The sequence below is a fragment of the Motacilla alba genome, chromosome Z, assembly GCF_015832195.1.
Source record: "Motacilla alba alba isolate MOTALB_02 chromosome Z, Motacilla_alba_V1.0_pri, whole genome shotgun sequence".
In the NCBI taxonomy this organism is placed as follows: Eukaryota; Metazoa; Chordata; class Aves; order Passeriformes; family Motacillidae; genus Motacilla; species Motacilla alba.
Window position 1 is genome coordinate 11,461,748 of NC_052046.1, and position 144,179 is coordinate 11,605,926.

General features: G+C 39.0%; 4 protein-coding genes across 10 annotated transcripts; 1 reads left to right on the forward strand and 3 right to left on the reverse strand.

The window, feature by feature from the left end:
- Positions 1 to 1,396: 1,396 nt before the first annotated feature.
- Positions 1,397 to 28,438, reverse strand: LMBRD2 (LMBR1 domain containing 2). Of its 4 annotated transcripts, XM_038123528.1 has the most exons (19): positions 28,272 to 28,438; positions 27,126 to 27,182; positions 21,626 to 21,852; positions 21,108 to 21,187; positions 18,865 to 18,960; positions 17,804 to 17,971; positions 16,751 to 16,961; positions 15,203 to 15,277; positions 14,862 to 14,975; positions 14,108 to 14,291; positions 13,599 to 13,780; positions 12,694 to 12,827; positions 12,380 to 12,485; positions 11,561 to 11,658; positions 9,642 to 9,745; positions 7,404 to 7,450; positions 5,531 to 5,633; positions 4,225 to 4,354; positions 1,397 to 1,970 (listed from the first exon to the last, which is right to left on the reverse strand). In XM_038123528.1, exons 3-19 carry the CDS (start codon positions 21,797 to 21,799, stop codon positions 1,910 to 1,912), a joined length of 2,067 nt encoding a protein of 688 aa, XP_037979456.1. In that variant the 5' UTR covers positions 21,800 to 21,852; positions 27,126 to 27,182; positions 28,272 to 28,438; the 3' UTR covers positions 1,397 to 1,909. The 4 variants fall into 4 exon arrangements, with proteins under 4 accessions (XP_037979456.1, XP_037979455.1, XP_037979457.1 ...); XM_038123527.1 differs by lacking the exon at positions 27,126 to 27,182; XM_038123529.1 differs by lacking the exon at positions 27,126 to 27,182 and having other exon boundaries at positions 28,176 to 28,438.
- A 29-nt stretch (positions 28,439 to 28,467) lies between these two features.
- SKP2 (S-phase kinase associated protein 2) lies at positions 28,468 to 41,203 on the forward strand. 2 transcript variants are annotated; one of them, XM_038123532.1, is made up of 10 exons: positions 28,468 to 28,592; positions 29,397 to 29,653; positions 31,103 to 31,214; positions 31,499 to 31,642; positions 32,117 to 32,251; positions 33,447 to 33,545; positions 35,007 to 35,134; positions 36,696 to 36,747; positions 37,396 to 37,503; positions 38,466 to 41,203. In XM_038123532.1, the coding sequence occupies exons 1-10, from the start codon at positions 28,585 to 28,587 to the stop codon at positions 38,677 to 38,679; spliced, it is 1,257 nt and encodes a 418-aa protein (XP_037979460.1). In that variant the 5' UTR covers positions 28,468 to 28,584; the 3' UTR covers positions 38,680 to 41,203. The 2 variants fall into 2 exon arrangements, with proteins under 2 accessions (XP_037979460.1, XP_037979459.1); XM_038123531.1 differs by lacking the exon at positions 28,468 to 28,592 and having other exon boundaries at positions 28,599 to 29,653.
- NADK2 (NAD kinase 2, mitochondrial) lies at positions 40,733 to 73,574 on the reverse strand. 2 transcript variants are annotated; one of them, XM_038123534.1, is made up of 12 exons: positions 73,082 to 73,574; positions 58,055 to 58,143; positions 57,618 to 57,706; positions 56,013 to 56,094; positions 54,585 to 54,668; positions 51,350 to 51,486; positions 50,491 to 50,569; positions 48,152 to 48,247; positions 46,000 to 46,055; positions 45,864 to 45,917; positions 45,289 to 45,412; positions 40,733 to 43,487 (listed from the first exon to the last, which is right to left on the reverse strand). In XM_038123534.1, exons 1-12 carry the CDS (start codon positions 73,436 to 73,438, stop codon positions 43,349 to 43,351), a joined length of 1,386 nt encoding a protein of 461 aa, XP_037979462.1. In that variant the 5' UTR covers positions 73,439 to 73,574; the 3' UTR covers positions 40,733 to 43,348. The 2 variants fall into 2 exon arrangements, with proteins under 2 accessions (XP_037979462.1, XP_037979461.1); XM_038123533.1 differs by having other exon boundaries at positions 48,152 to 48,295.
- Positions 73,575 to 78,161: 4,587 nt separating this feature from the next.
- Positions 78,162 to 110,454, reverse strand: RANBP3L (RAN binding protein 3 like). Of its 2 annotated transcripts, none has more exons than XM_038125320.1 (15): positions 103,141 to 103,805; positions 100,864 to 100,922; positions 100,517 to 100,602; positions 99,899 to 99,976; positions 98,795 to 98,869; positions 96,913 to 96,987; positions 96,142 to 96,266; positions 95,528 to 95,631; positions 91,317 to 91,437; positions 89,830 to 89,929; positions 88,592 to 88,722; positions 87,452 to 87,572; positions 86,774 to 86,916; positions 85,188 to 85,380; positions 78,162 to 80,832 (listed from the first exon to the last, which is right to left on the reverse strand). In XM_038125320.1, exons 3-15 carry the CDS (start codon positions 100,566 to 100,568, stop codon positions 80,789 to 80,791), a joined length of 1,362 nt encoding a protein of 453 aa, XP_037981248.1. In that variant the 5' UTR covers positions 100,569 to 100,602; positions 100,864 to 100,922; positions 103,141 to 103,805; the 3' UTR covers positions 78,162 to 80,788. The 2 variants fall into 2 exon arrangements, with proteins under 2 accessions (XP_037981248.1, XP_037981247.1); XM_038125319.1 differs by lacking the exon at positions 103,141 to 103,805 and adding an exon at positions 109,975 to 110,454 and having other exon boundaries at positions 78,163 to 80,832; positions 100,566 to 100,602.
- Between the last annotated feature and the right edge of the window lie 33,725 nt (positions 110,455 to 144,179).

Sequence of the window (144,179 nt, forward strand, 5' to 3'; positions counted from 1 at the left end):
TACCTTATGATTATATTTGAAAATTCATACAACTAACTGGTTTAAAAATATGCCTACACTAATGAAATTAATGTGAAGCTTTTTTACACTGTTAATAATTGGCATTTTTGAATGGCAAATTATTATTCTTTTTGCAACAACCTACTGCAAAATACAGGCACCTTAAAAACTGATACATAATGCAACCAGGGTATTTAGGATATTAGAAGTGTTTACCATTACCTAGTCATGCTATGTATTCCCTTCTTTTAAAGAAATAGTCTACAGTTTGAAGCCGTGCCTGAGGTGCGTGCAAATTATCATGTTTCAGTATTTAACTCCATCTTCATAGTATATTTCTTTTACAGTTACAAAAACACTAGAGTGCCATGGTTTTGAATCATTACATCTGTAAAGATCTTAAGCAGACATTGTATCTTCAATAATGTATTCTTGCTATTGCACATATGCTCATATGACAGTGACACTCAGGTCCATATTCAATTTAAACTATTTACACATGCTAAAATCATGTATCTCCATATAATGTTGGAAAAGAAAAAATACAGCCTTTTTTGACCAACACACATCGCTCCAAAATTTATACCAAAAAATTTCATGGAATCACAGCATACCAGGATGGAAGGAACCTCAAGGGCTATCTGTTGACACCAAGCTGTGTGGTGCAGTTGATACTGGAGGGAAGGGAAGCCATCCAGAAGGACCTGGACAGGCCTGAGAGGTGGGTCTGAGCAAAGCAAGGGCAAGGTCCTGCACCTGGGTCATTGCAATCCCAGGCACAGCTTACAGGTTGGGCAGAGAACAAACTGAGAGCAGCCCTGCCCAGAAGGGCTTGGGGGTGCTGTGGGTGAGAGGCTGCACATGGCCTGGCCATGGCACTCACAGCCCAGAGAGCCAAACGTGTCCTGGGCTGCATCCAGAGCCCCGTGGGCAGCAGGGAAGGGAGGGGATTCTGCCCCTCTGCTCTGCTCTGCTGAGACCCACCTGGAGCACTGCACCCAGCCCTGGGCTCCCAGCATGGGAGGGACAGGGACCTGCTGGAATGAGCCCAGAGGAGGCCACCAGGTTGGTGAGAGGACTAGAGCACCTCCCTCAAGGAAGACCAGCTGTTCAGCCTGGTGAAGAGAAGGCTGTATGGAGACCTCACAGGAAAAACCTTCCAGTGTCTGAAGGTGCCTAAAGGGAAGCTGGAGAGAGACTCTGTATCAGGAGGTAAAGTGATAGGACAAGGGGAAATAGGTGAAAATTGGAAGAGGACAGATTTAGATTAGATATGTTAAGAAATTCTTTACTGTATGAGTGGTGAGGCACTGGCACAGGTTGCCACACAGAACTTGCAGATGCCCCATCCCTTGGTGTGCTCAAGGCCAGGCTGGATGGAGGGCTGAGCAAGGTGTCCCTACCCAAGGCAGAGGGGCTTGAAATTAGACAATCTTTATGGTTCCTTCCAACCCAAACTATTCTGTGACTATGATTTTACAGTCCAGCCTTTCTCAGCAAAAGCATAGTTGATATAACTGCACTTTGGATGCATCAATATGCTCTCACATTGGTTAAAATACAAAATAAAAAATTCCAGAAAATCTCTTTCCCAAACTTAGACTGTTACAGTTCAAGTTGAGCCCTAGGTTTATTTATGAGTTTACCATCTATTAACTTTAAATAGTTTTCTCCTTTTGGTCATGACACAAAAGCCCACACTGATGCACAAATGTATCTACAACAGCAGAAGCATATTCCTATCACAAGTGGTGAAGTTATCATACACGTGCATTTCCAAAAGAGTTGTTCCTTCACGTTTTTTTTTAAAAGAGTCTTTGATGGTTCAGTGATATATTGCAAATACGGTACTTTCCAAGCAATGAGTAGGAGTCAGATTTCCACTGAATTTTCTTTAGCTTTGATGAGCTTAGACATCATCAAATATTTTGCTTCGAGACATTGACAAGTATCTTCCACCAGGCTGGTACCTGCAGAATCAATTTTGGAAGTGAAAAAGTGTCATAGGAAATAGAAAAATAAAGACCCATTAAATCATCTAACTCTCATTGCAGGCTTACTCCTTAACTCCGGTGAATGATGAATTTGATGTTCTACTGAATTAGTTTTCAGGAGAATTTGACAGACAGTCATTAAATTAAACCTGATGTGACCAAAAGAAACAGTTATATGAATACTGGGAGTCTTAAAGAACTATGTTTCCTAAAACAAAGGAAAGAAGTCGGATTTTGGTTGAACAGGACCTTTTTTAAAAATCCCAACCACACCAACAACTAAACAAATGAACAAAAACCCGAAACACAATAAACCCAAACAAACAATGGCACCCATAAAGTAACTCCAGGTGTTTAACCCCTTCTCATGGGGTATTCTTAGAAGAAATACAGTATCAAAGATAATGCCTGCATCAAACAAATGCCTGCATGTTTATTGGTAAAAGAGAAACTTCACAAATTGTTGATCACATGTATTTAAGAAACACTTTAAAAGCACAAATAAAGTCCAACACAGGCACATTGAAGCTCCTCACTAGTATTTAGTAAAATCTGAATGAACACAAAGCCAGAACCTGGTATCCTAACTGCCCTTATGGTCCAGAAGTGTTCTATTTACTGCAGGAGCTCTAGTTCTGAAAACCAGTGTAACATAAGCTACTTCTAATTTAACTGAAATTTCATATGCAATTACTCAGCTTATTATGTCCATGAAATGAAATGAAGGTTACTAGGCGAAGCTCAACTAAGCTTTGAAGCTCCTCATTTTCTTTTTAAAGAAGAAGTTTAGAATGTACCACTTTGCAAAGCATGTATAGATTCCTGGAGACTTCTGACACTGTGCTTGAAAAATATTTGCTCCAGAATAATTACATACGCATACCCCTGTTTTTAGCAGACCATCCCTTTGATACTGCATGGAAGCCAACTGCTGACAGAAATTCTAGGGTAGCTCCTCTTTAAACTCTTGTGTTTAAAAACCTGCAAGTGTTCAAACGTGGTGACACAAAAAAAATAAAAGCACTCATACAATGCATTGCTTGTTCATTAAATATAAGCAGAGCTTAGCAGTTACATAAGGTACTCTGTGACTGAGGAAATTTGGTGTTGCAGTCACAACCACAGAATCACAAAATTCTCTACTACAGACAGAGCCACACAGTGCAGTCTGGTACTCTCTGTTCAGGAAGTTCAGATTTTAATTTACTTTAGTAGTTCCAAGATCTGATACCCAGCTGTATTCCTGCAGCAGATCCTGTAACATTCAGTTTTATTTCCTGCAGCCTTTTCATAATGGATTTTATCCTGGGAAATTCAAGTGAGCTTTCTCCAGCTGAGCTTTGTAGGAAATCAGGGAAAACCTTGCACTGTACCTCTGTCTGTTGAGGAATACACCTAGAGCTGGTAGCTTGGTGTGCAGCTGCAGGTTGTGCCCTGGATGTCAGGAAATGGGAGGCCCAGGCAAGGTGCCATGAAAAACTAACAAAGGGCACAGGGACCTTTGGCCCAGCCAGTGGACTGGACACTTGGAGACCGTGCAGGAGCCAAGGGCTCAACTGGAAGAGCCTGGATTACAGCGCACATGGGCTGTGAGGGTGTAAAAGCTCCGGGATGCTTTTGTTTGGAGTTCCTCCCTAGAGGCACCAATTCAAGCTCTTGTGCTGTCACTGCACCATGATTAAAGGAAGCAGGTATCTGGGACTCTGCTATGGGAAACCTGAGGTCGAGATGGAAGGGAAAATTTTCTGACTGTGAGAGAGAGTGAGTAGGGAGGGAAAGGGGGACTTGGTCTGCCTGGTCCTTGGGTGACTGGAGCTGCCTGTGGTGAAAGGGCTTCAGTCCCAGCAGTGAAAGTCTGGGGTGGCACAAGTGTGACCCCCAGATTGCACCATGAATGGTCACACATGGTCAAGCCATGAATGTTTCCTTAACATGCACATCACTTGCTAGTTTTATATGCAGTGGTTTTCAAATTATTCCATATATAATGTTATATTCAGCTCAAATCTTACTCTGACATTCCTAAAAAACCTGGAACACCTTCAGGTTTTAAGAGGCTTTAAAATTATTTCCTTATTATAGGGGAAAAGGAAGAAAGGAAAAAAAAAAGATGAAATTATAAACTTCATTACAAAACTCTTATTATGAAACATTTGTTATAGCTGTCATAGGTCAGAAAACAGAAGAAAGTAGAAACTTTTAACTGGAAATTACAGAGAATATTCCTCACCTTCCTGAGTCCGATTCAAGGGGGTCATCATTAACAGAGTCTGCATTAAAATCCAAAGGTTCTGCATCCTGGAGGAGTTCTATTCTATCTCTTTCAGTCCTACCATTTGAACGGGTATACTTTGACAGTGCTGAATAAATAAAAGGAGTGAAAGACACTTATTTGCTTTGTGAACAGCCTGGAGGCTATGGAGACATTAAATTAAAAAAACTATTAAGAATAACAAAGCAATCTCATCCAAAGCAAAAGTGCAATGATTTGGAGTAGATGTAATATTAAACCAAACTTGCAGTATTTTGATTTTGTATCTCCACAGAAATGCAACTGCAACTTTCGCCCCTCCAATAGGTTGACATCTACCTTGCAAAGAATCATGGAAAATAAGCAACTACTGGCAAGCATTATTTTTAAATCATCCATTCATCCTCCCAGCTTCATGCTTTAACTAAGCTGTTCAGACCAGTTTTTTGTTTGCTTTTGTTTATTTTTTAAAAAAATCAATCTCATGAGTTGTTTTGCAGTTCACTCTGTGACCTTCACTAGGTCAGTACCTATGTCTTGTTTTAGAGCTGGAATGCTACATAATCACATGATGAATATTAGAATGCAATTTCAGTTAGTCTACCACTAAAAATCTGGGTTTGCAACTTTGTACAGAGAAGCAGGAAATCTACCAGTGTTTTCTTAAAAGCATATTCAAAGCTTCCCTCCTCCTCCCCTTTTTCCTCCTTTTTCTTCAGTTTCATTTGACTTCTTGTTAGCTTACTAGAGCACAAAAAATACAGAAAAAAACATTCACATTCTGACAAACTTTTTGGAAGTCTAAAGCATCCACAAAAAAAGTATTTTGCTAATACACATTATTAAATGAAGGTATATACACGTATGTGATGTTACATTTATTGATCATCTGATTGCTTCATTATTCTAGTCTGAGATAGCTCACTTGCAAGCAGAAGAGGTGAATTTTAAGATTTACAACACCCATCTTCAAGATGTATCATGAAGTTTCTTTGTTGACAACTGCTACTCTAATGGCAATCATTATATATCCCATAAGACTAAGGAATTGGTCTGAAGAATAGTAAGAATCTCCAATCCCAACTAGCTGGAGATGGAAAGAAATACAGTACTCTTTTGAGTGCCTTGAATGGCAAGGCAACACTGAGCCACATTAGTGAACATTATCAGCACAGCATCTAAGACAAAAAGAAGAATATTTGAAACTACTTTCACAGCCAGTGTTGTGAAGAAAATGTACTGAAACAAAACAAAATGAACTTCCCCTCCAACCCACAAAGCTTACGTCTACTGGTGTTGGTCTCTGAGAAGCTGGATTCTTTCTGGTCTGTGTGGACAGCTCTGCTTCTAGTGGAATCATCTCTATTTCCATACCGCTCCTTCCATTCCTAGAAAAAAAGACCACCAAGAAAAATATAAGTTGGGAGGAAAAAGCAACACAGTAACTAACAGTTCAGTATCTAAATAGAGGAAGAATTTTTGTTTTATTTTAAACTCAAAATGTGTTTCTTCACTAAACCAGTTATCATAATTGTTCTTAAGAAGAAGACTTTAGTAAAAGAAACTGCATCTCAAATCTGCTCTCAAAGTTCAGCCAGGTGCTCTAAGTTACGGTGGGAATTGCTGCTTTTATTGATCACTACTTCCATCTAGTGGCAAAATGGAAAAATAACGAGATGAACATAGCACAGAAAAATTCGTAGCTTAGTGTCAGGTCATTTCACTGTATATTAAATGTACCACACATTTGCTATTTTGCTTCCCAACAAGTTCAAGTTTTAAAACTACAAGATGGACAGAAAAGATCTGTCCTATGGTGACGTTATAATGCTTGTATCTCCAGTCATCTGTTCTGTTTGTGCTGTACAATATATTCTGCGCCTTCAAGGCTGGTTCTGAGAGTGAAGGTGGGAAGTGAAGAAGAAGCAGGGAGTTTGTTATCAGGGACTGCACTCACTCCTCCACATTGGATGGAGCAGAACAGAACCCTCTTTTGCTTTTTAGTTAGTTTAGCTAGCTGAGGCAGAGAAGTTTTCCCTGGACTGGTTTTCTTCCTTTTTCTTGGAACTGTTCGAACCTGCTTTGGACTGGGGCCTGGGGAGCACCAAGAGCTCGCACTTTGTGGCCCACTGGGCCTACTCTGGGCAGCACCTTTCCCAGTGCCAGAGGGATTGGTAACAGAGCAACCACCCACAGGAGAGATTTTCTGAATTTGTTGTCTCTTCAGAGCAGCGAATGAGTTTTGTCTTCTGGTTTTGTTCGTTTTGTGTGCTGGGGAGTGCTTTGCCTGTTAAATAAACAGGTTTTTTCCACTTTGATCCGAGGAAATTTTTCCTGATCTGGTTGGGGGAAGGGGCCACGTGGGTTTGCTAGCAGAGGGGGCTCCTTTTGGAGGTTTTCTCCCAAATTTGCCCTAAATCAGAACAGGATCAAAAGAAAGGTCTATGCAGGTCTACTGGCTGTCATTGAGGATTAAACTATACCTGATGTGGGAAAACCAAGAGGTTTTACTCCCAGTACTGTCTTGCATGCATCCTTTCTTTCATCTACCTTTTATTGTGACTTTCTATACTAGATTTCATTACAAACTAGTGAAAAACTAAAGCTTCACAAATCTTTCAGTACAATATGCGCAGAAAACATGTCTTGAATCAAACATTCTGTTTGTTATTCAGTGGAAACTATTAATTCTGTCTTAAATGTAATTCCCTTCTCTGGCAAAAAATAAAATAGAACCTGTGCCTATGACTTTCCAATGATCAAACAAAACAATAAATCTGGGAGGAGTCCACATTTCAGTATGACAACTCTGCAACTGCAGTTACTTCTAGAAGAGTAGTATCAGTATAAGAGACTGGTGATATGCCATTTTAGATTATTCTGTATCCTAGTAATCAGGATACTTTTTAATGCTTGTTGTACGTATTGGCATATACCACAGCACACTGAATAACAATAGTGTCCAAGTAGTGTCATTAAAACTGTCCTCTAACCTTCTAGAAATAACCCCCAGTCAAGACTATTCAGCAAGATTAAACTGATTCCATGAATTATTTGGGACTTTTTTTGTGAAATACATAATTCTGAATTAAATATCCATGATAAATCTTATCAGATATTGCCGCATATTGTTATAGTTAGCCAAACAAATCTCATACCCTCCTTCTGTTTTCACCTTCTTCCTGCCTCTGTCGTTTTCTTTTCTCTAAAAATAAAAAAAAAAACTTTGTCTGAGCTCCATCTATGGAAAATCATAAGCATTTTTTCAAAATAAACAATGAAAATCTGAAGTTAACTAATAAAGATTCTTATTGAAATACATGACTTTTACAATTAAACAAAAATAAAAAAAAAGCTGCTTGTCTATCATGGAATTTCCCATCAAAGTTGTTTTGTCATGATGGTATCTTGGAACACAGCATAACATGTGGATACCAGCTAGCAAAGGAAAAAAAACCAAACAAACCAAACAAGACAAAGAAACAAACAAACAAACAACCCAAAAAAACCCCCTTAGAAATAACTGGGAAAGTATGATATTAAGAAAAAGAAATGAAGAAAAAACTTCAGTATTATTGAATCAAGATCTTAATGAAGTTCTGTGAGGCCCAACCTATGACCCAACTACTTTGTGTCCTATCTGTTATAACAGCTGTCCTAGCTGTTATACTATTATTACAGTATCAATGTCATCATTACCTTTTATTTAAGGGAATGAAACTTTGGTCTTCTATCAATTAAAAACCATACTACTACTCTAAGTAAACCCAGGTTTTGTTTTTCATCAACTGTGGGAATAAAGGTATTCCATATTATAAGAATGTATGCAGAAATTTTAATTTCTAAACATTTACTCAAAAATGACATTGGCTTTTTGCAACTTTTAAGAAATACTTTCAGTAAAAATTAATGTAAAATAAAAAGCTTTCCATAGCAGCAGATAATTCCAGTTCTACACAAAAATATGCTTTCTCTAATTAAACACAGCTAGTTGACATAGCAAAAAGACTGAAAAAATGACTGAATTTGTGCAGCTCAATTAACACACAAAAAAAAAGTTTTGTTTGTTGATGATAAAGACAATGTAAATGTTAACCATCCTTTATGACAGATTACACAAGCACCTCCTAAGGTATTATTTGTTCAGTAACACACTGTAAAGTATTTAGAAATATCTAAAATTCAGATAGTGGATGAGTAAAACTGGCACCTCATTTAAGATGTCAGTGAAGTTCATCAGTGAACTTTACATAGTGACCACAGTACTCTAAAAGTTTATTGCAGTTTGTGCTGTGGCCTTCCTCAGTACAGCTTTCAAAATACTGACAGACAGTATGCTTTTTTTTCTGCAACATTTCAGACAAATGTAAACCAAAAACATACTATATGATGAGGAAAAGACTGAGGTACTTAATGCATTCTTTGCCTCAGTCTTTAAGACTGAGACCAGTTGTTGTCTGAGTACCAGGCTCTCTGAGCTGGAAGGCAGGGATGGGGAACAGAATAAAATCCCCAGAATCCAAGGGGATATGATCAGTGACCTGCTACACTGCACGGACATACAAAGATCTGTGGGGCCAGATGGGATCAACCCAAAAGGACAGAGAGAGCTGGTCAAAAAGCTTACCAAAACACCTTCCTTTAAATTTTCAATTGGGTCACAACAACCCCACACAGTCCTAAAGACCTGGGGCAGAGCAGTTGGAAAGCAGCCTGTTGAAAAAAGACTTGGGAGTGCTGGCTGACAGTGGCTGAATATGAGCCAGGATGTGCCCAGGTGGCCAAGAAAGCCAATGGCACCTGGCCTGGATTAGCAAGAGTGTGGCCAGCAGGGCCAGGGCAGTGATTGTACCTCTGTGGTGCTGAGTACTGGAGAGACCACATTTCAAATCCTGTGTCCAGTTCTGAGCCTCTCAGTTCAGGAAAGATATTGAGGTGCTGGAGTGAGTCCAGAGAAAGGCAACGGAGCTGGGGAAGGGTCTGGAGGGTCTGATGAGGAACAGCTGAAGGAGGTGGAGGGGTTTAGCCTGGAAAAGAGCAGGCTCAGGGGAGACCTTATCACTTAACAATTAATAAGAGGTGTAGTGAGGTAGGAGTTGGTCACCCAAGTAACAAACAACAAGACAAGAGGGAATGGTCTAAAGTTGTGCTACAGAAGTTTGGATATTAGCAAAAAATTCTTCACTGAAAGGGTTGTCAGACATTGGAATAGGCTGCTCAGGGAAGTCTGGAGTCACCATCCCTGGAGATATTTAAAAGATGTGCAGGTGCGGCATTTGTGGACATGGTTCAGTGGCGAACTTGTGAGTGCTGGTTTGACCCTATCTTAGAGGTCTTTTCCAGCCTTGATGGTAGTATGATTTTACAGGGAGACTATGACAGAAGACCTAGTTTACCTCTTCTGATTAGCTCTTTTCCTTCATCAATCAAATCAGAGGTCATTTCACTATCACCCATGAACTGCTGGAATCCCAAAAGATTCAAACAACGAGTTCCTAAACTGGTAAAAGAAAAAGCAATTTCCTTTGTTAATTTACAATTGGTAGTTTAGATACATTACAGAACAAAATGTAAAACAAACTATTCAGAACTGTATGAACAATCCAAATAAAAAGGAAAAAACAAAGAAGAAAGATGGACTATTATACCAGCTAAGAAAACAGAAAATTCCGAACTCAGAACAGTAACTGGTGACCCAGAACAGCAGGGTGACCTAGGTAATTCAGAAGAGTAACACATTCCTAAATACAATTGGAAGTGATAAAATAACCCTATTCAAACAGAAATTAAAGTACATATAGTCTGAGAGTAGCGCAAATGACACTTACTTTAAATGAGTCTAACATTAGACGTTTGCTTTAAATGTTCTCAGATATAACAGAATTCCTGCCTATAATACATCATCAACTCTTCTTTGCCAGAAGACAATTACTATAAAAATTCTCCTTATTCGAATTTCTCTGTTTTTGAAACAGTAACAACATAGGAAATCCACTTTTACCTCAAGGTTTCACTCAGGAGAATGTGTACTGCGTAATTTTAAGCTGCAGGGATGCTGGCTGCCCTTTTGGACAGCCATTGGCAGCAGTCAGATAGCAAGCTTGCTTCACCTTTTTTAAGCCAGTTCTGGAGCTACATAGCATGAAACCACTTTCATCTTTTCACATCACTTTCATCTGGTGTTCACACCAGAAAACACAACTGCTGTTTTTGTACTGTTTTCCTTTCTCCAAACTGGAGTATTCATAAATTTTTTCCTTATATTACCTCAACTTTAAGACTGCTGGATTAAGCATAGGAAAAACAGCTTTCCTCAACAGATTTTAATTCAACCTTAGTTTTTGTATGCATCTTTATTAGCAGAGGTGATTAAAGCAATGCTCTCTTCTTTAATTTCTATTCTTCATTTTCCACTTTGGCATTCAAGGCCCAGGATGATCATCATGGACAAGAGGTCAAATTTCTCTTTTCTTGTCATTTGCTTTCCTGTTTGTTGTTTGTTTGTTTTGTTTGTTTTTTTAGCTCCACCACTTCTGCCACTTAACTTTAAGGTAAGCATGGAAAATTCACAACTTACTATCTATAGATAGTATAGATAGTATGTTACTTACTATCTACAGATACACATACAATATTAATGGATATCCAAGGCATTTCACTCCATTGTACTTGACTAAAACCACAGAGATTGCTTCTGACTAAATGGTAATCCAAAATTGAAGATATTAACATAAATCTGTATTTCAGCAAGATCAGACTAAAAGTATCTCATCCCTTACAGTGTTCAAATGCAGACATTTTGAAATTCTAATGCAAGAATGTAGCAATGTTTTCTGCAATTATCCTTCCAGCCTCCAACAAACTATGGCTTAAGGAAACAAGATCAAATTACTTAAACCAGTATGTATTACCAGAAGTCTGGTAACACATCAGAAACTTGATATGAGTCTGTTATTGCTGCTAGTGGTCCTTAATTTATTAGAAAACTTTGCTGAAAACAGCTGTCTCACAATAATTTTAATCTCAAAAGCACAAGCTAAATGTCCCCAGGCTCCAAAGTTGGAACAGATCACTGCTTAAAATCTAGCAATGAAGTTTAAAATAACTCAGTTATGAGTTAATACAATCTGTATTTTTAAAATGTACACATTTCACCTATATAAATAGCAATCTATGGATTTAGGTTTTGCATTTTTATTAGAATGACACAACTCAACTGCTGGAAAAAAAGAGTACTGAATCTCTTCCTGACTTAGATGAAACTAGTTTTATTAATGTAAAGAGGCAGGGAGGATATATGTTGCAAATCGATTACCTGAAGTACGTAGCAATACAGAGAATGACAACAAGCATTGGGTAGTATATATAGAATCCATCTGCAATGAAGGACAGCACTCTCATGGATCCCATTATCTAGGAACAAAAAATTCCCAAGAACAAGCTCTAATTAGCTATATTTATATTCTACACAAACCCATGAAGATCGTGCCTTCTCACATAAATACACAATCCTTTACAGTAACTGAAACAAAGGCAATATTATCACAGGTCTGCTTGGGAATAAGCAGATGTAAAGGTCACCTCCAGTACTCTGAGGTTTCTAAAATGCTAGCTTTTGTAGTCCCACCCACACTAGAACAAGGGCAAATCTGGTGGATTTTTTCATCTGCTGTGAAAACAGTCTCCAGACAACACAAAGAATCTAGTTACTAACAACAAAGACATGAGATATAATTTGCCACAGAAACCAGGTCTTCAATAAAACCAAACTCGCTAGTTTTCAGTAGAAAGTTAGGCCTGCTCCCGATCTATAGGGATGCTCTACATGCTAAAGCCACTGAAAGCTAACAGGAATTGATATTAGGAAATGAAGAACACTCTGAACTCTAAAGTACAATACTTTACTTTCTTAAGATAAAGAGGAAAAAAAAAAAAAAAAAAGAAAAAAAGCTATTTATGACTTCTAGAAATCATTACCAAACTCCTTGCCTACAACCAAGACCAAGTATTTTTTTATCCTGTTGGAAATAATGAAAAGATTTCAATATCTGAATCTTACTACAAGATATTTTAAAAATACTCTGTCTATTCTCCAAACCATATTGAAAGCTCAAACCCCTACTTTCTTACTTACAGATGTATAAGCAGTTGGCTGAGTATTTTTGTGAGAGATTGTTGCATCCATATGGGTCAAGCCCAGAAAGTTTAAGCACAATGGTGGAGTAAGACGGCAAAATAACCTGCACAAATGCAAGAGGCAGCAACATTTAAAAGAGTTTCTTACATAACCTACGAAGTCATAACTGGATCTATCACAGAACAACAATGCAGAGCTCAATAGGAATTATACCCATAAATTACAAATTAAAGAATGTAAATGGAAGTTTCATGGACATTTTCAATTCAGTATTTGATAGAACACCTGTAAAACATATACCAAATACTCACATGCCACTGAAAAGGAGACTGTATGCATCTGTCTGATGATGCGAAGCTAAGTAATAATAGTTAAATACACGGATCCTGAAGACAGTAGAGTAAACACAGATACTTAAGAAGAAGATGGTAAGAAAACAGGCCATCTAAGGGAAAAAAAAAGTGTTGTTAAGTTGCTAAAATGTAGAATTCTATTAAAGGTTTTAAAGTGTTTAGCAGATATCCTGTCACATACAGAGACCATCTCCAACCTTTATTTTTCATTTTGAGATGTGAGAACACCACCAGCTCTGAGAAGAGTTTTGGGAGTTTTTCAGAGCAATTTAAACTGGAAATTATAATTACAACATTCTACCCATAAACTAACACAGCTGACCCTAGAAACACTCTACTACTTTTGTAAATAAAACTGCTGTAATTGCCTCAATAATTACCACGACTGATCTGCATTCATTCGCACAAAAAAAGGCATAAACCCAAGTGTTTTCAAATCAGCCTTTGCTAAGTATACTGGAATTTTTCAGCTCAGTATTTTACTGATAAATTTGTGCACACATATGCTAGCCACACCTTTGACTGGACTCCTGGTCATTTGCAAATTCCTGTTTAGGAAACTGAGGTCACACGCATGGCTGTATAGACAGAAAGTCTAATTCATGCCTATGTTCCAACCTACTGTTTCAGAAATTACTCTACACATGATATTCAGGCCATGCCCTCACCTGGTATTTGAGAGTTTTAACAAGTGGCAAAAGGCAGACTTCCTCCACACAAACAAAGTTTAGTACCATATATTTAGAGCCTTCTGAAAGTTGACAGATTATTTAGAGATTTATTTTAAAATCTATTCTATCTACTGCTGTTATCATGACCATTGATCTGAAAATACTTTTTTCCAAGTGATTATCTCCACTTACCTCTATGTATATATAATTATATGTCTTTTCTGCCAGCTGTATGAAAACCGCAAATAGCGACAGAACTGGTTTTGTGCTGAAGAATGTGCACTCTGACCACACAACAATTACAGAGAATGTGGCCAGCACAACTGCAAGCACTCTGTAAAACCATGGTCGGAGAAGGCACTCCCAGTACCACTCTGGAAAAAACAAACACACAGACATATCTGAAGCAGGTTAATGAAAATTACACAACGAGAAACAGAACTCCCTCACAAAAGGCTTCAAAGTTTGCTGTTGCTTTATTGCAACACATAACTGCTAGCAAATTTGTAAATAAAATTGAGGCTTATGGCCAAGAGCATAAATTAGTATCTGATAGCTCTTCCATTACATAAATACATTAATATTCTGGACTTGCTTCCCTCTGCTGCAGCTGAACTTTTTACATAAAACAATTGGTTCTTGCTACAGAATGTTTATCAGTTATGCTTTAACATACCTAAAACCTGCATTACAGCACTTACCAACTGTTGGCGTGTAAAAATACTGAATAATTTTATTTTCTGGTTCCTGGGAATGAAAGGTATGAACAAACTGTCGAGTTGCACTGGTTTCATTTTTTGCCACATCTTCCAGGTAAAATGCTTGCTCTAAAAGAATTTGCCACTGGACCTGTGTACGACGATGTCTCTGCACTGAATAGATTACCTACAATAAATTGCAAGAAATTAGGGTTTAAAGGTACTTGTTTCAAAAAATGGCGTAAAATCCTTGCAAAATCCCTTGAAAATGTGTGCAGTGCAGAACTGCAAAGACTGTATCTTCAAAAAAGCAGGTAGGTAATTCTCTAAAATACGTAAATCATGGAAGTACTACATACACGATTACTGAGTTTTGCAGCTCTTTCACCACAAACAATCTGTAGCAGTTAAATCCTACCTTTCCCAACCTACCACTTTATTTTTGCATCTCAGTAAATATCAAGCTTTCACTATAATTTGTTTTTCAGAATGCACTGTCAGTCAACCATTACAAGGCTTATTCACAGACAGCTGTAACGCTACCAAGATACAACACAAGAAGAACACTTTTTACACATCCAGAACTTTGATCACTTGCCATATTAAATGTCTGTGCTTTCTCTCACCAAGAAAAGTTTCTGTTAAGTAGAAACCCACTGTACTCAACAGTCCAGATGAAGTGCATTCAAAACCTTTGACTAGCATTTACTCTCACTACAGTAGCACAAGTGAGGCATTCTCCCATCTATTAATATACCTGCTTGTGAAGTTTGGCCAAACTTTTTTCACTGGGATAACTGTTCTGTCTTTCATCAAAATCTTCATAATCATCCATGTTCCTACCCATTCTTTCCTGGTACTCAGTAGGGCACTGGAAGGAAAAGGGAATATTAACAAGAGACAAAAGAGTAGCAATTCCATATGTCATAAGAAAATATTTCACAAAGAATTTCAACTCAGTCTCAACAGAAACTCAGAAGATGTCAACTAGACATTTTATATTAAGAGCAAAAGAAAGTAATGTACAAGTATTCTGTATGTGCAGGAAGCACCTCCTCCCAACTGAGTAATTATGATTGAAGATGAGCAATTGGTTACCTTTTTCAGTATTGTATCAACACATTTCCTCAAGGGGTGGTTATATTTTATACTCTCACTTACTTTACGGACTTCCTGTTGCGAGAAAAAATAACAGAGTAGTTTAACTATGCTATATTAAAAATGACAATTAAAAAAATTTTTCATTAACTATTACTTTTTACTCATCAATTAGAGCAGCAGCCCTCCCAACAGACAGCCATCGAAGCTTAAGAAAATACAGCTTCCTAAAAGCCATAGTTTTGCTAAATATCTCGTAAAAGGTAAGTGAAGTATTTGTAAAGAACACTTATGTATTTTTTTTTAAAAGAACAGCAGTGTACAAATATGCAACTAAATAAATGTGTGGAGGATTGGTTTCTATGCATGAAGGCTGAAATGGAAAAGACTTTCTTGTTTGAATTACAGATAAAAAGGGCATAAAGAGTAAGTCCCACTGACTGAGTCAGGGCACTGACCACCACTTTAGGAAGCCAGTTCCAGTGTAAGACTAACCATCACCCTTATGGTAAGGAACTGCTTCCTAATGTCCAGGCCAGACCTCTCCTGACACAGCTCTGAACCACCCCCATGCATCCTGTCACTGGTTACCAGGGAAAAGAGATCAGCATCTCCCTCTCCAGGCATCTGAACAATGCTCTTAGTAATTTGCTTCAACTTTTGGTCACCTCTGAAGTGGTCAGATAGCTGCATCAAATGACTGTTGTTGGTCCCCACCAGTGGAAATATTCTATCTGTTTTAAGTGCTATCCTGCTAAAAAAGGGTTGTCATTGCTCATTTTCTAGTAAGTTTTGTAGTTATGTCCCACTTAGATGTTTTTAACTGTTTTAGCAGTTTCTTCAAAATGCTGTTATGGATGAATGAAGATTCTATTACTGTTATGTGATTAAGAGTCTATTTGTGTTATGTGTCAGTACAAATAACACATAACACAAATCTCCACCCCATCCTACAACAGTTCACAAATATTATTCCAAGTCATGGTATCCCAGGAACAGCTATTCAAAGGGCTAGATTTCCATTCTGTTCTTGAACTACATTAGAGCCTATTGCTCACTGATATTTAACCATAGTCTCAAAACAAACTCTGAAAGAAACACTTATCTATATGTTCTCTTCTCATGCATGTAATTGTGGCCCGACAATTTGGAAACTCTTCTCAAGATTCCAGAAATACACTGTGAGCACAGCATAGAAGTAGTACACAATTTTAACACCAGTGAAACATCTATACACTGCCTGTTCAAGCTCACTCTGGAATTTTATTTGTTAGTGACCAGTACTACTCCAAAAGTGTCAATAGAAGAATAAACTCATCAAATAATGGTTATCAAGTTGCTATGACTTTTGAGCTGGTCACAGCAAGGACTATTTCTGTTTTGACTTTTGCATAGCATTGAGTGTTATCAAGTGGCACACACTATGATAATTTTCTTCGTTTACAGAAATTTCACAGTAAGCTCACGCTACAGGAGTCCAACACCAATGAATTCAGACACAACTAGCATCAGCCTTCACTTTTTGCACAGGGAAAGCTAGTTACTTACCTCCATAATATCCTCTAAATTCTCCTCTGCATCTGCTTTTTCAGTCATCAGTTTGGCAGCTTTGAAGTAAGTCTTCATGAGTAGATATCCTCTCTTGGCCCCATTCCAGTGAGAACGAGGGATTTCCACCAAACCATAACCCAAAAGCAACACAAGAAGGAACAGACCCCATGTGTTTGCAGCAGCTATTCCAATAGTCTGAAGCTGGTTCCTAAGGAAACAAAACAGTATAAAAAACCCAAACAAACAACATCCTCCTATCTTGGCTGCAAGAAACCAGCCTTGAGGTATCAATATGTACCAAGTTTACAGGAACAGACTCTGGTATCACCTAGATTTTTGCCTGGAGCCAGTCTGTTGCTTGGCCATGTTTAAAGGTGCCACAATTTTCCTGTATCTCCTGTTCTGCCCACTATGGAGGGCAGATAAGAATTGGTTTGTTTGTCCTCAAAGAAACTGTTCTCCTAAAGGATTATGTTCCCTTAGGAAACAACATGAACTTATCAAACCTACTGACAATGAGATCAAAATAGCATAATGGCAGTCACTGTAAGAAACAAACTCAGAACCCAGGATTTGAATTCACAATATTGTGTTCAGAAATTTGTATTCAGATTTCTATTCTACCTGGTATGGAAGCCTATAAGCAATTTATAGATGTCAATTATTTTAACTTTCCTTGTCACCTTTAAAGTCTACAGTATTTAGATGCACTACACAAGAAATACTGATTTTTTGAAATATGTTGTTCTGAAAACACTGGAAGTTTCTGCACTAACTTTGCAAATGTGTTTGTATGGAGAAAAAAGCACCATTGTAAATACAAGAGGATTCCTCTGCTGTACATACCAAAATCAGAAAAACAAACCCCAAATTTTTATAAATATTCAAGAAAGCCCCTTTCATATAAAAAGTTAACATAATTTTCTAACTAACTAGCAAAATTTTATAATTAAAACTAGCTTTTTCAGAAAGACCCATTTCATCCACCAAAGGAATTATCCATGACGATTCTATAAGAACTCATGGAAGTGTTTACAACATTATTCTTACCATTGTAAATTGAAGTTTGGGTTTACAGCCACATATATTAGAAATGCTCCAAAAATCAGCAAGTAAGTGCCGTAATAGATGGCATTCTCAATCAAAGCAGTTTTAATCTTTCCAGTGATGGAGAACCCTCCTGATCTAGCATATGACTGCATGAAAGGTAGCAGAATCCTAGGAGAAAAGGAAACAAAACAAAACCGAATCAGCCAAACAAAGACAAAAACAAACAAAAAGAAAAAAAAAAAAAAAAAAAAAAAAAAAAAAAAAACCAAAAAACCCCCCAAAAAAACAAAAAACCCACCAACCCCAGCTAAAAATATCTCCCAAACACCCAAACCACCAACCTCCCCAAAAAAGAACTTTAGCAGTGTCAGGTTACTGAGGCAGGGGTGTTAAAGTTTAAGACTCCCAAACTTCTAAGAAATTAGCTACTTAGATGTTTTTATTCTAGATGTACCTGTCTGATGGCAAACCTTACACAAGCTGCAGATAAAAACAATACAGTTAGCTTTGCTATGAAAAATCTGTGATAAATAAGAATGAACTACCAACCCTGATATCCTTGAAACTACAGAAATAATTATTTGATAACAGGTTGATCAGAAACTGCACAAAGCACAGACAACCCAAAACCCCATAGACAAATCTTTTTTTTCTGTAGCTATATCTAAAGCTTTATACAATATATCTGATAAAACCAACTAATTTACAATATTACTTAAAAATCACCCAAATTATTAATGGAATTATTTTGGTATCTGGTTGCCTAAAACCCATTTTTTTCAGTCAATCTATCCATAAACACCTACATGTGTAAATTGCATAGTTTCAACCACAAAAGTGAACCAAGGATAAATGGCTGCCACGTGACAGTTGCTTCCACAAAAGCAAGAAAAAAAGAGAATATGACTAAATTAGTATAGTAATTATTACCAAAATTTTACTACTAGCAAATAATACACAATTAAAAGCTCTTTGCCATACTGATTTACATTTTTAAAGAATGCTATGACTGTTAAGATGGTCCATTTAAAAACTGTATCATACTCTTTTGCATTACTTACCAGGTTAAAAACTGAGATGTCCAATATACAACACGCCAGAAAATTGGCATAATTCCATCAGGAATATAACTCCAGGGTTTGAAACATTTTTGCTTGCTGTTACAATGTAAAGAAGACTATTGTTAGTTGTAGAGCCCTGAGTATAAAAGGCAACTTCTATAAATTCCTATCTAGAAAGTTCTTTAAAAATAACATAGAAGTAGTACAATACTATTCAAGTACATAGTCAACAATCAACCATCTCCCAAATAAATAAAGTGAATAATCACTAGAAATATTTATATTTTTCCTAACCACAAATAATGTATTTGGACAGGGCATCTTTATTAGAGAAAAAAACCCAGAAGCTCCAAGACTGAAGAGGACTATTCAATAAAGCATTTTAAGGTTACAGGTCTTGGTTTTCAGCAGTAATTATTTCATGCACAGAAAGAACACTTGTTTAAACAGAGAAGCATTAAATTTTAGTTAGTGCACGTTCTTTAGGCACATCATCATCTAGAGCACTCAGTCATACAAAGAACATATTAGTTTTTTCTTCTGCCAACCAGCTGGACTAAGTCAGTCTTACATAAATTTTGATTCAATAAGCCAATACTCTTCTGACAGGTAGTGTTCACTACAGATGACAGAAAAGTCCTATGAACCCTTTTCAGAAAAAAAAAAAAAAAAGAGAAAAATAAGAACAAAGGAAAAGGTGTCCATCTAAACTAAAGCAGTTTGGTTTTTCTCCACACACCTGTCTGGGTAATGAAGCAAGGGTGAGTCAAGGGGCAATAAAGTCAAGTTAGATGAGATTACCTAATGAGAAATAATTGGTATTTTCCAGGGTCAAACTAGTTAAGCCTGAGTCGTAAGTTTTTATGTGCACGGCCTAAATATTTTCAAAACTATCACCTTAAGATAGAATGACAGGTAGTATGACCAAAAGTTTCAGCACCTCTCCTATGAGAGCTGCTGAAACCTCTACAACAGGCTGAGAGAGCAGGGGTTGTTCAGCCTGGAGAAGAGAAGGTGCCAGGAGACCTTACAGCATCTTCCAGTACCTAAAGGGTGTTTATAAAAAGGCAGGAAATTGACTTTTTATATGAGCAAAGTGACAGGACAAGGGGCAATGGTTTTCAACTGACAGAGGGCAAGTTTAAATTAAAGACTTGGAAGAAATTCTTTACTGTGATGGTGGTGCGGCACTGGCACAGGTTGCCCAGAGAAGCTGTGGATGCCCCATCCCTGACAGTGATCTAGGACAGGTTGGATGGAGCAACCCGGCCTAGTGGAAGATGTCTCTGCTCCTGGAAAAGGCTTGGAACTGGATAATATTTAAGGTCCCTTCCAACCCAAACCATTCTGTGATTCTAAGAAAAAAAAGACTGTCTGAAGCTATAGAGAAATTGAAAAGTTACTGAATAGTATTCAGATTGTGCATATAATTACACAGATTTAATTAACATCAACTGTGTGGTCTTAAGTCTAGGGTGCAATATTGTGTGACTGTCATTTCACCATTCTTCCAGGCCCCTCTTTGGGGCAGCAAGACTGGCAAGACTTTGCACAGACATATCAGCTGATATCTCAGAGGCTCAGATCATCTTACAGATAACTACACTGCCCACATCAGTAACACAGGGAAACAGCCAATGTAGGCTAACGGATAAGCAGCCACGGAAAGAGCTCACGTTAGTCTACTTCTCCATGGTTAGGGATTACTTTCTTCCTGCCAGGACACACCTAGCAGGCTAGCATTACTTTGGTGGAATACAGCACATTTCAGATAACTGCAAGTATCATACATATGTAATTATAATAAGCAATTAGATATGCCCCTGACATATAAGACAAGCAGCTGATTTCATTCATATGGCATAAATTAAAGGTATAAAATTAGATTTTCAGATTCAAAGTCTTTAAGATTGTAAAGGATAGGCACTCATCAAAGCCTCTCCTCATAACCAGGATTGCTCAAAAAGCTTAGTCCTATTGCTTTAACAAAAAAAAAAAGGGGGAAATCTAGTGACATTCAAAAAGAATAGTTGAACTACTACAGAATTACTATGTAGTTACTCCCAGCAGATAAAGATCAACCTTTCATCACCTCTTCCCTTACTGTCCTGAGTATTTACAAACTTCGAAATTTTCATCACAGAGATAATACGTATTCATCAGTGTTAAAAACACAATATGCTATCAATTAAAAAAGGAAAATCATAAAATACAGTCTAAAGAAAAAAACATGTAGTTCATACCTCGGAGCAAGAGTAATGTAAGAGCCATTGCTTTCTGCAGGACTGGAGTTAACCGCAAGTTTGCATCGATTATAAATAGTCTAAAAGACAATTCAATTTGTATAAGTGACCAAAGAGGTAAAATACTTATTTCAAAGTAGTAAATCCTATTTTAAAGACATTTCCTGTACTCCAGGATTACATTTGGAATTAATTATACCAATAAACATTCAAATCAACATGCAATCAGCAGTCAAGTAAGTAAAATGCTGAAAGTGTCCTTATGCTGCCTAAACAGATAAAAAAATTGTTACAAATAAATGATGAAATTTTAAAATGTTTGAAATAGATTTGTTATCTCATGAGACCAAGAAAAAGTAAAATTAATTATGAACACAAGGCATTGTCACGTTTAATTTATTAAGATACTACATGGAAGATTTCTTTGGTATTTCTAAGAGATAGTCTCCTGCAATCACTAGTTTAGAGAAATACCATAAACATTTAATGCAATTAAGCAAGAAGTTCTGCTTTCTTACCGTGCTGACATCCAGAGGCAGTATGAATACAATCAGGAAGCAGAGATACCAAGCCAATAATGTTGCTATGATCACCAGCCTATGCTGTTTCTTGAAGTCTCCATACCGATGAAGTAGGAATAAGGCCAGGAAAAAGACAAACACAATCTCGAGGCCCAGTGCTGCACCACTCATTGTTAAATGTTAGCCCCAACCACACCACACACGCTTGGGAAAGCAGATCAGAACTGCAAGACAAAAAGACATTTAATTACATTAAAATCTCTGGACAGAAGAGTTGTTCAATGGACACTTTAAAACATATTAACAAACTTTTCATACTTCACGTGACCAGGATTCTTATCAGACAAAACCAAAGATTTTCAGCAAGGTGCCCTGAAGTTCTCTGAAGAAATCAAAACATGTCATTCCAATGCTGTCGTTTCCAGCAACACATTAGGACTGAACTCCTGTTCATCATCTTGATATACAATAGATTCAGGAGGCAAATCTCTGTCCTTTAGATCCAGGACAAATTTCAAGATGAAAATCTATTCTGCTCTTTTTTTCTCCTTTTAGAAGCAATCAACTAATTTTTACAAAGGGTTAAAATGTTTAAATCAAATGTTTCTGGATAGCTAATGAACAACATTTTAATGGAGTGTACCTCAAACACATATTTAAAATCTATACATAAGAGTTAATAGAGCATAAAAACACAGCAAAGCATGTGTTAGTCTACTTGTAATGCACCTCTTTAAGGTTTGAAATTTCAAGAATTCCAATTCACCTTCCTACTCCTGCGGTGCTATTCAGAGAAACAAGGGTCTCAATTCATTTGGTTTAGTTTGCCATGATGTATTTTTGCTTTGCTTGTCCTTCTGTGTTTAATTACTCTGTTAAAGTCAGGACTACTGTAAGAAAGTTCATACAGCCTCATACAGACAAGCTATGACGCAAAGGGACAGTGAGCTGCACAAATCCACTACAGAAAATTTCACTGACTTGCTACATTTTTATTTAAATTGCTTCAGACCTTTTTAATAAGGTCTAATTTTATCAAAGGCATTTTATGCATTATTAAAAAAAAAAGAAAAAAAAAAAGTTTATTACTGTGGCCAGTCTGACTTGCCTCTCCATCAACATTAACATTTAGCTGATTTGATTTAAGTGAAATAGTTTTTGCTATGGCTTTGCTGTTAAGACTTCCAGTATTTTCACTTTCCTGGAGATTTAAAAGAAACGCTATTTCTGAAATTCCCCTCTACTTGCTTTTAAATCTGTTTAGAATTTGGTAAAGTGAACCATTTATTTTACTAATTTCTAGGTAAACTGCTTAAGCAAATTTATTAAGCTTCAGGGCACTATGCAGGGAAAACTCTCTTATTTACACTAAAAAACATCTAAAGTTTCTGATGCCATTACTACCTTGAGGACACAAAGGAACAATTATTCTGTGACTCTTTTTTCTCCCCAGCAAATTACCTTCCTGTTTCTAGTCAAAGATTCACACACTTTTTCTTTTCTGCCTTTCATCAAACATGTTTATCAAACTATCAACACTTCCATTAGGACAAATCACCCCCTTACTATCTGTCTGTACTCTAGCTAAATAATTTGTACATTAAAAACTCAGGATATTTCACCTATTTCTCAATCACTTATTCAAAGCAAGTCCTTGACTGTTCTACTGTACCATTAGTGTTTCCTCAGAAAAGCCTTTTCAATTTACAGTATAGCAGCCAATTCCACAGAAGCAAAAATAACAAAACATTTACGAATCAGTTTCATTAAGGCATGCAGCTTTTTGTGCCCATTACAGCCACACCTTTTGCTACGTAAACAAAGAAATTATACGGTGTACACTTCATTAGTCACAAAGTTTTATTACAGTCACACCTAAAAAGCTTCTACCAAAACAGAAGGTAAAAAGTTTTTGTGCAAGATGCTGCACTGAGCTACTATCATGAGGGCACTTCCAGAAGTATTATAAAAATGTACTGAATATGCTAAAATAAAGAGGAAATTGATTCCTACTGCAACTTAACTCACTTTCAAAGACAGAAGTGACTTTGCAGTTATCAGTAAACTACATCATTATGTTCTTCTCTGGTTCCTATTTTAATCTCAAAACACAAAAAGAAAGGCCTGTTTTTTCAAAAGACTGAGACTATGTTATAACAGAGTTGTTTTGAATTAATGTATATACACTTTCAAAATAACAGTTAGATATAAACCCTTTAAAACCAGCTCTCCACATAGAAAGATTAAATGGAAGAAAATTCACAAAGTGAGAAATGCAATGCTTGAGAGGAGCTCTTCTGGTGAACTAAATCCAACCCAACAGTGCAGATACATCTAGGACCTGTGCTACTAGAATCAGGCCTTAAAATACATTACTGCAGGCTATAAAGCCATGCCTTTCTGTGGAAAGCAGCATTTGCCACTGAACCTGGGTGTAAGCTCAAATAAAGGTAATCTTCTTACCTATCATCCTGTTTCATCACTTTATTTAGACAGCCATCTCACTACTGGCATACAGCTACCTAGTATCAGCTGACTGAAATTCCAGAATCGCTAAAAAAATGTTGTCGTGAAATAAGCACTTCAGGAGAGTTCTCTTGTACTGTACAACCTTCAATGGCTCAGAAGATGCTCCTATTAAAGCAATGACAAAGTAACAAGAGCCCTTACCGTGAATGGAGAAGTATTTATCAGCATACTCAGTTTCTGAACAACCAGGCAACTACAGATTAATACAAATAAGATTAAAAGCTGAAACACTGGCACGAGAAGTGCAACTTAACCAATATAACATAAGGACATGCTCTTGTGTTAGCTTAGGATTTTCCTGCTTCTTTTCAGACACAGACAAAATCAGCTAAGTTTTTAATTTTACCCAGCTACTAACACTGCATGCATCATAAAGGGCTCAGTTCAGACTTAATTCCCTTTATATGAGAGACTCCCTACTATCAACAGTATTAAATTACCCTGCCAACCTAAGAGTAACTGCACTCACAACATCTACATTACAAATGAACTAACTACTCTGCCTGGTACAGAAATCTTAAGTTACTAAATGAAACAGCAGAGAATGAAAAACACCATACTTTCTTAGAGCTTTAATACAGCACCAAATTTAAAAAAGACACCCCAGTACTATATTCTTAAAGAAGGGCTAGAAAGAGTACAGCATATCTATGAAGGATTCTGCCAGTCTCCCAGCAAGTGCCTGAGGAGGCCTGAACAGACGTTAAGCACTGCCTAACTAGAAAGTATAAATAGGAATAGGATGTTTCCTTCATAAATTCAGCTTTCTTAAGGCCTCCAAATTCTTTCCCTCCAAGAAACACAACACTACTTGTCTATCCTGTATTTCTGTGATTGATTGCTCCTGCTTAACACCGGAACAACACTCTGCTCAGCTGTACTCATTCCCCCCTTGCAAGTTTCCAAATCTTTAAGGTATTTTGATTTACACTACTACTTTCAGAAAGACCTGAAATCGCTTATAGTTTTGTGCCTCCTATTTCATTAGGGAAACTCTGAAAACCATTAAAAGTATTTGACAAGGGAATGGCCTCCTTAGCCACAACAGTGGTTCTTCACGGCTTTCTTTCCCAAGAAAAAACATCCTAAGGAACAATCAAAGTCCTACTAAGCAATACCTAAGATTATAAATTGATCCTCTTGTATACAGTAGGTCTATCAATCATTACTTAAATAGATTAGATTACTTCAACTATTTGTCCTTGACAAACTGATGCTTTTACTCACCTATTATATTCTATGCACTGACAAATAGCTTTAGCACCAGAAATTTTTTTCATGAATTCAAGAAGAGAAGGAATCTGCCAATCTGTAGCTCTGCCTGTCCTTCAAACATTACTAATACAGACAGCGACTATGCTTCTGGTTTTCCTGTCTGGTACCTCAGACATTTCTAGAATAAAGACTAAAGACTTTTTTTTAATTGGTCTTCAAGCATTCTCAGGTAGAGATCAAACAAATTTGAAAAAGCTGCTTTTCTAGACATTTTGGATATTAGCTGAAACACCTGAAAAACCAAAGAGCCTTACTTTGTTTTTTTAAAGATCACAACTACATCTGTCTGAAGAAAACCTGTCACCAAAAAAGCTGCCAAACTATAAAAGGGATTATCAGAGACAGTCAGCAACACAACTGAGAGCCTTAACATACCAAAAAAAAAATATCTGGGCAACAGCATCTGCCACCTCAAGCTGAATTCCCAGCTGACCTGCAAGTACAAAAGCTGCCATCTCCAGCAATGTATCAATGGCCAGCTCAATGATGACCTTCTGCCTTTCTGTCAGAGACTTCTTATTATATATTCTTATTATCAGCACACTTCATTTGGTAAAAAAAACAAACCTCAGTTTGGTTTCTGAAGCCTGCCCTGCTCAGCAGAATTATGTTGCTAAGAATCACACAGAAAGACTTTGCTCTACAGACATATAGTAGTAGACTACAGCCTTTAGTAGTGACAGAACTGCCCCACACCAAGAATCCTTGATACTTCCGTCTTAAAACAACAAAATGGGCTAACTTACATTTCAGAACTCATAAACAGAGAAGAACAAGAGCCAAAGAAAGAACACATGTAGTCCCTTCAGCTATTTTAGTATTCAAGTCTAAATGGTGTGTAGGGGGATTTCTTTTAGGTTGGTTTCAGGTTTAGGGGAGGGGTGGCATCGTGGGTTTTGTTTGGTGTTTTTCTTCGGCTGGTTTGGGTTTTTCTGTTTACTTTATTACTACACATTGGCCCTTACAGCTTGGGGAAAATAGTAAATATTTATAAACAGACAACAAAGAGCTGCTTTATCTCTGTACACTGAGAAAGCTATCTAAAGAAAGAAAATAGCCACAAACTGCCCAAGAAAACCAACCAGAGAAATTATCTGATTGCATTATTTGAGAGAAACAACCTCTGAGATTAGTGAAGAAAGAAGAACAAAGCCATGCAAATTGCTAAGACACACTAGTCAATCTACGTACTGACTGATACATGATTAGTACCAGTCAGTTCAACTATTTTGTAATGAAGAAAAATTTTAAATTGACTAAGCATTTAATTAATATAGATCAATTTATAACTAATAGCTAATAGTTCAATGTTTAGGGAAACAAGTTTTCTATCTTCTAATTGAAAAAAATAAATAAAATGCTGTGCTGATGCCACCCTAAATAGCAGTACTCACTGATTTTGCAGGAGAACTAGGTTCCACAGTAGGACTAAATGCAAGACAAATGCATGACCAAGGAACAAAAAGATTTTTGCGTTCAAATGCAAGCAGGAACCATCAGTACAAAACCACAGCAAGCTCATTTGCTTTACATGGTGCTACCTTGTCCTCTACTAAAGGATTACAGAATCTTTAAGGTTGCAAAAAATCTCCAAGATCATCAAGTCCAATTTTTAATATATCAAGTACCACTGGAGGTTTCAAACAGTTTAGAGAATTATGCTGAAAATAACACATAGAAGAAAACAACTCACATATCAGAGGAACTGAAATAGAACCAAATACAAGCACTGTACAGTTGCATGCAGAATCTAAAAAAAGAACAGAAATCACTATCTGGGCTACCAGACTAATGCACTCACACAAAGCAGGTGTCAGTAAGGCGGTCACATGACTACTCCCCCAACACTGCAGTCAGGCAAACAGACTATTTGTGATTTCCAGACTGTAAAAAACACCGAGATTTTCCACAAAACCATGTTTTGATTTCCTATACATTAATAAAGAAGAGTGACATGATTCACAAAAAAAAAAGGGGTTGCAGAAAAGGTGAAATAAAGTCAGCTTTTTTTTTTTAACCAAAACTCCACCTCTTTTTCATCTGATTATCCGCTTAAATAATCTTTGAACAACTGTTCCGTGACTTAAGTTAAAATCGGAAACGTTTAAAAGATACTTTAAAAAAGAATTATATGGATGTTAATTTGAGTCACATCATTCTCTGTATGCGACTGAAAGCTGTGCACTCTTTGCTACGAGCTCCATTACCACCCTCAATTTTACAGGCACGTCTCTCCATCGTCATGCAGTAAACAAAGGACAGCATTTGCAAGCAAGTGGCTGACTAAGAGCGGGGCTGTAGGTGTGCTCAGACCTAGTTCTCCATCCCCACCAATTTCAAAACAAGCAGGTTGGTGGGGTGGGAAATGCAGGAAGAGTTGCATTGCTGAAAGTCCCAGGGGCTGTGGAGCACGGTGTGAAAGACGGCGAGGCTTGAACAAGCACGGCGAGGGTCAGGACCAGTCACACACGGGCAGTTTCAGGTGTTCCCAGAGAAAACCTTCCACGGTGGAATGTGCCAGCGCTCCCCGGCGCCAGGCCTGCGCGGCACAGCACGGAGCTCCAGGGACACGGAGCCAGCGCCGCCCCGCGCTACGTGCTCGGGCCCCCTGACGGGAGGGCAATGCTCGGGATAAGAGCCTGGCAACGAACGCGCCACCGCCCTCGCCCAGCACTGCCCTGCGACCATCCTTCCCTCCGCGTCCTTGTCACAGGGGACGCGCCCGGGAGCTGCCGCTTCCCACCTGGCTCCCGTCTCCGCTCAACAGAACGGCCCGGCCGTGACTCGGCACTGCGGCCCCGCTCCGCCCGGCCCCGCGTCCCACCCGCCGCCGTCTCACCACGGCCGAGCCGCCGCTCAGCGTCGCATCCCCCGCGGGGCTCCGCCGCCCGCCATCCCGGCCGGCACTGGGCTCAGAGCGTGGCGCAAGGAGCGGCAGCCGCTCCCGGCTTCTTCCGCGTCGGAGCCGCCGCCATTCGCCGCCCGCCGCCGCCGGCCCGGCACGGCCCCGCCTCCGGGCGGGCGCAGGACTGCGAACTACAGCTCCCGGCAGCCTCTGCGTTCCCCCCCGCTGCGGCTTCCGGCCGGTGCCGGGATGGCGCGGTGCTGAAAGGCGCGGGGCGCGCGGCGGCGCGCGTGGGCCTCCCAGCGCCATGTACAGGTACGGGAGCGCCGGGACGCGCCGGGACACGGGAACACCGGGACGCGGGGATGCGCCGGGACGCGCCGGGACACGGGCGTACGAGTACCGCTGCTGGGCTGCGCGGGAGCCGCGTGGCGCCGGGGCTGCGCGGGAGCCCTCGCGGATCCCCTCGGGCGGCCCGGCTGCACGGCGGCGGCTGAGGGGCTGCGCAGGGGAGCCCCGGGAGCGGGTGTGGGACCCGGGGGAGGGGGATGGAGCTCCTGGGCGTGGGAGCGGTGCCGGGATCAGACGTGTGTGTGCGGCCCTAGGGTGGTCCCGGGGGAGCGGGGGGTTCTGCCTTGGGGCTGGGGGGTGCGGCGTGCGCGGGATCCCCGGGCCGCCTCTGTCCCGGCCGCAGCGGGCGGCAGCCGCGGGGAGAGCTTCCCCCGCCTGCCCGGGCATCCCGTCCCGCTGCCCGCGCTGCCGCCCCGCCGTGCGAGGGTTCTGCCCGGTGCTGTCGCGGCTGTGTCCGGCTTTGGTGGTGTTGGGAGGCTGCCGCATCCCGCCGCCTCCATTGGCTCCGCTCCCCGGTCCCTCGCCCGCCCCATCCGGGAGCGGGGCGCGCTCAATCCCTGGCGGGCTCTTCCCCGAAGCCTGCCAGACCGAGCGCAGGCCTGCGCTGTGGCCGCTGCTTGTGCTTCCAGCGCCCGCAGATCCCACACATAGTCGCCCTGCGTGTGGATGTGGAGTACGAGTGACTGAAATGCTTCTGGGATCCTCATCCTGTGTTTGGTGTCAGTCTGGCAGTACCCTCAGAGCCTCTGGGTTTTGCTGTGTCTGCAGAAAGCACCTTCAGGAGATCCCATCCTCTAGCACTAATGTTTCTACCAGCTTGGAATGGGACCCCGGGAAGACCTCGGAGCTTCTCTCGGGTATGGGCGTGTCGGCCCTTAAGAAAGACAAGCTGGGCAATGAAAACACACCACAGGACCTGCTGGTGTCATCGCCCTGTCTTCCTCCAAAAAGGCAGAAGGTGAAGGACAACGAAAAGGACTTTGTTATCGTGCGCCGGCCATGGCTGCTCCGAGAGGCAGAGTCAGGTACTGTCCAGGTTCTGCTTGTCCTTTGGTAGAGATGGAGAGTGGGCATCACAAGGTTGCCCTGCTTTATTATTTAATTCTTTTGCTCTTACCCAGCAGAATGTCACTTTTATATCTAGTGGCTTTCAGGCTTGGGGTGATAAATCTTCTTTTATGTGTGCCTTTAAGCAGAGGTGGTGTGTCTGGCTCCAGAATTGTGGCCTGTGAAAAGCATGGTTCTCTGCTGCCTAACCCCATGAGCACCTGTGTGTGTGTGTGCTAGGGGGTTGTGCTGCATATTCCTGTGCCTGTGCTCTTGTGTGTGGGACACAGGTGGCACTGCAGGGCTGTTTTGTGAATCAGTGTTTTAAGGTCGCTCAAAGAATCAGCAGTAAAAGTAGGTTTAATATAAAAGCAAAAGTGTGACAAAGTTCGTTGGCCACATTCACTTTAGTTACCACATGTTTAAAGCACACAGAGAAAAAACAATCTAAAATCAATCAGTCTAAAACCAAAGTCAATCCAAAAATTACCTGTTTGCAGGCAGGAGGAGAAGGAGTAAAGAGTGCAGGCTGAGGTGTGCAAGCAGTGTCCCAGCTCCTGACGGAAACAAGCAACATGAGGGACTGTGCCAGAGAGCTACAGGAAAGCACATCAAAGGCTGGAAGCTTGTAGGGAAAGGAAAAGAGCAGGGCTCTTGGGCTCTTGAAAGGGGTGTTCTAGAATACTGGGTTCCTTTCCCTGGTGTCAAAATACGGTTTTAGTCTGGATGAGTATGGGAGGCAAAATAAATAAGCAGCGTTCTCCAGACACTATGCTGTCATACAGGTGGAAATGCCTTCAGACATTCCTGTTTTTATATAAGATGCACTGCTGGGTCAAAGGCAGCTGTTACTGAGCTCCACCATCCAGAAGTCTCCCATGTGAATCATGACACCTTCTGGAGCCCTGAGGGAAGCTGTGATTTGTACCATATTGTTTCACACAATTCTCGGAGTGGTGATAGCATGTATGTTTTAGGAAGCAGTTTGTAGTACCTGATTTTTTCTGTGTATCACACAGAAGCATAGCTTACCTTGGGCTCTCTTTTGGGACTCTTGCACGTGTAGGAAGAGTGGGCGTTTCGGCAGAGGAGAAAAAAACCCCAGAGAGTCATATAAGCATTAGATTACAAAGGCAGTAACCAAGATGCTCTTGTTCACCAAGTGAGTATGTGAGTAGTGTCCATGGCTTTACTGTGTACACAAAGTGAATGTTACAGGCACATTTGCATTTATCAGTCGTGCCTAGGCAAAGATGGTAAAAATGTCATCCTACAGTGCTGAGTTGCAAGGGAGATGAATAGTGGGGCTGATGTATAGCCTACAGAGAAACCGTGGAGGTTTTAACAACCAGATCAAACAAGGCATCTAACCAGCAGGCAATAATGAACTAGCTTTAATTAGAATGTTCTTTGCTCTTTCCCTAAAGGTATTTCTTTGGATGCACTTCCAGATGAATTGCTTCTGGCAATCTTTGCCTATTTGCCCCTAAAGGATTTACTGAAAGTTTCTATGATTTGCAAGAGATGGCATCGACTTTCGTAAGTATTATTTCTCTTCATTTAATACTAAGGAAAATCTTTGTTTCCATAGACCATAAAATGGTCTGGTTCTCACCTTATTTATACGTGTATAATTCAATTTAGACCATATGTGGATATGTATAACCAAAACATGCCTCACGTGTTTTTTACATTATTGTAGTCTATTAAATAGCTTTCCCTTCTCTGCCTATTTTTGACACCAAAAACTTTCTGCGGTTGTACTCACAGCTTTGACCTGTTACCCATTTGAACTCACTAACAAGTAAAATTCTGTGCCCCAGATTTGATGAATCTCTCTGGCAGACTCTTGATCTGACTGGTGGGAATCTGCTGCCAGGAGTGCTTGGACAGTTGTTGCCTGCAGGCGTTACTGTGTTCCGCTGCCCGAGATCTTGCATTGGGGATCCATTGTTTAAAACAAGCAAGTAAGGCTTTCTCTGCATCTTCTGGATCCTGAAACTGTCCCAAATAGTCCGTCTGTGTGTTTTTGGTTTTAAGGTAATAGCAGCCAGCAGCAGTGCTGTGTCTGGAGTGTGAAAAGCTCATCAGTGGTTAGGCATGTGCTGAAACAGGAGGATCTGCATTCACCTGTCAGTTATTTAAACCAAATTGATGTGATTTTTTTTTTTCTTTTAATATCAAGCACCATAACGCCCTTGCAGTTTGTATCTTGTAGAGGCCTGAGTTATCATCATTTCCAGCATTTTTTACATGGTACACTCAAAAAATCATTTAACTCCAGCAATGTAGACTTCCAGGTGTTATGAGGAATCAGTAGAAATATTTTCTGCAAGTTGTGCATGCTTTTAATGTATGGGGTATATTTGTGATGTGGGGAATCTATGGAGCAGGTTTTAATGCAATTTTAGTAACCTTTCTCCTTCTTTTTTTTTTGTTAGTCTTCTTAAAATTCAGCACCTGGATTTGTCAAACTGCACAGTGTCTGCTGCAGATCTCCACAGTATTATTTGTCTGTGTGAAAAGCTGCAGAACCTCAGCTTGGAAGGTCTAGTGCTTTCTGACAACATCATCAAGTGAGTGATGTGTTTGGGAATATTCAGTAAAACCTTCTGTTTGGTGCCATCATTTTGTGCAGGCTAATGAAAAAATGCAGTGGAAAGTTGTTCATTGTGGGTGTATTTTGAAATGGCCTGTTTAAGGTGGCCATTTAGTTTGTTTTTTTCCCTCCCAATTCCCTAGAGTAGCAGGAGGTTAGATAAGCTGCTTACCTCTCTGTGGTTTATGTATCCATATTCCCACAGCCAATATTTTTTCATTTTTTTGCTCTCAAGAGAACTTTGTGTTTGGTGTGCAGATTCTTTTCTATTCTAAGGGCTCTCAGTAGCTCTCCCACCAGGTACCCTTTGTGCTTCTGCATTGTTGCTCACTTTTTTATTGAATTTACGTAGTCCTGAAAGATTACAGATTCTGTCAAGCAGATGAAGTGTTTTTTGGTTCAGCTGCAAAGACGCTAAATGGGTGTGTAGTCAACCTCCTGTTCCGTCACACCAGGGGATTGTGGAGGTGCCATGGACCATAGGTCAGATGGCGAAGACCCTGGCTTTCTGATGCCTTCCTCACTCCAAAGAGGGGGACCAGAATACAAATAAACCATTATAGTTTGGCTTTTTATTCTGTCAGTAGTAACAGTTAAAACTATTAGAAAACTGGGTACTAATCAGACAGTTATGATGGAATTCTAATGCCTTCTGAACAAATGTGCATACTGAGTGTTCCAGGTTTTGCTAACTGCATATATGTTCTAGTCTTGCAAACAGATACATTCAGGGGATGCTATTTGGACATGGATTTTGTCCTGGGATAACCCCCATCTTGCCAGAGGGGTGACATCAGAAATGGAGTGGTTGCTTTGTCTTTTGTAGAGCTGTAGTCACCTCTGATAAGCTGTGATGTATGTTTATTGGCATAGAACAAGAGAAGGTGAAAAGAAACCATTTCCTTGTAAACTTAGTTGTTTGTAAATATGCAGATTTGTCAGTAGTGTCAAGTACATAGACAAGTATCCCTTTTAACGTTGTGCCTTGATGCAGCAAGTACAGAGTTTAGACCCTTAGTGACTCAGGTTAGTCAGCTGATTAAAGATGCAGTACTTCCTGTTTAATGAACTGTCCAGGAAATTGGGTCTTAAAAATAGTCACATCCTAGCAAAGCAAGCAATGTTCCAACATTTACATTCTATCAGATTTTTCTTTTTTCTTCTCTCTACAGGAGCATTGCTAGAAATCCCAATTTGGTACGACTGAATCTCTGTGGGTGCTCAGGGTTTTCTGCAGAAGCCTTGGAGCTGATGTTGAGCAGCTGTTCTATGTAAGACAAAACCAGGTTTTGCTATTCCTGAAACAAATTATTTATTTCTTCCTTGGGCATCCCAGTTATTCTTGTTTTGGTTTTTTTTAATGTTTCTGTTTTTGGTGCTAAATGCCTAACAGTTGATAGTCAGGTAATTTCTTTCCATCAAGCTATTTTCTTCTTTAATAACAAAGATGTACTTTAGTAGTTTTTCATGGGTTTTCTGAATCATCTTCTTGGGTAGTTAAACCCCATTTATGTTCCTTTGATACCATGTAAATACGATTTTCTTTATGAAAATAGTATGTGATTCTGACAAAGATGAAAGTGTGTGTTTTGGAACTGCAAAGTGGAGTTCCAGAGCTCCCTTTGCAATCAGAGTACAGCACGAGTAGCAGAGAAAACTGTGCCTTTCCATGGTAGAACAATCCTTCAGTAACCTTCTAGTTTATGAAGGGCTGTGTTCAGATTGACAGCTCCAGTGATTAAACCATCTGTTGGCAGAATGTCACTGAAGTAGGCCCCAGTGAATTTGGGATTTATATCCCAGTCTTTCTGCTGACTTCCTGTGGCCTGCAGGACAACGTACATAATCATTCCTTCTGCAAAAGCATGTTCTTTAATCAAATTGCGAGTTAGTGGGCAGCCAGAGCTCTAATCTTTCTGTTGCTTGGTCTGATTACTCAGGTCATGAGCTCTTTAGGGGATGGCAGTCTGTGCAGTGCACAGTGAATACCAGATGGCAAATCTGATCCTAGGAATGCTAGTGGCAATTTAACTGTTTTTTCATTTTATGTAGAGAATGCCAGCTAAATGCTCTAGTTGTGCATTCACTGTGTCTTTGTCCCTTGGTTACAGCTACAACACCTGCACACAGAACAATACTTTGTCCCAGCCCCATGGTGACAGGCTATAGGTAATCAAGCACATAAAGAGAGTTGAGCTCACAGCATGACCAGTGTTTATGAAAAACTATGAATTATTTTATGCTAATTAGGATTAATCGGTCATCTGACCAATGCTAATAATGGATGGTAGTTTTTCCTCTCAATGTGACCATCTGTTCATTTGTAACAGATTCAGGTCACAAACCCGATGAAAAGACAGTGTCTCCTTGTGGCAGTTCTGGAGAGAGCCTTTACTTCCTAAGCCATTACTGAATCGTTCCAGTTGAAAGTGGCTTTGGGAAGTCACTTTAACCCCTTTCCCAGACCCGGGTCTAAAATTAGCACTGTCCATGTGGATAAGGATGTCCTCTGGTTGGATCTTGAAAACCTCCAGAGACAGATTTGGCTGGGTAACCTGCTCTGTTTATTAGTGCTTAATTAGTGTCATACTAGAGTTTCTAGGCATGAATACAGTAAGCTGGCAGTTGGCATGTTACAAGTATTTGCTTTAAAAGTATCAATTGTAATGGAAAATACCAGAAGTTGAGCTGCATTTTCAGCCATTTTTGTTAACAACTCTGTCTGTGTGTAGGCTGGAGGAGCTGAACTTGTCCTGGTGTGAATTCACAGCCACTCATGTCAAAGCAGCAGTCAATCACATTACTTCAAAGATCACCCAGTTAAATTTAAGTGGCTACAGAGAGAATCTACAAATAGCAGGTAAACAGTGGGACAAACCTTTATCCCACTATGGGATGAAACAGTAGGCTTTACATTTTCTTCTGCTTGGCATTCATTCTTTGTATAGAAGAGTCATGTACTAACAGTAACTTTTGTGCTCTGAATAGTTTGAACTTCTTGCTGAGACTCTTACTCATAGTTTTAGCTCAGGCATGAAGGGTGAGATGAGTTTTGTTCTGAATTTAGGTGCTTCAGCTGAAAGCTTCCTCACTTTATTTGTGAAGTAAGTCCTGGAAGCAGGACTTGGTGCTATGAATTAGCTCCAGGAACAGTATCTGGAAGGCTTCCTTAAGGCTTCTGCTGTTGTGTCTGCTGAAAATGTCTTCTAAAAGAGAACAGTCATAGTACGTGGTTGAGTTTCAGACTGACATCCAGATACGAGTTAATTTGGAGGGCAATCTTAACAATCAACATTTAACCACTTACTTGCTACTAGTTCTAGGAAGAAAAGTTTTATTAAGTTGGAGGGTTACAGAAAATGCAGGTAAGTCAAGATTTGGGGGAGGCTTCATCAAAATGAACAAGAGCATAGCTAAAGGGTGAAAGTCCTTTTGTGGTAAAGAGAATTTAATTTTTGCAGTGAGTGAATATGACAGTACGGCATTGGATGACATGCACGAGGTGACCTCTCATTTCTGTTTAAATATCACACGGACCCCTTCATGCATTCCCTTTGTGAGGAAATAGGCAAATCTTATCTCAGTCTCATACTCGTAAACAAATATGCTACATAATCTTCTCCACATCAGGAATTTGAACCTTGGGCCGTCTAACTGAACCATTAGAGACCATGTGCTGATCTCTTCTGTTTGTCAGATACTTTCTCTGAGTGACTTTACTCTGTTTCAGTGCAATTTATCAGGCATAAGACTTGAATAGTACATGAATCATCATAATTAAGGTATTGTTTTGTTTAGTTTCTGCACATGAATTCTGAAATACCAAAATTCTATTGCATATTGTTGAGCACCTTGCAATGGCTTTTAGGCAACATCTGAACTACAGCTGATTCCATGCTACTTGCAGACAATAAAAGAAAGTCAAAAATTTACAGTTTAAATCAGAAAAAACATATAACCTTTTGTCATAAGAACTTTTTGTAGGTAAAAATGGAGATGCCTGAAGGATTTGGTGCTCTGAAGGGACGTTTGATGTGTGGAAATTTTCATTACTTTTCTACTACATGTTAGTATTTCAGGCAGCTCACCATTACTATGTCTCCAGTAGATTTCACAAAATATTGTTTGAATTATTGTCTTCCTAAGTTGATGGTTGATGCAACTGACTTCTAGGGATAATTTGCTGAACTAAATATATCTGTTTTGATGAGGGTTAAAAGAAGTCCATGTAAGGTATCTTCATGGGCAAGACTGTATGTCCTAACTCTTAAGCATGTATCTTTTAGTTTAAAAATTGTGCTTCAGTTGTGGGGTTCCAGTAGAAAACATATAAATGAACATGTGTGGACATCAGCAGGCTGTGTAAAGCACATCCATCTGGTTACTGAAAGAGAGACTGACTCTGTGTGACTTCTTCTCAGATGTGAAAACGCTGGTGGAGAGATGTCCTTTGCTTGTCCATTTAGATCTCAGGTAAGAAGACTTGTGCAGGCAATCCTTAAATCCTTGTGGTTCAGGGGATTGGCACTGAGGCAAGGTTGTGTAGGTACCACTGCACATCCAGAAAATACTATTCAAGCTAAACCTACAAAAGATTTGCTATCTGGCATGACCTAATCTGGAGCAGGTCAGTAATTGAAGATGTCTTGTTACCCCAGTATAAATGTCAGGTACCTACAGGATTTGTTAACTAACAGGAGATGGTAATTGATAGGTAGAATGGAAGGAAGTATTTAGATGCCTACAGTTCACTAGCCTAGCATCCTTGAGAGGGTTTAAATCATGTCTAATACTAATTTGTTACTTGGCCATGTACCTATAAAAAAGGTATATTTTGGTTTTGACTAGTTGGTTACAGTATTTTGAAATCTCTGGAGAATTTGCCTATTCATGGCATTAGTTCTGCTGCAGAGTATCTGTGTGAATAGAAGCTTCTGCTTCACTTGACCCTTTGCATGCACAGCACATACACGAGAGATGGGTTGCTTCCATAGTCAGCACAAACATACTTTGGTGGTAGAAAAAGTAGATATTCAATGAATTCCTCTGCCTGAATTTTCAAAATAGCAAATTTATTGCTGCTGTATACTTAATACTTTATTTAATGTGTTCTCTGTACAGTGACAGCATGATGTTAAAGCCTGAGTGCTTCCAGTATTTTAAACAACTTGTGTTCCTACAACACCTGTGCCTTAGCCGATGTTACCAGATATCACCTGCTGCCTTAGTGTAAGTAACTTCTAATTAGCTTTGGTTTGCTGTTCATGCAGAGAGTGAATTAATTTAAATTTGCTTTATATTAGGTTTAGAATTGCAAATACTGTTTCAAAAAACTTAATGGTATGAGGAATTGGGAATAAAACTAAGATAAAATAACCCACCTGTTAAGAACCTGTTCCGTTTGACAATCCAGACTGGAATGAAGCTGAGATAATCTTTCAGTGGTGTCAGTCTGTACTCATGGAACTGGCTGCTCCATGCATGCCTCGTGTTTCTGTTAGTGGCATTACATCAGTGGTACTCATTGCTGGCATGGGAGGTTGCAGTCCTGCCAGTGACCAGTATTGATGTCAGTAGCAGACTTCTGAGTGTGGAGGAAGGTTTGGAATAGCTGGCAGAGTTGACAGTACTGGCTGGAGTAAGTAAGCTGTGTATATTTGCTTTTGTGTTCACCTTTATCAGTTATTGATTGGGATTCAAATATGGCTTAGAGTGACTTCTGCCTTCTATTAGTATAGAAGCTTTCAATCCCAATACTTTCAGGAAATATACACAAAGGAAATCACAACAAGGAAAAAGGTTTGAGAGGAAGAGGGCTATTGAAAATGAGGATCTGAAGAACCTTTGCTGGGGCAGCATATGCTTGTATCCCCTGAGCCACATCCTGGAATTTCATCTGTGCAATTTACTTCACTTGTTCTAGATTTTTAAGTCCAAGGATATGAAAGGGGAAGAATCAGTTTGCTTTCAGTCTGTGAGAGAGATTAGCAAAAAAGTGATTTATTCAGGCGGTTTGCTGAAGTATCAGTGCTGAGTACTAGTTTTCTAAGCACTAATTAAATATGTGCTTAAGTAGTTTACCCTCTTCTAAAAAATTAGTAAAAATGGAGTTATGTAGCTTGGGTACAAGCTGAAAAACCCCAAAAAATGTTTTCAGTTTCATGGTTAATTTTCTGTCTCTCTCTTTCTAGAGAGCTTGGTGAAATTCGAACACTGAAGACTCTTCAGGTATTTGGAATAGTGACTGATAGCTCCCTGCAGCTCCTCGAGGAAGCATTACCTGACATGAAGATCAATGGTTCACACTTTACCAGCATTGCAAGGCCAACTGTTGGCAACAAAAAGAGCCATGAGATTTGGGGCATCAAATGCAGATTGACACTGAGAAATCCTAGTTTCTTTTGATCATGTACAATGCACTTGATGCCATGGACACACTGTGCGTTGAAGCTCCTTAGGAAAAAAAGTACTGGAGCACCTTTTATCATAGTACTGTTACTGTCTAACTCGATTTTACACCCTAATGTTGTTTCATAATATTTTATATCAGTTTTTTGTACTTAAAGCCTTTAAAAATTTGATGATCTGTGAGCAATTACAGAATATTTCTTTCAGTCTTTCTTTTTTACAGGGGATCTTTGAAAAAAATATGAAACAAATCACCATTAAGTGATTTGATAAGTACAAATCAGTTACTTACATTCATAAGTAACGTCAGCCTCTAGCAACTGTCTGCAGCTTCTGGAACAGCTTGCAGAGGTGCCAGATATCTTTGTAAGGTTTATTAAGGAGTTTGCGGAATTCAAAATGAATACTTGTGTATTAAATCTATTCAACTACGCAGCTGAAGAAGAGGTACCGCAGGATGAATGAATCAAGCTTGGAAACAGTAAATTGGGGATATTTACACAGAAGCAGCTAAGAGCTTAATACCTTACAAGTTAAGCAGCATAAAGGAGCTATAGTGAAATTTTTATTTAGGCAGCCACAAAGGAAACTTTTGTCTTTAGTAGCCTTCATTTTTAGCCAAATACAGTCTGAGAAGCCTGTTCAGAATTAGCATCTGTAAAAATGGTTATCCATTATGTCATGTTGTGATCCTGGGTTTTCTGATTATGTATTACAGAAACTTAATGTAGCTTCTGTGAGCCTGATCATGGATAAAACTTTCTCTAAGATCTTTCAAGTGCAACTGATATAGTGGTAGAAGTTTTGCAGGAGGAGGGCTCAAGGAGTTCTAGATATGACCAAAAACCAGAACCTGGGACTACTGTGTAAGAATGCTAAAAGGGAGAGATGCTTTGGTGCTATCAAGAGACATAAATTTCTTTTTTTATATTAGTTTGTTTGTAGTAGCACTTTGCTTCTTGTATTTGTATCACTAACCACTATTGTCTAGTGTTGATTTTTATTTTAAAGTCATAGGAGAAGCTGATTAACTGTCCAAAAAGAAAAAAAAAAACAACCAAATAAAGGATAGGGACAGGTAATGATTTTAAATGAACCTTTCATTTGCATCTGTTATCAGGGTCCTTCCTCATGCATAAGCCTAGAATGTTCCAGCAGGTGTTTTAGCTGATAATTCCTAGGGCAAAACTTGGACCCTCTGTAGGACATAAACATGCTGCTGTTTTTCCCATGAATGCAGTAAGAAAGCAGCTGAATTTATTCATGGATGTTTTTAAAAGAGTAGCCAACATGTTACTCTAGGCCTTTGCATAGATACAGCTTTTCCCATTGCAGTCTTTAGAAAAAGCATTCAGGAATGAATACCTGGTAGTGCAGAACAGATTACTCACTATGGAAAGATTGTATGATATTAGAATTTGATATTTAACTTGACTTTCTAGAATATAGTAAATAAAGCATTATCTTTTTAACCTAAGTTGGTTTGGGTTTTATTAAATTTAACAGTGTAAATAACAGGTATTAATAATGGGCTTGTATCCCTTATGAAGGAGTAAATGCGCAACAGACCTTGTGGAAGTTGGGATGAGTGATAGGAACTTGGAGGATACAGAATATTCTACTGCCACATTGCTGCCTTAGAATTATACCTTAAATTACTTCAAGAAGAAAAATTAAATCTTTGCAGCACAGCATTACTGTAAATTACTGTAAAGTAGTAGGCCTTTAACTAGAAGGAAAAATTTTACATGCCAGGTTCAGTGTTGGAAGGGGATCAGCATCACTGTTGCCTATCTATTTAATAGTTATGATGACATCTTTAGTAGACATGAAAGCCCTTTGGATAAGGTGCTCACTGACCCTTTCCTAAGGGAAATAATAAGTAGCGCTAAGCACTCCATAACAAAACCTGCTACATTGATTAGTCTCTGTACTACACATAAATGCATGAAGGCTCACAAACTATTAAAACAACCTGAAACAGTAAGTGAAAAGAAACTGAGCACATTAAACCCTTTTGAATGTTGAAATCAGGCACAGGATAGCTTAATTTATCAATTAACCTTTTAATTTTTATTACATAATGTATAAACACCACTTGGAAAAAAAAAAGCAAAGAATAACAGGTCTAGTTTAGCAGAACACAGTGTAAACTAGCATTAAATGAAAATACCATGGACTTGACTCAGCAGGTAGAAGGGGTGCAAAAATCACTGCCAGTCCACACAGATTAAATCACTAAGTCCTGTCCTGGAATAGTGTCTACCAAGTAAGTTGTCTTTACTGCAATCCTTCGTCATAAAAGATCCTTAAAACGGGTCCTACAGTTGTTTAATAAAAAAAAGGTAGCTGCGTACTATTAATAATAGATTTCTGAATCATCCTACTAAATTTTAAGCATTCACCATTAATGCTTCAACAGAACTGCAATTAAATACAGACAAAACCAGTAGAGGCCACTCAAGAGTAGTTCAGGCTTCCATTTTGCTAAGTTAGGAATTTGACTGAAAATTTACTAAGTCCTAATCTAGATCATACTTTGGGGCTGTAGGACCTGAAAACATTACCTTTTAGTCTTGATATTCATAATAAGGAATGACAGGCTTGTTTAGGAGGTATGCTCACTGATCTGACTAACCAGTCTCCATTAAAACTTTACAGCACACATGTCTAAATAAGCATTGTTGGGATTTCTGCCATAGATTTGCTGTGTACATGTTCAATACCTGAATCTAATCTAAGAGTAGTAAGAGTCCTGGGAAGGAATAAATTAGTGTTAATGGCAGTGGTGGGCTTGAGGATTTTTTGAATCCTAACAGCATACTGACTACTGTACATGACAGAGGCACATAATAAACAATCCCTAAGTGGTTACAGATGGATTGAGGATAACTAGAACATCCTAGTCTGTGTGCACACAACTTTTAGAAAGATGAGTCTTTTGTGTCTTTACCTTTAGATAAGCTTTGCACATTATTTTAGACAGTCAGAGCTTTATTCTGATAGTTCCTGAACTTACCAACTTTTGAAAGCTTATTTGGCTACTTTGCTTTTCCCCTCTAGGTCTACAATCACAGCAACCAGACCGTGTAAATAACTCTGCAGCACACTTAGAAGATGAAATGTACACAGTGATAGCTTATTCACACATCTCCATCAATTTCACATTTTCCTAGAACTGAATGGTCTGGTCAAATCAATATCCTCTAAATTATGTTTTAAGTTCTAGTCACTCTAAGTCCAGAAGGAAAAAACCCTTTGTCTGTTTCCTTCACTAATAAAGAGCAGTTTACATTTTGCAAGTGGCAATAAATACACCGATTTGCCACATTGGAGAACATTTCAATTAGACCTCAGAACATCTGTTACAGAAGTCTCTTCATTCAAAAGTCGTTTTAAGAAAACTCACTCTTGGAAACCAATCTGTAGTAGACAAAACATACTATTTTCAAGTCATGTAGCAGAAGAGTTCCTCCTGTAGGAATATTTGTTTTCCCAAATTCTGCCTCACCTATGCAATTATAAGCACAGATTTCAAAAGGCAGTCACAGTTCACAGTTTCTCTAAAAGACTTAAAAGGTCACTTGCTCTTTCTTAATCAGAGCTTTTTTTTCCTATTATCAACTTGATTACCTAACATGAGCAGAGGCATGTGAAATTAATTTCTTGTCATTTACATATCACTAGAATCCAGCATAGGATTGGAAATGCAAATGTTCTGGAGAAGGTAAAAACATGCTGGGAAAACTGGAAGACTTAGGTATTAGCTTGTGATCCAACGCCTAATACCCAGCATATCTCATTCTTCTTTAAATACAAGAAATTCAAAACTTAAAATTCCAAACATTCAACTTAATAAGGCCAAATATAAGTCTTATGATAGCCACTTACATACACTAGTGTTCTGATAATCTGCTTGCCAGTTAATCCATTCAGTGAAGGAATATATCCTATTACAACATGATTTCTATAATTTGTATATTCTTCATGAAGGGCTCAAGAAAACCTTTGAGTTTCAAGTCCCTATCTAGCCAAACAGAAAAACTAAAAGCTACCTCATTCAAGATGTACTAAACCAGACTTATACTCTTGATGTAAGTCTACAAAGTAGAAAAAATACTGGAAGAAGAAAAAAAAAATTGCCACAAGTTGTATGAAACTACAAAGTTGTACAATTTTTGAAAAGCATACAAAAGATTTGTATTTTCATTTCTTTTACATCAACATCATGGTTTACCAAAATCCTTGCATCAAATTGCTAGCTTGACAGTCAACTTTTCTATAAAATTGTATGTATGAAGTATTTAGTTTTATCAGTCCCAGACTGTTACTAAAAAACTGTACATCTGAATATTTAATGCTACTGACTTAATACTTGAACCCATTTACCTGTGTTTACAAAACGTTCATGTTTGCCCTACAAGTTAAAATGTCAATTTTCACTGAAGTTAAGAGGTAACGCTTCAGACAGTTACACTAGATGCAAAAAAAGCTTAAATATCAGGCTAATGATTCCCCAACCCAAAGGAATGAAAAGCATTTCAAGCTTCCTCCAAATGCTCTTGCATCCGAAAAGGCCAACTTCCAATATAATGCAGCATTGTGATATCCCCATGGTTTCCCTCTATGGATCCATAAATGTTTCAGCAAAAGACATCAGGGTCCTTCATTCTTCCAGCAGAACAGTGCACAGTGAATCCTCTGTGTCAATCAATATCGAAGCTATTGCTCCATCATTGAACTCAAAAGATGTTCCTCCATCTACAACCATACAAGCATCCCAACAACGGGAACGGACACAGACTCTGCAAAAACCCAACAAGTAAGTTATCACAAAACAGCTAAAAAATTTAAGTTTTTCACACAAGCACTTAACAATAAAACTGGCTCTGGAATATTCTTTTTCTTGGGTCAGTAAATGCTTAACCTCCACTTAGCATGGTACTAAGCACTAGAACCTCCCAAGTTATCAGTGCTTTGTATGGACTTGGAAAGAGTCCAGAGAGGACTGAAGGACTTGGTCAATGCTCCCAGAGTCTGAGCACAGCCTATAATATAAAACACTTGGTGTTGAAGCTTAGCTGTAATTTTCAAAGAAAGCTACTGATGATCCCATTCACTTAAACTTCACAGAAAACTTCACAATTAATTTAAGATTCTAATATGTATTTTCAAGTAGCAATGTTATGTGAAATATGTATTTTCAAGTAGCAATGCTTGAGGTTCAAATAATTTGGACATTAATGTAATCTTTTGTTACATTAATCATTCAGAGAGAAGAAAAGTAATTACAAGCACAAAGCTGAAGGTCAGGATGCCTGCCAGGCAACTTCAAGAACTGCAGCATATTATTGTCATGATATTATTATTAGAGTCTGACATATTTAAGTTAATAAGTTTAAAATTAATCTTACAAATTTAAGGCATCTCTTTTAGAGCTGGACAAGACAGAATAAAGAATTTGGCTCAGAGCTCCTTTAGACATTTGTTTTGATATAAAAAGTTGAGTTGACAGCTAATTACAATTGAAATACTGTATTGCTTTCAGTAGTTTATATGTTATTGTTTGTATGTTCAATTATTTTGATCATATAACTAATGGCTGTATGTGTTTATATTTAATTGTGGCAAGCTCCACATATCATAAAATCATTTAGATTAGGAAAGACAAGTAAGATCACTGACCTCTAACATTAAACAAGCACTACCAAGCCAACCACTATGTCCCTAAGTGCCATACCTACATGCCTTTTTGATACCTTTGGGGATGATAATTCCACCACTTCCACAAGCAGCCTGTTCCACTGCTTTAAAACTCTTTCCATGATGATAATATTCATAATATTCAATCTAAACTTCCACTGGCACAAGTGTCCTAATTTAAAATGATTAATTTGCAAAAAAATCAGTTTGGAAATGCATTTAGTCCCACCCTCTGCTCAAAGCAGGCCTTAATTTAAAGATGGGTTAGGTTGCTTAATGCCTTGCCCAGGCAAGTTTTGAGTATCTCCAGGAACAGTGGTAAGACAATCTATCTCTATAGATAACCTGGTCAACTGCCTGACTATTCTCACTGAGAATTTATTTTTTCTTTAATCAGAATCTTACATCCTACAAAATCATGGCTGTTGCATTATACTCTGCTCTGAAAAGAGTTTAACTCAAGCCTCCTCTGTAACCATCCTTCGGTAGCTGAAGACAGCAACTGGATTCCCCCTTAGTCTTGTCTCCTCCAGGCTAAAGGAAAGCACTGTTTGAGTCTTTCTTTTATAAACCAGTTGTTCTGGCCCCATTATCCTCCCAGTGTCCCTTTCCTGAATTCACTTCAGTCTGTCACTGTCTGTGTCTCATACTGAGGGAAATGGCACATATCCAAAACTGGGCACAGTGAGATTCTTTTATTCTGTAAGATTGTGCAGGGATCAAACATTAAAAAGCCATAACACAACTAGGAAACATTTTATTCCTGCTGTTACAAGAACAATACTCAAGTCATTCAAAGCACAAACTGGATGTTGAAACACTTCAAGGGAAAGTCCTGGATTGCTCAGACTTTGACAGATACACTGAACAAAGTAACTCTTTGCTATTGCAGCCAACACTTACTTTGAAGAGAAGCCACGCTGTCGACTACTTGAGAAAACTCTGTTTACAATAGGCTCTCGAACACTGAAAAACATCTTTGGTTCCTCTGGACTGTAGAGCAGAGACTCATTGTAATCATTTGTTACTGTAAGAAGAGGAGTCAGCCATTAGTTTTTCCAGAGAAAACTATTTACTTTCAGAAACACACATTCCTCAGGGAAGAGTGGCTTCTCTATCAAGAGGGAACATCAGGTCTTGACAGATGTTTACTAGTCTTTACATGCAAAAAAAATTACTTTTAGGGAAAATTCCTTTCAGTTCTACTACATGATGAACACTCAATAGTTCTCTTGTGGTGATTAAATATTAACTGTTTAGGAGAACTGAAATTCTCCTGAAGAGGGTAATTTAGACAGAAGTCTAAATAAGTGCTTGCATTTCAAGTAAGACATTGTTTGCCAACTGTGCCTAATTAATGTCTGTAAGAAAGACTACTACTGCAAGAGTGTTAAAACACTGAAAGGTGAGTAGAACAGAATACAAACAAAATGAACTGGCCAAAGATACTTTAAAAAAATCTTGCCTTTTCCACTAACCTTTCTGTACCAGTTCCGTGTTCAATGGCATATTCAAACTTCCATGCTTTTTCGCTGTTGAGCCGAGAGAAAGAGCCCCAGTTAGATAGATGTATCCATATAGAACTTGGCTAGTAAGGCCACATTGCTCACTCACCGATCTTAAGGATCTCTTCAATAGCTTGATGTGCAACCTTGTTAATATTATAGGACCTAGACAGAGAAGAAGTCTTGTTTGCTAAGCTGTACAACTTAGGAAAAAATCAAGCAAAACCAAAAAAACCTTTCACACATGAAAAACTAAATTCAATATTTGGGGACGAAGAGGAATGCTATTGAGTGTGAGCTGATAACAGTTAATTAAAAAAAAAAAGTCTTAACTCAACTCTTGCTTTGGCATCCACCTGGGGCCTTGTAAACCTTAAAAATCCATTAAGTGAAGAAGTCTTCAGGAAACAAGAGCATGGGATGTAGTCGCTTTGTCAATAATCCCCCTGCCTTAAAACCCCAATAACTGCTGCATTAAGTCTGCATTAAAAAACTGAAGGTCTAGAGATTGTGTTCTTACCCTGTCTATCCAACCCTTGATAATTGATTTATTCTTTTAGTTCTCATTTATGAGCCCAACACTTCTTTACAAATATTTTACCTCTTTATTTATACCCTAAGGTGTGGTCTTGAATCTCACAAGAACTGGTGCATATAGAAAATAAACAGTCAGATCAGACACTTCTGCATTCAACACATTTGGATGAACAAGTCAACACAGCCTCAGTCTGAACTAAGGAAAACTCCTAAAAAAGTCTCCCTCCTTTGCTCAGACTCAAAAGGGAGTAGGTGCTAACCACAGCGACTGTGCAGCAGTACTGTGAAGATCTCACATGCCCAGGTCTCAACACAGCTTAAAATCCTCAGTCCAGCACTTCTGTCACAGCAGTAAAACACCTCAGACTGCAATACAGATCCACTACACCCCTATCTGACCCCACAGCTGCTGAGGGTGTGCCCAAGGCTCTCTCTCTTACACTTACTGCCTACCTGCAGGCCTGAGCAGATGCTATCAAGATGTCCTTTTACACAAGTTTTGGCAGGTACAGAAAACACCTGGAGATTTAAATGTCTCTCAGTCCCAGGAAGTCTGAAATTCCAGGAAAGCCCCTAGAAAACAGGCTAAGGGGGGTCACTCCACTGAGGTTTGGCCTCACTTTAGAGAAGTCCAGCAACACATACAGATTACAGCAGTGGAGAGGGGCAATCCTGGAGCTTGGTGCCTGGTTCTGGGTTTGCTCAGCACAGAGTGTATAAGCGAAAGAAATGCGTAAGAACAGCATTGAATTAAGACTGTACTTTCCCAAGGTACTGAACACTAGGAAAGTTTCCCTAGCAGTCTGCCAATTTCATCCTTGGCAGACTCCAGAACTAAGCTATGCTGCCTGAATACGAAATTCTGAATTACAATGGAGTGTAAAACCTAGTAACCATGGTTACGGCATGAATACTTATTTTTGAATTTCATTAAAAGCTTCTGTTTTAGTTCATCTTAGCCCAGCCCACAAATCCAGTGCCTATTGTACAACTCTAAATTATGAGCACAAACACATCTCTCACATCTCAAAACTAAATTGATTAGACTTACATGCAGTACTGCAGCACATTAAAACTGAAGTTTAAATATTTTATCCCCCTGATTAAGCTAGCATAGTTCAGTGTAGATATGGCCATCTTTTTTTAAGGGGAGTATTTTGGCAAAGAGATTGTCCCCTGTCAATTAAATTGTCTCCTGTCAATTAAATATGAAAGAAACAAGGGGCTTGAAAGGAGAATGAACAGTAGATGTGTCAGAGAACATTTAACACTGCATTTACTACATGTTTTCCCATTCTTCTTTGAGTTTAGATTTTTATAAGTTTACTGGTCTTTATCATCTAAGCATTTTAATTGTAGACAACAAGAGTAGTGCATAGATCACCTCAGTATGTTCTCTGCAAGTCGCAGCAGAATCTCTTTCCCTCACCACTCCCAACACTCATCTTCACATGTGGCATGCCACATTTTTCACTGAAATGACACCTAAGGCAAACTTCTGTCTCAGTGCCACAGCTCCTCACCCTTTCAAGGCTTCCCTCCATACCCACAAGTAATGAGTGCCCTGCTCATCTCATATATGAACAGCTCTAAGGCATACTGACAGTGACAATATTAGACTGACTTACCCACAGCCCAACAGAGTCTCAGTAAGGAGAAAATGCATAGGTTCATCTAGCTTATCTGAAATGGTATTTTCTGTCAAAGCAACAACATGTACTCACCATGCTTTTGATCCTGTTCCAGTACACACATTAAGCCCTGAACTCTTCTGTTTCTCCCAAGGACCATCATCAACTGATATTTCATAATAGGAGGCCCTATGAAGCGAGAATTTAAAACTGGGTTTGCAGGACTTAAAGTTCTCCCTGAATAAGACAGAACACACAGCCTTATCAGGCACATCACAATTTAGAGGGGCTACTTTCAAATCTGGATCACAATTTCACAGGCTTTGTACAGTGTTTCCCGTTTGATAGCAACTTCTGATTCACTATTATATTGCAGGTTTTATTATAGACTAAAATGATTTCCAGCATGACATGAACTTTTAGGCACTTTTTCTGCAGTCACTTCTCATGTTAATTTATGCACAAAACCACCTCTGTGGTTCATCTGCAGGGCTTGCTGGACTTACAAATAAAACTGTAAATAATTACCTTCCCTGCATACCTGTTGAACAGAACCTGTGTTTATGCTATGATTGGGTCTCATCAAATTATGTCAAGGAACACTAAATATTTCAACACCAGTAAGTAATAGCATGATTGAACCTGAATTCTTGATCACTTCAGTAACTGAAAATCCAGTGATTTTTCATTAATAGCTTTACACAAACAGCAGGCTTACATTTCTGTCCAGGGCAAATAATTCCTAAGGCTCAAAAGTACTAGGTCTTGATGTACAATCATCTTCTGCATGTTACTGTTCATCTGTCAGGGGATTCCTAGTGTTAGGCCTACAGACCAAAGTTTCTCTCTAAAAGCTTCAGAATATCCAAGAGTGGATTTATAAACTCATCTTGTTGATATTCATTGGGCTTAATTCAAACTGTGATACAGGCTTCAGATTAATAGATATCCTCTCAGAAATACCACATTTGCTGTTTTATGCATGACTGAGTTTCACCTTTTTTAGTAAACAGAACTTACTGAGCTATTATTTCAGACTAGAAACACAGCTCTTGGCTGTTTGGTGCCAAACAGTTTATACTCTCAGTAACTAAGGGCATGTTTTGTAATCACTCTTGAAAAGATAGCAAGATTAGAGAACTGAAAGTAAATTAAGAACACAGGTGCACTGCTTGATTCAGTTTAATGTAATTTTTGCAAGCTGGGTATGACAGGTTTTCTAGACTTTTTTTCTTCAATTTACTTGTTTTCATCACTGACATGCAGAATAAGACCTGACAAGAAGCTTCTGAAGTTATTTTTCTAAATAAATAGCAGACCTGTGTATTTGAAAATAACAGAAAATTTGTCTTTATGACATTTAAGTCTTCAAGTGTAAGGTCCCAGTAACATACTTATTTCTAGAGGTTTGTTTCTAGAGGTCTTGTGTTCCTCAGTGGTTCTCAAATACACAGGAAACAAGAGAACAACATACTTGTGACACTCATAGCACTGGAAAACAGCTTTGTGTTCCTCTACCACTGCACATTAAAGAAACTTCTTAGAATCTTGATAAAATTATATTTGATTTAGTAGACAGCAAGATTTGTATCTCTTTGAGTTTAATTCTTTCTGCCAGTCTGAGGCTGAGGTCTAGACAGAAAATAAAGCACTCACAGAACTTTTATACTATTTGCACCAGCAATCAGTGTCCCAGGTACTGTACAAACACAAGCTGTTAAACTCCAAAGTGGCTTTTCTGTTGGTTTTGTTTGTTTTTTGTTGTTTTTTAAGATAATAAAGTGAAAACAGATATAAAATACAAGTAAAAGTCTGATCAAATCCTAGCTAAGGATCATGTCTTTTACCACAGAACCAGTCATACCCCCCATGCCCTTCTTACTGTTTGGCTGCCAAAAATGCATTGATCTTCAGGGCAGAAAGGACAGTCAAATGTATCCTGGATAAGGCAGTACCATCATTTGATACAAACACAGTTCTTAAACAAAGGAAATAACTATATTCCATCAATAACAAGGTTTCTGCCAAAAGCAGGCTGATACCTTTGCATCTAATCACAGAAAGGCAGAAAAGGGAGTAATGATAAAAGCTATTTGTGCTTGGTCATGCTAAAAGGTTATGAAAAGATATTTAAGAAGATATGCAGGAGACAAGGCAGTTCAAGGACTGATATTTAAGCCATCATAAAAGAGAAAGAAAAGAGCCAGGAAAAATGAAAGAATAACCAGAGAGGAGGCAGAAAACCAAAAGTCAACATTACTGCACTTACATCTTTGAAAAGACACTTTATAATCAGTAAAATCAGTATTAAATATTTATACAATAGAAGTGAAATTTGACAGTAAAATCTCATCACTGATTGTCCATTGCAATGTCATAAAAAGAAATTAAGTCAATTGTGCCTTGCTGTAACAACAAACAATTATACATACCTGGATGAAAGAGATTCCCCAATGAAGACTTCATTAAGTGCTCTCACTGGTAAAAGATGTGGGCCAGAAATATCAGATCCTGCAGATACCAAATATAAGAGCTTTGAATCATGGATTTAAAACACAAGTTTTCAAAACCATTCACAATTCACTGGAAGACAGATTCTGCTGTCTGGGTTTGTTTTCTAGACCTAATGCTGCATTTTCTTCAAAGAGTCATTTTTTCACTGATTTACTCTGTGGCCACTGTCTTTTACTGGAGACAACAAATATTTAAACCAAGGTCAGCAATGATGTTTAAGTTCACACACTTTTCCCTAAAAAGTCACAGGCAACTAGGCAGAATGAAGTCTTCTGTCAATCACACTTCCAGCCAAGTTAAATTCACTGGCAGCAACTTAACAGACATTTCTGATGAAGTTCAGAGAATTAGACTTCATACCACAAGGTAATTAAAAGGGATTAACAAATTTTTCATGTTGACAAAGACTTCTTAGTGAGAAAATACAATACTGGACACAGGTTAGGCACAGAACCATGCAACTTTCAACACTCCGTAAAGAGAAGAGCTGAAGGTTTTTAAGAATTATCTACAAACAGACTCTCACATCTAATATCTTATTTGCTGGTCCAAGACCAGCTTTTACAACTCTCAATTAACCTAACTTAAAAGTTAGCATGTGTACACAAACACACACACATGCTCAAGTAGTTACAGTAACTCTAAGAGACAGCATTTTAAAAAAGATCAGGTATTTTGACAGCAGGTATTTCAAATACTAAAACTTTTACAAATCCTTATCTTCTATTCCAAGTTATCATAGCAAAGTGATTATATTCTTGTCAGATTTTAACCTACTTTGATCCTGGAATCTTTCATTTATGTGAGCCCTGCTGTGTTGCTCTTGGCTCAGCTGCTGTTCATGTAAATCCACTGGGGTTGTGTTTATCCCAGTTCCTTCAAGATACAGTCGGATTCTCTGCCGCCACTGCCACCTAAGAGAGGAGTAAGGAGTTAGTATGAAACATTCATTACAAAATTAGATAGGATCTGAGAGTCTCCACTCTCAAAGCAGAACATCTTAAGAGAAGGAGCTAAATATATTCAAAGTCACATTTCAAGTTTTATAGCTTCTACTATAACTTCTAAATTTAGAAAGTTAATAATACATAATTGTAAATTCTTTAAATTTATCAATTTGCTACCTAATATTTTTTGCATGTGTAAAATAAGAGGACACTGGCCAAAAGCAAGCTACAAAAATTGTATGTAACAAACTCTCCTCTGGAGGTATGTGATTCTAATATGTGAATGAATGACTGATACAATGCTTTTAAGAATATAGAGTTCTAAAGAATTTACACAGAAATACATGCTGTATTTTTGACATCTTTTGTTTGTATTTTACATGTCCAGAAAAGCAGCTCTGTGCATCCCTTCATACATAAAGCCACAACTACCTTCTCATTTTAACAATCTCTCATGACCTAGGCATTTAGGGTGCTTAAGAGGAACTCATTTGAAGCAAGAGAAGGATATAAAAGCCATGTTACAACATTCTGATTTTTTATTCCTCCCTAGAGATATAAATTCCTTTTCCTCTTACAACCTAAGAGTTCATAAAATAAAATGGCAATAGTTTTGACTAAGAAAGCAAATCACAAGAGAGTGTTATGAGCATATCTTTTCCCTGATCATACTGTCAATATCCAGGTGACATTAACCAGTTTTTCCTAAAATTACAAGAGACTTATGCTTTATGTTACTACATTGCTAGTTTTTCCTCTAGTCATCTTTATAGAGCCTCATTTACACATCCTATCTGCCCTTAAATTCCAAGTATGATTTTAGCTAGTCACGCAGAAAGCATGAAGTGAGTATCACTATACTAGCCTCCTTACAATGGTCCTAGTGAGAACATGTCACATCCCCCACAAAATTAGAAAATGGGACTGTATCCCTATTAATACCCCTTTTCTGAGAACCTGCTACAGCACTGACCACCAAAACATGAGTAGTCTGATATAGTTTGTCCTTTACAAATCAATAATGTTGGTTGTCTCATGGATAACAAGGTCCATGTTAACACAGATTGTTGCACTGACTGATAACATCATGGATAAGGGGAAAAAGCCTATTGCCCTTTTCCAGTTTCTGGCAACTCACCATCCACTACAGCTCCAAGACACCAGAAGCCCTTCCAGACAAGGATTCAGTAACCCACCTATTCCAAAGTTTGCTTAGGGCCAAACAGATCTAAGAACTCTCAAATGAAACACCTGCTCACATCCTTGCTTAAAAATAAACTATTTTATTATCTCCTATTTATTAATTTATTATCTCTTCTTATTTCAGAAAAATAATTAAAGAAATCCTTTCTGTTTTGCTCTGGTGAGGTTTCAGCTTCATAATGAGCAGTAACAGGAATGTCAGCAACAAAAATATAGCTTTGTTTCAAAAAAAACATCAAAATTGCCAAATGTCAAGAGAGGTTATCTGAATAAGCACTACGAGTTTTACTTAAGCAAATCAGAATGATGGAGACTAAAAAGCTTCTGTTTCCTAAATCTTAAAATATTTGAGTAGAAAGTACCTGTTCCTTTAGCAATGCATATTAAAATTCCTTCAGTTATTTATCCTGGCAATTGTATTCATTTAATTTCAGAACTATTTTATGGCACAAATACAGTTACACTTCAAGTTACAAATTTAATATGCTGGAAGTATAAACAAAAATCAATTGTTATATACTTTCAAATGAGTGACTGATTTCTGTTTGATAGTCTGTAATCACAAAAATATTCTGTAAAGTTATTGTACTACAGAACAGTGTTTCTTACGTAGTTATTAAAAACTTCTCTAGTCTGTACTTTAAAATTCAGCTTGTTTCTTTTTAAATCAAGTGAGATTATTCTATTTTAAGAATATCTAGTACTGGAAACACCAAGCTATATTCAGCATGAAGAAATGCTTGCCTTACACTAACATGTCAGCAAAAATTAAGCCACTTTATCTCAATCACCCAGATGCAACACACTGACCATTTCCTAACTGTATGTGTTTCATTAGCTTATTCTTATGGCCATCACTGTACTACATGTTTTTGAGTCCTTGTCCTAGAGTGACTTTATGATGCTTGCATCCCCAATGGTCAGTTCAGTTTATGCTGGACATTAAGTTCTGCACCTCTAAGATAGGTTCCAAGAGCGAAGGGGGGAGAAAGAAGCACAGAGTTTGTTACCAGACACTGCACTCACTCTCCTGCATTCCTGCTCACAGACTGCATTGTCTGCAGCACAGACAGACAGCGGGACAGAGCTTTCCTTCGCTTTTAGTCAGTTTTTTGGTAGCTGAGGAAGAGAAGTTCCCCGGACTGTGGCTCTTCTTTTTCTTGGAACTGATCAGCCCTGCTCCAGACTGAACACCCAGAAGAGCCCTGGGAGCTCATGCCTGTGGCCCACTGGGGCTGGGATGCTGCATTCCAGTGCCAGAGGGATGGATAAGAGACTGAGAGAGCCAAGCTACAGCCCACGACATGGACTCTCTCTGAATTTGCAATCTCTTCAGAACAACGAGAGGTTCCATTGTTTAATGCTATTGATTTTTTCATGTTTGTGAGTACCTGGCCTGTTAAATAAACAGTTTTTTCCCACTTTTCTTAAAAGAGATTTTTCTTTCCAAACCGGCTGGGGGAAGAGCAGCTTGAGTTTGCTTTCTAGAGTGCTTTCACTTCAAAAGTTTCCTCCAAAGTTTGCTCTAAACCAGGACAGTCCTAAAATACATAAACCAATACACCCCTTACAAGAATGCAGTTCCTCATTTCTGAATTTGCTGAGTCAGAAGTAAAAATCAATTATTGCAGGTTATTCCAGAACACTTTTTTCTGCAACTGGCAGTCAGTTTTATCATTTGTATTCCAGTCTCACTCTTGACCAAAACCTCATTTTTCAACATTATAAACATCTACACAGAATTCACAATTTGAGCCATTAAACTTTTACTAAGCTTCAGCTGCTTTTTTTAGGAATTGCACATGATTAGGTGTTTCCCAATCCCTCTATGTTTTTGAAAACCAAAGATCAGTGAATCCTACCTGAACTCACCACGATAAAGCTTCTGTAGTGCTTCAGGAAATGAGTGTGTGTATCTCACAGGCAAGCACAGGTGACCTTCTGATCTGGTAGCAAAAAATGACAATGAAAATGATAGTATTACTGTTCATATTAGGTACCTTTGGAAAACAAAACAAATTTCCCTATGTGCTACATATAGCAAAGCTACACTCAGACCTTCAGGAATCTCTACCGCTCCTGCACAGTACCACATCAGCAACAATACACTGCTCTCAGCTCCTGAGTCTGTGTGTATGAAACAGGCTATTTCTCCCACATTTCCCCTAAAAACTGTCTGTTCAGCTAATAATCCTGCAGCAGTATGTAAGCACTAATATAGTTCCTGTCACCATCCTAGGAAGGCAATTTAAGTCTAATAAACCTGACAGGTGAGGGGAAAAAAACTTTCTCCACTTACACAAAAGTCAGCAACATGAACAGCTAAGCAACATGCCTAAACTAAAATCAAAAAGAATCTCATGTCAAAACTAGAAGACTAAACACTGCTCCCTTCCACAAGTGATATGTGACAATTTGAAGGCACTTGTTATTTGAACCCTACCAGTCAGGCTTGATAATGCAGAATAGCTACTCAGAGCATTTAAAAGTTTTGGAAGAGAAGGTATTAAAGGAATTAAACATTTTAACCACCACTTTATGTACTAGGAATAAATTAACTGTCAATATCAAAAAAAGCAGAAATATCACAAGCAGAGATCTAAATCTGGACTTCTCAGCAGGCAGAGCCTTGGTGAATTCTGAGTTTCACTTGCCATCCATCTGAAGGTTATACTAACCAAGCAATACTAACACACTGCACCTACTGAGCTGTAAGATTGATGTGGGCAGGTGGGTGCAGCTTGCGCAGAGTTTATAATAGGACAGCTAAGTGCCAACAATTGGTTCAGGAGTTTTCTGAGGTATCTTAAAGATATCTTTAAAGATATCTTTACTTTAAGAAACAACAGCAGACTTCTTCATCTGAGGCTTTACTGGATCCACCTTCTTCACAAAAAAAATTTAAAGTTTTGTGTGTTCAGGCACCATACTTAGTTGCTTTTACCAAGTCCTTCTTCCTAAGTTCTGTACTGCCATCTCTAGCCTCAAACTTCTGGTTAGTAATACAAGTTAACTAGCTGCAAGTGCTGTTACACCAGTGTGTGAGAACATCTGTGGCACTGTAACACAGGCATGCCTGTCCAATACTACTTAATGTCCTCTCAGATGAGACAGGATAACTCCCTGTGCAAACTTCTCTAAAACAACAAGGGATTCCCTTGGTATCTACAACCCACAAAAACAGACATTTATCCTGCCAAATGCTACAGGTATGCCTCATGTACCACGAAAACAGATGCACAGTGTGTCTAATATTAAATGAAGCATTGCTTTCCCAAATAGGTTTTTACCTTTCAGGATCAGTATTTATTCCGATGACTGGTTTAAATTTATCAAAGACCTTACTGGCTGCCAACAACATTGTACCATCACCTACAAAGAAAACAGATCAAAAGTTAGTTTCACTTCACATTCTAGTACCCCAAAAAGAATGTACTCCAGCATTAGCATTATGTGCATTTATATCAACAACAAATCAGGCAAGCTGGACAAAAATACAATGGGACAAAACTACTGACACCTTATCAAATAAGAGTAGTGACAACTGAATTTAAGATAACAAACATGACTGGAAAAAGTACAACTTATCTGACATGCCCAGGCAATTGAATGTGGCAGAAGCAAGCTTTAAAAGAGATTTATAGGAATTTCTGTACATTTATCAGCAGGTAAGAGAAATTTTTTAGCAAAAGTAAACTTAGAAAGTATTGCTAAACAAAGCCACAGGAGACAGGAAACAAAACCAAATGTTACTGTGAGACACATAAAAACAATGACTTTAGCTTCACCCCAGTTGTCCTCCTAAAAGGCAATTTAAAGGTCTTATTTGGCCCCAGATAGGCACACTTGGAAAAGATGTCTTGGGTGAGTAGAAATCTTGGAATTAGAAATCTTTAAATGTACTGGTTTCTCCAGATATTGGTATTTTTTCCTATCTGTTAAACAGAAAGAAAACTATAACCTCATTCAGTCCTTGCAAGAAGATATAAGCTCTAAACAGCATGAAGACATAAAGCTCTGAAAACCTCAGATGATGTATTATTTCCCAGCTGCTTGCCTCAACCATGAAAAATTTTGCTCAACTGGCACTTTGGGGAAGTTCTTTGAAATCCACAGGAATGTGATAGGATGCTCCAGGAATAAACCTTTCTACTCATTCCTCATGGTGATCAGTACCTAAGGGCAAACTGGACTTGTGGGAAGAGAGAAAGCTGTGGTCAAGCCTATTTGCCACAGATGTGGCAAACACAGAGTGAACACTATGTCAGAGCCCAGCAACACAATGCTGTATTTGCAGCATATCCCAAAAAATAACACTGAATGAACTGCTGCAATCCAATATTAAAGATAAACAATCAGGTTAATTGCTCTGTTGGCTCATCTGGAAAACACTGATCAGTGGCACAAGATGCTCAGAAGCTGCAGACTTTTTACCTGTACCATCCAACTTGATACGCCAGTCACTGGATTAAGTGTGAAAGCAAGAAAGACAGTTTGAGCAAGGGGACCATGAGGTAGTATGTTAGTCTACACCTCACATCCCAAAAAAACAACAAGTAGGTTTTAGGGCTACATAAAATTACATGACATCAAGAATTTTATCCTCTTGAGTTGAAAACTATAGTAAATTCCACAGTGTATATTGTTTCACACATGAAAAACTTTTCAAGTGGCCATGCACTGGGGTTCACTTCCATGGGCTACAATTTTACATACCAGAGGGAGACAAGATGGTCATAACCACTGCTTTTTGTCAGATTTTCTGACAATTAGACTAGCAATTTGTTTTCAGAATGTGCATTATTTCCAGTTGCTTCAAACACTGCCAAGTATTTTTCAGAAACATATCTATGAAAACATACTGAAACAAATACTTCCCTTCCATAAAGTCATACCTCCTGCTGATATAACAGCATCAGCCCACCGAACTGTCTCTTCATTATACTCTCGACGCTTAACAAGACGAACTTCTATCCTTTCGTTCCTGTAAAGTTCAGAAAATGTCTGAATTCCATTATGTATTGTTCCGTGTCACAGCCTTCCGAAAAGTTGTCATGCAGCCAAGGAGTAATTGCAGTCACATTTGAATTAAAAACACTTGACACACAAATCCTGTACCACCTTCTTGATTATTTTCATGACGATAATAGAACATGCTAGTCAACTGAACTGAGCCAGTTCACATGACGGTTCTTTCAGGAATGACTGCTCATCTGCACTCCTCTCAGTAATCCCATTTTATTAGCATTTGTAACACGAGGCCTCCTTTTGTTTCACATGATCCACAGATATCTGCACTGTGTCTGAAATCCTCACATTCATACATTCTTACCGTAAGCTGTCCACAACATGCTCCACGTTTTTTGTATGAATGCGATGCCGTTCCAGCAGACCAGCATAGTTAGATCCCTTCAAGGCAAGCTGTAAGACACAAATGGTATTTGTAGAAGTTAAGTACAGTAAGTGCTCTTGAGCAACGCAAATAGAAGCCATAAAAAAGCATGTTATTTTCTCTCAGCAGAGATATGTTCTTATAAGCCTTCCATTAATTACATTTCTATAAACACAGCAGTCAGGTTATATTGACTAGTTCATTAAGTTCATCAAGTGAATCAAATGGCCACAGCAGTCAAGAATCACAGACTACACAAATATGCAAACAAACATACTACATTGACTTCTATGCAACTTCAGACACTTTGCTCCTCCTGAATCTGCCAACTGATTAAAAGACTACATGAATCCATATAGTTACACTAACTATACTTCTGCCATGTGCTGAAACACCCAGTTAGCTCAAAATTGTGCTGCAGAGAAGACAGACAACAAAAAAAGCACCAAGAATGACAATTAAGGAAACAGAGCCTGAAACACCTCCAGCATTACCCTTCAAATTGTATTTGAGCTAAAATGGAAGACTGCCAAGTGCTGACAAAGGTGACATTTTCTCTGCATCAAAAAAAGCTTAAGGACAATCTACCTAATACCTTTGATACTGTTCCTGGATTTTACACCATGTTTGTCAAAAAAGCTGATAACAATAACAAGAAAAATGTGTAGGTGCATTCTAGTCTCATCCTTCCTGGAAACTGAAGAATTTGAATACTTAATTAATCTCAACACACTCTCCAGACCACGGAAACATTTTGCAGTTTATATAGTCAAAAGCAAGCAGGTGAGATTACTGACTTGCTGCAGATTAGTTTTGCAACAAGTTTTTGTGCGAGTAATTCAGTCACCATATATTCCTTATCTTATTTAGCAGGGAGGGCCTCATCTGGGGCTGATACTGCCAAATATGTGTGTGCACGGAGATAAAGAAAGTGAAAGAAAGAGGGTGCAAAGGACATTAAGCAAAAGGAGTCTAGAAATACATTCATAGTGAAATGATCCTGCTTTGAGCAGCAGGCTCCTGATGCTCCTTCTAGCCTGAATTAATCTACAATTATACTGTCACTGCTTCCTTTTCCCTGAACAGCTAAAACAAATTTATCAGCAGAGAAACAGAACTTCTCCTAGAGTTTGTCCAGAGGAATTAATCTGTGCCAGAAGCTCTAAACAGCTACTTCCACCAATTTATTCAAGTGCCTTTATTCAAAGTTTTATACCATTCCAAGAGAACTGGTGCCAGACAGCCTTGTCTAATCCCATTTTCATACACTTCTCAACTCCAGAGTGAAGTGGAAAGGACTGTCAGGAAATGACAGTTGAAGTCAACCACAATCCAATACCCAGGAAATGAAATCTTTATTCATCTGACACCCATTCATGTCAAGAAATCCAACCATGAGCTAAGCATGTAAGATAGACTCAGCACCAAAGTAGCTACAGACAAGGACGTAATTGGCTGCTCTGAAACTGCATTGCTGCTCCACTCAGTGTATTTTCAATTGGCAATTAACTTGCAGATCAAAATCTTCAGGTGGTCTTAGAGCTGGGATCAGGAAACCACTTCCAACACAGACTCACAGGCTGCCTGGATGTATCAACAGCACTAAAGGAAGACAGTGGGAGCAGATGCCTGCCAGCTATGCATGATCACACACAGACACGGGTACGTGGATGATCAGAAAACATCCAGATAAATATTGAGGGTTTTTTCAAAGCTTGTTCGCACTGATTTACAGGGATACAGGGTGTCATGTCCCATTAACTACCTCACACATTTACATCCTTTGTTTCTACTCCTGAGCAACAATGCCTGTGCACCCCGGACACCTCTTGGTCTTGCAGAGTCCACTGTGTTGCACTGGGAACTTGAAAGATGCCCCTGTGGGCTCTGGGGAGTGAAAGATTACACAGGGCTATGCTAGTTACAGAACAGCCCATTGCCAGGTCTGCTGTCAGCCTCCCATCATCCACTTGGAGGGGAAAGGAAAAGGTAGAAAGGAAAAAGGAGGTATTTGCCTCCCATAGACATCTGCTGCTGAGCAGCATAGGTCTAATTCGCTAGAAGAATTTTCAATGGCGTGTTCAAAGCACAAATTGATCTTGCCTTACCACAAGAACAAGAAATCTACAATCAAACAACTTCCAAAAAACACCATTACTAAAATCAGGGTTCCTCTATAAGTATCTGCCGCGAATGAAACAAGCACCTCTCAAGCAGACTGCTGCAACAGCACACTTTTTTCAGGCTGTTGTTAGTTCCACACAAAATAGAAACCACAAAATCCATCTGGCCATTTTATGTACCTCATTTATTTGGCTAATTTGTCAGCATGCTATCTTTCAACTTGATGGAAGAGAGCTTTTATCTCTGAATAATAACAATGTAATATTCTCTGTGTGATCATTTGCAGGTTTTTAAGCCATCAACATCAACAATGGTAAGCCAACAGCTGGCATTTCCCTGGCATCACCAGGAAGGAGAGGCATAGGTAGCGCCACTGCTATGGAACAGTCTGTTCTGTAACTTACATCTGCCATAGCTGAGTTAAATTATTTCACCAACAGCTTCAGAAAACAGAAGAGGTTGCTCAGCAAATAAACTCTCAGTATTCTGACAACTGGATGAACCATTTCAGCAACACTGTAGAACAGGCATTGAATGTGTAGATCTCCTCTTTGAATTTAGCTCTAGAACAAGTAAGCACACATTATTAACCAAGAAAAATGAAACGTTACGGCCTTTAGTTTAAATGGCTGTGCTACATTTATGGAGTTATTAAATTGTCCTAATTTGCAAAAGGCTCCAGAGATTACAACAGTCTGTTCATCTCCAGCCTCGCCTCATCTCTCTATGTTCAGTGATAACTTGCAAGTTCATTCATCTAAGAACTCACAAAGGGGAAGCCAAATTGAGCCTGACCACAGTCAAGTATATCCAACAGGAATGCTAATCAGCAGCTGCTCTCACTCAACTACTTCAAAGAACCAGAGAAGTGCCAACAGTCCTTGTGGTCAGAAGCACAGAATCACAGAGTGGCTGAGCTAGAATGGACCTCTGGTCCATTCTCAAGCAGGGCCCATCTGTCCAGATCCAGATGGCTTTAGAAGATCTTCACAGATGGAGCCTCTACCACATCTCTGGGCAAACTGTGCCAGTGTCCAGTCACCCTCACAGTAAAAAGGGTGTTCAGACCATGTTCAGACAGACGTACCTGTATTTCACTGCCTCTGCTCCTGCCTCATATCCAGCACCTGAGTGCCACACTAAAACTATGACAAACGCTGCTGCTGGAAAGAGGTTTGCACTTAGGGCAAAGTGTAAGACCAAACTGAGACAAGCACCTGCTTTTTACTTCCAAAGACCTGAAGACAAAGATCAGGCAGTCCAGTTGCTGCATGCATGATCACTTCCCCAAAGAGCGTTGAAGACACTTTGGATGTACAGATGGCACAAGGATAGCCTGGCTCCCGAGCCAAATCATCAGACAGGCCCCCAAACCTATGCCAGGCTTGGCTTTTGTCAACTGATGCCTCAAAAAGGCACAGGAGTATTAGATTCTGCATGAAGACAACTTTCAAGCTCTTGTTCCTTTGAAGGAACCTCCAATTTACAATTAGGCCTGTTAATCTGACCTTAATACTACACAAAATAAAATGCAAGAATATATATACAAGAGCTATTCTAGCAAAAAGTGCATTAGCACATGAAAATAATGACAAGTTGGACAAAAATACATTCAGGCACAACTTCAGTAGTAGTCTTAAACCTCACAACAAAAATGCAATGCAAAGTAGGTTTCCAGAAGAGCTTGTAGTGGAAAACATACTGAGGGGAATAGAACATTTCCTATGAATGGAGCTATTTTTCCTTAGACTGAAGGAGAAAAGGTCTAAATCAAATATCTAAGAATAGCTCTTGAATATCCTGGCCTGATCCTTCTACAAGGAAAGGATGTTTTTTCACAAAGTTCCTCTAACAGTCTCTTATTCAAGGGACTTTGGCTTGACTGCCTTCCTTCTGTAGACTAAGCCTGCACCCCTGGCAAGTCCCAAGTCCCAAAAACTTGGTTTAAACTGTGGGTCTGCTGTCCTTTAGTAATTGCCCCGCAGGAACAATGCTGCACAAGGCTTCATGGCTTCTAGACACAAATACAGAAGCCAACACAAAGCCAAGTAACATCAGAATACCCACTGTTGTCTAAAAATGTGGATTATGACTTCGATTTAGAAAATGGGAAAAGTCACAGCTGAGTCCTAATGGCATTGCTCATTAAGCATTAGGATAAAAGAGTATGTTCTCTCAATACAGTAACATGGATATTGTCTGGAGTGAATTTGTCAACTGAGCACCTTCTGCATCTCATCCTAGCAGAATCACAGAGTGATGTGGGCTGGAAGGGATGTTAAAGATCATCAAGCTCCAGCCATCCTGTTCTAGACAGGGACACCTTTCACTAGACCAGGCTCCTTAGAGCTCCATCCATTCTGAACTTGGACACTGATGGATGGTGCATTCACAAGTTCTCTGGGCAACCTGTGCTTGAGCCTCACCACCTTCACAGTAAAAAACTTCTTCCTAAGAGCTAAGCTGTATCTTTCCTCTTTCAGCTTAAAGCCATTCCCTTCCTGTTATCAATGTACTCACTGACAAAAGGTCCCTCCTCTTCAGCTTTCCTGTGGAGTCCCTTCAGGTAGTAGGAGGTGCTATAAGCTCTCTCAGAGCCTTCTATTCTCAAGTCTGAACAGCTCAAACTGTCTCATCCTCACAGGAGAGGTGCTCCAGCCCCGTGATCATCTTTGTGGTCCTCCTCTGGACTTGTCCAGTAAGATTAAATTAACTTTTCCAATGTACTTTGGCCTTATATGTATGCATATATATATTCTCATTACTAGGCTTATGCTTAATTTACAGCACTAACCTTCATGCAGTCTTAAACTGCACCAGGGTGGAGTTAATACCAATCACTTGTTTTACAACTGTTGGTCATTGAGGAGTTAAAACTAGTCTGACTAGAAAAAAGAAAAAAAAGGAAAAAAAAACCCTAAAAACAAAAAGCATAGATCTAGAAACAATTACTCTCTCAAATTTCCACAATGAACTTGCCTACACATGCACCCCAGCTGAAAAACAAGAACAGATCACTGCTTTACAATCTACCTAATTTCTACAGAAAGAACCACCAAACAATACAAACTGATTTAGAGATCAACAGCTGAATTGCAAAAAATTGAATTTTAAACTCAAGACAAAAATACCAACGAGCACTAGCATAACAATCTGTTTCCAAGCAGAGTATGGCACTTTAAGTCCTGTATTTTCAAAAAATTGTTTCTTGAGTTTTAACCATGTGTCCCAAGTACAGACAAAGTTAGTGTTCAGTTTTGCTCTGCTTAAAGGAAACAAGATTTTGACAGACAAAGAAAAAATCTTTTTCTCAATACATTAAGGTTAGAACTAGAACAGCTTTGAATATAGGACATGTTTCAAGCCATACACTCCTCTTAGCATTCCTGACTAAACTTGACTTTCATTCAAAACTTCCTTAATTATCAAAGACTGTCAATCTACAGGCAAGTAATTATCCTATGTTCTAGTGTTAACTAGTTAAGACAAAGCTTGATCTGTAATGCTAAAAACAAATACAGTTTTCCTCACAGGTCAAGCACACACTAAACTTCTGGATTTCTTAGGAGCTCTAATGAAATATTTAGCTTCTCTATTTCAAAATGTAAAAATAATCCACATACAAGTACATGGGATTAAAGCGTGGTTCAGCTTCTGAATCTTAGATAATAAAATGCTAACAATGAAACAGATAAACAAACTGAGCAGCTAGCCTTAGCAGAACTTGCCCAACAGTAATCTGTACCTTGGAGACACATTTCAAGTGTCCCACAGAAAAGGGTCTCCTAGGGCAGGCACAGCAAGCTTGAACTACAACACTGGATGGTTAGTGTTTTTACCAGCCATCAGCTAGAACTGAGAGGGCAGCTGAATTTGGTGGTTGTACACAATAGATACCCAGGTTTGGACATGACACTAACTTACACAGTAAGCACAGGACAGCACACCTACTCTTGATTTATAGCAGAAAACAAGTACCATTTGCAAGCTTCAACTGCTGTATTCACACCCGTGACAGCACGTTTGCTGACAACACCAAGACGTGGTGCAGTTGATACGCTGGAGGGTGGAGGTGTCATCCATGGGACCCTGACAGGCTTGAGGGCTGGGTCTCTATAAACCTCATAAAATTCAACAAGGCCAAATGCAAGGGGCTGCACTCGGGTTGGGGCAATACCAATACTGGCTGCAGGATGAAGGGATTGAGACCCACCATGGAGAACGACTAGAAAGTGTTGGTGAATGAACAGCTGGACATGGCTCAGCAAAGTGAGTTCACAGGCCAGAAAGACACCCAGGCTGCATCCAGAGCCCTGTGGGCAGCAGGGGTGGGAGGGGATTCTAACCCTCTGCTCTGCTGAGACCCACCTTGAGCACTGCATCCAGAGCTGGGCTCCCAGCACAGGAAGGGCATGGACCTGTTGGAGTGAGTACAGAGGAGAGACACGAGAGGGCTAGAGAACCTCTCCTGCAAAGACAGTCTGAGAAAGATCTTTAATATTCCTCCTTTCACAGAAGCTGCCTGACTTCTTAAAGGGGAAAATGTGGTCTAATTGCTCTTGCACTAGAAACAGTAAATGCATTATCACACCTCATATGGTTTGGCTATGGATACAGACTCAAGACAGTAAGGCAACCATATTTAGAAAAAAAAAAAAAAAAAACCTAGTCAAATTTAAATATTTATTGAAAAATTCCAGACCTATTGAATAACAGCATTTGGTAAGTCACTGACTTAATGTGCCACGTTGACCCTAACTGGCTGGATGCCAGGTGCCCACCAAAGCTGCTCTTATCACACCCCTTCACAATGAGATCGGAAAGAGAAAATATAAGGAAAGGCTTACAAGTTGAGATAATGACAGGAAGAGATTATTCACCAGTTACCACCACAGACTAAACAGACTCAGCTTTTGGAAATTAACTGAATTTATTATGAATCAAAATCAGGGCAGGATAATGAGAAGTAAAACAAATCTTACAAACACCTTCCCTCCATCTGTCCCAGCTCTCCCTCCTCCCCCCTCAGAAGAAGAGGGACATGAGCATGGGGGATACAGTCAGATCATCTCAAGTTGTTTTGGACACTGGTCAACTAGAGGAGCTTTTTCCCCTGCTCCAGACAGGGGGCTGGAGATATCCATAGGAGATAAATTTTCAAAAACTTCTCCAGCATAATTTTTTTCCACAGGATACACTTCTCCACAAACTGCTTCAGTATGGGTCATCCACAGGGTACAGTCCCTCAGGAACAGGCTGCTCCACTGTGGGCCCCTTGTGGGGTCATAGGTCCTGCCAGGGAACCTGCTCCAGTGTGGGCTGCTCTCTCCACAGGCCGCAGCTCCTGCCAGGAGCCTGCTCCAGCACGGGCTTCCCATGGGGTCACAGCCTCCTTCAGGCACATCCACCTGCTCTGGTGTGGGCTCCTCCAGGGGCTGCAGGTGGATCTCTGCTCCCCCCTGGACCTCCCTGTGCTGCAGGGGCACAGCTGCCTCACCATGGGCTGCACCTCAGGCTGCAGGGGAATCTCTGCTCTGGCTCCTGGAGCAGCTCCTGCCCCTCCTCCTTCACTGACCCTGTGTCTGCAGAGCTGCTCCTCTCACACATTCGCACTCCTCTCCTCTCTGAGACCAATTACTCCTCTCCTGTCTGAGAGCAAAAAATCTGAGAGCACAGTAATTTTTCCCCTCTTAATATGTTACCGAGATGACACTACCACCTCTAAATGGCCTGGCCTGTGCCAGTGCATGTCCATCTTGCATCAGCTGTCAGACATGGAGGAAGCTTCTGGCAGCTTCTTACAGGAGCCACAGCTGTAGTCCTCCCCACTACCAAAACCTGGCCACACAAACCCAATACACTCAACCTTTTGTCATCAACAGGGCCAGTTTCAGTAGAATTATGCTGGCAGTACAGTTTGCAAATACAGTGTACAGTAATACAGTGGATTAACCCATTTTAGGACAGCCAGCTCCTTCAAGAGCCTGCAGTCTAGCTCATTCAGACCTGCACAAGTGCTCTGAAGCCCTCCTTAAAGTGAACTTTACAACCAGTCTCAGTAAACAGCTGCAGGTTCTGAGTGAACTTCAAATGCACTCTCTTCTGATAATTTATTAGCTAAAAAATCCAATCCATAAAGGCATTGTTTACAGGAATGCTTTAATAATGGGTATTTATTTTAACTAAAGCATCAGAGAAACCCATCAGGCTCCTGAAACAAACTCCTACTGTGGATCAGAAGTACCAAGGCTCAGGTTTAAGTCTCCCATAAGGCCTTGAACATGAATCAAGTTTTCCAATGCAAACTACTGTTGAGCTGCAAGTCATAGCATTAAATCCAATTCCTTCTCCCTTCCCAGTCTGGATTATTACAGAGTATACAGGCTCTAGCCACTTGCTTTTAAAAAAATGTGCCAAGGTAATCAATGCAGTAAGTCAGCACTTACCATGCAAGAAAGGCCAGAAAGCTGGAGTTACCTGACTAGGACTACTGACTGATTTACTAACTTGCTGTCAATTGCTCAGCATTTTTCCCAATATTGTTCCTGGCTACTTGCTATGTTTCTACCAGTTTGCTGCATCACCACTAATACTGCAGAAGTCCAGAGGACTACTTCAGCTAAGGATATTTTTTTCCTTATATTTTCCTCACTTCATTACATCATCACAGCAAGCCTTCAAATGCTGCTGTACACTAATGTACCTTCTGTAGAATAATGACTACGAAGTATAGATATTGTAGCATTTTATACACCATTATTTCTGTAATAGCTGACTTAACTGCAACATTATGTTCCTAAAGTTTTACAGAAATGCTGCTTTAGGGCAAGAGTTTGATGCATACATGAAAAAAAGTTAAAATTCCATGAACTGTTTTCTAATTGTTCATCCACCACATTAAAGCATTATTGTCATTTTGACCACATCTGCAGAATGCACATAGTGGTTTGCAATTCAAAGGCTAAGGCAGAGCAAATTGTTAACTATAAACAGTGGTAACTGCTTTCTTCACTAAAAGACTTCTAGAAAACTTAGGCAATCCAGGCAATTCAATCATTCTCATTAATTCAGCACAACACCATGATGCTGTAAATCACAACTAATTAAGTACTTAAAACCAGCATTAAAGTCACTTCCTTTAAAGTAGCCTTCTTCAGCTGCATAAGGCATAGTATGATTGGCGATACAGTCCCAGAAGTTTAATTTAGGTGAATTACACTGAATGCCCTACTTTTATATCTGCTGTATGTGACTGAGTATACTTGAATGGTATACTGGAAAAACAATTCTTATGGAAAAAAATAATTACTACATCACATTTAATTGTTTCCATCATTTTCCAGTCCCCTCTTAGAACAACAACATAGGAGGAACAATTTAACGAAGCAGATGCCAGTAGAGTGACTTAACACTGATGCAAATATATCAAATTTCAAAGGTAAAGATAAACAAATGAACACCATGTTTGTGTAACCTGAAAATCATTTAGACCCATCTCAGTTTCCAGTGGATTAGTTCAAAAATTCTATTTCTGAAAAAAAAAAGTGTCTTTAGCTTTATATAATACTAGTGGAATATAACCTGTGTTTTGAATTCTGTATGCTTCAATTCACTAAACAGAGTTAGTATTTCTCCCTCTTTTCAGGACAAGGTAGAGAATTAGTAGAGTCCTAACAGCTTTAAAACACTTTATGTGCTCTGTAAAAGAACATCCACTGAAAAAATTCACATTACAAGGTAAGAAGAGATGGGAAGTCTGAATTCAACAGAATGATGAAAAACTTCACAGTTTTACCTCATTCATTAAGGAAGTTCCTATTTAAAAATACTACCTTCAAATACACCCTGTACATCTGGATCCACAAGAGGACACAGGGTTAACTTCCCTCATACTTACTGATTTTCAGAAAAGCAACCTTTTTTTTAGTTGTCTGCTAAATTACCAGATTTTGTTTTAAAATTAGAATTCAGTTGAACTTTGAAGTTTGCATATTGCTTGTTCATTCTGCTGCCTTCTTTGCATTTGCAAAAATCTCAGTATTCCGAAAATACTTGAGCAGTACTTTCTAAATAAGTGTTTGAGAGGATCATAGGCATCAGTACTGAAGTCTTCTAAACCAGAAATCTAAGAACAAAATACCTGGATATTTTCCAAAACCATATCTTCAGGTATGAGAGTTACAAGCCTGTAACACTAGTACCCAGGAAAAGTAATTCAGAAGTGATACTGAAAGGGCATCTTCCACTACTTAATATAAAAAATAGCAAAGAATTTTTCTGTAATTAAAACCAAAACTCCATCACCTATCAAGTTAAAGGTAAAACAGTACATTTCCCAACAGAAGGAATTTTCTAAGAGGCATGAAAACTTCACTGCACAGGCTAGCAACAACTGGTGCTGCACACATCTAAATTAGGAGCAGGAGGGTGCGAGGACAGCGTTCTGCTATACACACCCCCCACACCCCATCCACAGCTCTGCAGGGTTGTTTTGGCACACAGCAGAGGAGCCCCAGCTGAAGCTCACCTACCTGCTGGGCAACACTCCTTCCTTCCTTCCTGGCCAGCCCTGCTCAGGATGTTGCTGCTGCCCTGTGCATCACCTGTGCAAGTTCACATTGGCCTCATTCAGGGGAGGCAATATCCTGACAACAGGTTACCTCTTCCCCACTCAGACACCCGTTTTCTATAAAGCTGTACGAACTTCACATCACTGAGATTACCTCCCCCAGCAATTAATTGCAGTGTCCAAAAGAGCCAAAACTTGTCCCAAACCTCCAACTTGCTCTCCCTCCCTACTCCAAATAAAGATACATAAACCAGCACAACAGAGTATCAACTCTAGTCCACAGTGAACAACTTCCTTCCAATTAAGACAAAGACAAACATTACTCTTCATATGACAAGACATTTTCATAGATAATTAGAATTGTGTATGAAATGTATTTGGACAGGTAAATTGCTCATCTTCCCTAAATATCTTACAGCTGTGAGGAATCAGCAACTTACCACACATTTGCACAATCAAAGAAAACAAAAACTAGACTTCAGAAAACAAGCTCTTTCTACTATTGGGGCATTATATTCTCTTAGTTTACGTAAGGACAACAGCAGTGGCTCCTCTGCATGGATTTACTGAGAGTGAAATAAACAGAACATGAAACAGTCTTCAGTATTAGTTGACTGGATCATCCATTTTTGTAACTAGCCATATTGAGATGCTAATCCCAGTAAGCTAGGTCACAAGAAATGCAAATTGCTGTCACTTCTGGTAAGCAAACTGTTTGGAGGGACTTGGAAGAAAGATTAGTATAACTTAGAGTTGGTAACTGCAAGTTTTAGAAATCCAACAGCCCTTAAATTTCATAAAGCAAAGACAGTGTTTAGTAGATCTGTAAAAGCAGCCCTTGCTCTCCATCTTTCCACCATTAGTTTTGCTCTTCCACTATCTGGACTGCTTCTTTACCTCTCCTATCTCTGCACAGAGACAGAATATTTGAGTTCTGGAATTGTGACCCTACAGCTTTGACTTTGCAATATTTCATAGTGTTTGTATAATACAATTCACTTAGTGTCCAAAAGTAAGGCCACAGAAGGGTTTAAGCTACAGGTACCCAGGGCCTTTATGGCTTATTAGAAATGTCAGCCAGTCACCTACTTTACTGGTATTCTGCTTCTTGAAGGATACTGTGATTTACACTGTGTATATCATAGATAAAGACATATGCTATGATCTGTGTAATATTTTAGTACATATTGGTGTATGCCAATGATTTATGTTCAGCCTCCTTAAACATGGAACAAATCTCATCTCATTAGAATGTGCGCCCAAAGGCACCACCATTTCTGCATTTAAGTTACTTACTGCATATTCAGCCTCAATACATAAACACACGGATTGAAATAACTACATTCAGGACTACTCGCCTGTCTTGGTGATCAGGCAGAACTGATTAAGACCCTAATTTTCATTAATTGTGCTATACTGATATCTGAATTTTCCAAGTACAGACATCAGCTATCTTCTAGAAACTTGAAAACATCTCTTCTACTCACAATAGGCAGGCAACAAACCCAGGTATGGCTGCTCAAATCTAAACCTCCAACATTGCCTTGAAACAGAATTTCTGTATTTAGATATTCTGTATTTAGCTTTCAGATAGCCAGTGTCTGAAAATCTGAAGGTCCATGACAGAGGATGACAGCACCGCGCTCTTCCTTTGGTGCTGGCTCCCTTACACCACCCAAGCCTGAGCCCCTACAATGCAACTCCCACCACCAACACGTCTGGGTCACCCAGCAGCTGTGAGCATCAAAGGAGCCAGACCTCTCCTACGCTCTTTTGCTTTCACTCCCAGCCTGAGGCTTTCACATGGGCTCAACTCCCACCCTGCCTTGTGTGTGGCCCTTCAACACAACTGAGCTGCAAACCCAAAGACAGTGTGCCTGGGCTCATTTCTGAGATCAGCTGCCTTGGAGCAGCTTCTGAAGTCTCCCCAGGAGAAACAGAGATGCAGGGAACATGGACTGCAGCTAACACCAGGGAGCAAAATGCATCGTGTTCCCAAGCTGCCCACAATGGCACTGTGGGGGAAGGACACTACACAGCAATCACTCTGCCACAAAGTGATCTCCCCAACAGTGAGGATAAGATTCTTCTGAACCTTCACATAATATATTCAGTGAAGCTGCCATTACTCAGTCTGAGGACAAAAGATCTGAGACCACAGTCACAGCAGAATGCAAATACTGACATTTTTACAGATTAGCTAAAAAATTTAAGAAATGGGCAGCAAGGGTAGTTCTTGTGCTCTCTTATTTTCTGTTTCAAAAACAAAATTCTGCAAGACCTTTTCAATGTGTTCTTGCACAAATCTCTGCATTCCCGCCCATACAGCAAGAGCTTAACTCAATATTGCTACACACACAGTTAGGCAAGTTGGGCTTTGTCTACCTGGCGACACCAAGTTTTATTGCTGCAATTCCTCACAAGGCAGTAATTTAAGGGGAAAGGTAGATATTAAAAAAGCACCAGTCCTAGAAAAGAAATTCTAGAACTGTCACAAATACCAAGAATTATTGTGTACCTGTAAGTTTCTCCAAAAGGACAAACTCCAAGGCGCTTCTGCAACTATTACAATCACCCACTGAGTTCACAGTTATTTCTTTAAAAATGCATATTGAGAGCGATACAGGTTACCAAGCATGAAAAATATGCATTCTCACAAAAAAAGAAAGTGCAGCTACCACTACATTCAGCCATGAGCACCTTAAGGGGTGTGCACTGTTGCTGAGTCAGTGTCCCAGTCCTGCCTGTACAGAAGCAGTTAGGGAAAAGTAACCAAACAAACCCAGTCTGATTTTCCTGGGCTTAACTGCACATGGAGGACAACCTCTATACTCAACAACAAGAAATAATTTCTCACAAAAAGCTAAATGAAAAGAAAAAGTCCTACAGTTGAGCTGTGAGAGACCTTTTTCCCCCTAACCACTGTACGTAAGGGAGTATGGGGACACCTCAGCAACAAGAAGCTACATGAGAATCAACACAGACTGACATTCAACTTGCTGAACTGCAACAACACATCTATACAAAACATGTAAGAAATGTCTGCAGAGGAACTGCATAGGAGGTATAAGACCAACTGAAGCACACAGACATTGCTGTAGACACTGAACATTTTATCCTAATTCTTCACAAAGCAAGACTATGCAGCCATTTGTCCTTGCTACTAAGTTAAGCACATGTACAGTTTAGTCTAAACGTCGCAAAGTAACAGATCTAAAATATTTCCAGTTGTAAGAGACCAAAGACTTGACAGACACAAATAAATCTGTAGACAAATTAATGTAATGGACTTATCCAAAATAAAGGCATAAAATATGAGCTCATGACATGGACTTTACAGACTGATGGCAGCCAAAGTAACTCCTGCAGGTACCATCTTTCAGCCCATCGGTGGCAGGTGAACACTGAAGACAGCCACCGGGGTAAAGGGAGAACTGGGTGAAGTCACTGAGCATGATAGAGATGTAGACAACAAGACACTGGCTGCACATTTCAACTCTCAGAGACACTTGCTTTCCTTGGTATACCTTCAGTAATGGACTTTTACATTAAAGGTTTCTCAGAGACTAAAGAAAAAGGCTTCTCTTAAAACTGTCACAAGAAGGGCGGATCTGAGAGAGAACTGGCTGTCTGAATGGAGGAAAATACCTAAGGATGGAGTGAGGATGTGAGGCAAAAAAACGGAGGAAATGAGAATCACTCCACGCTAAGACATAGAGGGGATTTTTTTGCAACATTGTGCTTTCTTCAGGACGCACTTCTCTAGTCTTTATACTACATACAGTAAGAAAAAGACTACAGTTTGTTGAGGGCCACTGGAATCCCTCCGAGGGTAAAACCCAAACACGCTTACTGCACAAGTTGCTCGGCAGCCTGCAAGCGATGAATGTCCAGCGGCGCCACTCGTGCCCCTCTCCAGGCCGTGCCGCCCGGCGGCTCCATCGGGATCGGGGGCCCGGGGAGGGAAGCGGCGGGAGGGCAGAGCCCCCGGCAGCAGGGGCAGAGCGCGGGGACAGAGACCGCGACCCCGCTCACCTCCACGGCCGCCGGCTCCGCCCCACCAAGGCCCGGGGAAGCACCAGGGACACTCGGACACAGCGGCCCGGCGGCGCCGCCGGAGCCGAGTGTTACCCCGGGAACCTCTCCGAAGCCGAGCATGACGCCGATCATCCCTAGCCGGAGCCGGGTATCACCTGAGTACCCCCCCCACCCGTGCTGCAGCCCCGCGGCAACGCCCTCGGTGTCCGGGACCGCCGGCCCCTCCCGCCGCTCACCAGCTGCTTCAGGTCCTCCTCAGAGAGCCCGGCGTAGCGGTACCGCTGCTGCTCGAACTCGTACCGCGTCGTCTTCACCACCACCGCCACCCGCGACGGCCGGAACCCGCCCCCCGCCGCCCCGGACCCGCATGGCGCGGCCCCCGCCACCCCCCGCCCGGCCGCCGCCGCCGTCGCCGCCGCGGAGGGGCTCAGCCCGCCGAGCGCGAGTAGGCGCCGGTGGGCGCCGCCGAGCAGCGGCAGCCACGGCGGGGCGGAGGAAGCCGCCGTCCGCTGGCAGAGCAGCGCGGAGCGGCGAGCTGCCGCCCGGCCGGCGAGGCGGAGGCGGCCGCAGGGGAAGCCCCAAGAAGACAACATCTCCCGGGCTCTGCGCCGCTCCCCGGGGCGGGCGCGGCGCTGCCGGCGGCGGCTGCGGCCGCTCTGCGGCGGCGCCCGGCACACATGGCCCGGCCGCGCCCGCCGCCCCGCCCTCCCCGCGCGCAGCCGCCGGCCCCACCAATAACGAGCTGCGCCTCCGGGTACCCGCCCCCCTGGGGCGGGGCCTGGGAGCTATCCCCAGCGCGTGCGCCCACCGCGGCCAACCGGGGCACAGCGCGCGGTGCGCGCGTGCCCCACCCCGTGTCCCGGGGAGCGCCGCAGGCGCATGCGCAGAACAGAGCCCGCCCCTCCCCCGCTTCCCGCCCTCTCCTGCTTGGCCCCGCCCCGACTCCTGGTGGCGCGCGGGACGGGGCGCGAGGCACGTAGGCGTCTTGCGGCGGATGTCCTCGCGGCCGGTCCCCCGGGCGCCGTGAGGGGTGCGGGACCGACCCCCGCCGAGAGGGGACAGTGACCAGTGACAGTGGCCCTGGGGATCCCCCGGTGCTTCCTGTGCCCCAGAGTGTTCCCAGTACTCGCCCCCCCCAGTGCTCCGCTGTGTCCCAGGGACAGGGACTGCCACCAGTGCCCCACTAGTAATCTGAGTGTCCCGGGAGGCAGCGGTAATATTAAAGAGATAGAGAGGGAGAGATTACTTCGTCTTAGATCGCGTGTGTGTAAATTTCATTTGTTGCTGCTCCTGTCCTCGGTCTTTGTATTAGCTTTACAGCACCGCTGAAAGGCAAATACGAACTGATAATAGTGCATTAGCGAAACTTCAGGTAGTTTGGGGGAATACACGGGAATTCTGAGACCAAGCAGTGTTCTGAGACTAAACAGTGTTCCTAAACTGTGTCTCCCACACCCCGCGGGACAGCGAGCGTGCTCTCATCACTTGTGACACGGACGCCCCGTTGGAGCACGGGGATGCGAGGCCGGCACCATGCAGGCTGTGGAAGGAAGTCAGGTGGGATTGCCTCCCTGGGGGCTGGCCTGCTTCCCTGGGAACTGGCGGGGGAGGGGAAAAAACTTTCGGAAAATAATTCAGAAAGGTGGGAAAACACAGTACGCGCTGTGTTTTAGAAGGACTAAATACTGCATCTCGTGCGGAATGCTGGTGAGATACATGGAGCTTAAAAGCTCTTTTTGTTATCCATGCCTGTATAAGGAAAGGCAGAAAGGACCGGGCCGCAGCGTTGCGAGACAGCGTCTGGCAAGCCCAGGTTAAAAAAAAAAAAAAATTATCGATCCTGAGTTACTTTTTAATATTGTAAGCAAGTTGTCCAGAAATTCTGTGGAGGTTTGCATGATTATCAATAACTGCATGCGCAGGCTTCGAGTGCCACAGACGTTCCTTCTGCACTGAAGGCTTCACTTAGACACGCATTTCTCATTAACTCACCTTGTTCCTCATCTTCCCTGGGGGAAGGGATTGAAGCAGCAACTCCTGCCTGTCAACTCAGCATTCCTCTACAGTGCCTTGCCAGGAGTCTTAGGAAATAAGCATAGCTGCAGCCATTCTGCTCTTCCCACAGGCTCTCTCCAGTCTTTGCTGGTGGATAGGAGGATTTTTTGTCTATTGATTAACTTAGCCTTGAAGGAAAATATCACAAAACAGATTACCAGGAAACCAATTAAACATAACTAATTCCCTTGCTAACCAGAAAATGCTTCATTCTGTATAACCATTAACTTAAAGGTTGTACAAAGCAGTAGGTAATACAACATCCTGGAGATCTAAAAGATATAAGAGATTTCGAAAATTTATGACTCTGTTTTGAATGGTATCTATTTCATAACTTAATTGACCATTTAGCTGCTCCTCTAAGATTTTGTGCTTTGTGTATTGTCTATTTATATTGAATTGTTTTGATTTTTGAAAATCAAATCAGCTTCAGCCATTAGGTTTGAATATGGAACATTATTTTATTCTGAAGTCATGCAATTACCATGTTATGGTCTTTTGAATTGATTCTCCCAGCAAGCTTATAAGCATAAAATATGAAATATGTATTTAAAAATGTAAATTTAAATCAGTAGATGAATAAAGTTCTGGAAACAATGCTGAAGCATGGAGCTATGAAGTGATTAATCCATAGTTCCCAGAAGGAAGTCTCTTGACAGGCTAGCTCTTTGTCAGAGTACAAAGATTGTCTGATACCCCATTGTCTTTGAGAAAAAGGATTTAAACTTTCTATAACATATGAAATACAGTTTGTTGAATATTACTTACAGTTTGAATCTTACTTTATGATGGACCTAGTTACAAAATGTTCATTAGACACTAACCCCTCCCTTACTACAATTCTTCATTGGAACATACACTTGATACACAGCAAGAAGACACACATATCTGTCAAATGACCCTTTACCTATTTTGATATAGATTCAGTTTGAGACATGTGACATGTCTTCATGCCCCATTTTCAATAACTTAAAACAATATACCCAGTAGATTAAGGGACAGATTAATTCATGCAAAATTAAACAAATAAATATAGGCATTTAAACCTGGTATCCCTGTAGGACACAAACATGGATTAGGAGTGAATTTTCACTGTAATAACTTTTTGAACCCCTTGCTGACCAAAACCAGCTTTGGTTTGGGCATAGAGTACTTAAAAATTCTTCATGGAAACAGATGCCTCAATACTGCCTGAAGTTAGAAAAATGCTTCAGAGAAATGCCCGTTTTAGACACCAAGGAGTTATAACACATGTTGTAAATTTCAAGACACAAATCCATAGAAAACCAGGCATTCTTAGCTCTATATAATTCAAGTTACATTGTGAACTTTAAAAAATACCTATGTAATACACAAAATATTCTGTGTAACAAAGTAACTGGAAAAATTTCCACATAAACAATAAATTATTCCCTAAACTATTTCACTAGCTGTAAAACTGCCAATGTGCAACTGTGCCAGCTGTTTTATATAAGATAATCTCCATATGTAGACTATTTCCACCCAAAAGAATGTATATGTTGCTTGTAGTGCAGTTACAATCTGGGACAACTATTCATTTCTACTCTTTTTTGAAGTCTTTGAATAATGCGTTCTTGTGATAGTTTAATTAATAACCAGTATATAATTAACTTACCTGTTATTTGCATTGTCTAGACTTACTCTATGTGACCCTCAGTGCTACTGGTAACAGAAAATGATTGTGGTTTGTTTAAATTGGTGATGCTATCAGCGTTAGGTGCATGCACAGTGTCTGAGGTAAACACACCATCACTGTAACATTTCATAAATCCAAATCCTCAGATTTTGAGACCAGCTGACCGCAGCTGTTAATTCTGATAATCCAGAGGAAAATTCCAGACTAACGCTTAGAAAGCATCACTCATGCAACACATCAGAGTCCTGCAAGGCATATAGATGAACGTATTAGCAAGTGTAGTCTGATTGAATTTCTGATCCCAGATCCTATCCGTCTGCTTGCAATGTATGTACCCTCATCACTGACTGCATAGTTGAGTCATGTAATTTAGTAATGTAATTTGTTTCAGAAACTCCAAATTACAAAATCAAGGAAGAAGCTTGAGGAAAAGCATAGTAAGTGCAGCTGTTCTTATCAATGCAAATTACTGATTATTTTTACACATAACCATGGAGATGAGCAAGCTTTCCTGTCCACACTTCCATTAGAACATATTTTAATTATCAGAGGTTTACTTTTCTACTTCTCACTCTTTGCTTATGCAAAGCAAACTACACCATCCCTCCAGTAGTCTAATACAAGTGACTTTAACATTTCAGAAGCAATTTGAATATGCTCAAACAGCTTCAGACACATTATTTTGTACAAATAACTTTAGTGTTTGTGAAACACAAACTGTTCTCATTTGAAGTCCACTTTTTAGACAGCCAACTGCTGTAGAATGGGCCGTGCATGCTTTTTCTGTTTTCTCGCTGGCATGGCCCTGTGGTAAGGCCTCTACCCATTTAAGGGGAATGAGGATGCTCTTTCCCTCCCTGTCCATGTCATACTGGCTGTCACTGGCAGTGAAAGCAAATGTGCTAGAAGTTTTTTCCTGTATTTATTTATTCATTCAATAGAGATATTACCTAACTCTTAACTTCATACAGTCTGCCAAAACTATTTCAGAGGTCACTAAAGAGCATGACATAAAAACCTGAGGGACAAGAATTATGAAGGGATACAAACGCCTCCAGAATGTAAAGTAGGAATTCAGTCTGTTCCATCCAAGAAGATTCTGCTAGAAGTTCCTAATCTTAGTAGAATATATTATTATTATTAGGAACTGTTAGTTTTTCCTCCTTGAGAAAATTAATACTGTATGAATATATAAGATCTTCCAGCTCTACATCCCTTATGTATATAAATTAGTCACTGGGGTTTCTCATAGATAGATAGAAAAAAAGAAAAAATTCATGTCTAGTTTCATATGGGTTTGGATCATGTCTTCACACCTCTTTTCAGGCTAAAGGGTCCCATCCTTCCATGCTCTGTTTCTTCTCCCTCCCAGAAAGTGCTGCAGCTTGTACAGAAGCAGAAAAACAGGCCCACCAGCATCACAGAAAATACCAAGCTTACCCTGAAACTTTTTCCCCAAAGGATGCCTTTCTCTGATTTCTGTCACTCAGCAACTGCCAATTTTCATGAAGAATTTAAATTATCTTAGAGCATTCTAGCTCCTGTGCAATTCTTTGAAACTGAACGGTGGACTCAGTGTGGGTCTGACAGGTGGATGGTGTGCACAACCACTTACATAGTTTCCTTAGAAAAGCAGACTTGAGATTCTGCAGCATGGAACTCTAACTCATGGAGACTCTAACTGGGACACAAAATAAGACTCCTAGTTACACAGATATTTAAGTGGTAAGAAAATTGTTTATTGTTGAGGTGTGGAAATTGCTCTCCAGGTGTCATAAAATGACAAACTACATTTTTAAAGCCAAGTTAATACATTACATAATGGTGTACCTTCAGGCTTGAGAAACAATGAACTTCAGTGCATCGAGACTAAAGAGAACACATAATTAGGTTCTTAAGAGCAAAAATTTTTTCCTCTATTACCAAAGTATCCGATGTCTTTAAAATAAGCATCTCTTTTCCTCCTCAGCTTTTTGGAGATGAAGCTTCATGTTTGAGTGTGCGTGCAGATGAGCGTGTGTGATTATATGTATACTTGTGCATACATGTAAGGATCTTGGGAAGAGACAGATCAAAATAGCTTTTATTTATAAACCTTGTTCTATATGCTGTGGGAGCAAACTACAAAGTTTAAGTCCTGTGTCTGAAAAAGTTCTGTTGTCCCTGCCCTGGAAACCTCCCTCATTTACCAAGGATTTTACAGCTGTAGAAGAATTTAGACAGGTATCATGTCACTAAGGTGCTTAAATCCTGTTTCACAGAAAGCTTTGATTATCAGGACAGACTTTGAAATCAAACTCTGCATTGAGCGCATAGCCAGCTGAACTCCAGGGCAAACATATCACCATGACCTGTTGCTAAATACATAGGGCTGCTGTGTTGTACAACTGCCTGAGTTTTTATAACATGGAGCTTTGTCCCTGAGGATGAGTTGCAGCAATGAAATATGAAGGTCAGTGATGTAAATATTGTTGTGGTCAGAAGTGAGGCTGATAACAAAGGACACAATGTACAACTCATTATGGAAACAATATTTTTGTTATTGGAATATGAAACAATATTTTGTTATTGGCAGACTGGAATCAAAGAGAATCCCCATGCTTCACTGTTTGACACAGGTGCTCTGTTGGGAAGCAGTCCCTTTTTCCTGAAGGCAGAAATCAAGTTCCACTTAAATTTACTGTCATCCAGATGCTAAATCAATGTAAGACAAGCACTAATTTTGGTGGGCCATTACATTCAGTGTAATCCAGACAACTATTTCAGTGTAATCCAGACAACTATTTCAGCTTCATCTGGATACTAATCTTGGCAGTGCACTGAGAATTCAGGAAGAAACTATTATTGCTCCAACTTCATACCATGTTCAGATAGGAAAACTAAATTGTAACCTGACTGATCAGGTGTGTTGCAGCTTTTTAGATTGAGAAATCATTACAATTACCTTAATTTGAAGGACTTGAGATATTTCAGAACATTGTTTCAGCTCTGAGGATGACAATATGCAGGACATCAGGGAAGTGGCAGTGGAGAGATTGCAGACAAATTCTATTTTTGACAGAATAAAAACATTGAACATAAGCGGTGTGTCTCACTGTGCATGGGCTTATGAATGACCCTGCAAGTCTCGATTCACAGGTGAATTGGAGTTTTTTTCTCACAAAAATGTTTAGGTAGAAGGCATTAGTTTGTGGAATGACTTTTACAGAGCATCTGTGTTTTGGCCACTCTTGGGATTATTGTGTACATGAGAATGTGTAACATACTCATGAATTATGCTGTTAAGAATAGCTACATCTGAGGCAGAAGTAATCTCAGATAATCTCACACATTTAAGGGATTTTTTTAATGCAGATATCCTGTTGTACTGTGCATGCATTTATTTGTGTATATCAAATGGACAATTAATATAGACAAGTGCAGGTGTTTGTTTTGTTCAGCTAGGAAGGTGTTCATGAGCAAGCAGATACACTTTAAATTTTAAAGCTGATATAGCCTTTAGAACAGGCTTTTATTTCTTCATGGTGAATTCTTTTGGTGCGTACAGCTGAAAGATGCAGATCATGGTTCTTTTCCCTTAAACAAAATTCTGCAGCAAGTATACCACTCCAGACATTTTCAAAATAAACATTAAATATTACCACATGTATGGGGGGGTTTCTATAGGGGCTAGTTTCTATAGGCCTTGGTCATGCTAAAACTGCCACCCCAGGTTTTGCTTGCTTGTACTCACAAACAGGATGCTGAATGTTACCGCACAATTTTAAATAAATGTTTTCAGTGAAGCAAAATTTAAAGCTTTCCAAATGTATCTTTTAAATAATAGATTAAAAGTAACAAATATCTGTTTACATATATTATTAGTTCATGCTTAAGTGTTATTATCCATCAATATGATGAACAAGTCCTTATTCCCTATAAAATTCCTCACTCTAATAATGTATCTAAATATATTTAGTTCTAAAAATGAAAGACTTTCTAACCGTTCTTGACTATTGGAAGCCATGGTGTTATTCACAGCCCAGTGCAAAGCAGGCTGCTTGGAATCTCAATAGTGCATCTGAAGTTCTTTCTCAATGAATTAAACTTAAGCTGTCTCTAAAATGAATCTCTACTTAAAAGTAATAAAGTAATATGCATCTGATTTCCTCCCTCCAGGGGCTGATGAGTCAGCTTAAGACATTTTGGGAAGATGAGTTCCCAGCTGAGCTGTTGTAACTTCTGGCAGATATCATGAGCAGACAACAGACCACCTGCGGTTCCATCTAGAATGATCTGAAAAAGAATTTATGGAAAAAAAATCTTGCTTATTTGGGCATATTCATGTTTTGAAACAATCCAGCATTTCATAATACCAAAGCAGTAGGTTAAAGTTTGGATATGATCAGTTCCTGGTTTAGGTAAATAGGTAACTAGATAACAGAGGATTATTCACAAATATTTGAGCATGTGAATCATGAATGAAGCCTATGACCCTCCAAGTCAATAAAGACAAGCACAAAAAACACTAAGGAATCTGATGTCTAGGTAGGGCAGTGTACCCGGGATGCAAATTATCTCACTCCATGAAGGGTACACTGCTTTAAGACTTCAGTACAAATACTCAGAAAACTGTGAGAAATCCAGCATACCTTCAAACAGCTCATTGGTTATGAGAAAGTGGTTTTGGTGCATAATCTCTGTGATTTTGACTCTTCTGCAGAAAGTAAGCGGAACTGACTAATAATGTCAGACACATAATACCCCTAACACAGAATCTGCTTAAAAATTGCTACTACCATCTGGCCACCCCTAAATACTTACCAAGAGTTTAAAATCTTTTACAAGTGAAATGAAAGCTTGTGTTTGTCAGAATATTGAAACTGATCTTCCCCTTTCTCTTTCCTGTTATGGGAACATTTAAAACCAATCATAGAGTGTCTTTTTTTCTCTGCTTTAGATACTACTGGTGCCTGCTGAAAAGAATACAGAAACTCCAACAAAGATGTTAATTCTTAACTTTTCCTTCTTCCTCAGTTTTAATTACTATCAGATATATGTGTGTTAGCTTTAGTTTGGAATCCTTAACAATTGATAAGAATTTAAAGTAAATTGACAAGAAATGCCAAACAAAACAGTTTTTCATGAATTACTGTGGTGTTGCTGAAGAGTATTTCCTTTAAAAACTTTAAAAGTACTTTACTGCAAAATAGAAAGAAAGGTCTTGTAACATTTTAAATCTTGGTAAACTCCAGCATAAGAAAGAGTCCTAATGAAAGTGAGATGGGAAGTATATGTATAGTGGACCAGAAAATGTCCATAAAAGAAAACATTCTTCAGTTCTGCAAATGCATGTACTTTAGCTATGGTACTGTCTGGCTCTCAGACCAACACACTACTGGTGTTTGGAGACTACTAGCTCTCAACACCAGTAGTCTCGAAAATCTACACAATTCTTTGTGGATCCATATGGGATACACTCTTATGTCTTTGCACACTGTGATTCTTCTTGTAAGGTCTATGGCTGGGTATGGAGAGACTTCTTGAGACTTACCTAGTCCTAGATTCCAGAATCTTTGAATTCATTCTAATAGCTTCTAAGATAAAATTACAGAGAGGACACCTCAGTCGAAAGAGATGATTCCTCAATCATTATGAAGTTAGGAGAGGATTTCAGATCGATGAGATGGAGTATAAGGAGTAATGCATAATACTTTTCTTTGCCTAGTGACAGTGCTGTCCTTGTACCTCCCATGTACTTTATTTGTTTTGACTTTGTTCAGCCAAGAAGTTTACTGTTTAGTCTAAATTCACTTCCTCAGCTCACTTTATAGACAGAGGGAAAAGATAAATACTTTCCAAAGACTTATTGGTCCCATCCACTCTCAAAATCTATTTAAAGATTAATTGTTCTTTTCCTCTCCACTTAGATTTATAGAGCATTTTGTTGGTAAAAATATTCAGGCTGTAACTGGTGAAATATGATCTGATAAAAATATCAGGCACAGCAAATTTCTCTTTATGGACTTTATGAAATTAATATCTCTACTTGAAAGTAAAGCAATTTAACTAGGAATTTTAAAAATATTGGAATAAATGTCTATACTGAACTCATAAAATCATACAAAAATCTCTACTACCTCATACATTGTCTGTGTATAGCATTAACATGCTGTAGATTAAGAATTTTCTGTAAGGAATGCCTACAACAAAGTCTTGCAAATATACAGAATCATTTCCACATCCGTAATTCACTTACAAAGTATATCATATTTGCTTTCTTCTTCAGTCCCAAGCACTAAAGACAATTATTATAAAGACTCTATAAAGATAAGAAAGATCTCATTTTTTATGTCTTTTACACTGTCATGAAATACATCATCTAGGCAACTGTGTAAGTTCATTTTAACAAGAAGGAAATTGCTATATTAAGAAAAGAAAACCCTGGGGGATGAAGGGGGGTGAGAAAGAACAAATAGAATCGAATTACATAAAATGCAGGCATATTTTGTAAATTCTTGTGTCTCTTGTAAAGAAACAATCCCTGAGTACTTAGGCTTCTTAACATTTATATATTCTTAAGGAGAGGTAATCTCCGCAACACAGTTACATCAATAAAAAGAAGATGACTTATTCACATACACCCTTCAATTAAAATGAAAGAATGAAAATTAAAATGTTAAAACTAATGCTCTTAAAAAACCAGGATTTGTTCTCTTGTATCTAAATGGACATTTCTGTGCTGATATTTAAAACTGATCTCTTTGTGTTCAAAACCCATAAGGCCTATTATTCTTCCATTTTTGTAAAACGGAGCTCCAGGGACAGTCATGCGTGAGGTTGAATGTCTGAAGGTGGAGATACCAGGTGACTTGGATACCAGTAACTGAAATGTGTGCACATTAAAACCTTGTGGCTCTGAGAAGAGATTAAGATAAGCAGAATAGCTAGAAGCCATTAAAAAAGTGCTTGAAAGGGATTGTTAAAACTGTTGTTACAAACTGGAATAAATGAGGTACAGGTGCTTGAACTGAAAGGACAAAAAAATACCACCGCACACATTTCAGAATCTGTTTGCTGGCTGCCACCTGAATATTTGTATCAGAAGTTTCTGCAAATCAAAATAAATATTTAACTTGTATATCTGTGTTCCTACACTTATTAGGAATTTACCAGAAACTGTGTGCAGTTTTGGGTCACCTCAATATAAGAAGGATATAAAGGTATTGCAGTCTATCGGAAGGACAACCAAGATGGTGAAGGGCATTAAGGGGAAGCTGTATGAGGTGCAGCTGAGGTCACTTGGCTTGTTGTCCCTGGAGAAGAGGAGACTGAGGGCACACCTCACTGGGGTCTTCAACTTCCTCATGAGAGGAAGAGGAGGAGCAGAAACTGATCTCTTCTCTGTGGTGACCTGTGACAGCACCCAAGGGAATGGCCTGAAGTTGTATCAAGGGAGGTTTAGGCTGAATATTAGGAAAAGGTTCTTCCCCAGAGGGTGGCTGGGCACTGGAACAGCTCCCTAGGGCAGTGGTCACAGCACCAGCCTGGCAGAGCTCAAGAACCGTTTGGAAAATGCTCTCAGACACAGGGTGTGAAGGGTGTGACTCTTGGGGTGTGCTGTGCAGGGCCAGGAGTTGGACTTGATCCTTAAGGGTCCCCTCCAATTCAGAATATTTTATGATTCTATGATAAAGGGGCAATTTTTTTTTCCTTAAACAGTACTAACAGCTGTTACTGTTCATTTCTTAATTCTTGATTAATAGTTGTTGAAAGGAATATTTATAATATAAGGACAGTATGTCACCTAGCTGCAGAAGGAAACAAATCCTGTGAGCAACAACTCAGAGCTGGCTGACGTAGTCCATCTGTTGAAAAATCACACCTAATTGGAAGCTCCTGTATCCCCTGTAGCAGTTTGACACAAGCAGTGAATTTGCTCCAGAAATATGACTTGTCTTTTGCTAAGATAGAAGAGCTTTTAAGTCTAACAGCTCTTGCTGTCTGCAGATGTGACTGCAGTCCTGTTGTGAGTTGCATTAAAAGAATCGTTAAGGCATTAATATCTTATTTTAGTGGCATTTTTCTCGCTGAGAGACCTACATTTTTGTTATGGTGAAGAAAGCTGGCAAAACTGGTGTGTAAATGTTGTTCTGCAGATTTCCTAGGTTGAGCTAGTTGTTACAGCCGATCAAGGAACATGTTTTAATTAAAGTTAACCATGACATAATAAATATCTTCATAAAGATATTGTGCTCCAGGCTTTTAGAAACAAGCTAGTCACTGATGTGAATGGACTCATTCTTCACTTACTCAAGGTAAAATCAGTATCTCAACATCTCTAGTAATTTCTACTGAAATATACTGAAAAAGCATTTAGATAATGCTTGATAATAAAAAATTTATTAAACCTGAAGCTTTTGTCAAGAGTATTCCATGGCTATAAATACATGTAGATACTTGAGCTGGCAAAATCTTCCATTTTAACAGTAATAAGTCAAAATGCAAAAAGGAATTACCCAGTTTCTACCTGAAAAAGGGGTATCTGTATCAGATCAAAATTACAGTCAGCATAAAAAAAGGTCCAATTTTCATTACTTTAAGCAAATACTCTGAAAGGATTACACATTTCCAGCAAAACCTCTGCTTACCAGATCCAGTGCTGCTCACTTGAGTTAGTTCTTCATCATCTTCATCATCACTATCACAGTTTAATGGCTGAAAAGCTGTTTCTGATTCTGTGTCTCCTTGATGAGCATCTGGCTTTTGCTCAGCAAAGCTTCTCAAGGACACAAGGCGATGATGTATTGCCGCATACAGGTGTTCAGTGTCTTTTGAGCTTGCCTACAGAACAAAAAATGTATGCAGTCCAAACCAAATAGAGAAAAATCTCTATTTTTAAAAATTCATTTAAGAAATATTGAAAGAGTTGTATTTTGTTGTTTCTAATCAAAACAATCAGCTTAAGATGCTTAAGATGCACACTCAATAATTAACATCCAAATATTAAATATAAATAATGTGAAGTTCTTTTATGTGGTCTGAGCTTTATATGCAGCTGTTTATTATATTTTCTCTATAGTTACAAGAAAGATAAGCTTAAAAATTACTTGCCCTGAAGAACAGTTCAGTTTTTATGGAGTATTTGATATTTGGATGATTCCTGAACTTGATTCTAGAAGTAGTAAAGCCCTGACATGTTAATATATACAGTCGCCAGGTGGATACTGTAGGGATGGATACCAGCCTCTTCAGTGTCTGTAGCAGCAGCTTCCTGCAACCCTTGCCACACCCATACAGCTCTCATATATTGTGATTTCCTCATACATGTCTATTTTTACTGCCCTTTAGTGCCAAAACAAATTCATGGAATGTAAATTACAAGCTCTATGAAAACAGTGCAGTACACCTGGAGATCAGGACATTTGTAATTCTCACATGCAGACCAGCAGTCCAGCACAGCCGTAGTTAAGTCAATCCCTGTTAGGAAGTGACAGATTTACAGTACTTGCATATACAGTGCATGGTGCTTTGCTTGTGTATGTTATGTGACACTTCCTGGAAATTATGATTTATTTGTCTTTCCCAGCAAGCTGAATCCTTCCTAGAAAGATCTGCTGGGGAAACTGTAAATATCCTAAACTCATGTGGATGCTCTCACTTTCCAGCTTGGGACATATGTGCTATTTATTTGCAAATAAGTCCAGCACATTTCCATCTCAAATTTAGCCCTTGCTGGAGAAAAATCAAGGTTCCCAAGACACCTTGGGTCTTACACAAGGTGGTATTGAAACTCTGTATTCTTCTCAACTGAGAAATGGAGGTCCTACACTGGATGGATTTATTGCAAGTGCTGTGTTGAGAACCATGACAGAAAGCTGCTGCCTTTTACCACAGTAACTTAAAAAATTTTAACTACCTGTGAAGAAATTGTCTGTGTATTGCTTCCATTAAAAAAGTGCCATTTCTGCATTTTACTGGAATGATACCCATTCCATTGGTGGTATGTGAACCACAGTCTGGAAACTTCTGTCTTAAGGCCAGATCATATCATCACACATGTTTTTTTGAAATATCATTCTAACGCATTCCATAATAAAAGCCATGTAACGTCTAAGCTGAGTGTAGTCTGATAGAACATGAAGGCCATTTGCTAAAACCAACCTTCAGCAACCCTTCAGAATTCAGAATTCTACATGACGTGGGGTTTTGAGTGGAGGTGTTGTCTCCTACTCACCTGAGTTAGAAATACTTGAACAGAATGGTCCTCTTGATCTGTGGCAGTGAAGCACAGGCTCTTTCTGTTTGCTCTTTTTATAACCATTTGTTCCCAGAGTTGGGTGTTGAGAATCAGTCTCAAGCTACCTTGATTTCGCATAACTAAAATAAGAAGGTAATATGATGATGTATGCTGCAGCTGTTTTCTCCAGCATTTGTATACAACTAATATTTTCATAAATTATTCTTCTTAATTTGGTATAAAACCCTGATATAGTGAGATTTCAATTTTATTTAATATCCGAATATATTAGTTTCTTTCAATACGTCTGGCACGCAAAGGAAATAATCAGCTGAAACTGTGCAATACAGAAAAAAAAGTGACAGCACAGTAAAAACAACATTCCAGAAGAGTCTTGAAACAGTGCTGCTGAAAAAGCAGAACCAACAAAGAGCAAACTGTTAGCCTGGTGGCTGGGCTGAAGACACAGTACATCAGAGAAGTACACAGTAAACATGTGAGCCCAGTTCCTCAGTCTTTAATGCACAGAACATTATCAGGTAAAAAGATTCTCAGCAACTGGACTTAAATATAACAATCTTCTCAAATTTAAATGTTCTGAAATAAACTATGGCCAACAATAATACAAGTTATTTGGTGTTTTCTCTATTGGTTATTTCATTATTTAACTCGTACTTAGCCTTGACTGCAACATTCCATGCTTATTGCTAGAAGTGTCATTAAGCCTCAGGGATCCTCTGCCTCTTTCAGTCCAGCTTAAAGAAAGCTTATTAAATACAAAGAGCTTGCAGTTAATCTGAAAGAGAAATACATGATGAAAACTGCCAGCTAATGCTAGTTTTATTGTCTCTAAAATAACAACTTTACTTTACAACTTTATGGTTGTAAAACTTTTGATATGGCTTTTAATACATCGATGTATTACGTGGCATGTGCAGAAAGGTACACAGATATATCTATTCATAGATATATAGATATCTCACCTTTATTACTTAAAATTAAAGGGCTCTTAGATCTATGAACTCTTTTCTCATCATAGAAAACATTCAGCATGACTCCCAGTTTACTTTTTCAATTATTTAATCTTCATTAACTCTTTGTCTGTTGAGAAAGTTGCTGAGGCCCTTCAGTTTTGCTGATGCTGTGTTTTTAAGGGTAGCAGCAGTCTGTGATATCCACCAGCATAGCTAAATTTGTTGCAAAAGTTGTACAGCCTTATTTCTTCACTCATTACAAATGTTATGCAACAGGATACCAGTACTGCAAGTAGAAGAGCACTGCTCCAAAGATAGTAAAACTTTTGTGTTCTGCTAAAACAGAAGAATTAATCAAAAATAAAATAATGTTAAGATTTTTTAAATCATAATTGTTATTTTCTGAGAAAATAATATTTTGAAGACAAAGAATAACAAGATACGCTCTGCCAGGTTGGAAAGATAATTGCTATTTTAGCTGAACTAAAAAACAAAGTACTTTTACAACACATTGCTTTTTTTCCCAAAATTTTTTTTTTCATTAAATCTTTATTCAAATCACTTCTAGTTCTAAGGTTGTGGTTACACTAGAATACTATGTAGATTCTTATAAAATAACACTGAAACAGTCACTTACTAAAAGAGACTACAAAATGCACAAATATAGTATAAAAAGAACATACCAACTTACAGAAAAATGGGTTAGCGGAGGCACAGCTTAAAAAAGGCAAAAATTTAAAATATAAATTGAAGTTATGTTCAGATTGCTGCATCTGCAATAGATTAGATGTCCTTTTCAACAACTAAACTACTCACCATTAAGGTTTTACGAAATACACACCTGCAATACATTTTGTTCTGCTTCTTCTCCAGTTATAACTTCAACTTTATCTAACAGGATTTTCTCCACTGGCTTGGAAACAAAAGCAGCTGCTGATTCAATTAGTGTTGTATTCCTCAACAAAGGTCTTTCTGTAGGGAAAAAAAAAATATTTCTGTACAGGGAATATTTTGGGAATATTTTTAGGATAACAAAACTAGTACAGGTCACACAGGATGTGACCTCAGTAATACCTGTGGTATCTGACATTGTTTAGTGTTATTAATAAGTTTTTGGCCAAAGGAACAAACATTAGAGGAAAAGGCAGGAATACAAAATACCTCACTAAAAAGGCTCATACAGAATTGAACAGGGCTGTTTTTAGTTGCAGAGGTTTGTCCCAAGGCACAAACAGGAACAATCAGAAACAAGGCCTAAATATTTAGAAGCTGATTTTCCAAATTAAACTCATCTGATATATTGTTATGCTGAATATACATATCCCAATATTCAGAATAGTAATACATATATGATGAATAATTAACAGAAACACAGAAGGACAAGATTTGAAAGGAACAACATCGTTACAAAGCTCTGTATCTTTGCATAATCTCTACACATGTTCTGAGGGATTTATATTTAGAATTTTTTACTTGTAAGAATGCTTACACAAATCATAGGCTCTAATACATCTGTTAGTAAAGAGAAGTGCAGAATTTGTCAAGAAGGCTCACAACAGGGGCCTGCTGGGGATTCCCTCACAAACTAGGTTTACATGGCTTGCTTAGTAAAAAAATTTCACACCAGAGTCACAAACAAACCCTGAAATCTGTTTGTATAGAACTTTCAGTCCCACAGTTATGATCCAAAATAACAAAGTAATTGATAGGAGAATTTGAAAAATGAAAGCAGCAGACAGCCTAAAATTTTAATTCAACAATGTGGTCCACAAGCCTTTCATAAAGGTTGCTGCATTTTTTTTCAAACAATAAATAATAACCTGTACTAAATAATAATATTCTGTAATATTTTCTTAAGTAATTCAGATCATGCTTTCTGAAGTTAGTCCAGTTCACATGTCATAAAACAAACTCTGCCCGCTTTCTGAATATAGATTTTGGCACATACTCCAGGAATACTCATGACTGGATATCTTGAGAATAGATGAAAATTATTGACCACTACTCATTTGACATCCTCTAAAAGACAGTGAGATATAGTAATAAAGCTAACTGTGTTTGTTTGCTGAGTAAGCTTACTTGTTTGTGGCCTGACATTAGAAGATGCTGTGGACATGGATGTTATTTCTCCTTTGTGTAAATCAGCTTCATTACACAGCTTGGGATGCTTCTCGGGGCTCTAGAAAAACACAGGGGAAATAAGAATTCCTGTTTTAAAAAATGGCTATGTTACTTCATATCAAATAGAACACTGAATAATTTAATGCATGCTAGGCTGAAGATAAGCAATTTTAATAGCTTCAGAGTAAAACTAGCCCACATGATACAATTTCAGTCTCTAGAGGAAGTAATATTACTTTCGTAGAATCAGTACATCATTCTTCCTCCAAGAAGAATGACCTCTTTGTGTGGATCCTGGATTAGTATTTAAATCCACTGAAAAATTCAGGTGTTAAGGTACTGGTTTATTTCCAGTTCAAGCCCATAGTTCCCAGAAGAGTAGTTTAAAACACTCAGACACCACAAACTTAACTTCAGAGGACTTAAAAATTTCTATCACTTTCAGTTTGGCAGATAGATTTTCTTAGTCATGTCTAAATAAATGCTTGTGGCTCCTGACAATGCTCAGTGCCTCAACTAATACCTTATAAATAAATCTTGGCCAGAAGACATACCCCAAACCTATGGTTGTCAAGCTTTTTACCTGGAAGATAAGCAGAGTTAACTGAACTGAAAACTGAATGTCAGTTCTATTTTCAATGGTGCAGTCTTCAGCTTGGGAACCACTTTTTTGTCCTAGTCCTTCAGGACTTAAGCTGCCTCACAAGCCTGCACAATATGCTTTAACATGGACACTCTCTGGGGTGTCCAGTTTTTCCCTCGTACTTATTTATCACAGAATCACAGGATGGTTTGGGTTGAAAGAGACCCTAAAAATCATCTGGTTCCAACTTCTCTGCTATGGGAAGGGATTTCTCTGCCGTGTTTAATTGGACCAGGTTGCTCAGATTCCCATCCAGCTCGGTCTTGGATGGGTCATCCTGGATGACCTCCAGGGATGGAGCATCCACAACATTTCCAGGCAAATGTTTTACAGTGGTCTCACCACCCTCACACAGAAGAGTTTCTTCCTAATAGCAAACCTAAACCTACTGTCCTTCAGTTTGAAGGCATTTCTCCTTGTCCTGTCACTTCTGTAAACAGTCTCTCTTCAGCTTTCTTGTAGACTGCCCTTCAGGTATCTGACCTCTTTACAGTTATGATGGAAGTTATTAGAGTAGTAGGAACCACATTGTTTTATCTTACATTGTGGGTCTTCTACTTTACATGGAAGAGATAAAAAACGTTTTTCAAGTAAAAAAAAAGAAGTGCATACTGGTAAGCATTAGTAATTAAAGAACCTATCTAGGTGGTGAAGGTAGGAATGCCTACTCCTCCAGCAGCACATCCTTAGATATTTTCTCCTCAAGAGACATTGGAACCATATTTACTCACATCTTTAAAAGAAGGAGGACCTAAAAAGAACCAATATCTGAAAAAGTAATTGTACTCTTAAGTACACTGACCTTGACAAAAAGCCTGCCAGCATGTGCAGATCCAACCAAAACTCTTTCAACCATGTTTTCCCCAAACACAAAATCAGAATTGCTGCTGTTTTGTTCACTTCTTTCTTTGAGCAACTGACTTCTGTGGGAACAAAATAACATAAGAATGTAATTTAGAACTATTTAAAGCACTTTAAAGATTCACCACACTTAACATTAAAGAAAAACAAAAGAGTAATCACGTAAGTAATCAGATAAATTCTTTAAGAGAATCTGGGAATATTCTCTATGGAACATTTCACGAAAGGAACAGAATATCACACTGCATTTCATTAAGATTATTGAGGTCATTCCTTAAGACCAAAGAACAAACAGCAAAACAGCATGCCACTTCTCCTCAGGGAAGTGTCTTACTCCAGAAATTTTAATGAGTTGCTTTAGTTTCCCTGTTTTCTTTTGCTTCTCCAAAGGACTACCAACAATTAACAGGTATCCTTTCAAGTTCTCCACTACTCTGCAGAATAATGTACACCCTGGTGCCTTACAGGTATTCCCTTTGTCATCCTCCTTACATCTTGGAAGTGCAGGAAGGCAATGTATTCACATACACACACAAATACTGAAAAAATATTTAGATTTGGTAGCAAATGGCTTAAGATGAGGTGTAAGTAAAACAGGAGAGCAAAGTGTTTCCATTTTTCAATTACCTGTTCCAGAGATATACCTAAAATGAGAAGAGAACTCAATACTTGCAATCCTTTGGTACTGGCCAAATGTATTTTAGAGATTACATTCAAGAATATTCTATACAAGTAGAATTGTGATTGGACCTGCTAATTACATAGCCACTTTAAATGAACAGGGTTCATTTTTTGTAGAAGTCACTAGAAAAGTCCTTGTAAACTCCTTTATGTGGAAGTTGTTCCTTCTGCTGGTTTGGTTTTGGTTTTTTTACGAAGGGGTTATACGTTGTTTATGCTTTCTGTAGAGTTTAATCCTGCATGTCTTGCTGGCATGGGCAAAAACATACAAGTTATTTTCACTTTCTGTTCCAGAAGGATGACTTGGCAGGAAGGCAGCCTGATACTGTGCCACAAACTGCATTCTTCAGCACCACTTCTGTTTCACAGAATTTATCAGCCTTGGGAGGGCTTAACATATGTCATGTACAGGATATTCCTGTTAATTAGCTGGGTTTGTTGGCAGAACTTCGATAATTTCCTCTAAAATAGTTTCTCTGTTCACAACTACAGGGATGAAGTACTACCTCTCTCAATCTTTTTTAATGAGAAAAATACTCCTTAGCATTCTCTTGCTTGATATGTTGCTAAGACAACACATTTGCTAGGAGCAAAACAGAGAAATCAGAAAATACTTGTCTTTTCAGCCTTTAAAGCTTCTATGCATGATTTGGGCCATTAACAGGAAATCTCAAGTGTGTTAATGAGTTTTTTATCCTTTAACACACCTCTCACTAAAATTCACTGGAATGTGACCAATTTCCATACTGACATTTCAACTGCTACTTCTAGGCTGTTCCAATAGCAGCTTAAGGACAGCACCCCTAAAGAGCTAAAAAACCAAGAATTAGAGGCTTATTTCTAAGAAACTGTTTTGATTATATTCAGAAATATAAGAAAAAATAACTAGTGCAATCAGTTCTCTTCTAAGAGAAAGTTAACTGGAAGTGCCAGCCTTAAAATGTTATTAAAACCTCAACAGCCTTATGTTGCTCTACGGCAAGAACAGAGTGTTCTTGCCAGGGATGCATTGTCAGGGATGCAAAGTGTTCTTGCCCCAGGGATGGCATTGTCATGGAGATACAAAACACAGTCACTAATATCAGGGAATGATCACTAACAAGGAACAATGGGAGGAGAAATATGGATAAAATGGGATTATGAGAAGGGAATGATTCAGGTACTGGCCTTCTCAGAGTGTCCAAAAAGGTCTGAGTAGCCACCAGTTCCAGTGCTGGCCTCAAACGCTTTCAGTTTTCTAAGCAAATCGTTGTGCAAAGTTGAGTTGATGTGACTGTGTTTTCCCACTGTTGTATTTCTGTCACTTATGACACAAGCTTTCTAAACTATTCATCAGAATCAACGAACTGGAATTTTTTCCTTTTCAGTTCATTATTATAATCATCCCAGGAAATGAAAATTAGTGTTTTCATGGAACATGGACAGCTGCAGCAACTGCAGAGGGATAACAAGGTATTTTCACTCACCTCTCCACAGAATCATATAATGGATAGATGAAGATGTGGAAGAGGAGCAAAACTGAGAGAGATATCTGCAGGCAAAGAAATCTCTGCATTTTATTTTATAAATAAGTGTCAACAGTTATGCCTTGATTGGAAATTAAAAGCAAACCTGAAAAATTGTTTTCTTAGCAATGAGGTCTGGCTGCAGTGTTCACTTACTGTTCAGCATGTATGTAGAGTTTACTAAAGTCGTTTGTTTCTTATTGATGAGAAAACTATGCCAGAAAGATTTTACCTAAGTATTTTACAGGATCAGTCATTTAATATGGATCAGAAGAATGGCACTTAACATCCTTCTGCAATCTCAGAAGAGCAGTAGGTACCTGGTAGTATTTAAATTAATTTTCAACTGTCAAAGAAACAAACATTTACCATGATTATGCTAGAAATAGTATTGTGATATACAGAATTCATGAGGCACAAACACCCCAAGCAGGGTGTTTATTAAAAAAAAAAAAAAAAAAAAGACAAGGGAAAGAAATACCACAAGTACCTTTAAGGTAACTTGTTGGCACTGAATCACTGTGTTGCATTTCTCTACTTCACAGGAGAAAGTCACTCACCAATCTTTTCCTAGATATTGTGCAGCTGACAGAAGATAAATAAATTTAAAGTACCAACAGCAGCTGATTTAGATTTTCTAATGCATGCATTACCATCATTCAAATGCTCCTAAAAACCCAGTGTGCTCTGTAGCTACATGTTGTCCTCAGAGAATATCACAACAGCATTAAATGTAATAGAAAAGGTTGGTTCTTCCAAAATCACAGCAAGCATCTGCCTTCTAATTATTCTAATTGTTCTTTTTGATGATAAGGATTAAGAATCTTAAGTTAGTGCATCTAAACTCCCTTGTCTCCTCAGAACCCTGGCACTGTGCATCACAACCTTTATCTGTGGTCCATCTAGTCCTGTAGAAGACTGGCACAGACTCCTTTGCAATTTACATATTCTATGCCCTCCTTGGGTAGGAGGGGGAATTAGGCAACATTAGAAATCTATTACTGTGGCCCTAACAATTTTGAAAAGTCATCCTCTCATCAAAAGTGATACCAGGTGTATTGATGCTTACAAGTTCCAGTTAAAAAACCGTCATCAACATCAGCAAGCAGTATTAATACCACAAGACAACCACAGACCTCAAGTTCTCATGAGTCAGTTCCCACAGAGAGGAAATAGCCTGCTTTTGCACCACTGTGACTTCTCAGTGCTGGCCTTGCACCATTTCTGTTTCCCAGCAAAACCTTATGCAAAGTTGAACACATGACCAGAAGCCAGTATCTTCCCAGCACTGTATTTCCATCACGTATGACACAAGCTTTCCAAGCTTTTTAGTCAGAATCTGATTAATCTCCAAGAATGGGGCTCTTTCCATCAAATACAGTGTCAAGAGGATGAGGAAACATCCTACTCCAAGGACATCAGCTTCCTCACAGAAATTCTGAAGTCTGTGCTGCACAAAAATGCTAGCCTATCACAGTCACCACAGATAACTTCTCATGCCAGAAATTCTGCTTTGTGAATGAAAGTAGAGCATCAATTGCAGCATTCACCTGGTATTCCAAATCCATCCTGTATTTTTTTCTTTATGCTTCTTGTGTCCAATATGCTGCAATATATTGGTTATTCCTCAAAAGAATGAAATTTCCTGAATTTCTATGTACCTTTTTTATGAGATGCAGCAGACATGCAGTAAGAAGAGAGATGGAAAACCAGAATAGTTTCTGGCTTGGTTGCTAGTGAGAAATCACCTGTCCCACAGAGTTTAATTGCAGTTAGGAGTCCCTTTTTTATGGCGTATGAAGCTCATGTCAGTAGACACAAATGTTGGCATCACACACAAACAGCACTAAGCCCTGTGTGGATGCAGGTAGCATGGGCTTAGTATCATATTAGACATAGATGATGAAACAGCATGCCACTAGCCAAGTGACAAGATGATGTAGAAATATAATAAACAAAATCTTACTGTGTTTTTTGAGAGCTGGAAAGACTCATGGTAATAGATGACCCCACTGCTGTTTTGGAATTCACTGAATTCTCAGTGGATGAATAAGAGCTGTCTTCAGATAGCTAGGAATAATAAAATCAAATTGATTAATTAGAGCTAGTGTATTTTCTGCTATTAACAGATCTGCTAGAATCCAGAGTCACTAAGGTATAAAGATACACAGACAGATACAGATATAGATAATAGATGTTGGCAGAGCTTCCTCCAGCTGGGTACTAAACCAGTGCCCTCAATTAAAATACTAAAATCTCACTTTCTAAATAAACAAAATCCAAAACACCCAAAGCTGATTTTCTCACAGAACCCTGATAGAAGAAAGGTAAGGCAGCCTGCAGAGAAGAGATAATTTTTCAAACACAATTGGCATGAGTTTAACATTTCACATCATGTCAGTGATACAGCAATTCCACTGAAACTTCTACGGGAACTTTCTTGAAAATCATGCAGTGGAATAATTAATTGCTTTAAAACAGCACTGGTTTGTTTGGTGTTTGGTTTTGATTGTTTTGGGTGTTTTTGTTTGGGTTTTTTTTTCTTAATTTGAGCTCCAGTAAAATTATTTTTCTTTTTACCTGAACACATGCTTCTTTCTTAGTCATTAGAGATACTACAGGAATTTCAGGACAGGTCAGGGCTTGTGGGGGCTGTAAAATGGCAGGTCTAATGACATTCCACAATTGACTTGGTGACAAGGATCCTTGCAAAATACAAAGACAAAATATTTAAACATACACTTTTTCTTCACATCTAATTCATACCTATATGTCTTGCCTCTTAACTGAAACTTTCAAAACATTTTAAAATAATATTTGCTGTTGTTTACTTCCTTCATATTCTGAAAAAAATGTAATGGTTTCTAAAATACACAACTCTGAAGTGAAACCCATGTGTTACCCTATCAGGATAAAAAAGTAATATGTTATATACATGAACATTCTATTTTTACTTACAAATCATATTTTTATTTGTAGATTTAAGTATATTTTTATATTTATATTTATTGCTTTGTTTTAGACATATCTTCTGGCATTTCAGATTTAAGTCTGCATCCTCAGATGCCAAGAGGTTTCTTCATCGCTTTCTCCAGGAGCAGAGGTATTCAGTTAGAAATGTGAAATTTCACTATGGAAGGTTACATTCAGTCCACTCAGGAAGTAGTCAGAGCAGATGGTCAGACCAGAATTCATACAACATTTACACTGTCAAACAAATAAGTTATGAACTGCATAAAGATACCTAGCCTGTCATTCAGTATGGAAAAGAGCTGTTCTTTTTTTGTCTTCTGTATCTCTAAAGGATGTCTTTGTGGAGCTACAGTGAATAAATACTACAATGACAGTTACCTTGTCTTGTACTTTTGATGATGTCAGGATTTCTTTGAAGAAGAGCTGAGGTCATGAATATGTTATTCTTCTTTACTACAAAAAAGGAATTTAAATAATGAGCAAACCCAAATTTCAACCATTAATTAGTATTTCTGTATCCCCTCCCTCTTTTCGTAGTACCTGAGCAATATTCCAACACATCTGAAAAAGATCTCCAAGATAACTGTTACTGTCTTAGTTTTTACAGGTGGGCAGACTTTGGCACGAGAAAGCAGCAGGTTTTCTGGCTGTGTCACAGTCTTTTGGATATCAATGACTGTTTTTAATGCAAAATCTTTCTCCATCTTTTAAAACTAGGTGTTCCTGTTTTGTAGGAACATTGAATGCTACCTGGTCAAGTTTTAGGTGTTTTTAAGATGATTAAGTGAGGCCCAAACACATAGGAATAAATAAAAAAATAAATGTACCCCACACTGCTCTGCTAAAAAGGCCTTCGTAACTCACTAGAACAATGGCAGTGCACTATTGATGTTTTCACTGTTGATAAAGGCATCAAACACCAGCGAGAAGGTGATGGCAACCATGCTGTAGAAGCCTAGGAGGTAAGGGGGATAATTTGTAGGTCACTAATATCCAAATAGCTGTGGAGCCAACCACAAGGACTACTGGTAGTAACTCACTGTGAGAAAGTGCAGGATGTGGCTGCAGAGAGTACCTAGAGAGGTAGGGCAGCACTTTTCCAGGACAACCATAAGCACAACACAGCACACACAGCAAGAATGAGGCCAAGAAGTGGGCATGGACTGTAGGGGCAGCAAGACCACCCCAAGGCCTCTGACCCATTCCCAAAAAGAATGAACTGCACCTGAGAACTGATTTGCATAAAAAAAGAGAAACTCATCTCTAGGGTGAGGAAATCCTTCTATATAAAGGTACTCCCATGAAGCCCAGGTGTGTGCCCCAGGATGCTGGACATGCCTTCAGCCAGACCAATGCTGATGCTGGAAACAAGAATAGTGATCTCTCTTTCTCTCTTTCTGGCTTTCTCTCTTCTCCTCTTTAATTCTCTCTCTTCCCTTTCACCTCAACCCTTCATCCAAAACACACCATGTGGTTATAACAAGAGATCAGGACTTATACCAGTTTTTATGCCAAGTGTGTAATTTACCAGTAAAACTTGTTAAGCTTTTGCAGAACCTCTGACTTCTGTCATTCCTTTCCATTGTGACCACCCAAGATTTGTGAATCTTGGGTGCTGCCTTCCCCTTAAGGGTGTGATGCCACACATGTACCATGTCCTGTAGAATGGCACAACTGATACACTACATACAATCACCACTTTTTCATTGCAATAGTGTGTTATGCTGCTATTAAAATGCTGGGCACTCTTAACATTGTTTAGAAATCCTCTACGCCAGTGTCTGTCTAGAGCCTGTCTCTGGTAACAGACGTAGGCTAGGATTTGAGACCACTCCATCCTCCTGTTGGTGCTAAGAGAGTGAGGATATTCCCTGGATCCCTGGTTACGTGGAAGACAGGCTCCTAGGACAGAAAATTATATTCCTGTAGGAACCATCACCATTATATTGCAAGCGAACTATTCATGTAATTACCGTAATTTCATTTTGGTTTTTTAAGTATAATTTGTATCACACTCTGTAAATGCATGCTTTCAAATTATTCAAAGATTCCACCCCTGCCCCAGAGGATTCCCCAGCTATTAAAAAAACCTTATCTTCTATTGAAATGCCAGTCCTCCTTATAAAACAATCCTTTCTCCCATCTAAATACCAGACTAGTCCAACACACTTCAGCTTTGTCTTGCAGGAAGACCATTTCTGCACACGTCTTTATTTTAGCTAATACTTGCTTTTCTATGTAAATGTTTATTTTTATTTACCTGTCTGGGAGGGAGGGAAAGTAGGAAGGATGTTAAATGAAGATGATCTCCCTCTTTGCTGTGTGAGAGCTGTATCTAAAAGAATAAGATATTAAATTATCACTTGTTTGGAGAATAAAAAAGACAAGTTTTAGGGTTAGCCAGGCTGATGTCATGCTTTCATTGACAGTAGAATAAATTATTATCTGCTACCCACCATCTTTCTGAAGCAGACTGTTAGGTTATGTCTATGCTGCTGTGACCCCAGGATGTCTCTGAGGCCAAGCAGCACAGCCTGGCTCAGGCACACAGCTAACTCTCTCTGTATCAGCTCTGTCCTGGAGACTGCCAGGTGGAAAGGTTCAAAACACAGCCAGACAGTGACCTATCCCTTAAACAGTGTGAGCAATCAAGAGGGAAAACACTCCAGCTTCCTCCTGCACTCTGCTTTATTTTTTGGTATAGGCCCTAAAATTTCTCACCTCTCTATCCCAGTTTAATTTTCAGAGTAAACCAAACTTAGCTTAAGTCGTCTTGGGTGCATTCAGGTATAATTAAAAAAAAATACCCCGTACATATATTAATGCCTGAATTTAGAAGTACCTTTTTGGTACTATGCATATGTTAAATAAAGATTGTAAAAAACAGATCAGTCCTTCTGCACAGTAGCCTCAGTGATTCGTGTTCATTTCCATGGAAACAGTACACAGTCCTTAATGAGCCTTCCCAGTCAGCTTATGCTGGATGGCAGGAGGGCCCTTCTGGAAACTGCTTTACATCTTAAAGGATTGTCCAGGGAACACTGGTCTCTTCCAGAAGCCAGAGATATAATTCCTTTCCTGACCTCATCCTCCCTTGACTGTGTAAGCAATTCAGGAAAATTATATGAAATTTATGGATTTTTCACTACTTTATGTAATATTATGTAAGTATGGAAAAAATAATGTATTTTTAATTAAAAACATGTTCACTGGAAACTACCAGCACGTATCACTGTTTAAGTTTTCAATACTTGCAGCAAACTTACAATGCAGAAACATTTCTTAGATGGGGAGTTCATTCTTTTCATTGCCAGATGAGAATACAGAACTCCAATCAAAACATGACTGGAGGTAAATGTCATACCCGTGTTAGACTGAGAGTCAGACTTCTGGAAGGTCAAAGATGATGATCTTGCACGTTTTCTGGAACAACTAATGAAATCTAGAGAAAAGAAAATATAATGTAATTTGCAGGAGGCATCAGCACCATGTTATGATACTGAATTAAAACCTGAACAAAATAAATTCTAGGAGGGACTTAGAGAACAGCTTAAAGGCAATACCTAAGAGCAAGAGGGCTTTGGAATCTAAGTCAACACCTATCACAAAGCCCTGGGGAGTCTTCATTTGTATCACGTTCAGGGAACCCAAAGCAAGTACTGAGAATCAGTTCATAGCCCATGGGCTCAGAAAACATTAAGAATGAGGAGCTACATTATAACATTACCCAAGCAAACAGAAAAAGGCAGTTAGGAGTTCATACAGCTGATGAATACACTTGGTCAATTTTCAGGGCTTCTCAAGCTTATCTTTCTGGTAAATATGAGAGGTAAGATAGAAGAACTCTTGAGGGAAGAAAGGGACATATATATTAAGACAGAGTAGGTGGCTCTACAACCCACAAAATCTTAGTCTGGTAAGTGGGATTTGCCCCTGCTCATAGAAAGAGTCCAAACACTGTTTTCACAGGAAATAAGCAGACCTATGAATAACTCCGTTATATTATGCTGTTTCAGTGAGGTGGTGATTACCATTTTCAGCTTTGCAAACTGGGTCTTCTGCAGGCCGCTGGAAAAAAAAATAAGCATGGAAAGGTCAAGGGAATAGAACAATCATTTTCTAGACAGAGACACAAAGTTTAACAGTCCAGCATATATCCATTAAGTCTTGTTTCTGTTTTCTATTCTTCCTTGTTCTGTTTTCAGACCATTTATTACAATGTTAACCAGGGCTAAAATCTTATACTACTATGAGGATAATTGTCTACAGAATACCTATTTCTCACAAATTTTTATCAATAATGAAAAACAGGGGGAAAAGGCTTTTTACCTTCAAAGAACGGTCTTTCTTTTCAAAAACAAATGTTGGCTGGGCAAGTACTGATTTCTCTGGAAAAGAGAAGAGATAGTTTTGAATAACAATTTCATAATAGTATTTATAAATCAGAGCTTTGAAAATGCTGTGCAATAACAAACAGGAGTTTATCTTTTTGTTACAAAGGAAGAAACTAAAGAGATGCAGTGATGTACAATACAGTACATTAGGGGAAAAAAGCTATAATCCCCAAATCTGAGTGTGAGTTTTGCCTAGCTAGATGCCACGGGATTTGGCCTCATATTTTTTATATTTCTCTTTTTTGAAAAAAAAAAGTGCTTTAACCTTCACAAGAAACATCTGCCATCCTTTAAGACCAAGGGTGAACTGCATCTTTGTGTAGCAGAAAAGAGCAAGGATGTGAAATGTAAAATATCCCTAAAGGAAGGAAAACAAGAGAATGTGTTACACTTGGCCTTTCACCTACATTCATACATTCTGCTCTTTAAGCTTCAGGTAGGTGGATATCTAGGGTCAGTTTTAATGTGTGTGTATGCTAAATAAACATATGGAGCTCTATAGAGCAAATTTTAGTCTCAGCATACCTCGGCATCTCTTAGGCATAACTAAAAATATCTTGGATCTATGCTCTTTTTTCTGTGAAATATTTTTCTGCATACATTTGCCTCACATCAGAGTTTTTGTTGATTTAGGGGTCACTACTTCTACATCTCATACAACTTCTTCAGGATGTTAACTTTGTTAGGCTTGTGACCTTCACAGCCAGTGCAACTCTAATGGACTAAATTTGGTTGTCAGTGTAAAAGAAAAAGCTGTTTTCACCAGCACCACTGATTAACGACACATTATAAGAATTAAGGGCACAATTAATGGGCAAAAAAGCAGACAATCTTTTTTTAAAGACCACCCCATACAGGAGTCATCTCATTCTAGCTTGATACATCTGTAATGTGCAGGAAAGTGAAACAATCAGTTTCTAGCAATGAGCATATCTTAGCTGTGTACTTTAGATGACAAATAGAAAGCTAAATGCATGTATTTCTCTCCATGGCTGATAAGTAAAGAGTTCAGACTAGGGTGACTGCTGAGCTATTTGACTGGCCTCTGGCCAGAGAAATCTCACACTTGGTGCCTTGTTAGCTGACATTTGACAGAATATTTATCACATACACAACATTTTTGTAACAGTCTTTTTCTCTGTTACCTCTTCAACAAAAACATCCAAGTGAAAATATGTGGATATTTTTATCTAGAACTGCACACCTACCTGTGACCAAACAACTCGAGCTTTGGTATCAATTACTCAAAGATTTAATAAAGCAAACATCAACCTATCATAGAGGAGTTAAGATTACCACACCAAAAATGTATTCAACTATCAAGTAAAAAGTAAACATTGTTAAAATAAATGCTTCATGTATGCAAACAAGGGCAAGGAGCATGAAACTTTCACTCAAACCCAGGGATATACAGACAGAGAAATAACTACTACAGTTTTGCTGTTGTTAAAGTTAATTTTATTTTCACTTGGGCATTGTGTGTGTGCAAAGGACAGGATTTAACTAATTTAGCATGCTTTGCAATGAAAGCCTGTTTCTTCCTTAATAGAAAAAGCAGAAAAAAGTTCACATTGTTCCACTGAAATAAAGATAACTCTCTGTCATTGAAAACTGAAGAAAAATTCCATAATCTGGTTGCAGCTAGGGGGTCAATGGCATGACACGACATGAAGCAATTCCCCTTCTATTCACTAGAGGGGAGTGGCACACATGAACAATAGTATTTCACTTAAATATGATTTTTTTAAGAGAATAAGCTTTTTTCTGTCCCCTTCAAAACAAGTGAAAAACCAAAACTGGTATTCTTACTGAATGAAGGAAAAATACAAAAAGTAAAGAGTAATGGTAGAAACTTTCACATTCTTCTCAGTAATCCTGAAGCTCAGAAGTTTGCACTTTTTTAAGGGTACATTTTCTACTCCAAAGAACGGAATTAGCAAAGAGTGAACTGCTATGAAGAAGGAATTGACTTTCTCTCACAGTTAACTTTTCCTAGATCTAAAAGGCTGTAAGGTATTTGAAGGAATTAAGAAAGCCCACTACATTTGAAACAGTGAGAAGATTCCAATAATATTTTAAAACCCAAAAGTTCCTAAAGAAAAAAATCTGCTTAATTACCAACAGAAACACGTGAAGCTACAGCATAATGGTACCCTTCAAAGATAAATATCCATATTTTAATACTGCAGTAAATATAAAGAATATATCCCACCTTCTGCTCTTGAGCCAAAGAGCTGCCTGTAGATCAAGTCAGAGGTTGCTGAGGCTGCCACAGTTATTTATAGTTTGTACAGTTCTATAATACTTCTACTCCAATCAAGAAAACCTTTTTGTAATTCCTGAAGCATACTCCACAAAGCTGATCTGTAAGATCTTCACTCCTCAATCAGGCTGTTCATAACAGGGTTTTAAAAATATATTTGTGTTAAATATATATGTATCCTAAACATAAATTTCTATTTACATTTTCAGCTTCTCAGATATTCAGGCACAACATCTGCAGCTGATCTCCATGGAAAAAGACACCCACAACTTCTAGTGGATGTAACACAAGGCCATCAAGGAGTTACCACAGTCGTGTTGGAGTGATAATTTTAACACTGGTCTGTCCTTCTGCATTTCTCCCCTTCATTCCCTGCACTAAGTCTGCCTCTGGCAGGGTGGCTGTGCTGGCTGAAAGAGAAGTACACCCAGTCTCGCGGTGCCAGACTCAGTCCCAGGAACAGGCAGCAGCAGCCAAGGCCAGGCACAGGCAAATGCAGACAGAGAAACAGGAATGGGTGGGCTGGAGCCATTCTCCTGCATCACCACCACCAGGACACAGACAGACATGGGCTGGATAGTGCCTGGTTCAGACTGGGCCACTCCAGTCCTCAGCAGCTTGGCACTTGTGGATAAAAGAGGCTGTTGGAAAAGTTACCAGAAAATAATGCCAAATGAGCTGCCTCTGGCTGCAAGGACTGGAATAATCCACCAGCCTCAGCCAAGAGTCCAGACACAGAACCTGTCTGTCTGCACATGAATAATCACCACAGATTTGGCTCTTTCTCCCTTGCTACAGTTCCCCTGAAGCTGCTGAATCAGAAATCTAATGTTTGCTGTTTTCAAAGACCAAAACAGGTCCTTGCCTGGAAGATGCATTAGAAACATTTCTTTGTCTGAAATCTCACCTGGATCCTGTCCAGCCTCCTGTCCTGCACAGAAGCACTATCAAATGTGCTCACACCTGAGCTACCTGACATGGAAGGTGCCCAGGTTACAGGACGGAGACTGCGTTCCATTTGAAGGAGCATTTTGGGAAAAAGTAAATGCTGGCTGATGCCTTAGGAGCACTAGCCAGAATAACATACAAGAAATAATGTAAAATTCACTTCCATTGCTATTGCCTTTTCTAAAGCTATTGAGACTTCACAAAATACATATATTAAAAAGTAAGTGAGACCCTGATGATTTTGAAAATTTTAGAATGGTTATTACTATTGTTTCATCCTACCCTAAACATAGACAAATGATCTACAACCTTTGAGGGCTAAGGACAAAGTGGAGAGAATATAAGCACCATCTCTTTCTAATTTTCAGGCACTCCTACACCTGATATAATGACAAAAGTGGTGACAGTGCTGTTTCCCTATTCCTCTCAAAGAGATGCAAAAAAAATGCCCTCAAATCTTTCAGAAGGTAAGATAGGACTTGTGATCTCAATAGAAGTTTTTTATTTCTGATGTAGAAACAGTTATTTTTTTACATTTTAAATTTTTAAAAATTAAATCTGTTGCATCTTCATCATTAACAAACTGGCCAGAAAACTGAAAATTATTTCATTCATATCCATAGCAAAAACTTACACATTTTTTAAAGTAAAGATGGACCAGTTGCTTGGCAAGGCTGAGCCCAGCAGTGGCAGCCCCTCTGGGATAATGAATTTAAGAAGGGCAAAAAAGTACTGCACAAGGACAGCTGCACCTGTGACACGAGTGAGAATGTGAGAGAGGAACAGCTCTGCACACACCAAGGTCAGTGAAGGAGGAGAGAAAGAAGGTGAATGGTGAGGCAGCTGTGCCCCTGCAGCACAGGGAGGTCCAGGGGGGAGCAGAGATCCACCTGCAGCCCCTGGAGGAGCCCACACCAGAGCAGGTGGATGTGCCTGAAGGAGGCTGTGACCCCATGGGAAGCCTGTGCTGGAGCAGGCTCCTGGCAGGAGCTGCAGCCTGTGGAGAGAGCAGCCCACACTGGAGCAGGTTCCCTGGCAGGACCTGTGATCCCCCTGTGGACCCACACAGGATGAATTCATGGAAAATGACAGCCTGTGGAAGGGACTCAAGTTGTAGAAGTTCATGGAGGACTGTCTCCTGTGGGAATGATCCTGGAACAGGGGAAGAGTGTTGAGGAGTCGTTCCTGTGATGAGGAACAAGTGGCAGAGACAATGTGGGATGGAGATGACCACAACCCCCATTCCCCATGCACCTGCCCAGTGAGAGGAGGTAGAGAAAGGAGGGAGTGAACTTAAGGCTGTGAAGGGTGGGAAGACTTCTTTTTTAAAGAATTGGGTTTAGTTCTCACTACCATATTCTAATTTTAATTTGACTAGTATTAAACTAAATTGACTTCCCCTCTTTTTCCTGTGATGGTAATTGCTGAGTGTTCTCCCCCTGTGCTTATCTCAACCCATGAGCCTTCCATAATTTTCTCTCCCCAGTCCAGCTGAGGAGGAACATGAAACAGTGGTTTTAGTAGACACCTAGCATCGAGCCAGGGTCAACATACCACAACATTAAATAAATAAAACAAACAAAGGAAAATAATGGCACAAACCAAAACCAAACAGAAACCCCCTTTTTAATCAGAAAAAAAATTCTCAAATAGAATATGATACTTGAAAATTGCATGATGTCCAAATAATTTCACTGACTTACAAAACCTTTAACTGCATCCAACTTTTGCTTTACAACAACCTAGTAAGCACTGCACAACACACAAAGGCTACATGACAATTTATAATTAGCTTATAATTTTATCCAATCAAATGATGAGGCTATGACATCGAATTATCAAGTTTCTGTGCTCTGATATGCTATAGCATATTTTGGAAGCTTTGCATGTTATTGCTATAATTTGCAAAAACAGAAGCAGAGACACTGCTGTATTTTGATGTTACAGCTTAGATTGCTGGTTCCCACAGATCTCTAACCAAACAAAGTTAATAAATAATAACAAATTCTTGCACATAAGACTGCCATTTTGATTGTTTCACATCTAAACTTGTTTAATGAGAACATGTAATTTGGGAAGACGTTGAGAAGAAAAGTAGATTTAATGTCACTTTGGTTGCTACATCTCCAGAAGTAGTTTTATGTCACTAAAATAATAAGTAAAAAAAAAAAAACCACACAGAAAAACTTTGACTCTGTCACTAATGAATATGTGCTATGTACAGATATTACTTGAAAAAACACGAAGAAAAAATTTTGTGGCAATATGCATGAAAGAAAAGAAGCAATGATGGACTAGCATTTAAGTGGGAGACATGGATTGAGAAATTTACATTGATAAATAAAATTAATAAAATAATTTAATAAAAGAAATTATTTTCACTATGCTGAATGATGGTCTGTACATTAGTGACTTCAAGCAGCACCAGAGTTAAACTATGTAATAAAATGACCAATTTTTATTCAAAATGCTGCAAAAACATAGAAAACTATCAATACTTGAGACAGCAAAACTTCAACAGGCAGAAGAAAAAAGAAACAAGATAAATTAACAAAATATTTTGCTCTCTGAGCTTGGGCTCCTGTCTAAATATTGTTTCTGGCTTTTGATTAAAAAGACATCTGTCAGTATTTCCAGTGATGGACCATTTTCATGCAAAATTAGGTGGAAGTTAGCATAAAACCTTTTGGCTTCTGTCAAGGAGAAATCAAGAACAGGCTTTACCAAACCTAAAACAGAACCATAATTTCTGGTTTTAAAATACTCATGGAATTTCACAACATTAAACCAGTTCACAGCCAAGAGAAAGTGCCACAATGCTGCCAGCCAACATCTTGAGTCCCTCAGTGGCCCCACTACGTAAGCCAGGGTTTCCTCTGCCAAAACTTAAATAAGACAGATGACATGAGGCAAAATGGGGGTGTCCTAGAACAGTACTTCATGCAACCAACTTAATAAAATGGATCAACTTAAAAGAAGTATGGGAAAGAGCTCAGGAAATTTCCCATTGCTGACCCTGAGTAAAAGGTGGGTTCCCAGAAGCGCTGGGCAGGTGAGCATTCCAATGGAATTCACACACACAGCTGGCAGCATCTTTGAAAAAAAAGGTTACTAAATAAAGCTCTAAATATGGACCTGGAAACCTACTTTCAGATTCTCATCTATTAGTCTTCATACTTTTGAGTCTGCTTATGAAGCATATTTAACACTTTCTAAGACAACTGTCTTAAAAAATAAGATCAGTTTTAATACCATGACTGGGGATTTTCCAAGCAAACTTACATAATATTTTTTTTGCTAGAGATGTTTTAATACAAGATTGATTGCTTCCCTTTCCATCTATATCTATTATATGTACATAATGGGTTTTATTTAATCTGTAAACATTAAAAGTAAAATAAGAAAGAAAAATAAGGTCATAAAGCAAATGAAATTCTAATCAGAAGAGTTTCCCATACACAAAGGGAAATAAGGTCATAAATCAAATTAAATTCTAATCAGAAGAGTTTCCCATACACAGAAGTATCAGAGATGCATGTTGCTATACAGCAACATGCAGCTTCAGTATCTTAGTCATAGTTCCAGACCTGTGTGCTAATGGAATTTTTTCTTTTATAATACTCTTCTGAATGTCAGTGAATCAATAGATTTCCAGCAAGTCCTCATGAATCCTGATTTTCCAAATATGTTCAATAGAAATCATTCTAAATAGTGAAAAAATATTTTGAGTATTGCTAAAATAAAGTATTTCAAAACTACTGAGATGAAATCTTTGACAAAGTTATTTATTATTTGAAAAAAAAGGGACTACCCATGGTTGTGAATTTTATTTCTAGATAACTTAAACATATATCACTAATATTTGGCCACTGGCTGCACTTGCTGCAGGAGCAACTGTACTTCAGTAGCCCATGAAGAGACTGCTGGCCACAGCACTGTGCTCTGTTCCAACACCCTGTACTAAATAGGAGGTGCACACAGCTTATCTTGGGTTCACACAGCATCCTGTAAATACAGTTTGGGGAACCAATAAATAACTTCACACCTCCCTGTTCGGATCAGCAGAGAGTACATCATCAAAGAAGAGAGTTTCTGTTTCACTGCACTCAGAAAGAATACAGTTCATCTAATTGACAATTTGCGAAATAAAACTTCTGAAGGAATTTTTCCTAGGACAGCTTTACTACATTTTTGGGACTCCAAAATTGCACACTCTTTGTTATACAAATAGTTCATAACCCACATAAATAATTTCCCTGTCACCAGTGGCAGCAGTTATGAGAGCAAGGATTCTTCATGAGGGCACAGTCCTGCATAATCAGACTCTTAACATTTTAAGACATGTTCATCCTCTCCTAAGTCACTCTTCTCAATGCTACAGATTCTAAGCACAGAGAGGGATTAGAGTGGAAAGGGTTCTTCGATAAAAAAATATTCCATCTAATGCTCCTAGCTCCCACTGTGGCTTATTGCATGCCATGTGAGAGATGAGATTTAAAATTTAAAATATTCCTCTTCAGCCATGGAAACTCAGGTGACAGACTATGGAAGTGTTTATAGATACAGTGTATGTCACACCCACTCACCTCTGTAGAGCACACTTCTCATCTTTATACGGGTATAACATAAACACGCATTAAAATAGCAATAAAAATTACCCTATCTCTGCAACATTGTAACATAATTTGAGAGAAATGTAACCCAGTTGGCTTTATTTCAAACATTAGAGTGAAGGAAGTATTTTAGAGTGTAATTTTAGCAGTGCTACAAGACCAGAAGTAACTGTGTCAGTAGACCAGCAGGACTGTGCCAAAAAGCTCAACCAAAAATTATTTTAGAAACACTGAAACATCCCACTGCTCAGAATTTTTAATCCATTGTAAAAGCCAGTAAAATACCCAATGCAAGGGCAATAAAATTCGTAGGCATAAAAAGTGTTACCCTTTTCAGAGCATTGTACCAAATTTAAATTTCATAAATCCCTATGAGATAACTCAGAGGTGACCCTTAGGGGGTTTGTGCAGAAATTGAACTGTACAGGTAATAAGGTCATGATCCAACAACACTCACACATCCCTAAATTTCAGTGGGCAGGCTGGACTGTGTGCTCAATATTAAGCACAAACTGAAAAGCCGGACAACTGATACATTAGTCCAACCTCTCTAAAATGTATCAGTCATAACATCAGGCTTAGCCCTTGAAAGTCCTCTTGGTAATTTAGGTTCATTCATCAACCCCTGTAGTAAAAAAACGGCTGGTGGCATTATCTGCAAAAAGTCCTTAATATTATTACTTGTTTTCGTTATGCATCCTCATCAGTTTTTAATGATACTGATAACTGACTCTTAATTCATGGCTCTCCTCGCTGCCTAAATAAGGGATTTTGCTGTCCACCTCTGCAGACAGGCATCAGTCTGTGGAGCAGGATAGTTTTACTCTCAAGGTGCAGGGCACATCAGGGCACGAATGTCCAGGAAAACGAGTGTTGCTTCCAGGTATGGCCAGGAATGCAAGTACTATTCCCACCCATTGTCAGGCCCAGCATTTAGGAAAGCTGCAGAAAGCTCAAATGGCAGGGGAGTTAACACTGTCAGAAAATAGAGAGTCCATACATCTGGTAGTGTTCCTTCCTTGAGTAAAATACGAATTGGAGGTTTCCGACAGATTACCAGCAAAAACAATGTGATAAAAAGGCACAGCCAGGCAAGCTCTTGTTTTGCATTACACACAGCACTGTTACCAACCAGCACATTCTTTGTGTTTATCCCATTCCCAAAAAAAAACCCTGGGGGAACACAAGAGACATGCAAGAGACAATAGCTAACAAAACGTACCTGTAAAGCATTCCTCCTTGGGATCTAACGTGCTGCCGCGGGAGCCTCGCCAGGGCCTGGGCATGGTCTGTTCTTGCAGGCGAGCAGCTTGCTGCAGAGCCCGGGGACCACCGGGCCAGTCTCTTCTTTTGGGGAGGTCGGGCACCTTCGCACCCCGCCGGGGTCTGTCACAGCCAGCACAGGAGCATCGCGTGCCTGCACATAAAACATTCCCTTTGCAAGCAGGAATTGGCTCGTTTCTCATTATGAGGTCAGCATAAGTACCCTTTTATACACATCTCTCTCTATGCAGGTAATCACATATGTTATATACGCCGGAGCTGGCTCTGTAAACCTGCCACCCGAGCCGCCCAGCGGGGCCTCGGGACGCGCGGTCCGGGCGGGCGGCGCTTCCCGGAGCGAGCCAAGGATGCAGCGGCGCCGGCGGCCGGCGGGGACAGCCCGGGGATAGGGCCCGGGGCCGGCTCCTCGCCCGCGGGGCGGGCCATGGGAGGGGACTCTGGAAGCCGGGCAAGGAAACGCGGGGAGGCAGAGAGGGTGGGCGGGGAGCTGCCAGCGGCGCTCCCCGGGGCTGCGGGGCGCGGTCACTGGTGAGCTCCCGGGAGTCCTGTGCCTGCAATGGGGGATTTTTGGCTTTTTTTGATTTCAAAAAGAGATTAAATATCAAGCAGGGTCGACGAACACCGTGATTGTTCCCAGGCTGACGTGAACCGAGGGCAGCGTCAGCACAAATAGGTGTTGCGGTCCCTCCTTCCAGGCGCGCTGTGCTGCAAGATCTAAAGCCTCGCCCGTGCGTCCTGCTGCTCTCTTAAATGGCAGCAGCCTCAAATTCTTCAAGTGGGAGCGATTTCAGGCTATTATGTATTGCAGGCCCGGTGTCAAACTGCCTGTAATCATAACAGTTCAAGACAAAAAGGCAGGAACAGAATCACATCTCTGGTCTGATTTAGTGTGATTACACAGCCGATATCAGATGTTCCACAGGAAAAAAGATGCAAGAAGTCCAAGAGCACACAGGTGCTCCGTGGTTTTCCCTCATTAGAGACTCAGTGTGTGTTGGTATAACTTCTAAAGTGTGCCATTTAACCCATCTGCAGTAGAATCAGAGGAACTTTTAGGCTTCTAAGATCAAAGTCCAACCTTTAACCCAGTATTGCCAAGTTCCTCATTCTACCATGTCTCCAAGTACCGCATCTTTTTAAATACCTTTTTAAAATACCATCAGGGATGATGACTCTACCACTTCCTTTGGCAGCCTGTTCCAGTACCTGACAACCCTTTTGGTGAAGGAAATTTTCCTAATACACAATCTAAATCTCTCCTGGAGCAACTTGAGGCCATTTCCTCTTGTCCTGTTGCTTGTTGTCTGGAGGAAGAGGCCGAGCTCCACCTGGCTACAACCTCCTTCTCTGGACATGCTCCAGCACCTCGTTGTCCTGTTGTGAGATTTCCAAAGCTGAACATAGCACTTGGGGTGCAGAAACCTGAGCCTTAACTGTTAGAACTTGGTATTTTTGTGACCTCCAATTGTATGTGCCACCTCTGTATAAACCTTAATAAGTCCTTGACTTGTGGTGTGCACTTCATCGTCACATTCCACAGCAGTCACAGTATTGCATTAAGTTTGTAATTTGGGTTTTGCAAGTCTTCAGTTTAAGTTGAATACTGCCTAGTTATTATTATGTGCAACAGTCCTACTCTAGCTTCTGAATAATATTTCATTGCTTTATACTTTTGTCATACATTCTAGTTATCTTCTGAGGTACACTATTCAAAATTTTTCAGTCACTAATTCTTTTGAATTCACAAGCACCCTGCTCCAGACAGAGGTGGCCCATAGGCAGTTGCAGAAAAGGTGATGGCACAGAGCTGTGTCTAATTTGTCCAGTGAAACCAGCTGCACTGTCTGACAACAGATATAGGTATTTGAAGTTAATGCCTTTAACTCCCTATAACAGTCTTTATAGAGTTGTGTGGGATCAATAGATATCCATAAGGATAACTGCTGGAGAAGGAGAAAGTATTCTGTGGAAACATTACATTATCCTCTCCTGTTCTCAGCCTCAGCATCCATTGCTAACCACTGCTCAAGAAAGGATTTTGTGGTATCACTCAGCATCACCATTCTTATATCCTTTCTTAATACTATATTCATTTTCCTTGTCAAACTCTTTTAAATAATAAAATCTTTAATACACAATAAAAATTGTGACAGCCAAGCTGGTACACAACATCATCTGAAATTGGCAACTAAAAGTAAAAAGAAAGGTGAAATAATTTGGAAATCATAAAGCACACATATCTATTTTTTGACATTTTAACTATGAATGTGGAAATTAACTAACAATTAGCTTTTCCATAAGTAGTTTTTCATCATATCATTATGAAATTAATTTTGTATTAGGAGAGAGAAAAGTAAAAAGCAGAGTAGCTGTCTGGGTCTACTCTTGGCTAGGTCACAATGTAAATTCCTTATTAGTTCAAGCTCCAAATGGTGCAATGTTCTTTGATAGGCAAAGTAACTATGAATCCTAGATCAAAGTCATTATAATTTAATTATTAGTCTAACACCTTTGTGTTAGACTAACACTCAATTATAATAAACAAAACCAAGCATTTGCAACTAGTGTTCACACAAAATCCTGAAAATGCATGCATATATCCTGCTGTATTTTCTGCAGGATATGTTTGTTTCTGGCACTCTTCTTTGCAGACGTGTTTGCACTCTTCTTTGCAGACGTGTTTCTATCAACAGAACCTCCAAGGACAGTACAGGTTCTGGGAATGACAGCATGATGAACTCACATTACTCCTACTTATCCAAAGATAACATTTGAGAATTACTTATTTAGCACGAATAAAGTAAGCAAAATACATTAATTTTAAGTTACAGATACATTAATCACTAAACCAGACCCTTATTCTCCACTTTAAAATTTTAGATGGGAATATAATTCATATCAAATGTGGTAACAATGCTGTTTAGGTTTAACCCCAGCCAGAAGCTGAGCCTCAAGCAGCTGCTCTGTCCCTCATTTTCCAGTATCAGGGAGAGAATTGGAAGGGTAAAAGCTGAAAACCTTGTGGGTTGAGATAAAGAGAGTGTAATAGGGAAAGCAAAATCAAAGGAAAACAAGGAATTAAGTCACCACTTCCCATGGGTAGGCAGGTGTTCAGTCATCTCCAGAAGAATAGGGTCCCATCAAATGTAAAATTACTTGGAAAGACAAATGCCATCAATCCAAATGTTCCCCTCTTCTTCTTCTTCCCCCCAGTTTATATCCTGAGCATAATGTCACATGGTCTGGAATATCCCTTTGGTCAGTTTGGGTCACCTCTTCTGGCTTTGTCTCCTCCCGACCTCCCAGGCACCCCCAGCTTCACTGCCAGCGTCGCTGTTCAAAAGCAGAAGAGACTTTGGCTATGTGTAAGCTCTGCTCAGCAATAACGAAAACATCTCTGTAGTACCAGCCCTGAGTTCAGTACAAACCCAAAACATAGCCCTGTACTAGCCACTGTGAAGAAAATTAGCTGTACCCCAGCTGAAACCAGCACAAGTGCATTCACCTCCTGCATGCAGAGCATTGATAAGTACGTCGAACAGAACTGACCCTAGACTTCATCTCTGAGGAACAGCACCCCTGCTAAATGGTCACCAGTCAGTGTAGTCCCATTTGAGCCCTGCCATCCAACCTGTTCTTCACCCAGCACACCGTGAGCCTGCTCATCCCACTGCTGGACAACTTTCCCAGGAGGATGCTATGAAGGACAAAAGCATCAAAAGCGTTACTAAAATCCGGAAAATATCCACTTCCTTCCCTTCACCCACTAACAGGTGACCTTCTTGTAGAGAGATACCAGATGAGATGAACATAAATTTCCCTCCGTGAACTCATGTTGCCTGTACCTGATGGTTATATTGTTTTTTAAATGCCTTTCTTTGCAGTCTCTACCCCCTGTAGGTTCTTTTTTTTTTTTGATGGCACGAACATTTATGCAGACACAAGCTGTATGTGCCCCCAGCACATCCTCTGAACGTGCAGGGCAGGAGAGCAGGGCTGACGAGTGCACACATGGTCCTCCCAGAGTCAGGGCTGCTCCCAAAGCATTTCTCCACTCTCAGCAGAACCACACACTCCCACTGCTAGACTTCTAACATTGTATTTTTTCTTATTAAAGCATTTATTCTTTAAATAAGCCTGAGTCACAAAGCCAGCTAGACAACCCCCTCCTAAATCATTATGCCATCTGTAGACTCTTGATGTAAGTGTAGAACAGCTGCAGGCTTCCAATCTCCAGAAAACCCACACATATTCACTGGTGATTTCCCCAAAGACAGCTACTTTTTGAGCAACACCAGCCAATTTTTGAATCATTCTACATGAGCTCTATATTGTAGAGCATACAAATTTTTTATCAGGACTTGATGCAGTACTAAATCAAAAGACTAGAAAAACTTTATCTGAAAATATGTAGGGGCAGTATCATTAATCCAAACACACTTGGACAGAGCAACTTTTACTCCAGAGCCTAATTTTATGATTAAATTTGAAATATTTGGACCATTGTTTTAAATCACTCGTGGTATTTAGCAAGACAATAATACTTAATTTGATCCAACATTTTGGAGTATATCATGAGTGAGTATTCAACAAGTCATTCAACATAGTAAAAACTAAGCAAAATACTTCTGACATTTCTAGATTTCAGACAGGAATCAATAAAAGAATTGTCAAAAAATACTGTAAGAGATGTTAAGGCCTCCAGGAAAACACATTCCTGTTTTCTGTATACAAATCCCTGTTTTCTTAAATTACACCTTTCTAATTTCAGGCACTCAAGTAATGCATCTAGATTAAGAGCCCCATTGCTCTGCTTCCACTCTGTACCTCAGAGAGGGCAGTTGCTGGGATCTGCCCCTGGGGCAGGGCAACCAAGTTCCTTGTTAACAGATCCTTTTTTTAAAGGATTAAAGCAAAACAGTGCTAAATAACTTAAATAACAATGAACAACTCCATTGAAACCACAACTGGAAAAAAATGAAAAGGGGTATATAGCTGTTCTGGAGGATGTGATCACCCTAAGAGAGGAAAATTGGAAAGAGAAAAACAGGGAAAGAGATGGAAAGATAAGAGATAGAATGGTATCACCACCCATGTGTGGGTGATTGTTGTCTGTGGTTGTGATGTGGAGCCCTGCTCTGTTGCGGGTGGGGACCCATATCAGTGCATCAGAAACTGGAGTTTCACAACCCTGGTTCTCCCCATAAATGGCCCAGAACCTCCACCAGGAGTTCTGGCCATGGTCAGTCTGATTTCTGGAAGATTCTGGAAGTGTGGTGGCATCGAGGGGAGGTGGTCAGAGTATGACTATCTGTGTATCTGTCTGTGCCAGGACAGTGTTCCTGAGTAAACTTCCAGAGTTGTGTTTTGGCACAGTGGTGGATTGTGGTGTGAGGAAGAGACCAGCAGAGAGAAAACCTCTACCCTGCCTCTGCAGGATCTATTGCTTAATGACAGCTTGTCTTTTAGTTCAAAACCATCTGTTTTAAGGCAAAACTCACCTGCAAGGTGCAGCTGTTTTGCTACAGTGATTTATTCCTGTGATCTGAGCTGCCTCTGGACAGACACTGTCCCTTTAGTGACTGCAGAAGGAGCATGGATTCTCAGGGATTCCCTTCAGACAGCTGCCAGGTGAGATAGATGAATAATTTCCTGTAAAGTCACACTGAGGCAACTGTCCTTCTGAACTCTATGGAACACTTCATGATAGGTTGTGCATAAAAATAAATACTTTAAAAAGCACAAGATTTAAGTATTTGTAGAATCATACCTGCTTTTTGTATGCATTAAAATGCTTACCACCACTTATAAAACACAACAGACAGGCCTTCTTAGGCTTTTTTTTTTTTTTTTTTTTGTGGTAGTCCTTTGTAGTCATATCTCTGTGTTCAAATATAAGGTATAAAGAATATTTTCTTGTTATTCTTTGTCTACCGTTCTCATCCATCTGATGTATTTCACAGGGTGTTATCAGCAACATGGCATTGCAAAATATAAAATCTGATACTGTGCTGCATTGTTGCTATGACAATTCTGCTTGTTCTGCTTTAAGTGACTCAGTAAATTAACTCCATGCAACATCCTGACAACTTTGCAGTGGTTCTGTAATAGATATGCCAGGACATCATTGGCATCACTTAATGCTATGTACGAATGGCTTGGTTTTAATTTACCTGCCTCCAGTAATTATTGAAAGAAAATTGAAGGAGGACTAGGACATAAAAGTCCTGCTGTGCTCAGCAGGACAGGATCAGAGCATGCACTGTCTGGTTTGCTCTTCAAGAGGAGAGGACTGGAAAAGGTTCTTCTAATTTCCCAAAAGTCTGCTCTATCAGCTGACCTCAAGTCATGTTAAAAGCCACATCAAAGACTTCTCTAAGAGGTAGTCCAGAGATGGAACTGAAAAAATGAGAAGGAATGAAGAAGAGACATCTAGGAAAGCAAGATAATATTGATTAAAATAAAAGCTAAATGAATATGCCATGAGGTCTAGTGGTGCACACATGCCTTGAAAGTTATAGTGAAAAACTGCTTTTGCTTAGGAATAACTGGAGATTTTGCCTTGCTCTTAACAAGGACTGTATTCTCTTTTGGTGTCTGTTTTAATATACCCCTTTTTCACTGAGTTTCCATTCTTTTCTCTGTTGACATTGAACTCTCATTCCTTCTGGGATAGAAAATGGACTCATTACTATCAGACCTGTAATCAAATACAGAAGCACAATGAGCTTCAAGACTTACATATAAATCTTATTTTTATGCTTTAATTTATATATGTATAATATTTCAAACATCTGTAAAGTTTTGATTGTACTGCAGAGCTGCATTTGAGTGGCAGAAAATTCACTGATTAACAGGCTGCTTATGTTTGATGATGCATATGCTGAGGAATGTGTCTTAAATTGAAACCATTACATTCTTTGCAGTAGGTTTGCATCTTCTTTAGCAGTGGTTTGTGTTTTGCCTTCATCTACCAGCACTGTTAAACATCTATGTTAGCAGCATGAGCAATGGTGTTGAGGGCACCCTCAGCAAGTTTTCTGAGCACATCAAGCTGTGTACAAGCTAGGGTACAGTAGCACTTGAGTAAATGCTAAATGGCAAGAAAATGTAGTTTAGCATCATGAAAAGTAATGCTGGTTAAAAATGGATGAAGTTATGTACTAACACAATTATGCCTTGAAGGTGCATAAGGACAAGAATGTAGAGAAAAGGATCGCTATTGCTTCAGTCATCTGTCAGGACAAGAGCAAATGGATGAATATGATACAAAAATTGTTTTCTATTTCACTGTTTTGTTATGTCAGAGAAGCAATTTCCCAAAAGATTCCCCCCCATCAGATGGAAGACAATTACACTGTTCATATTTGTTGAAAAAAAATAGGCTGGAGCCCATTGTGCTCCTGGAAGGATTTCAATGGGATGACTCAGTTATCAAGAGCCATCACCAGATTATTGTGCAGTACAACAGGCACTTTTGATGTTTACTTCAGATTTCAGGCAAAACTAGGTTTTATTATCCATTGGGCTATCTTTCAACCATTTGCAAATTAGATATCTGAATTGTAAGAATCAAGTCAGTTTCCTTGTGGTCCCATAGTACTACATTTTTCTGTGTCTTCTTTTGGTTCTTTGCAAGTACAAAGTGACTTTCTGGAGCAAAGAATAAATGAAATTCTTTGCTGCACTATGCAGGAGGTCATGAATGTTCAGAATTAGCCCTTTTAACAATAATCTTTATTAATCTGTAAATTAATGAGTGGCAAAAGCTGCTTCAGCTGTTAGGACTCATTAGTGTTTTAGCACATACAGAACAATCCCTTCTCACTTCTTTTGCTTCTGGTGACATGCAGGGGAAATTCCTTCATCATTTTCTGAGTGCAAAAGTTGTATCACTATAACTATTCAGATTGCAAAAACTAGGGTTTTTTTCCCCTAGTGGAGAAAGAAATCACATTCTTCAACTCAATTCTCATTTACCTAAGAATTGGGAGAGGAATAAAGCCATTAAGTCCCTTTCTACTGCTGTGATTAATTGAAACTTGGATATGATCAAACCAAAAATATATAGTGCCTCTGGCCAAATCTGATGTTATATTACAAAACCTGAGTAAAAAACAAAGCCTTAATTATACAATACAACTAAATGAAACAGTATTTCTCTAAGAGTATTTCTCTATGTTTTTGGCAAAACATATCCCCACTTCAAAGGTGATTAATCAGTAATTTTTTAAGCACAAGAATTGTCTGCCAGTAATACAGTACATGAAATCAGTTAGATAGCCATGGTCAACATGTTTCACAGATTTTTTTACTAGAATCTGAGGCATATAAAGGCCAGAACCACATGAACTTAATGGAAGTTTGGGAAATACTTTTGATTTCAACAAGAGAGTGTTCAAACCCTTAATAAATCCTATTAAACTTACTAAGCTTTAATTCCTTTAAGCAGGCAACCAGACAGATTTGTGATATGAAACATGAAGTATTATTTATGTCACTCTTTCACCTTGCTTAAATAGAGATTAATTGTCTAGTCTTTTTTGTATAAAACACACACACAATGCAGTCACTGGTTTTACTACTTTCTGTGTCATTAAATTACCTAGGCTTATCCTCTGGACTAGATTTCCTTATATAGAATTCATATTTTAATGGTTTTGGATTCTGAGTCCTTTGGAGTTCATTTGAAGCTCATACTCAAAGCAAACCGTGGGTTGTTAAAGCCTACATTAAGTTAAATTGTAAAAAAAGCCTGAACGAGTCCTGTAGAATGAAAGTGTCATATTTTATATCTCTAAAAACACTGAAATCTCCCTGATTTGCCTCCTGTTTAGGCTCAGTTTCAAGAGTTTGGTACCGTAGTTTGTAGGGTGAGCAAAAGAGCAGGTCCCAGTGGAAGGAAATGGAATTTCAGCCACTGCCATACCATGCTGGCAGGCACCAGGTACAACAAGGGTTCCTTCCTTGGCAGACCCTATCAGGCAGCTGCCAGGGGTACTGCAGGACTGCCAGGTTTTAGGCCCAGCTCCTCTACCTGTGAATGATTTCTCAGTGTTTGGCACAAAGGAGAGAAAGGAGGTCAGTTCCCACATCCTAAAGGGGCTGTTGGACCTTGCTGACATAGACATGGCAAGGCTACATTTTGCTGCCCTGAGCTTCCTCTTAATAAGCTAACTTACTGGGCAGAGAAACTTCTTCAAGCCTCATGAAAACTACTGTGCTAATATAATCTCCCTGTAAGTAAATAATTTGTTTTGGTTTTGTTTTCAGTGTCAATATCTTTCTATTACTTTACCTTTGTGTGTGCATGTACATTCCTGATCAAGTAACAAACTACTCACAGCTGCTAGCTCATGGTATTTTAGAGTAAACAAGGAAGCATTTCTGCATGAATAGATTTTTATGTGATAGCTGTGATACAATATATTAAAATTACTATAATTAATATTGCTACTGTGGAAACTGTTATCATACTATCAGTTTAGTTTTTTGTCATTAGACAAACACAAACAGGAACAAAAGCTACACATGCCGTATTTCTGTTATCCTTTATTCCCATAAAATCGGAGCACCAAGCAGGCTAATACACAAAGTTAGCTGCAATCAAAAGCTATTGCTCAACATTAGAGCCAAAAGTCTGATTTGAGTCACTGGGACTATGGCAAATGTGGGGATTGACAGGTTGGGCTTTTGTGTAAGAGCAAGTGAAAAGAAAATGAAGGGGAAAGAGAAGTACTTATGTTCTTTTAAGAGACAATTAGACAGAGAAAATCAGGAGGTAAACTCAAGTAGTTTTTTCTCTCCTAATTACAGATGCTTTGTCAGTTTCCTCTTTAATTACATGGAGATTATCATAACAAGAATAGTGGATAATGATAGATTTCACTATAATGCAGAAAAGCTTTCATTCTTCAATAGTGTTCACCGAGTTCCTCGGTATGACTGGACGTAAATTGCCAGGGAAAAGAAAGTGATAAAACTCACAGCTACCGAGGTTAAATAATAAAAGTTAAGATGCAGCATTGAAAAATACATTATTGTGGGTTTTTCCTGAGGAAATATGATGACAAATATCTCCATTTGTGTCTTTCCTATAAAATAAAATGTTTCCATACTCTTAAAATATAACTGCTTATCTTTGTTTCTCCATAACTGTACTTAACTTCATTGAAAATGAAGTTTGAAATATTTTACATGTGTAGAACTAGTGAGAAATAAGAGCTAGCCAGTGCTATATACTATTGCACAACTCTATTAAGCCTTTCAACAAACCAATTTACTGTTCAACACATGTCCTGAGAATAACTACATCATAAGTAGCTGAATGTTCCTGCACCAAGCCCCAGATCAGATAACAGCTGCTTATCCTGAAACTGCCCAATAAAGCCCCTAAAACTGAGCAAAAACATTATCAACACAATGGACAAAGAGAACTTGGAACACTGCTACGAGACAAACTTTCAGCAAGACAGCAGTAAATGTGTAAAACTACTATATATAGGAATAGCGATGATATAGACTATAACAATTTATAATCATAAATGAGTGAGGGATGCATTCTTATGACCCAAGGCATAAACCACCAACACATTTACTACAGGTGGGAAGAAATACCCAACTGAGATACTGTGGAATTGCATGTTCCTCTGAAGTTCACTCAAGCTACTTTCATGGACAGAATGACAAACCATTTATCTCATATGTGTCTAAAACTCACAGTCTTAAAGCAGGAACTAGCTATTTTTAAAACCTGCATTTAGTTTTGTCTGAAACCTTTTGGGAATCGTTGGACTTCTTTTGATTTGGAAAGCTGTGTCACTTCCCTATATGATAAGAAATGTAATATATTAGTCACACAATGTCTTTTTGCAAGGAAACTGTTTCTGCTTCCTATCGAAATATAAGTTTTCTGATTCTGTGATTTTGTTAGTACGTATTTTGTGACTTCATCTGTCAGGTTACTTTTGCTGAAGACCTAAGCATATTCTGATGATAGTTTGGTGAAAGAATTAAGTACCAGGTAGATTGGGAAGAGATGGAGGAAGCCAAAAAAGGGAGGAAATCATCTGCACGACCATTCTTCCTCAAACTGATTTGCACATAAGCGTATGGGAAAAGGAAGAAGGTGCTGAAATAAATAAAATATTTGGAGGAAGAGAACCAGCAATTCAAGACATAACAAGTAAATGAAAACTAGAGGCTTATGAGGCAAAGGATCCAGATCAAGGGCAGGGATAGAAATCCTGCTACTAGAGATCACTCCTACTTTGCTACACTGTAGAACAGTGCCCCATAAGTAAAAGCCCTGAGTTAGTATTCTATTAATAGGCAAGGCTTCCACAGAAATAAATGGGTCTTCATGATTTCCAAAGGTTTCTCTGGCAGTCTAGCCCTTTGAAAAGATTACATAGAGAGCCCTACTAGGGAAACAGGAAAATATTGTTTAAATTATTGTTCAAATAAATCATACCCTTATGCTATTTCTCTTTAGGTGTGTATCTTCTTCCTCTTTTGAGGCTACAACTCTGATTCCTCACTGGGACTAGAATATGAGCTTCTTCTTGCCTGTGCCCTTCTCTGACCTTTTTCACCTCTCCTCTGAGGCAGAAGAGGACCTGTACTCAATAGACCTGTACTCAGAACTCGAAAGACTTACTGCTTCAAAGAAAGTTATCTTGATTATCAATGTCACATCTGGACACAAGATTGCAAACTCAGGTTATGTAGAGAGCTTGATCTATACTGTTGCACCTGCTCTAAATATCTGTTCACAGATGCATTAAGGAAAAGCCACAAAAGCTGTCAGTCTGGAAGACTGTTCAGATCTGATGCCGCGCACGCTCTGCAGCAGTCAGGTGTACGAGGGTGAGCCCATGAAAATATTCATCTGCAGCTGACTAAAGTTAGCAGTGCAATGAATTCTAAGGAAAACAATGACTTGGTATCTTCCAGTATGTCATGGTATTAGTCAAAAGCTGGCCCTGAAGGCAGTCCAAGGGAATGCTGAACAAAGACCCCGTGTGTAAAGTCACAGGTATTGAGGCAGAGCCTGCTCTGTGCTGGAAAGTACAGAGGCTTATGGTATTTACAAGGCATGGAATTTTTCCAACTACTTCCTTTAGGATATTAAGAACACTAATTATATTTACATCTCAGTTAGCTGTAAGGCCCTTTTGTTGCAGAAGTGTCTTTTTCACTATTCTTTATGCACCATTATTGACTATCTTTTTAACATCAGAATTTGTATTTGGGATCTCTGGAATAGGAAAACAAAAAGGTAACTACTGTTACTGTTTCGGGAATCTTCATTACCTTCTGACAGTCAACGCAAAATTCAGTGTCTTGGCTTTGTGAAGATTTTGTGAGGGTCTCTACATGGAATGTTGGAGTACATTGCCAGCACATTTCAGTGAGATGGCAGCAACAGCAAAGATCTATAATATAACTGAAGTGAGTTTTTTACACAATTGTGCTGTCTTAGAGTTTGCTGTGGTGTATCTATGGAACATATATATATAGCTATGTTTCCTTCTCATCACTGTTAATGTAAAAAAAACCTTTCCGTAGCTCAAGAAGCATTTCATTTCAAACGCACTTTCATTCAAAATTGCTTCCTTTCATTCAGTAATCTCATCAAACACTGCCTTCTTTCCATTGAAAATTTATTGCCTCTAAATAGAAATCATACTGCTTTTGTCCTAACACAAATAACTGAACAGTCAAGAGCACAAGAAAATATAAAAAGAAATGGCAACTTCCCAGACAGACAATTAAGTAGCGTAGCATGTTTCTTTCTTCTGAGTCATGTGAGGCAGGGAATTCAAAATGTCAGTATTGTCAAATCTCACTGCCAAAAACCAAAGGGACTTTTCAAATACTCAGGTTTTTTGAAGTGCATTCAGGATCCCTAATTTTTTAGGTTTTCTGGTTTCAGTTTTAAAGAAATTTGCAAGCCTATGCAAATCAAAAGGGGAAGAGTGAGTCTGGAAAGGTAATCTTGATTTATGGGGTGATGGGAGTGTATTGTAGCTTTCCAGAAGGCCTCTGTCCTTGTTTCTGAAAGGTCAGGAAAGATTTGTTTTCATTTTTTGTAGTATTGTTCATTTTGTTTTATTTGTTTATTGAATTAGAAATTTAAGACTGTATTCACATGGATGTTTTTAATGGTATCCAGGAGAGCTCCTTTTTGTCTACAAAGGATTTCTTAGTTCCTCAGACAAATATTAAAATAATCAGAATTCAATATTCTTGCAGTTTTAGCAAAAAAACTTACCACTGGTGACTAATAAATATTTCATGTTTGTAAATCTGCCTGGAACAAGACTTTTCTTATATCTATTGTATTAAAAAGACCTACTGTTTCTTCTCTCCCTGTAGGAATCTTTGAGGGATTTAAACTTCTTTGACTTCCATTAGGTGATGAGTACTTAACTTGGTTAGGCTCCTTTGAAATCCTAGCCTTACATTCTGAAAGGCTGACTGAAACTGCTCTTTGCAGAAATAATTAACTGTCTAGTGCCCAGCCTTGGAATTTACAGTGAGCTAATACACAAAAGCCAAAGGAGACCCAAGATGAAAAGGTATTTATTGGTCATTAAACCCCTAAGCTTAGTAAGTGTTATTCTTCTCAGGAGTTCCCTTGTGTTAAATGCAGACACTCCTACTTGATTCAGAATAACTTGGCTTGTATTTCACTTTTAGGATTTGGAAATGTGATTATGCTTGTGCCAGTGAAGGATGTACAAGTACAGGAAATCTTTCCTCTCAAGTCTCTTAAGCAATTAATAGTGTATGTTTCTTCTGTTCATTTTAATGTAAATAAAATCTCATTAAATAAAATCTTGAAAATTATTTCCTGAAGCTTTGGTCCTAAATCAAAATTCATTAGCTGATCAAAGGACATGACCTTCTGCCAAAAGTCCAGCAGATTTGTTTTGGCAGTTTATTTCAGAGAAGACAAAAGATAAAAACTGGGAAACTTCAAAGTGTTTTCCTAGACATCAGACTGTGGACCCAGTTAAAAAAACAAAAACAAAAACAAAAAAAAAAAACAAACAAAAAAAAAAACCAAAACAGGCCCAACAAAAAAAACCAAACAAAAAACCAACCAAACAAACAAAAAAACCCAACAAAACAAACCAAACCAAAAACCCCCCAAAAAAACCAAAACAAAAAACCCCTAACAAACAAACAAAAAAATCTCCAAACAAACAAATAACCAAGAAGTGTGAGGCTAAATATATAGAAATACACTTTCTAAAAGTCTCAAAGTTCCTGAGATGAATGTGGTTTATATCTCTATTAGATTTGTATTAGATCACTTCCAAGGATTGATCCAGATTCAGATGATTTTCTGATTATTTTTATAATTATTCTATATACATAAAGAAGCATGAAATATGAAAAGCTATACACATTCACAGTAAAACAGGATCTATATTAATGAAATTTATAATTTTGCATTGTAATAAATGGCAATTGTTTGTATTTGATAGACGAACCATATTTATACCTAGATTGGATAGAATGAAGGAATATTATCAGGAAGAGCAGCTAAAAAAGATAAAGAAGAAGTAAAAGAAGAAAACATAAAGGTAATAGAAGTAATAAAGGGATGGGATAAGAAGCAGGCTGTGAGCAGGAGTGTAAAACCTCTTACATGTTTATTCAAACACCTTTAGGTGAAAGTATCTCCTATCCTCCAGGCTGGCCTGGGAATAATCATGTGACAGTGGAGCTGGAAGAGGGATAATAAACTTGGGCAGGAGATGCTCTGTGAGTGCTCTTTGATGGTCCTGTTCATACTGCAAGCCAGATCACTGCTCCTCTTTGGGGGCTTTCAGAGGTAACACTTCACCTTGCAATCAGTGGTTTCACAGACTGTGGACTCATGACAGATGCCTCCCTTCACAGGGGCTTACAAGATGGAGCCAAGCTCCATGATAAGGCTTTATTACCCATCTCTTTTCTTCTATTCATAAACAGTCACTTCAGCCCACACACTCATGGACCGTGTAATTTTGTCTTCTCTGAGGCACTCTTGCCTGTGCCTTACTGTCCTGCACATTCCCAAAGCACAGCACAAAAGGATTGAGAATGGCGTGTGCTGGGAGATGTTGGTGGTCCTATGAGGAACTTGGTTGCTGTGTCTCTCCCAGCCAAGCAGATTGAAATATTAAGGCTTAGGAAAGACTGAAATGAATGATCAAAAATGTCTTTGTCGGCTGAATTTGATGGTCCCATGGACCATGAGTTCCGGGCAAGGGAGAAAGCCTAGTGAAATCCCTCATCCAATAGGATTTGGTTTTAACTTTGTCATTTTTCTTCTAGAGACTGGTTACTGTTTTCCCCAAACTGGACAGCTTTCAGACAGCTTTTATCTTCTCTGGAGCCCAGCTTCAAGCAAAAACATTGGGAACATTCACCTTTAGTCCCTGTTTTACATGTTTTGGGAGTTTGTTCTGCTCTCAGTTTAGATACTGTTAGAAGGAAAACAAAGATCCTATGTCCTTTGTAACAGTAGGGCTTTTTGGGTCCCATCAATAAAGAGTGTAGTCTTACATAATATTTTTTCTCCTGAGGTTGTGCCCTACCTTATATCTGGTAAGGTGTCCCTTCCAGCTGTCATGGCAGACAGTATTGAGATGGGGCAGAATGTAGAAATCTGATTTCTCAGAGAATCCTGTTCTTCTGCTTCTTGCTGCATCAGTCTGGTAGATGAATGGAGTGAAACAGCATCCTTTGTATATGATAGAGTAGATCACCTTTCAAATGCACCTATGAAGCTGGATCAAGATGGCTATTTAAGGGCCTTGATGAGACAATAAAATGACTCTTAGATGAAATTTATCATCCAAGGGCATTCAAGGCCACTGTGTTTTGTGGATGACACTTAAGTAAATGGTGGAGCTTTATGCCTCTGGGACAGTCCTTGGAAGTGATCTAATACATTAGTTTCAACATAGCCTAAGACATCTCAATTATTTTGCAATACAGTAGAACAGTTTTAACCCTTGCTGGTTGATTTCTAGCCAGTATTTGACTTTTAAATTACAATAAAATCTCCAGAATCATGACTCTAGTCATTCATGCTGTTTTGCTTGCCTGAAGTTAGTAAATATCTTCTGCTCCTCAACCAAGTGCTGCTTCAAACCTACTGTACCCAGAGTGGTGCATTATTGCTGTAGAATCCCAGAAAGGCATATTGTGTATCTCTCAAACACCCATAGCCAGATGGCTGTGTAGCCAACCAAAGCTATGTGGTAACAGATGAGGATTGTTGGTAAAAACAAAGAATTGCTGGTAAGAACATGCTGTGAGAAAGAACAGGATGTGGCTGCAGAAGGGAACACACACAGTAAGGACAACACTTTTGGGGACAATTGTCCTTGTTCTGGCTCCTGGAAATAAGAACAACACAGCACAGCACAGCAGGAATGAGGCCAAGAAGTGGGCATGGGCTGTAAGGGGGTTCAAGACCACCCAAGACCCCCAAAGCCTCCAACTTGTTTCCAGAAAGGTCTGAAAGAATGAACAGCACCTGAGAACTGATTTGCATGGAAAGAGAGAAACTCATCTCCAGGGAAGGGAAACTTTTCTATGTAGAGGTACCCTCGTGAAGCCCAGGTGTGTGCCCCAGGATCCTGGACATCCCAGTGGCTCGCCTAAACCTGGAACCAGGACTGGTGATCTCTCTTTCCCCCTTTTTGTTTCTCTTTGTACTGTGCTGTGGGAAAGACCCAGGCAGAGTAGCAAGCTACACCTGCTTGAATCCCTGAAGTACAGGTGAGAATTGCAGTTCAGTTGATCCTCTGCATGGACCAAGCCCCCCCTCCTGTGTGCCTCTGCCTGAGTGCTGCATCAGGGGTACCCTGGCTGGTGACGTAACAATTAAATTTACTGTTCACATTTCACCTGTGGTTTTGTGATTGTTCCCGAGTCTTGCCTGTGCCAGCTGGTTATAACTCAGGTTATAAATGTTACCTGTCCATTTAGGTTCTTCAATAGCACCTATCACAGACATACCCAATCACGTTTGAATTCATTCTCTTTCTCCCTGGTGCTTCCTTTCTAAGGGGAGTCAATGTTACCTGTCAGTATTGCTCAAGTTTGACTAAAGGGTTGAGTATAAATTATCATTCTCAATCATAAATTCATCAAGAATATAGCACTTTTTTGATTAAACAGATTTCAGTTCTAGAGTGCTTAATAATTGTGAATAATAAATGTGTATATCTTAATCCTATCAGTGGTTCCAGCATCTTTGTTTCTCCAGAGAATGCCAATCATAAAGAAGGCCAAGTTGTCCAATGTTTTCCTGCTTCATTCTGGGGTAGTGCTCATTTTTCAAAAATAAATGCTTGAGTGGCAGAGAGAAACTGACGCCAGATTTACTTTCTTCTGCTTCTTGCATGTCTTGTTTGAATTCAGGATGATCCATTGTTTCACAATAAGAATATTACATAACTTTAGGTACATAATCGCCCCATGTATTTAAATCAAAAAGCATCTATTTTGGTAATGTTATTTTACTACTATTCTATTGCAAAAAGGCTTGGCAGCTTCAGATCTCTTTTTAGCTTCTACTGGTTTAATGTATCGATTTGTGTCCTTCCACTGCCCTAAGTCCTGGGTATTTGTAGCACTAGGTTTTTCTTTAATAAATCATGTTCTCAAAGAAGCAAAGAAATAAGACACTCTTAATACACCTATATTGTGACACAATATACATTACTAGGAAAAGTGGATTATTTGTGCTGCCTCAGATACTGAAAAATCTAGATTTCTATGATTAAAAATAAGAAGGCACACATAAATTGCATTCAGAGCTGACTCATTCAAAGTAAGAATTCCTTTGACAGTTGTTCTTGTTCAAAAACATAAACAAATCCAATCTGTTAACAAAAACTTCACAAATAAATATTGGTTTGTAACAGATCATGTGATTGTCTTACAGATAGTCTCTACTTAGGAGTGTGCAGGAAAACCTGACTGAGAATAACTAAGCAGATCAAAGAAGCAATATGCAATTTACATTAGTGGATGAGTGGATTGCCTGTTTTCCTGACTATGGAGGTCAGAAGGAGCCAAGTATTACCTTATTCAAGCTTGTCGATGAAGTCAGCACATATGCGTGTATATCTATATATATAAATCTAGTAGCTGGCACATGTTTCTACAGCAACTTAATGAATCTGCATTTGCAAATCAGGAATTTGATCTAGGTAGTATTACTCCTAAATCAATTATTAAAGTTTCACTAACTCCACCTATTTTATCTGACCTGTCCTATTTCATGCCTTTGTAATATAATTACGGTTGTGTCACCTGCATGCCGTGCTGGAGACATCATGGTAGATTGTGTGGATTTGGCAATCCCATGGGAAATTTTAGCATCTTGAAACTGTTCAGTGTTATGCTCTCTGTGGACTTCTTGTCATTTGGTTTCTTAAAAAAAAATATATGTGCTTCAGCACAAACAATGTTTCCATGGAATTTACTGTAAAGGAGAAATAAACTGAGAGGGAATATATGATTTGCAAATACAAAATAAATCACAACATACATTTGTGAAACAGCAATATGTGACTTAAAGTACCATCTTTGCTGATGTATTTCCTTTACATAATTTCACAGTCAAACTGCCATTTTAAGAAAGGGTAGAAAGTCTTTGTCAGCTTCCTGGAATCAAAATGCTTACAGTATTATTAGAATAATATAGCCAGCCGTGCTGTATAATGGCCATAGCACCTGCCAATTTCTGCACCAAAATTTAAACATTTGCTTAAACTCTGCAAGAGGCATAGAAATGTGCCCAGCTCAGACTAGAAGTTAAAAGAAATTTTTTAAATCTAGGTTACTTCTATAACAATTTTGTTAAGTATTCATGCTTCTCATGTGCAATGGTTCTTTTAGGCATGTTTCTATTTATCAACGTTTTTAAGGCACATTTCTATTTATCAACGCGCCTTAAACATGCTTTCCATACCGACAGTCTTTATTAGTGAATAACAGGGCTTCCAGGGGACATACATAGTTCAAATGCATGCCATTCTACTGTGTACTGCTAAACTGAGAAAGCATTTCTAAAGCTTCTCTTTTTTCTATATGACTTCTGTATGTTCTGAATAGCTTGCTCTTTTTTTTTTTTTTTCTTTTTATTTCAATACAGGACCACTTTGTAGATATGCCTGAGAAACATGGGAAACTATTGCTTGCTCGAAAATTGCAGGCCTATCTGAGAGACTATAGGACCTACTGCATAACATGTAGCAGAAGAAAAGAAAGCAAAAGGTGTGAAGCTTCTCTTGTGTTCACCTGATTACACTATATTATTAACAAATTAAATGGTTCTAGGCATCCATAAGGCTGTGGTGACTGGGAGGCTGGGAGGCTGGGAAAGAGATACTATATGGCAAACCACTTACAAATAGTTTTTGCAAGCCTTATCGGCACCAAGTCAGGCATACTGATAGTTCTCATTTCTTCTTTTTTCTCCATAATGCACCTGTGTAACATGTAATGGGGGCAGGTTCAGCTGGAAAGCTCAGTGCCAACTTAATGACTTAGATTTGCCAATGGCTTTGTCCTAACTGTACTCATGTATTTGCAAAACTTGAAATGCCACATGGGGAAATCCAGCAGTTCTTTAGCTCTTGTATCATCTCCACCATTGCAATCATGTCCACAGATTTGTGCAGCTAAAAGGGGCCATATCTTGGAAAGGTCAAGCACAGACACAATCACTGTGTATGTCTTTTTGAGGGCGATTAAAAGAATAAAATCACCTTCTCTTTTTAACTCGCCTATCCAAAGCAATGAAAAAAGACAGCTGACAAAGTTTATCTGAATCTTCACTTTGGCCCATTCCTCATACAGTGCTGGCTGAGCTGTTCACAAAACAGTTGTTTCAAGAACAGCCTAACTTGACATCAGTACAGTGCTCTATAAATTAAAATCAATGATGGGTTTACTTCAGGTGTGCTGCAGACAGCAGCAGAGGGATTTGCCAGCTATGCTTAACACCCCCTTCTAGCAACCCAGTTCTTGTGCAGGAAGCCCCCAACTGGTATTTGAACATGGCAACCACAGCCTAGAGATCTCATATTAACGCAGAACTGAGTCCGTGATAGTTGGTTTTAATGCAGTGGCCCATTGACTGGGGCAGCTAAGAAATAAATAAAACAGTTTAATTCAGCAACAAACAAAATTCCTGCTATTGAGAAGGTGACTAGTGGTCCAGCAGAGCAGTAGAATTGTAATTCCAATCACCTGAGCTGCCAGATCGGAGTTTGGCTGTGGTTGTTGTCATAACCCTTGAGTTACTCTGTCTGTGCTGGTACTACCACGCTGTGTAGGAGTTATCCTCCTTGAAACTACCCCCCAAGTTTTTGTCACCATGGCTAAAAAAATCACCCACCACAATTCTGCCTAGAGAGCCATGGAGGTTGTCTGGTGTCTTTATTGATGAAGGCCTAGCAGTAACTCTTCCTCAGAAAAGCTGTGTTGGCTGCTGGTGGGTTGTGCTGGTTTCAGCCATAGACCAGTTCACCCCAGAGCAAACAGCCAGCCTGAGCTGAAAGAAGAGCTGGGGCTTCTGAGTGAATAGATTTAAAGCATGAAAAACACTCACATGAAATGAGAGTCAAATGAACTCTGCTATTAAAAAAAAAAACAGAGTAGAGGCAAAATGTCACTCAAGAGAAAACACACTGGGATTCAATTCTGGAAGGAATGGAGACCATAATATGAAAAGATTTCTCTCCAGGATCCTCTTTTGTTTGCTGTTACCATTATTTTAGTAGAACATTGAGACTAACAGACCATCAGCAAGAGGAAGGTACCTACTTGGGAACAGGGCACAGGGAGCTATATGGCATATTGGTCATCCAAGTATTTAGGCTACGTTGTCGCAGTAATGCAACTCAGAGATCAGCCATGCCCTGATCTTACCCAGTGATGTTTGTCCAAAAATCTTTTCTTTCTGTCTCAGCTATTTCAGAGGGCCCAAATGCTCCATCAGAGAGGGGAATGAAAGGTGAACATTCAAAACCATCATCATTCCCCTGCTTGCACAAAAGTTAGCAAACCTTGTTTATTGAGGGTTACACTGTAGTTGTTCTGTAGCTATGTGTTTTTACTGAGAAAAACAGTCTCATTTCTAATCTATTTAATGTATTTCTGATCCTTCTCCACACTTGAGCCCTGTAATTGGGGGTTGGAATACCTGGAAAGCTGGTCCTGGTTACAGGCACACATAGTGACAAGTAAATGATTACATTTTCTCTATCCCCACCGCTGAGCTGGGGATTTTCCACTACAGTGTCTTTGCTAAGGGAAAGTTTTAGAATGGTAGCAGAGTCTCAAGCTGTCTGATTTTAGTGCTGATAGAATGGTACTTGATTTGCTTGATTAAGGAAGCTGCTGGCAAAAACATGTTACAATTGGCAATTTACTTGTCTCCATGCATATTTTGGCTCCATATCAAGTTTCTAAGTGTTTTCCAGACAAGTGCAGAATAATCAGCACATCTGCCATGCAGGCAAATGTAAAGTTGATGAAAATATTTTATTTATAGAAGCTAATGCAAAAATGTAATTTGATGTGTTACAAATGTCAATTCTGATACTACTAATTAGAGCTATAATCTCATTGGGGAATTAAAAGATTTTTCTCATTTACTGAGACTGTATTCTCTTGTTTTAAAATTCAAGTTTAGAGCTTACAGCATCAGAAACCTTTCTCACACATATAATACTAAAAACAGGACATCCACTAGGTGTAAATATTTGAGACTTATTCCCCCTCACACAGTCAAATATATAAGTTTACATGAAATGCCTTCTGAATGCAGATCACAAAATGAAAGATGGAAGCAGTCTACATTACTACATTACTGAAGATGATTTGCCATATATTTACACTTTTACAAGCAATCTTATTTTTTTTCTAATGGACAATATATATTCTTACTCTGTATGCAACAGATTTATACCACATACCATCTTGCATAGGCTATACAGGGTGTTTTTTGAAAGTCAGTTATACAACTAATTTGGATAAATATACAGCAATCTTAAATCATACAAAAGTATTTCTAGTCTTACCTGACTTTTATTTTTTCATCTTAAATACATAAAATAAATAACATTGGTAGGATATTATTCAGTGCAGTAAAAGATATCCAATTGTAATTGCCAGCAGACTGCCCATCCTAAAAATAATTTGTAAAATTCATGTCATAAAAAAGTGTAATTTAAATGAAGACTTGGAAAACATGAGAATGCTGATTGAGTTCTCGTTTAACAAATCACCCCTATGTTACAAAGTTTTGCAATGCATATTCAGACTTAAATCCCATTTATTTCAACAGGACTTAGGCATATGCTCAAGTTCTTTGCTGAATTACAGCTCCAGTATAGCTGATGTGTAAAGCCAAAATATAATATTATATACAGTAACTGACCTTATGATTTCAGTATTCCTCATCAATTTAACTTCCAAAGGTCATCCTTAAAAGGGTTGAGGAGTCACTTAATTTTCTGCTAACACTTGTGACTAAGTTGTAACAGGGTTGTTGTTAACAGCAATTTAAAGGATAATGATTTATGGAGAGGAAGTTAGTGATTCTAACTAATTAAGAAGCATAAAATGCCAAACCATTCTCCATTGCTCAGAGAATTCTTCCACAAATTATTGAGGTCACATCCATTTAACCATCTAAAAGCTGAGCTTCTCATTTATTGTAATAGCCAGTGAAATATAGAAAGTTCAAAAGTCATAATACACGTTCATACTTATTTTCTATATCTTCTTTATGTGTAATGGTTAAATGCATTTTTTTCCACTTTGATTCTTCAGAATTGTGATTTTACTTCAAAAAATTTTAAAGGCTTTTTTTTCCATTGTTTCAATTCACCTAAGTTCTTTCAGGGTGAATATAAAAGTACAAGATACAAAGAAGCAGGAACACAGTATTACATACCTTTAAACAGAGAAGAATTTAAAATTGAGGAAAATTTACATCATCTCATTAACACAGAAAATTTAATAAAAATTTTTTTAAAAATTCAACTTGCTAAAAATCTAATGCTACAATGTGGTCAACTTGATTATTTTGGTCTTCTACAGCCTGTTGTATTTGACATTTAAAATTCAGAAGTAATATTTATTAGCTTGGGTATTTCCTTCCTGGTCTTTAATTAGATCCATTTTAAATGAAATTTTTAAAAAATTCACATGAATATTCTGGCTGCCACTGTGAAGTACTCACTCTTGAAGACAGTGTTTGCTGTGCAGGAGCATACTGAGTGTGGTTCAGTCCTGTTTGGCTGTACCATTCCTTAAGATCACAACTAATGATCAAAACCTGCCTGAGAATCTCAGACCCTAGTGGATTCCAGTCATAGGGGCTTTCTTCCAGACTAGATGTTGTTTCTGAGACAACATGACTCCTGGTTCCTGTCCCTTATATGCATGATGTGACCAATTGTACATATGTAATGCTTCTACAAGGCTTCAAATACATTAACTGCAGAGTCTACAACAGTTTTGAGAGATTAATTTTAACTGTTTGCTGTGTTTCATGCACATTTTTAGGAACCTGGTTTAGTATTCTTGACTCTGGTTAAAGTAAGGTTATGTCTAATTGTTCAAGGCCAAAATGTACAAATCAGAACATAAAGGAAAATCTATTACCAAAAGCACTTTTGTAGTAGTAAGTTTTAGCCCATATGGAAAAACCTAACTGCCCAGACTTTGACTGTTAGTGAATTGCTTCCTTTATAAGCTTATTATCTTCAATCTTGCAATTGAAAGGTTGAAATGAAAATAGGTTTGTCCACTTCCAATACACTGTCAGAACTTTCATCTTCATCTCTGCCTGCTGTCAGAAATATGCACAATAGGTTTTCTTTTTGTACAGTTTGTTCTCTCCCCACATTTCAAAACACCCTAATGGCTCCAATGATAGCTGTGGAGTAATTTTGTCTACACAATTTAAAACAACAGCTCCACAGCCAGTTGTTATTGAAGATTTGACTAAAGATCCCACTCTGACTGAAAGAACATTTAATCAGTTTGTTCTCTGCTTAGATTAAAGTCAGCTTATTGTTTCCCAGACCCATGTGAGGAATACACAACTTAGCTGCTTGAATAGATAACAGCTGTACTTATCTACATATACAAACGAGCAGAAGGTCAGCTTTGAGTCTAAAACACAGCTATTTCAGATAAAGTGGGATGGAAAACAAACCATCTACCAACACCAGGAAAAATGAAGAAAAGGGACTTAACACTCCAAATGGGGGGAAGAGTAGTTTTAGTAGAGTGAAAGTGTGGAAGGGAGTAAAAAAAATGTACAGGAGACCCTCAGTCACTAAGGAGCAGGCAAGAGAGCTATGGTAGGGGCAACAAAAGATTTCAAGACTCAATTGCGGGTCCTAGAACTCCTGAACTATGAATGGAAGGAGTGAGAAGGTCCAACTGAGAACACACCCCTGGGGAAATTATCCCACAAGCAAGGAGAACCTGGCTAAGATCAGTTGCACATTTGTTGAGACTGGAAGGGAAATCCTTCCAGAGTGATAAACAGAGAAACCTCAAAACAGCTTTGTATAACAGCCAATTCTTTGGTGCCTTTTTCCTTTAAAGCTCAGAAAGGAGAAAAGCAAGTAACACGTGGCCAATAATCATAAGACAAATATTGTTTGTTCTAGTTTCAATAGACATGTTGAGAAGGGCCTTTTAAAATTCCTGCGCAAAAAGGAAGTCTTACTTTATTGAATGTCATCATATCAATTTATAAATTATATTTGTGTTTCTGCCACTTTTGCAGTTTTTTGTCTAAGACTTTCAGTCTCTCAATATAAACATAACAATATCATGCCATGAATTCTATAGAATTTTAATATATCCATTTAAATACAGTGACATCTATCTGTGGCGTCTCACTCTTAAATGCTGGCGGTGGAAATGAAGAGAAGTCAGAGATTCTGCAGAAGTTTGCAAAGTTTTATTTGAACAAAAGGGTAGGGTGAGTGGGAAGACAGAGGGAGAGATGGATTAAAGAGGGGAAGAGAAACAGATAGCTTAAAGAGCAGGAGAGAGAAGAAAAGAAAGAATGGGAGAAGGAGAGAGATTGCCAGTCCTGGCTCCAGAGCAGATCCAGCTGATGCTGTGTCCTGTGACCTGGATTGGTGGGGGTACCTTTTTACAGAGAAGTTTTTCCCACCTTGGAGATAAATTTCTCTCTTTCTATGCAAATCAGTTCTCATGGGCTGTTCATTCTTTCAGACCTTTCTGGAGATGGGTCAGAGGCTTTGGGGGTCTTGGGTGCTCTTGATACCCACTACAGTCTATATCCACTTCTGCTGTGCTGGGTTGTGCTGCATATCTCCAGGAGCCAGGACAAGGACTTTTTTCCTGAGAAATGCTGCTCTTGGTGTGTATGGCCCCTTCTGCAGCTACATCCTATTCTTTCTTACAGATATATTCTTACCAACAATCTTTGGTTTGCTCCACAGCTGTCCAACTAACAGTGTTTGAGACATACACAATATCCCCTTATCTTCCAGGCTTCTGCAACATCATTATTAACAATTAAAAAGAAAAAAACACTTAAAAGTTCAAAAGTTTTGAGAACATAGACAAAATATTTCTTTTCTACCCTATTTCAAGCCTTACAAAAATTACACTCATGCAATTATTACAAGATTCTTAAGAACTTTTCTAATTATAATATTTTAATCCATCTGGTTTCCCTTTTTAATCAGAAAATTATAGTGTCATTTAGAATCCACAGCCTACGAGCTGCTAGAAAACTGTAAATGCCTCTCTTTAAACAAAGTTCTTTTTCTTTACAGTGTTCTAGTAATCAGGTATTATTCTAACGTCCACATATATCTTTTACAATTTACAGACAAAGTCCAGATTGATTATAGAATATAAACTGGGTAGAAAAATCATGAGTGAAGTGAGGAACTGATGGTATTTTTAACTATTTAATGACAGAAAGTGGTTTGATATAATATTCATAGGTTCCAGGAGGGACAACATGATGCCAAGTGTGTCTTGCTGAACATTAAGAAGTATTACAGCCTTGTATGAAAAACATCCTGGATTTCCCATTCAGTTTTCCTTCAGGAAACTAAGGATGGAGTGATTTATAAATGGAAAAAGGTTTTAATCTTACAGTTATGGACATTTTCCTATTTTATGTGAAAACATTTTTAATAATGGAGAATTTATCTGCTCTACAGAAAGAGACATTTTGTTCTGATATTGCCATGTTGGACCTTTCCTAGTCAGCCTTAGCAATAATTTATTTACAAAACTCTAAGGAGATTGGTAGCTATCCCATTTCATCCAGAGACCTTCAACCTGAAAGAAAAGACACCACAACCACTCCATAACTGCTGCTGAAATTCCTTGAAAATTTGCCTTCTGCTGGTATACAAGAGAGAAGTTAACACTCAGATATGCAAGCAGCTGATTTGTACCTGGTAATTAACTGTTCCAGCCGCACAGAGAGGAATGTGTTACAGAACATCTGAGCATTGGAAAGTTGTGCTGAAAGATGCTACTGTTTATTTTTTAGTTTAAAGATACGTATTATCCTCCTCTTCTCCACTCTGGCAAGTCCCCACTTCTGTGTCCAGACCTGAGATCTCCAACATATGGAGGAAATGGACTTCTTGGAGCGAGTCCAGAGGAGGCCACAAAGATGATCAGGAGGTGCTGTAAGGACAGGCTGAGAGTTGGGGTGCTCCAGCTGGAGAAGAGGAGGCTCTGAGGAGATCTTAGAGCTTCTTCTCAGTACTCAGAGGGGGCCTATGGGAAAGATGGAGAGGGACTTTTTGCAGTGGCAGGTAGTGACAGGACAAGGGGGAATGGCCTTAAACTGAAATAGGACAAGTTTGATATTAGGAAGAAGTTCTTGAGTGTGAGGGTGGTGAGGCACTGAACAGGATGCGCAGGGAAGTTGGGGATGCCTCATCCCTGGGAGTGTTCAAGGCCAGGTTGGATGGGGCATTGAGCAGCTTGGTGTGCTGGAAGGTGTCCCTGCCCATGGCAGGGGATTGGAACAGGATGATCTTTAAAGTACCTTCCAGACCAGGCCATTTTATGATTCTATGACTATGCTCTCACTGAAACAAATTTTGTCTGCAATACCAGCTGGAGCTGGCAGAGTAGGTATTCTGGATTTCTTCTACACCTGTTGTTATGAAGGTGATAATGATATCTCTCTTATATCCTAGCATTCTGAACCACACAGCTCTTTTAAGGGTCTGGTTTGCGGAGCCCTAAGCAGCCTGGCTCATAAAAATGTATTTTAATATGTGTAGAAAGAAGCTATATACAGTATGTGCCTTCACATTTCCAATTTATTTCATTTCTATCACATGTAAATTGTGTTTGAGAATGTGAGAAAGCACATGACAAGGAGCCCTGTACTGGTATAAGAACTGACAAAAAGCTTAAATTAATTTTGTTTGTGAGATTGCTGAATTCAATGATCTTACAATGTTCCACACTCACTGCAATGAATGAAACTCTGGACTGAAATCATAAGACAGAGTTCAGTTTTACCTTTTCACCAGTTTAAAGTTGTTGTACTGAGTTAGAGGAAGCTGATATTCCTTTCTTTGTCCTTTTCAAAGTCAGATTAATGTACTTCTGGAGTGATTTAATGCTATGATTTTGTTTCCTACAGATCAAGCTAAGAGCTGATATGAGATAGAAGAATCTCCACAATGGCACTACAAGAGTGATCAGGGAATTCAAATTTTCAGAGGAAATAACAATATTTTCAGAGCTGTGAATTTTTCTATATTAATATAATTCGATAGGATTCATCTGTTTTCTATACAACTTGAATTTTGGCCTTACATCTGTGACAGGGAAAATGCAGCTCTAAGCTCTCCAATGAACCCGGACCTAAGTATGAATAACTTCAATTCCATAATTGGATTTTTAGTGAAAATCATCAGAATTATTTGCTTTTAGGTTTTTATCAAAACCATGATACTATTAGGTGAGTTTCCTCTTACATTAGGTGAGTTTCCCCCTACATTTTGTTTGAATTCTCAGTGTATGCAAACCTTATTCAAACTGCAGCCAGACCAAAGTCAGAACCTTTGTCAGCAAAAACTGCTGAGTTTCATACAGCTTTAAATATTTTACAAGGTCTGAAGCTTTGTTTGCTGTCATTTGAAAGAACTGTTAAGATACTGCTCACAGTTTGCCTGACCTCAGCTAGTAATTTGGAAGGTTTACTCTCAGGCATACCTGTAACTTTCCACTTCACACTCAGTCTCAACTACTTGGGAAGAATTGAGTGGGCAACATGTGAGAGTCTCAGTTTACATCAAAAATGACATTGCTTTTTCACAAGTCACTGGGAAGTTAGTGATAGAGCTCTTGAATGCTCACAAATCAATGTCCTAAAAGATTAAAAAAGCTACAAACCATGTGGGGCTGGGTACTATCACACCAGAGAGCATGAGATGACACTGTAAGAACCAGGTCATCATGTGTAGGCTAGAAAGCTATGTTATCACAAGTCACTCAGTTTGAGAAACAAGCAAATGATGGCACAAAATACAAATGCAGGTAATGGACTACACCCACTCATAGTGTGAACAGAAGGTACCTATGCTTATTCTTCCAACTTTTTAATTTCTAAGTACCACTAATGAAATAGCAGCAACAGTAATTATCAATTAAAGATTTGTAACTTCAAAGACAACTGCACCATTTAAGTGGCAAGGAACTCTAATTTGAGAGGTCAAACAGAAGAAAACTGAAGTTACAAATATGCATCTCTATTGGCCTTTGAAAAATTTAATTTTATGTTGCCAAAAATCAGTAAATCAGCTGCCTGGGAGAAAAGTGTGAATGGTAATAGAAAGCATTTTTAAGATAGCACAAAAAATTTGAAAAAAACCCCCCCTATTTTCTAATAAATGTGGCAGCAGCTATGATCTGTACGTGTGTATTTATATACAAAAATACATAATCAAATGGAAAGAGCAGGAAACTGTCAGCAAGAAAAATAAACTAAAATCTGGAAAATTTTGATAATTGATAAAAAAATCAACATTACGACAGAGAAATCTGTGGTCTGTAGGGATAGGGATAATAATGAGGTTTTTCATATATTAGGAGCAATGAATAGATTCCTAATATTATATATAAGCCACAGCTACACAGATCTAGTAAAATGTTACTAAAAGGCAGCATTTGTTATTATTTCTGGACTGTATCTGCAGAAGAAAAAAAACACAGATTATTAATTTATTACAGAGAGATAATTGCACAATTTCCATGCAAAAACTGAGAAAGGATATCATACAAATTAAGCAGGGGAGAAGTCAGCAGGTCAATGTAATTTGCACTTAAAGTTTTAACAAGCTAGAAAGTTTAGTGTTATCTGAACCATAACTGTTGATTTTCAGTAACTGTTGGAACACTGGAAAAGTTTCAGAATGCTGGAAAGAAAACTAATGCTTCACATGCATTTAAAAGGCAGGCAGTCCAGATAATTGCTGTTATCCACTTGAAACTGATTCTTATAAAATCTATCATGATATGAATTAATTAATACAGAACTTTTAGATGGTACTAAAAGTGTTTGCCAATATAAACATAATGAAAATAAAGCCTGACAACACAAGTGACTTTTTAAATTGTGATGCCAAGATCAGAGTACCCTTTCTCACCCTTGTGTATGACAACTGACTCTGTACTCAGAGTTATCTCAGCAAGTTACCTGGAAGAAAGGTAAAATTATCATTGCTAGAGCCTGTAGATGACACAATTTGAAGGACTGGTAAGCAACAATAAAGATGGGTCACTAGTACAGAATGGGAGCAAGATTTGAGATTTAAATATTCAGTCAATTCCATGTGCCTTAAAGTTGTTCCTGACATGGGAAAATAGGAAAATCCCTTCATTTTAGAAAAAAAAAAATAGGAAAGATGAATTCTAAGAAATTGTGGGCCAGAAATGTTAATGTGATGAGATGGCAGGTGGAAAGCTTGCTCATATGGGAAGACCATGGTTAAATGGAGGGATAGGAACATGGCTTTCCATGTCAGCATCTTTAAGGGATCTTCAAGCAAATGATGTTGCAGTAGGTAATGAGGCTTGATATCAAGAGATGCAACTGAGAATGTTAAGAAAAAGGTTGTTAAACAAGTAGAAGTAGCAATGAACAGCTTAAATACATGAGACAAGGCAGGAGAAATATAAATCTTCCAGTTTGCATAAAGATGAAAAAGCTGAAGTGAAGAAGACTTACAAAGGTCAACTAAAACTGCAATCACACTTCAAGAAAAAGCAGATGTTTTCAACTAAAAAGCACTGGATTCATAATACTGGGCAAGGACAAATACTATCACGAGTGTTCAGATAAAATGAAGGCAAACTGGTGATGTCAGAGGAGTGGACAGCTTGCAAATCTTTTTTAAGCTTTCAAATTTCAGTTGTGGACAAAATTTATCCCGCTATCTAAGACTGCCAGGAAAAAGGGCTCATGTTTGGGAACATTAAGGCCGTGCATGGCCATGCTTGCCACTTTCTCCTTCCTCCCTTACTGTTTTGTGTTTGTACAGCACAGTGGAGGAAGGCAGCAAAAGAATCAAAGTCAGAAGTAACAGTCAAAACCACAACATGAAAGTCTTTCAGGATGGTGTGAAGCGTGTGTAGCTTGTCCAGGAATTGTCACAGAAGAATGGGGAAAAAACACAAACAAAGGTGAAGGAATCTTGGGAAATTTTATCATGTCTTCACTGTATCTTGAAAATAAATAGTCTTTCCTTTTCCCTTGTCTCATATGCCCAAGCCATAGATCATTTTTTTTCATCATGCTTAGCTCCAAGACATTGTTGTTTTCTTACCATTCTCGTTTCTAGATCCTTTGTTCTCTTATTTCTCAAAAATTTGCCTTAGAAAGTATTTTCCTGGAAATGCTTTTACTGGTTATTTGTCCTTGCCACTTCTCTGCCCATCTCCCACATTCTTTTAATTCTATCTGCTTTAAATACTAATCCTTTTATGGTGAGAACATGATCTTATTGAGTTGTTCACAAATGCAAATTTAGGCTTATGGGCATACATTTTGGGTGGCAATGCTGAGTTGTAAAAACTCAGCATTAAAACTCAGGTTAAAAACTTTGGCCATCCAAAAGCAAAGGAGATGTCTTCTGATCACAAAGCATCCTGCTAATCAGCATACTCAGGATAAAAACAATTTGCTGTGAATAAAACAAAGAATTTGTTAGATATTAACAACTATGTACTATTAAAACAAAAATGCTGATATTTGATAAACATATAACTACCAATTTAATCTACAAATAGGCTGACCTATATGAAATTATTTCAAATTAAAACAAATATCTATTATTTTGGTAACGTGTCTGCTTGTTGTTCAAATTATTACATCCTCATATTTCTCACTAGAACTGTATAAATGCATTTTTTTTCTAATTAAACAAGAAAGATTAGATTAGGTTAGGTTAGAAAAAAGGTAGATTGGTTATCTTTAGTGAAGTAAAGGTTATACATTTCAACTACCATAAAGAATTGCAAAACTTCAGTGTGAGTAGGGTTAAAGGGTGGAAATGTGCTGTAACTTGCAGTGGAAATTTCCACTGCGTGCTTTATTGGCAGAGGTATGAGCCTTACCCGTGGTAAGGGGGGCTGGGAGTGTGGTCTCTTCATAAACACTTTGGAATGCTGTGTCACGATATTTTTCCTTCCAGTTTTCTGAGCAGTTTTTGGGTTTGGTGCTCCTGAGTGTTTTGGGGTCCACCAGTGTGCATCGTGACCCCAAAAAATTCAGGACAACCAAAATCCACTAAAATCTGTGGGACATTTTCCTGAGGAAAAACTGCAGGGTCATATCAGCCTCCTCTACTGTTTTCTCATAGTGACACATTGCACACTCTGTAGTATTCTCCAATCTTTGTCACCCATTCACTCAGTCACCATTTTTATTTTTGAATGTAACACTGTGTTGTTTTTTGTTTTTTGGGTTTTTTTTTTTAATTCTGTAAAGTTGAGACATAATAATGGGTATGGGGGAAAGTGTAATGAGAAAACCTGTTCTCCTGTCTGTAAAAGAGTAGTTCCTCTGCTTCTAAACTAGTAGTTGGTAGAGGATACGAGAGGGAAGTTAGGAATACTTGGAAAGAAGTTACCTAGAAAGTCAAAAGAAGCTCAGTACGGGAACCCAAGGTGTTCAATTTATTGGTCAATGATTTGGAAAAGGTCTGGTATAGTGAAGCAGCAGAGTGTGCAGCATTGTTATTTTTAATGGTCAAGATTAAAGCTGGCTGCAAAGGAACTGCAAAAAATACTCAGTGTTTGTGCATTGAAAGGACAAACACAAGATAGGAAAGGGTTAGCAGAATAAAAAAAGTCATGTAGACATACAAATGTGGGCTTAATTAAGTTTTTGGCATAAGTCATAAAACTTCAGTCAGGGTGAATAATTACCTTAAGTGGGAATCAAAAGGTGACAGAGCCCTGTGAATTATGATGAAAGGAAAAAGAAAAATAGATGGTTAAGCTTCCTTATAAATCCATCTTGCTAATGAATCCTTACTTCTGATCACAGTTCCTTTCTCAGTGCCAAATTGCATATGCTGGAAACTGAAAAGGTATAAAGAGATAAATGATAAAGAGATATGGTTTTCATGTGAAAAGAACCTGAGCAAAGAAGGACTTTTCCTCCTAAAAAAAAGAAATATATCAGAGGTGACTCAAAATTTGACTGAGAGTAAATAGAAAACAATATCACAGAATCATAGGATGGTTTGTGTTGGAAGGGACCTTAGTGGATATCCTGTAAGTGTTCAAGGCCAGATTGGGTGGAGAGCTGAGCAATCTAATCTGGGGAAATATGTCCCTGCCCATGTCAGGGTGGTTGGATCTAGAAGATCTTCAAAGATCCCTTACAGCCTAAATCATTCTATGATTCTGTGATCTTGTGACTAGATGAAAACTTAGATCTCATGAGGAACCCTCAAATCACCCCTATCACTTGGAACAAATATTTAAGCATATACCTTAAAAAAACCCAAACAAACAACCCCCCAAAAAATAATTAAAATATTTTGTCTATAGCAAATGACAGGTGATCAGAACTATAGACTTCTTTGGTTTTGATCTGAAAATCTTGAAGTGGCTGGGTGTGTTTATGCCCAGATAATGACTTGGTGGACAATGAGGAGGGGTCTTCTGTAGGTCATACCTAGCTAATATATGACCTGATGAGCACAGACATCTTCGATTAGATCAGAGCCCTGTCCAACTTGGCTTTGAATGTTTCCAGGAATGTGGCATCCACCACGTTTTCAGGAAACCTATTCCAGTGTCTCACCACCCTCACTGTAAAAAAGCTTTTCCTTACATCTGGTCTCAATCTACCCTATTTTAGTCTAAAGCCATTAATTACCCTTTTTCCTATTGCAACAAACACTCCTAAGAGATCTGTCCCCATCTTTCTTGCAGGCCCCTATAAAAAACTGAAAGGTCACAATAGGGTGTGCCTGTAGCCTCTTGTTAAGGCTGAGCAACCCCAACTCTTTTAGCCTTTCCTTATAGCAGAGGTGCTCTTATAATCTTGTCTCTCTCCTCTGGACCCTCTCTAGCAGGTCCCTGTTCTTCCTGTCCTGGGATCCCAGCTCTGGATGCAGTGCTCCAGGTGGGTCTCAGCAGAGCAGAGCAGAGGGGCAGAATCCCCTCCCTCCCCTGCTGCCCACGGGGCTCTGGATGCAGCCCAGGACACGTTTGGCTCTCTGGGCTGTGAGTGCCATGGCTGGGCCATGTGCAGCCTCTCCCCCACAGCACCCCCAAGCCCTTCTGGGCAGGGCTGCTCTGGGGCTGTTCATTCCCAAATTGGCTTGATTCCAGGGATTGCCCCAGCCAGCTTGTGCAGGTCCCTCTGGATGGCATCCTGTCCTTCAGGTGTTTCAAACCACCTCAGCTGCAGACTTGTGTCATCTGCAAATTTGTAGAGGATGCACTCAATACTTCGTCTATGTCATTAAGGTTAAAGTTAAATAACTCTGGTCCCAATACAGACCCCTGAGGGACACCACTTGTCATAGATATCCTTCAGGACTCTGAGCC

What these genes read in the sequence shown, in the direction of transcription:
- SKP2 (XM_038123531.1), top strand. Translation starts at nt 29,317, where the DNA reads ATGCTTCTGGGATCCTCATCCTGTGTTTGGTGTCAGTCTGGCAGTACC. An exon ending in AAGAGATGGCATCGACTTTC is followed by an intron (nt 31,215 to 31,498) that starts GTAAGTATTATT and finishes TCTGTGCCCCAG; the next exon opens with ATTTGATGAATCTCTCTGGC. An exon ending in CTTTCTGACAACATCATCAA is followed by an intron (nt 32,252 to 33,446) that starts GTGAGTGATGTG and finishes TTCTCTCTACAG; the next exon opens with GAGCATTGCTAGAAATCCCA.
- RANBP3L (XM_038125319.1), bottom strand. Translation starts at nt 110,218, where the DNA reads ATGAGAAACGAGCCAATTCCTGCTTGCAAAGGGAATGTTTTATGTGCA. An exon ending in CAAGGAGGAATGCTTTACAG is followed by an intron (nt 100,923 to 109,974) that starts GTACGTTTTGTT and finishes TCTCTTTTCCAG; the next exon opens with AGAAATCAGTACTTGCCCAG. An exon ending in TAATGTCAGGCCACAAACAA is followed by an intron (nt 88,723 to 89,829) that starts GTAAGCTTACTC and finishes TTTTCCCTACAG; the next exon opens with AAAGACCTTTGTTGAGGAAT.
- NADK2 (XM_038123533.1), bottom strand. Translation starts at nt 73,438, where the DNA reads ATGTTGTCTTCTTGGGGCTTCCCCTGCGGCCGCCTCCGCCTCGCCGGC. An exon ending in TGAAAGATTCCAGGATCAAA is followed by an intron (nt 50,570 to 51,349) that starts GTAGGTTAAAAT and finishes TGGTATCTGCAG; the next exon opens with GATCTGATATTTCTGGCCCA. An exon ending in GGGGAATCTCTTTCATCCAG is followed by an intron (nt 48,296 to 50,490) that starts GTATGTATAATT and finishes TGTCTTATTCAG; the next exon opens with GGAGAACTTTAAGTCCTGCA.
- LMBRD2 (XM_038123527.1), bottom strand. Translation starts at nt 21,799, where the DNA reads ATGAGTGGTGCAGCACTGGGCCTCGAGATTGTGTTTGTCTTTTTCCTG. An exon ending in TTGATACAATACTGAAAAAG is followed by an intron (nt 14,976 to 15,202) that starts GTAACCAATTGC and finishes TTTTCCTTCCAG; the next exon opens with TGCCCTACTGAGTACCAGGA. An exon ending in AGTCTCCTTTTCAGTGGCAT is followed by an intron (nt 12,486 to 12,693) that starts GTGAGTATTTGG and finishes GCATTTGTGCAG; the next exon opens with GTTATTTTGCCGTCTTACTC.